At 54.1% G+C, this 142,161-nt stretch overlaps 1 protein-coding gene and 1 long non-coding RNA gene across 4 annotated transcripts; both read right to left on the bottom strand.

Moving 5' to 3' along the window:
- Positions 1-11,472: 11,472 nt before the first annotated feature.
- PHF21B (PHD finger protein 21B) lies at positions 11,473-95,654 on the bottom strand. 3 transcript variants are annotated; one of them, XM_074326536.1, is made up of 13 exons: positions 95,152-95,654; positions 94,193-94,258; positions 37,388-37,480; positions 35,269-35,619; positions 32,737-32,877; positions 24,182-24,233; positions 21,812-21,888; positions 20,122-20,176; positions 18,550-18,572; positions 16,440-16,598; positions 14,880-14,955; positions 14,500-14,603; positions 11,473-13,552 (listed from the first exon to the last, which is right to left on the bottom strand). In XM_074326536.1, the coding sequence occupies exons 1-13, from the start codon at positions 95,203-95,205 to the stop codon at positions 13,334-13,336; spliced, it is 1,470 nt and encodes a 489-aa protein (XP_074182637.1). In that variant the 5' UTR covers positions 95,206-95,654; the 3' UTR covers positions 11,473-13,333. The 3 variants fall into 3 exon arrangements, with proteins under 3 accessions (XP_074182637.1, XP_074182638.1, XP_074182636.1); XM_074326537.1 differs by lacking the exon at positions 95,152-95,654 and adding an exon at positions 94,442-94,602; XM_074326535.1 differs by lacking the exons at positions 94,193-94,258; positions 95,152-95,654 and adding an exon at positions 80,950-81,097.
- Positions 95,655-103,274: 7,620 nt separating this feature from the next.
- LOC141568854 (uncharacterized) lies at positions 103,275-108,412 on the bottom strand. The gene is made up of 3 exons (XR_012492087.1): positions 108,218-108,412; positions 106,533-106,695; positions 103,275-103,397 (listed from the first exon to the last, which is right to left on the bottom strand). It is a non-coding gene; the product is annotated as an uncharacterized LOC141568854 (long non-coding RNA).
- Positions 108,413-142,161: the final 33,749 nt, after the last annotated feature.

Genomic DNA, 142,161 nt, shown 5'->3' on the forward strand with positions numbered 1-142,161 from the left:
GGCAGATGTGGTCGGGGGCCAAGGTGGGTGCCTCCTCAGGGGTCAGAGGACGGTGACACTGTGATGCAAGGCTACAAGCTGGCGAGGGGACTGCTGCCACCCTCTGCTGGGTCCCTGCTGAGTGCCAGGGGTGCTGCAGGACCTTCCCCACCTGCCACTTAGGCCTCATGGCAGCCCAGCCACGTAGGTATTCTTGGTTGGGGCTTGAGGGGACTTAAGTAACATCCCTCTTCCCTGCCCGAGCTCAGAATATTCAGGGTGAGGCCGACTGACTGGAGACCTGCCTTAGACCTGTGGCCAAGGGCGTTTGCTCACAGGTCACTCGGACGTAGACAGATTCACCACCTGGGCGCCACCCTGAGCCAGGTTAACCTCCACTTACCTGTTTCCTATCTAAACACCATCAAACAACACCACATGGGCACCGCCACAGGATTTTGGACATTTCCTGGACTGGAATCATTTCAATCTTTGTGTTGAAAGCAGGCTTTGGTGCCCCCAGATGGCCGTCCACGGCCCTGGGTCAGTACGGCCCATGGGTACTTCAGCAGCTGCAGTTGCCCTAAGCAGAGGGCAGCGGTTTGCAAGTGCCCTGGAGCTCACAGGCTTCGAGAGGCTCCAGCCCCTGCTCACCCCATGCCAGCCTCACCGAGCTCGACGACCACAGCCTGTGCCCTCACTGCTCCAGGCTCCAGCCCTGAGCCCTGGGCATTCCGGAAGCCATCAGAGCCAGCTGATATGAGCGAGTCTTCTGAACTCTTCGCCTGTCTCCTCCCCGCTCTTTCTTCACTGGCTGCCTGCATCTCCCTCTCTCCTCAGTTCTTGGGCTCCCCACCCCGTCCCCATTCTTCGTCTGTCTTTTCTGTTCCTTCTAGCTCGCTCTCCCAGTCAGCCTAAGCTAGAATAATTCTCTTGTGCATCTTAGAGAATGATTATTGTTTCATTTCTTCTCTGCTCTGCTACAAAGCCTTTTTCCTTTCTTTCATTCTTTATTCTTTGTTTTTAAACACAACTCTCCAGCTCTGACCAACCACCCAGCACAGGGAGCCCAGACCGAGCCCGAGCGGGATCCCAAAGACGGACTCAGTCTGGAGCCCGAGGCAAAGCCCCCGCCTGTCCCCTGGCCGCAGCCTCTGGAAAAGCTGCCTGGCATCTTGTACTCACAATTCAGAACAATGCTAAAACGGCCTCCGAGTGCTGTTGCAGGAAAAAAAAAATCTGAAATAAAAATTATGGTTCCCTTAAGTGCACACCAATGTGAACACCAGAATGAACAACGACAGTAAATCAAGTCTCATGAATTATGCAGAGAGGTTTACAGCGTGAAGTTTACGTTCATGAAATATACGTCTCCAATTTTCTGACGCCGAGAGGGGGTCCTGAGATGTTCTCCCGTGGCTGCTTTGGTAACAGTCTTCCCTTCACAAATGAGAATTGTGGGATCCTAGCTGCAGCATGGTGTGGCCTTGTCACCCTTCCCTGAATCAAAGCACAATTTCCCGATCGTTCCCACATTATCAGTGATAATGTCTCAGAAGCACACGCAGCGCACTGCAGCTTAAAACAATGAAATGCGACGCTGAAATGAGGACTCCAGGGTGTCTGTGTTGGCAGGATGTGGGGAATAAATTGTCCAAATATTCACTTTTACAGGAATGACAGATTTTAAGTGACTCTAGAGAGCAGGCAGGCTGCCCAGAACTTGTAGCTGATATGCAGTGAATTACTGTATCCTGTCCAGAACATAAAAAGTCTGAATCAAATCAAAGCGGTCAGTCTGCCCTGAAGAGAGCCAGGGCAGTCAGTGGGGGAGTAAGGACTGAACACCCCCCCTCTGGTACCAGCTCAGATTCACAACTGTGTGACCCTATGCAAGTCATTTCACCTGACGGGGAGTTCAGAGTTGGAAGGCTCCGCTTGGGATTCTGTCCTACACCATGGACATGTGACTGGGGTGAGTTCTTCGAGCTTTTCCCCATTTGTGTAATAGAAAAGGCCGGGTCCACTTTGCAATTCCGTGTGCTTTAAAGCACCTGTTTTGTGCCAGGCAGTGTCAGTGTCACAGTTAGGTGGAAAACAAGGAAAGAAATGCACGAACTAAATGTTTTTAGAACTAAAGCAGTATGTGCAGGATACAGGCAGGTGCAGGGAGGGAGACAGGAGAGAGTCATGGGCAGCTGAGGGTGGTGGTCTTTCCTGAGACGGAGGGGATACAAGAGAAAGAGCAAGTTCTGTTGGTTTGATAACAAAAAGTTTTACTGCTTTGTTATAAGGACAATGTAACTGCTTGGGGGATGGGGGAAATCAATGACAGAAAGTTTAAAAAAAAAAAGTGAAAATCACTTGAAATTTTATCACCCATAGATAACCATTGTTGATACTTTGAGGAATAGACCCTTGCACGTACTGTTGGTAGAGGTGGAAATTGTTACAAGTACTTTGAAGAGCAGTTTAGCAAGCTGGTGAAGTTAAAGCTGATCCAGCAATTGGCATGTCCGGGTAAATAGTCAGAAAGGTAGGTGCAAGAGTGTGAGTGCTGTGTTGTCGTCAGAGAAAATAGTTAGAGGCAGCTGACATGTCCAGCAGTGGAAGGGATTGCAGGCAAATTGGAATCACGGCCACCGGACGGTGCCGTGTCCTGCAGTTCAAATGAATGAGCTGGATCTATATGTTTCAACATGGACAGACCTCAAAATAGTACGTTGAGAGGGAAAAGGTTGCAGAATGATACTTACAGTGTGCTTTCACTTGTATAAAATTAAAAAGCTCCCCAAGCCAGTATATAGTTTATGACTTGAACATTATTACACTTTTTGAACGATACACATAGAAAAAGAAATGTTAAAAAGTGAACAGGAAGGTGACATAGTAAATTCCTCATAAAGAGGAACAAAGGGGCCTTTACTTCTGTAATGTTTTCTACATGTACAAAATATATCTACGTGTTCCATTTCCGCCATGGCTGAACAATTCCTGCAGGACTTGACCTTTCCACAGACAACACCTGTGAGCTCCGGACAAAATATAAAACAACAAAACTAAATCCACGATGACTTGGACAAGAATGGGTCCTGGAGGGAAGAGAATGCTTGGAAAAGCAAATGGCACAGGATGAGTTTCCATTATGTGGCTTTTAACCTGAGCCAGACCAAAGTTGGCACCTCTGTTAGCGTGGCTGTATCTCCAATAGAAAATCACAATTGTTTTGGCTCAAAGAACAGAGGACAGAGTTTGGAACAACCACAATCACTAGAAAAGGAGTAGGGAATTCCAGACAGGAGAAGCCAGAGAGGGACAGCCTAAAATCTGTGCATAAATTCTGCTGAGTTCTGCCGGATCCCTGAGCCACATATGTGCAGGACAGACACCAGCTGTGGATAAAAGAACTGAACTGAGGTTTGAGCTACCGATTGACAGAGTTTGCAATATGAGTCCATCCAAGTTAAATGCCCGCTAAAGCAAACAAACAAAAACCACTAGTCTTCAGAGGAAAACAACGGAACCCAGCATAATTTTCACAACGTCCAGGATACAATAAAAATTACTCACCAGACAAAGAAATAAGAAAATGTAACCCACTCTAAAACAGTCAACAGAGACCAAACTTAAAATGATACAGTTACAGTTATTGGAAACAGTGCTAGTCTAGGATGTGAAGGTAGCTGTTACATGCACCCTTAAGTATATAAAGGAAAATATGCTTACAGTAAATGAAAACGTAGGAAGTCTCAGTAAAAAACATAGAAATCATGTAAAAACAAAGGGAAATTCTAGAAAAGCAAAATATAGTATCTGAAATTTTAAAAAAATATAAAAATCAAACAAAACACTGGTGTGTTTATTAGGAAAATGGAGATTGACAGGAAAGAGTCAGTTCCTTGAAGCTAGACCAATAGAAATTACCCTATCTGAAGCACAAATAATAAAAAGTTTGAAAAAAATATGAACAGAGTCTCAAGGGCCTGTAGGAAAATAGCAAAATATCTTACATACACATAGTTGAAGCTTCAGAGGCAGGAGAGAGAGAGAGAGAGAGAGAGAGAGAGAGAGAGAGAGAGAGAGAGAGAGAGAGAGAGAGAGAGAGAGAGAATAGAGCACAAAAAAATTGAAAATTATGGCCGAAAATACCCCCAATTTGGTGAAAGACATACATGGTCAGATTCAATAATATCAGCAAACCCCAAGCTTGAAAAATTACACCTAAACACACAATAGTGAAACTTCTGAAAACCAAAAATAAAGAGAAAAACCTTGGAGGCATCCAGAGAAAATGAAACATTGCAAACAGAAGACCAGCAATGGATATCAGCTAATTCATGAGCCAAAACTACGAAGTCCAAAAGACAGTGGGAGAATACCTTGGTCCAATATAATAAAGGAATAAAATACCCAAAGGAGGGGGAACGTGTCAAAACAGAATTCTATACCAACTAAAAATATTCTTCAAGAATGAAAGTTAAATACAAACATTTTTCAGGAAAAAGAAAACTAAGGAATTTTTTCACCAACAGACCTGCACTACAAAATATGCCAAAGAGGGCTGGCCCGGTGGCTCAGGTGGTTGGAGCACCGTGTTCCTAACGCTGAAGTCGCCAGTTCGATTCCCACATGGGCCAGTGAGCTGTGCCCTTTACAGCTAAGATTGTGAACAACAGCTCTCCCTGGAGCTGGGCTGCTGTGAGCAGCCGGAGGTTGGCATGAGCTGCCATGGGCTTCTGTGTTGTCATGCGGGGACTCTGGTCCTGCTCCTCGCATGAGAACGCAGAATACGGTGAGGCCAAAAAGGAACACCAACGGAGCCATAAATAGGGGGAGTCATACCACTATATTCTCGCTGGCGGCTGGGTTGGAGATACAGGGGGTCTTTCTGCACCCAGTCTCACTGGTGGCCAGGCGAGACACATGAAGTAGGATCCACACGATCTGCAATCCGCCATCTGCTTCTCTGCCAACCAACCAACAACCCCTCCACGGGGGTCTAGTTCTCCGGCAGCTGCTGGGCTCTTTCTATGCTGCCTGCGCTTGTTAGCTCAGCCACAGCAGTTACCTCAATGGCCAATGGCTAACTGCTTACAGCTGATGGCCAACTAGTCACAGCTGATGGCCAACTAGCCACAGCTGATGGCCAACTAGTCACAGCTGATGGCTATCTACTACCTGAGCCAGCACCTTTCCACATGAGGCCGAGAGCTTGGAAACCTCTCTGAGACTCTGTCTCCACACTCCACTTCTACAGGGTCTCGCCTCAAAATTTACGTGACAAGCATCTTCTGCGAGGGTCCCTGTGTCATATTAGCCTACAATCACCTATGGACAGAAAGAAACAGTAGTCTTAGGAACCAACAATGGCAAATCCCTTCCATCTGGGAGGATACATGCTAGTCTTTTGTCCTGGGAAAGGAGGGTCGCTGCCACTGGCACCTTTCCTGGTTTGTGGTACCAGACCTTTATGGCAGTGCTTGGGGTCCCTTGCATAGTTTCAACATGTAGCAGAACAGCGGACCCCATAATAGGCCATAGCGAGAGCACATAGAGTTCCCCACAAAATCATGCCGATGTCGGGACCTCTGTATGCTACAGTCACTTGCGATGGCCACTTGGCCACCACCCCTGGCGTCACTTGCAAATCATGAGTCAAACCAGCCCCCCATGGGGTTATCAGGCCCAACCACCGACAGTGGGGGCTTTTGACCTGCCAGGGCCAAGTCCATTGCTGCCGTTCCCCTGCTTTCAAGCATGTGGGTGCTGGCAGCAAAATGTTCCCATTTCTGCCGTAGCCTGGCTTTAACAGAGTCTCACTGGTGGTAACTTGTAATTGAATGGGAGCGGCCGTTGGATGTAGCAGAGCTTCTACTGCTGCGGACCCTCCCTTCCGTGGTCTCTCATTCAGGACTCTCAGGACGTCCCATAGTCGCGAGGCCCAGTCACGCAGCGTGGGAGGGTGTTTTGACACCCGTAGACCTTGCTTCAAAAGACCATTATAACGTTCAAACATGCCAGCTGCTTGCAGATTGTACAGGATATGAAACAACCATTGTACGTCCATCCTGGCAGCCCAGCGCTGCACTTCTTGCCCTGTAAAATGAGTACCCTTGTCACTTTCAATGACTTGGGGGCACCCATAGAGGGCGCACAGCCGTGTAAGAGCGACCACTGTATGCCGCTGATCCGCAGCTGGACAGGGCCAAGCAAACATCAACCCCGTAGCAGTGTCCACTGCTGTAAATGCATATATCGCATTGCGGGCCTTCGGCAGGGGTCCAATGTAATCCACTTGCCAGCGAGTGAGGGGCACTCTCCCTCGCGTAATCTGCTGTGTTTCCCAGGGGAACCTCCACCTTTGGGGGCTGTCCTGGGCACAGACGGCACAGTCATAGCAGGCATCTGCTATCTCCTGCCATTTCAAAGGCAGGCCCCAGCGTCTGCTCACCTGCCACATGGTTCGGCTTCCAGCGTGCTGCAATTTCCTATGCAGCCAATGGGCCACGTCAGTGGCAGGAGCCCATTCTAACCATCGGACCCGTGCTAGGGCATCTGCTTCATCATTACCTGGGGACACTAAGGGGGAGTGACCTGTGACATGCATTAGGGTCACCTCCTTTCTCTGCCCTAGGTCCCAGAGGTCCTTGCCACAGTGGACGGTGTCCCACCAACCAGTTTTGGTGTTTCCATGTAGGGAGCCACAACGTTAGGCCCCGAAACACCGCCCAGCTGTCAGTGCAAATAACTAGGGGCCCAGGCTCGTGGCTGATTACCATCCACACAGCCCGTAATTCAGCCCACTGGCTACTCTGGCCCATCCCAGTATCAAACCAAATGGTGTCTGTTTTGGGCTGCACACCAATAGCCGTCCAAACGGCTGCAGCCCCTCGGCTAGAACCATCGGTAAACCAGGCATCCTCAGGTACTGGGGGCTGTCCTTCTTTGTAGGGCGAGGGCTCCAAGTCCTCCCCTCTCAGCAGAGCACTGGGCTCAGCCTGGGCTACAAGCTCCACAGGCCCCAGGACCTGTTGTAGCTCTATGCTCACAGGGCTTGAACTAAGGGTGCTACGTTGCTCCAAGTAGGCACCCCACTTGGCGAGGGTGGTGGTCTGTGCCACCCCCATTTTGGGCCCCTGGGTTCACATACGGACCCACCCCTGGGTGGGTCCACGCTCTGTGCCCTGGCGCAGCTCCTCCCGGGGTCCTGTATGGGAAGGATCCTGCAGGTGGGGGGTGGGGTGGGGTGAGTGGCAGTGCCTTGCGTGCTGACTGTTTGGCCTGGCCAGGTGGTCTTGGTCTCCTCTCAAATCAGTTACCTGCTCAGAAGTCTCCTGGGGAAGCTCCAGGCCATAGTCTGATGGACGTTGTGGTGGGGACTGGAACCCACCCAGCAACGTCACCGGGAAACTGCAGGAACTCTTCTCAGGCAGCCGTGGGGATCCTGAGAGATGGGACTGGAGGCAAAGCAGAGTTTAGTTTAAGAAGCACTCGGGGGCTGGCCCGGTGGCTCAGGTGGTTAGAGCTCCATGCTCCTAACTCCGAAGGCTGCCGGTTCGATTCCCACATGGGCCAGTGGGCTCTCAACCACAAGGTTGCCAGTTCAATTCCTCGAGTCCCGCAAGGGATGGTGGGCTCTGCCCCCTGCAACTAAGATTGAACACGGCACCTTGAGCTGAGCTGCCGCTGAGCTCCCGGATGGCTCAGTTTGTTGGTTGGAGCACATCCTCTCAACCACAAGGTTGCCGGTTCGACTCCCGCAAGGGACGGTGGGCTGCGCCCCCTGCAACTAGCAACTAGCAACGGCAACTGGACCTGGAGTTGAGCTGTACCCTCCACAACTAAGACTGAAAGGACAACAACTTGACTTGGAAAAAAAAGTCCTGGAAGTACACACTGTTCCCCAATAAAGCCCTGTTCCCCTTCCCCAATAAAAATCTTTAAAAACAAACAAACAACAAGATTTAAAAAAGCTTGTACAAAAATTCAAAATGATTTGGTTTAGAATAGTTTAAATATGTTTAAAAAAACAAAAACAAAAGAAGCACTCTGGACTGACGGGGGGACAGCGTGTGTGTGTGTGGTGAGTGTGGTGAGTAGTGCTTAGCCTGCCTGTGCGCCCTTCTCTGTCCCCTCACTGTCCCTTCATGCCTCCATGGAGTCACCCAACGGCCAGGTCTCCATCAGCAGCCCCAAACTGGCTTGGTGGGGTGGCCTCCAGCCATTCACTCAGTCCCTGAGAGGTGACAAGTGTCCAGTGGGTAGAGTAGCAGAGTGGCTGGGAGTGCAGGCATGGAGTTGAAGTCACCTGCTGGCTGTATGACCTCGGTGTGTCACTTTAAGTTCCTGCATTTCCATTCCCAGTGAGGGTCTGTGATGTGCTGAGGAAGGAGCCAGGTGGGCAGGCACAGAGCAAGTGGTCGGGAACAGGCTCGTCAGCAGGATGACACCATGGGCTCTCCAACCTGTGAGTCGTGCGGGGACAGATGAGGCAGAAGAGGCAGTGCTGGGCGGTGCTGGGGGCAGAAGCCATAGGAAGGAGAGGGGTCTGTTATGGTTGTCTCCCCCAAAAGAGGAAGTCTTGACCCCCTGTATTGTGCATGTGACCTTACTTAGAAGTAGAAGGACTAAGTTTAAGTGAGATCATTTGTGTGGTCCCTCAACCAGGGTGCTTGTGTCCTTATGAAAAGGGAAAATTTAGACACAGATGCGCACACAGGGAGAAGCCGTGTTAGACGGAGGCAGGGAGCAGGGTGGAGAGTCTATAGGCCAGGGAATGCCAAAGAGGGCCCGCAACCCGCACAGAAGGGAAACGGTGAGAAAAGACAGGACGAGATGGCCTGGTCACCAGAAGCTGGGAGGGAGGCCTGAACAGTCTGTCCCACAGCCTCAGAAGGAACCAGCCCTGCTGGCACCTTGAGGTCGGGCTTCCAGCCTCCAGAACTGGCAGAGAATACACTTCTGTTGTTTAAGCTGTGGGGTCTGTGGTGCTTTGTTACGGCCGTCCCCCCAAAGTAAGACAGGCTCCCAGCAGGCAGCGCCCTCTGGGAAGGGGTGAGTCCCCATCACCATTATCATGTGAGCAGAGGCCACCTAGGGGGTGACCATCCTGACGACCTGTCCTGCAGGGCCGTCCAATCCTGGGAGGCCCCATGGATGCTCACAGCGGGCGGGGGGCGGGGGGTACAGACGGCGCTCAGAGGAGGTGCTGGAGGTCACTGTCCTGGTCCCTGGGCACAGGTTCCCTGGGCACTGGTTGGGTGGGCGAAGCTTCGGGAGGCAGATGTCCACATACTTTGGGGTCCCCTCTCTAATGGCAGAGCTGTCCCATGGAGGCGCTTCCCCAGGAGGGGGTTCCCATCACTGGGAAGGAGGAGGGGTGGCGAGGGGCGCGTCTTTGGAGGGAATTCCCACCCTGGTCAGGGAGCTGGTGATTGCGCGAACACCCCCTGACCCCTGTTCTCTCGGGGGGAGGGAGGCAGGATGTGCTGGACACCCAGAGTTGATGGACAAGGTTGACATGCAGTCCAGGCTCACGGGGTCCGAAACGGCAGGATCTCGGCAGTTTCTTCACTTTCCTGACCTCAGCTCTCCTCCGCCCCCTCACCCCAGCCTCACCAGGCCGAGTGAGCCTGGCAGCTGGACTGGCAGAGGGCAGCCCCAAGGCCCAGCAGCTCTTTCTGGAGGAAGGCACCTTCATTTATTCCATGAGTATTTACTGAGCACCTACTGTGTGCCACGCACTGTTCAAGATGGTGGGATTTGGTGACACTGACCTACCTCCTGACCTTCGTGAAGCAGACCAACCATCAAAGGTGAATTGAAGTTGGTGATAAAAGTCTAAAGAAGAGAGGAAATTTCTTAGTCGAGGGGGACAGCTGCACTGAGAGGGGACTGTGGTTGTCTCCAAGTAAGTGAAGGGGCAGCGAGGGGCGGCCGGATGGCTCAGTTGGTTAGAGCGCAAGTTCTGAACAACAGGGTTGCCAGTTCAATCCCCGCATGGGACAGTGGGCTGCACCCCTGCAACTAAATATTGAAAACGGCGACTGGATTTGGAGCTGAGCTGGGCCCTCAACTAGACTGAAGGACAACGACTTGACTTGGAGCTGATGGGCCCTGGAGAAACACACTGTTCCCTAATATTCCCCACTAATAAAAAAAAATCTTAAAGTGAAGGGGAGCGAGGGAGACAGCGAGGGAAAGGCATGCCAGGTGAGGACACAGCATGTGCAAAAGGTCCGGCTGCAGGCGCATGCCCAGTGGGGTCCAGGAAGAGCAAAGGGGCCCTGCGGCAGGGACGGAGAGATGCAAGTAGAAAGCAGCAGGAATGCGCCAGAGGGGCCCGAGGAGGCAGGCCCTGTGGCCTCGGGGAGCCTGAGCTTTGCTAAGCGAGGTGAGGAGTGATAACCGAGTTTTGAAAACTGTTACGCTGGCTGCTGTGGGCGGTGGCGGGCGGCCATGTTAAGGTGAGAACCAGTTGAGACAATGGGTTGAGAACAAGCTGACGCTGGTGTGGGTGGTGACACAGCCACATCCTGGTTCTACTCTGAGGGCACAGCTGACAGATATGCCGATGACCAGAGGTTGAGGGTGACTCCTGGGGAGCTGGCCCACACATTAGGAAGGCCGAATCCCCTCAGTGGGGAAGGTGCAGGAGAGGCTGGCCTGGTGGCGACCAAGCCGAGCCTGTGATGCTGCTGACAGCCGATGGGGCTGGCCACAGGCTGTGGATGTCAGCAGCTGGAGTCCGTGACAGACGTCCAGACTGGAGATAAAAGTTGGGGCCCCACCAACATAGAGACACAAGCCAGGAGGCTGGACAAGGCCAGCCCAGGATTTCAGGAGGGGACAGGTCAAAGCAGAGCAGTGGGGCCCTCGGGCATTCAGCGATCAGGCAGGAGAGGCTGGAGTGATCATTGTGACCCTGGGACAAGTGGGAAGAGGATGGTTCTGGGAAGCCCTGCCCCCGCTTCCCGGCGCATCTCTCTGCCCCCCGGGACTCCAGTGGGCAGTCACCCTCTGACCACAGCTCTTTGCCCAGGGCCAACCAGAGGCCTCTGTACAGTGTCTGGAGCTAGGATGCAGGGGGTCTGACTTTCCAGTTTGGCTGCTGTCTTGAACGGCCACAAAGTAAGCCCCAGGGTGGTTGGAGGGCCTTATACGTCACTGTGCCCACAAAGCAGAAAAATCGGGTGATGTCAACATGCCCAGAGAAGAAGAAAAGTGAGGGAGCAGTGTGGACAGCACCCTTGGGCTCCACACCGCCCCGGCCTGGAGGGTTTGACACTGGTGACCATCGATCCTGGTCCTAACAGGGGATCTGCCACTCACTCCCGGGTGGTGGTGGTGGTGGCAGCATCAGGTGGCGACGGTGCCCCGGAGCTCTCCTCCTCCCTCCCTGATTTTCGGCCTCTCCAATCCCCACCTCCCTGCCCCATGTGCCCCAGGGGCCTCTCTGCTGAAAGCAAGGAAACAAAGTACAGGGATCCGAAATCATCGATCAAGTTTAATGTGTCGTACAGAAGGAAACTACACGGGCATATTCAAGACGAACACTGTTCTCTAGCCTCACTATGCACTCGACGGGCCTCCTTGGTCCAAAAAGCTAAGTCTCAAGACACGTCGGCAGCTACCCCTCCTGGATCCAACCTTTCATAGCCTCCCATTACATTTTTTAAAAATTGAATCCAATCCATCCAAGAACAAAACAAACCAACAAAAGGGAACCTGAAGACATTTACATCGCAAGCCACGCGGTAATGCATAATTGGCAACTACAGCAACCAATATAGAAGACGTGTGTCTCACAGTTCACTTTGTTCATCAATAAAAGAATATAAAAATCTTGTTCAACCCAGTGTTGTGTATTAAAATAGATCTGTATCGTACAGCACAGTTTCTCCCGGAGTCGTGACAATGAGAGGAGGGACGTGGCAGTCTGTGGGCTTCTGGCCAGCCTCCCTGCTCTGCACCTGTCTGCATGTATGTGTGCGTGCATGTCTGGGGCCGTGTGCGCACACACACGTGTGTGCAATGCAACTCGGCACCGTGTGATTTGCTGGGGGTGGGAGCCCTGTGGCTCCCAGATGCTCACCTGTTGTAGTAAGTCTGTCGGGACTGGAGAAGCTGGTGGGTGTGACGAGCTGGCACGACATCCCCCCAGGACGCGGGAGCCCTTTTGAGACAGCGAGCGCATGTACGCTCAGCTCTCGAGGACACAGCATGAACAGGGATTCGAGTGTCCAAAGCCAAACCCTCCTGAGGCCACCACCCGCTTATCCTCCCCACCCCTGCCCCACTTCTTAAAACCTCTCCTGGATGTCTCCAGTTTGGCAGCCCCTCAGGAAGGGTTTCCCATTCGTACCTTGCAGCAGAGACCACTGTGAGCAGAAAAAGAAGTCAGCGAGTGTCCCCCCCCTTCACATTAAATATCTTACAATAAAAACGCCACACAAAAATGTAAAGTTATTTTTTGGCATAGTGTCTGTACTGGCAAGAAAAGAGGAATGGAATATTTTATCGGCTCTTCGAAAGGAGAAAATAAAAGGCTTCAGTTGTAAGTTGAATGATTCAACCCAAAATAGAAAACCTGCCAAATGCCTCCCCTGCATGGTGGCAGCTCCCTCTTGCCCAAAAACTCCATGAGAAAAATACATCGATAGCAGAGTCCAAAGGATCAGCAAGAGGAAGGAGACGCATGGCGGTGAGGGCACCCCGAAATGCCGGGGCTGGGACGGAGGCCCTGGCAGGCGAACACGGCAGCGTCCCCTCGGAACGCACGTCGCACAGGTTCAAGTTAGACAGCTGCGATTCTTAACGCTAATAATACTGACAGACAGGGGCGCGGCTGTTCTGAAAAGGCGCTGGGAGTGCCCAGGCCCAGGGCTGGGCCCCTGCAGGGAGGGACGTCGGAGTCCTACCTAGAATCGCTACCCACTTCTGTCCCCACTACCTGTTCTATTCAGCTACGTCTGCGTTCTCGGCTCCTTCCCCGCAGGACACTGGACAGGCGGCGGCCCACAGCTCGGGGCCCTGGCCCTTCACACCATTGCATGAGGCCGTGGAGATGCTGTGCCGGAAGCCGGAGGCCTGGGCAGTCCACCACAGCCAGGCCGACTGGGGGCCCCACGCGGCTGCCAGATGTGCTGTCTGAACGCAAAGGGTTTAGGACTATCCCACCTGTCCGGGATCTAGGGCTCTCACCCAGCTGCCTCCCCCTTCTTTCCTCTGTCTCTTTCTGGTTTTATTTTTGTCTGAAATTCATAGTGTTTATGAATTAAGGCTGACAGAACCCTCAGGTCTTGTGAGCAGGGTCCCAGTGACTTCCGTAGGTGTGAAGACAGGTCCCTCGGGGTCAGTTGTGTCCCTGGGGGTGCTGGAGGGCAGAGTGCATGGCTGCTGCTGAGGGCTTGGTCCAGGGCCCAGCCAGCATCGGGGCAGAGCTGGTGGTCGTCATGGTGACCTGGAGCATCTGCTCGCCCTGTATCAGTCTGAGGAGGGCCCGTAGGCGGTCCAAGGACGACTGGGTACCCCTCTGCCGGGCCAGCAGGCTCGTCTTGAGCTCCAGGCATTTCTGTCAGGGAAGAGGGGGTCAGAGAGAAGGGTCTCAGAACTCAACTGTGCAGGCCTCCTGGGGCAGCCACCCTGCAGCCCTCTCTCCCAAAGCCCCTCCCCTTCCACTGCAGAGGCCTAAAAGAAACCAGGCAGAGGGCCTCACAAAAAACCAGGCAGCGGCCCAAAATGGAAAATGGAATTAAACAGCAGCCAGATGCACCTAAGTTTGTTTTCGGACATAGAGCTAGAAATGTGCTCCTGCAGGAATGTGGGAGTCTTTTCCCTCACGGTGACGCCACCTAGCTGACCACGTGGGTTTCTCCTCCTCCTGGAGGAGGCTCAGAGCCAGTTCTGGCGAGGCTATAACAGCCGCTGATAACCCTTAGTTTGCAGCCAGGTTTCTGCTCTTTCTCTTGTCTGCTGTGCTCTTGTCTTTTTCTAGCCTTTATGAGAACCATGGAAATACAGTAAAGCACTAAGAAGTGATACCTCAAGTTAGAATTTAAGTTACTTGTTGCTCAAGCCAGTAATTTAAACGTCCTGAGACCGTGTCCAAAACTCTGAGACAGGAATAACCACAGAGCCTCCTCCTGTGGTTAAATGAGATAGTACATTTCAAGAGTGTTACCAGGGTGTGGCACTGCTGTTACCATCATCACCCCCACCACCACCATCGTCTTGTTCATCACCACCCTACAGAGGAGAAATCATTCTGTTCACTTTACACAAGAGGAAACTGAGGTTTAGAAACAGCCAGGGCCTTGCTGGTCACAGAGCTGAGAAGGAGCAGGGCCGGATACTCAATCACCACTCTGTCCAATGAGTCACAGTGCTGTGTCCTCCACCTCCTGACTCCCTGAGTGACACTGGCGAACCTGACTTCCTCTGGGGCCTCAGTAACCGGGCAGTGAAGCTTTGGATCTGTGTCTTGTGGCTCTAAGCGCAGCACGGCCCCCTCTAACGCACCTGGACTGCCCCGGCCAGGCGGCGGTCCCGCTCCTGCAGCTGCTGGTGCTCGCTCTGCAGCTCGCTGCCTCTCTGCAGCAGCTTCTGCTTCTCCTCTTCTTTGACTAGGAGAGACAGGGGCAGGTCAGCAATGGCAGGGCCATGGTGAGCAGGAGGGGTCTATGCCTACAGGCTCTTCCCGCCACACCTTGCAGGAGCCAGTGGCCCTGGCTGGATGCACGGGGTCTAGAACGCCATCCTCCCACAGTAAGTGCGCTGCACACAGGACCGATCCCAGAGTCCCTCTTTTCAGAGTTGGGGCCCAGGTGAGTGCGGAGGCTGGGGGTGGGGCTGCAGAGAAGGGAGTCGATGCCTTTTTCCACTCCCTAAGGGTGTCCTACCTGTCTTGTGGGTGACGTAGGAGTGCACAATGGCCAGCATCCCAGTCCACGGCACACCTTCGTCTTTCTTTAAGGCCTGGAGAGCAGAGGGGAAATGAGCAAGCAGACAGGCTGGGACCTGCCATGCCCTCCCTGGCTGTGTAACCCTGGGGGAGGCACGAGCTCCCTGAGCTGCACATTCCTCAACTGTCACCAGGGGACGGGGCCACATGGTCTGGCTCACACAGGCTGCTCAGTAAGGACAGCAGCCCCACGAGGGCTGGAACCTGCTTATTGCCAGGACCCCAAACATGTCCCGGGGACCTGAGAGCAGCCAGGGACAAATCAGGGACCCAGTGAGGACCAACCATCGTGCTGAAATGGGGAACAGCAATGTGGTCTCGCTACATATCCCCTCAAAGGGCTGTGACCTCCAGGCAGTCAGAATACAGGGCTAGCAGCCCCCACAGGGGACAGCCCCCCATACACCCCCCATACCCCCTTCTCCCTAGGTCTCCACAAAACCTGGGATGAAGGAATTTACTAGTTAGTGTTTTTTGAAATAAAGAGAATTCCCCTGTGATTTTACAAGTAAGACATTCTGTGGAAAAGCATACTTTAATAAAGCACTGCTCGCCCTACCACCCAGCCACACCCGATATGAACACTTGGAAGTATTTGTTTCCCCACGTTTTTATCCTGCACAGTTTTTCTTAAATAGCTGATGATCAAATTATATAGCAGCTATAAAGCCTGGTTTTTATTTTTATTTTTTTAAGACTTAATTCCATATGGTGAAAAAGTCCCAAAGAATCACAAAATTTTTGTAAAAAATTCTTTTCAGTGATCACATCCTATCTCATTGAGTACAAGCACTAGAATTTATTTCACCGTCACCTACTGTTGGGAAGTTATGCTATTACTATCTTTTCCTTTTTATAAATAAAAGGGTGAGGAACTTCTTTGCACAGAATTTTATCTGTATTTGGATTATTTCCTTACACTACATTCCCCAAAGCAAATTCTGGGTTTAAAAGGTATACACACTTTTTTTGAAAAACAAAGGTATGCACATTTTTAAATCACTTCATAAAATACTGCAATGTGTACGAGTACCTGTCTCACCACATCATCACCAGAAGGGAGTGTTATTGTTTTTGCTAATTTGATAGCTTTTCATTTCTGTCATTACTATTTTTGTGGTTTGCGCTGCCAGTCCCACTCTACCTGGGAGGAATTTGGAGCTCTGAGGTGGAGTCATCAAGTCAGAGAGCTTCAGAGGGACACCTCTGCTCAGTCGACACCCGTAGTCTTTAACTGGCAGTGTCTGAGATGGCCATGATGGAGGGTGCTATCGGCACCTAGCCAGCTAGGGACGCTGCTAAAACCCAACACTACACAGGAAGGCCCCCACAATGGATTATCCAGCCTAAGGTGTCAATTGCCTCATCAACTGTGCCAAGGCTGAGAAACCTCACCCCTCCGGCGCCCACCACAGGGACCCAGGAAACACAGGTTTGAGCAGCCTCAGATGTTGTGCAGGGGGAGGGGCTCACCCACAGGCGACACAGCCTCCCATACCTTCTGCTGGCACTTGGGGCACACCCACACGCCCTTGGGTGCTGTCTTGAGGGGCGGGTCCAGGCAGCTGAGGTGGTAGGCCCCCGGGCAGGTGCCACAGGGCTGCAGGTTGGCTCCTCGCTTGCAGGCAGCACAGTGCTCATCGTGGGTGATCTCGTTCTGGAAGAGGAAGATGGGGGGTGGGTCAGCCAGGCCGGAAGTGGGGGGGGCGGGCAGCTGCCACCTTGATCTGCTTGTGACCCAGCTAGTTTTTCTCAGCAGGCCTGGGAGAGAGCGATAAGCCCAAAAGGGGATGAAGGTGACAGTAGGGGAAGAAGCCTGGAAACCAGGAGGAGCAGCAGGGGTCACATTTCCTGGGGGGCAGGTCACCACGCTGAGGGCGGGCATAGAGAGGCTCCCTGGATCCTGATTCTTCCACCCTGAGCCCAGGACTCCAGCTGTGGGGGGCAGGGCAGGGGGTCCTGCAGTGGCTTAGGAAACAGTCCCCGCTGGGGTCCGAATTGTACCAAAGGCCCATATCTAGGGGTGGCGGGAGGCCAGAGGTCCCGAAGCTCCCTCTGCAGGGTCCTCATGCGTCCACTGACGCGGGAGGCAGGCTGTGGCCTGGGACTGAGTGCTCGGTCCTCTTTAATCCTCCTAATAGCACCTCAATCTAACCTGGAGGCCCCTACATCCTGGGTGACTGCAGTCTGTTTCCACAGTGTAACGCTGGCTAATGATAACTGCCCCATGGGTTGCTGGGAGACTCAACAGGGTAAGGCACACACGGCACGATCTGTGGGAACCCAATAAAGGGTCGCTTCCCCTCTCCTTGGGATGAGGGAACTTCCAATGTCCCTTGTACACAGTCATCATCTAGCTGTTAAGTCTCTGCTTACACACTTCCAGGGACAGGGAGCTCACTACCTTTCCAGTCTCAGCTACACTGTGGGCAGCCCTGAGAGTGAGGAGTCGTTCATAACCAGTCCTCCAATGACCTGCACAATCGGAACGATCTTTTACCACCACACAGAACCCTTCTCCCTGAAGGTTATGTCTGTTCCTATCCGTGTGTCAGTAGCATCTTCCATCTTCACAGGTGGAAGGGACCAGAGGGCTCTCACTTGGAATGACCCCTAACACAAGGACACTGGACCCCTGGGCTGTCCCTAAGTAGAGGGCAGTAGACTGAAACGAGGCCTCAGAGACCCCGCCCTCACCTCTCGTTTCAGTTCAAGAGCCCAGGGAGGGTGGGCCACCTGCCCGAGGTCACAGTGAGCCAGAGGTGGAGCCCGGACTGGCATCTGGGTCTCCTCCTGTGAAACCAAGACCCTTCTAGCACTGTGAGCTCTGTTGGAGCAGGACGCAGGCTCCTGGCGTCCCGTCCTCATGTTGGCACTGGCTAGGCACAGGATGGCTGCAGACAAACAGTGCCAGGCCCACCAGCACCGATCTGTGACACTGCAGTGTTCTCTTGGCAAATAACATGATTTAACCGGAGTTTACACCTATCACCTATTGTGTCTTAGGGGCTGGACCATCACAGGCATAGAAGGACTGGAAAAGTCTTTTAGAATTAGATCTGAAACTTAGCAAAGAAAATCACTGAATAAATTCTGAGACAATGCCCTCAAATGAGGTCATGACCAGCCAATATCGTGGGTAACAGGGACGTGGTATATGCATAGGGGTTTGGGGTCTCACAGGATCACAGAAATGTGGGCATGGGGGGCAGACCCTGGGGGCTACCAAATTTAGCCTCTCGAGGGGTGGGCAGTGAGGACCTGAGAGGAGCAGCTCTGCCCAGGCTCACATAGTAAAGCCACCTGGCACCCAGCATTGGCTGCTTGTCCTCGGGCTTTGGGGCTCCTGAGGTCCCTGCATCCTCAGTAAAAGCAAGGAGGGCTCCCGCTTGAACCTGTGGGCTGCCCCCCATGGCGATGCACGACTGCCAGGCAGGCGGGACTGTGGACTGGGTGCAGAGCTCTTAGCACAGAGGAGAGAGCCCGACGGCCCTCTGCTCCACTGCAGGGCAGCAGGACACTGGGGGCTCTTCCTTGCCAGGAATGGCCCTATCTGGACTGTGCAAAGCATGGCCCGCCCCCCAGGTATGAAGAGAGGGGACACGTACCTTCCAGCAGGGCTCCTCATTGGCTAGCACAGGGAAGAAGGGCGGAGAACATGTTAGTGGGCACGGGAGGAGCGCCAAAAAGGACTGGAGTCCACAAGGCCCAGTATGGCTGGGGGTTCCCACCCAGGGCACGATGGGATATCACAGGCCCCTGTGGCAGCTGGTTCTCACCCAAGGCATCATGGGAGTAAGGGTCTGTGCCCTGGTCACAGGCAGGACCCACCACTGGACAGGCTTATCGTGGCCCCTGAGCTCTCTGAGGAACATGGCAGCAGTAACGTGTCCAGTGGAGGGAACCATCACTCTAAGGACACCTCAAAGTGACTTATTTTCAACTCCTTTTTGTCTGTAACCCACTCGCATTCCAGTAGGTAATGCCAAACCACACATTTTAATGATCACAGAAAATGGTTTTCCTTTTAGTTTCTGGGTCAGACCTGTCTGCAGATCACACCGTCCAGTGGGAAGACCAGCTCCTGTGTGTGCATAGTCCTCCAGTTTACAAAGTGCTGTCATGTTTGTCCCTCGTGCCATTGTTCCAGCTAAGCGGCAGATGCTGTTATGGGCCTATTTTATAGATTAGTAAACCAACGCCCAGGGACATGCTGAAAGCCACACAGAGTCCCAGCAAGCGGGCAGTCATTCCCTGCCCTTAAGACTTTTTTTTTTTTTTTAATTGAAAATGAAAAGCGACCTCCTGGTTGTACTTGTGGATGTGTGTTTCTTGGGCTCTGAGGTCCTGCAATGGGGCAAGGCTGGCAGGAGAGTGGGGCCTGTACAGCCTGGGGTGGAGGTCTCGGGCCAGGTCCCAGCCTGCCAGAGCTGCGGGGCCTCGCGCCCTGTTACATGGAAGGAGCCCGAGGCCTGAGGGGAGGGTCTGACCCTGGCCACACAGTCAGAGGGAGGGCTGGGCGGGGACCCCAGGACTCCCACGTGCAGCCTGGGCTCTAGCCTGGGCTCTCTCGCTGCCTAGGGCAGGCACGTGAGGGTGTGTGAGGTGTGGGCCGAGGGCAGGCAGCTCAGCCGGGGCGTATCTGCTGCTGCCGGCAGTGGGGGAGGAGGGAGGTTCTCTCCAGGGCTGTGTGGGAGCAGGTGGCGCCTGGGCTGGGCCACAGGGCAGAGGCCACGCAGCACAAGCTGGAGCTGCACGTGCTGGGAGGAGCGTGGCGGTGGGAGGCCCCTCTTGGCCCACCATCCTCACCCCCACCCAGGTCAGCCCTGAGGTGAGCACGTCCTGCCAGTGGCCTTTGGCACCACGGGGCCTGGTTCTCTGCTCAGGATCACACCCAGGAGCGGGACAGAGGGGACAGCCTGGGTCTGTCCTTGGGGGTGACCCTTGGCCACATTACCGCTCAGAGCCTCAGTTTCTGCACCTGCCCGATGGCGCACTCTCCACCAGGCCTCCCCGCCAAAGCGATGGGGAGGACCCAGGAGGCCATGGCGTGCAGGGCCTAGGGAGGTACTGTCACCAGAAAGCGACTACGTCACTGCCGTGGACAGGCAGAGTGGCGCCACCAAAGCCACCTTGGCCACAGCCCCAGAGCAGCCCTGGCGAAGCCCCACCATGCTTACCTCGTGCTGTGAGGAACAGGGGGGTGTTGAGACAGTTGGACGCCAGCCGCTTCCTCTGCAGGGGACAGAAAACAACACCAACCAGCCAGTCGTGAGTGTGAGGAGCCCTCATTGGCTACACTCCCTGCCCAGGGCTCACTGGGACAGGCCCCCACCCAGGCTCGGGACTCCACCCCCGGCCAGAGGCAGAAACAGGGGACGCAGGATAGGGGGGAGGCGGGTCAGAGGGGGGCAAAAGTCAGCAAAGGCTCTGCCCCTCACCAGGGCGGAGTGCATCCCTGCCCTCCTCCGTGGGGACATTGGTCACACTCAGCAAGGACGTGTTAGCAACCCCACACTGGCGCAAATCAGTAACAAAGCGGACATCTGCTTGTCCACCTGTCTGTCTCCTGCGTCTTCTTTCTCAGCTGGTTCTGGAGTCAGGTGGGGAAATGAGGGGTGTTATGCATTGGCTCCCTACACCCCACTTTTGGCATGTGGCCCAGGAACCTTGGCGCTAGACAAAGAGTAGCCAAAGCACCATGTGTACATGGAAGTTTCCGGTACTTTCCAGAAGGGTGGCTCTACCACTCACAGGCCATGCTGGTCTAGACCTTGCTGGTTCTCGGGGGCTTTGGCTGTGATTGTTCCGATTGTTCTAGAGGTGTGCGATTGGCTTTAAACCTGTGTCTGGTGTGGCTGTGCTGTGCTGCGGGCCACGGGAGGAACCATGGAAGGGCAACCTGAGACTACTATGTATCCAGGGCCCAAAGTCACAGGCTTTGCGAGGGTCCTGGGTTTGCTGATCAGGCCCCCTCTGACTCTGGCCACAGACCTCAGAGACTAGGCTATGGCTTTACACATCCAGGGAGCAGGGGACAGTTTCATCAATGAACATGGCAAAGGGAACAGGGTCCCTATGACACAAACAACCCACCATTTCCTTGGGTGGACGTCGAGAGACAACTCAGACACATTCTTACAAATGGGGCACAGGCTCGAGGCACTGTCTCAGGAACAGGGCTCACCCAGAAAATCGAGGAAGTAGACGGGTATGAAAACACACTTCCAGCGTGTTCTCTGAGCAGCAGCAGGGGGAGGGTACAAGCCACACAAGGTGCGCGGGTCGTGAAGCCAGAGGACGCTGGCACACGTGAGCTCTCCCGACAAAGCAATGGCAGGAGTCACCGCTCCGTGGGAGAGCCCCCTTCCCAGTTTCACCAGCCATGGATTTGGGGCAACTGGCCCAGACTGATGAACACCCCAGCCAGGCGAAAATGGCACTTTCTTGACTCCCCCTCGCTGGCCTCTGGCAGTGACAGCTGGAGTCTGGAATGTGCCAGGCACTGGCCTCTGAGGATGTTGCTCCACTTAGGAAGGCTGCCCCCAGTGCTGGAGGTAGGGATCCTCAGGAAACTGCTTCCAGTCTAGGGGACAATTCCAGGGTGGCACTCCCCACTGCCTGTGGCCGGACGCCATGCCTAATGACCAGGTGAAGAATCAGGAAGTTGCTGTGCCCCGTACAGCTCACGTGAGGAATATGACAGATACTTGGATCTCCTGCACCGTCTCTCTGTTAATTCTGAACTCAGGGGGTTAAGAATGACTTCAGTTATTGTCATCCCCTGGACTCCCACCTCAGGAGGGCAGGTGAGGGAGGCCAGCCCCAGGAAGCACCCCCTTCCCTGGGGCAGTGAAGGCCGGGCCTCACCTCTGTCTCCAGGAGGCCGCTGTAGGCAGGGTTGGCTGTGCTTCTTCTCTTCCGCTCTTGGCGCTTGCTCTGGATTTCTGGAAAGGCACAGACGCAGCAGTTATACTGGATCCTTCCTGCCCTGGGAACCCTGCATGCTTCTTCCGCAAGCCCTGGGCGTGACTGTCCCCTCCTGTCCGGTAGCCTCTCTGTCTGCACAGCATCCACTCCCCGCAGTAGCCCCAGGAGGGTTGGGGCCTCCAGGCATCACTCACTCGGAGGCAAGACAGATGTGCTGGCCTCAGGCTGCAGGACCAATTGGCAGGTACCCGGAATCCAGGTACCCACTCTCAGTACAAGGTCCCCTGTGTGCCATCACATGGCCCAGAGCTGTCTCTCTTGGGACCCTCGGGACAACAGATGCCTGTTGGTCAGAGGCTGGCCTGGCTGAGGGGCAGAGTAAGGCTCAGGGCTCCTGGGGAGACCAGAAGCACACCTGCTGCTCAGGTAGGCTCTGCCCCTGCGAAGCCCCAGAATTCTTCCAGGAGGCTGGTGTGTTCATGCAGTGAGAAGGACCACTGCACAGAGTGTCTCCTCTCTCTCTCTGTCTCCATGACTGTCTGTCTGTCTGTCTCTTCCTTCTGCTGTGACAACCAGGTGGGACCTATGACCTGCTGTTGCTGTGTAGTTGTTTTCATGTTATTTTCTAATCTCTGCCTCTTAGACCTGATATTTCCTTTGGAACTTTTAAAATATTATTCGCGCGTTTCCTGTAAGGCACCTCAGACCCTCTACGGGAGAAGAAAAAGTCCAAATAACTATTTATGGTATGATGGGTGGGGGGAGAGTAATCAAAATGAGGACTATTTATATAAATCATAACATCACAAATATATTAGCAAAGCCCTTTGATCTCAGTCCCCACAACAGCCCTGAGAGTTTGAAAATGTAGATGAAGACACTGAGGGTCAGAATGGGGAGGGAGCTTGCCCAAGGTCACCCAGCACTTAGCACAACTGGGACCCGGACACAGCATCTCTGACATGACTGCTGGGCCAGTCCCCACACTGCCTCCATGGCTCCAAGGTCGGAGCATAAACAGCTCTCAAAGCAGCCAAGCACAGCTGGACTCCTTACACTCAAGTTCAAACAGGAGATGGAAAGCTCAGAGAACGCCTTCCGACCCTGCCCTGCAGAAGGGGCGAGAGTTCACGAGCAGCGGCTGCTCAGATGGGACTGCCCCACCTGGCGCCAGGTCAGCGGAGCCACGTCCCTCTCCTTCCCCACCCACATCTATGCCTCAGCTGCCTCCAGAGAGCAAGTCCCCAGGGGACAGACACAAAGGGAAGCCACTGTGGACAGGCCTGGGCCCACCGCCCCCCGCACATCTAACTCAGCTGTGCAGTGGGAGGCGTGGCCCCCAAAGATCTGTGTGACTTCGCCAGGTGTCTTCCCTTCCCTGGGCCTGTTACTCACCTACCACGATGCAGACAGCCTCTACCTCAGGTTAAAGACTGTAAGTGCCTCGGGCACGGTGGGACTGAGTTCATTCCCTTCCTCTCCTCAGTTTTAAGAAGGAAAAGCACATGAGTCTTCCTTTTGGAATCCAGATTTATGTGGGTGGGTGACTGCACTTTATAAAATGACTTTAGCTGGTGAGGCTGGAGCCGTGGAGAACACTGGGCTGGGCGATAGGAGACCTGGATCCCAGGCTGGGCCTGATACTGACTGGCTGTGTGACTCCAGGCAAGTGAGTCAACTTCTCTGGCCGCTGCTTTCCCACAAGTGCAACAAGAGGGTTGGCTTCTGTGCTTTCCTGGCCCTAAGATTCTGTGACGGTGTTCACAGCTAATCTGTAAGTCAAACAGCCCTGCAGAGTCACGCTGACCTCCTGCTCGAATAAAGTAAGGTTCTGATTTCGACTGATGCAGACATACGAGTAAGCCCACAGGTCAGTTCGCTGGCAGGGGAGGTGGCATGCTGGGCACTCCTCTTGGTGCTTTACCAATCCCACAAGGAAGGTTTGGTTATTATCCCACTTGACAGATGAAGAAACTGAGGCACAGAGAAGCAGCTCAGCAACTTGCCCAAGCTTGAGTAGGTATTAAATGGGGTGCGGGGCACGCACACGGTCCCTCCACTGAAATAAGAAATTGCCACATTGGGTTTTGTGCAGTCATGGAGCCAGGGACAGCGGGCAGGGTTTCTCCGTCTGTGATGTCTATGCCTGGCACCTGGGGCAGGCCTCCCAGAAGCTGTTTCATGCTCGGGCACTGCCTTCTGACCTGTGGCATCCAGAGACCCGCAGCTTCTGTCTAACGCCAATTCAGCAGACGGCCCGGCCCCCACCCCGTCTTGTGGGCCAGTCCCAGCCCAGCCTGCAGATCTTACCTTCCAAGTGCTCCGTTGTTACCAGGCCTAGCGCTACCATGAAGGCGATTTTCTGAGAAGGAAACAGAGAAGTGTTACAGACCACCGTCCCCATTCATTCATTCACTCATCCATTTACTCATTCAACAAACATTTGCTCAGCACCTGCTTATGGGGCTGCCTTATCTATTCTGGTTTCCTTAGTTTTAATCTAATGGCCTTTCTCTGTCCCAGCATCCCACCCAGGCTCCCATGTGACAGCCAGTTGTCACGTCTCCTTAGCCCCTCCAGGCTGTGACAGTCTCTCAGACTGTCCTTGTTTTTTACGACCTTGGCAGTTTTGAGGACTGGGCAGGAATGTCGTAGGAGGCCCCTCAGCTGGGATTTGTCTGACGTTTTCCTCAGGCTTAGACCGGGGTCATGGGTTTGGGGAGGAAGACCGCGGAGGGGAAGGGCCCTTCTCATCACATCCTAACAGGGGCACAGGCTGTCAACATGACTATCACTGTGACATTGACCTTGGTCACCTGGCTGAGGTGTGTCTGCCAGGCTTCTCCACTGGGATTCCCTCCCCTTTCCATTCTGTCCTCTTTGGGAGGAAGTCACTGTGCAGCTCACACATACGGAGTTAGGAATTAGGGTCCACTGGGGCTTTTACTGACCATGTAGACTTTTAAAAATTTGTATGCCGTGGAATTTATCAGTGTTTCCCTGTGCAGTGTTTGGATTTTTGAATCTTGGCTACAGACTCTGAGGTTATAAAGCAAGTTGCCTGTGTTTTGCTTTAGTACCAATAGTTCCACATTTTCCATTTAAATTTTTGATCCAGTTGGAAATTATCTTGGTGTATAAGGTATGAAGTGCCTATTCATTTTTTCTATACGACCACTCATTTGTTCTGGTCCCACTTACTGAAAATTCCATCTTCCCACCTTTCCCTAATTTAGGGAGCTGATTTAATCATGTACTGAATGATCATAGGCAAGTATGTATATTTGGGTCTATTTCTGTACATTCTATGCTACTCCTTAAATCTGCCCATCTATTCACAAGCTAGTGCTGCATTCAAATTATGAAGGTTTTACAGTAGTCCGGTCAGATCAGGATCCCTTCCCTGTTTTCCCATTCGATTTCCTTGGCTCTGCTCATTGCTTCACGGGAAATGTAGAAACCATCTCAAGTAGTTCTGAGCATGAGGGAACAGTTGGTATATTTACTGGGATGATATTAAAATTATAAATTAACTTACAGCATAACGACAACTTTATAGTATTAAAATTTCCTATCCATGCCATGGATGTCCCTTTTTGTCTTCAGGGGTTTTAAACAATTCAAGTGGGTATTGAGTATTTGTATTAGGTTGGTGCAAATGTAATTGCGGTTTAAAAGGTTATAATTGCAAAAACCACAATTACTTTTGCATCAACCTAATATTATGACTACTCTTAAGCATTTAATCTTTTGGTTGCTGTTGTAAATGGGGTTTTCTGTAAATGTAAAGCTTCTACTAACAGGTGGATATGTGTCTCTGTAAAGGCTACTGATGTTTGTACTTTAAGATGACACCATCACCATGCCAAATCTCTTACTGTCTGAGGGAGTTTTGCATCAATTCTCTTGGGCCCTCTACATCAGCTCAAATAGTGACTGTTCATTCTCCCTTTCTAATTTTTACTTCTATGCTGTTAAAAATAATTCTCCTCAATTTGTCAGTTTTAAATGATAGTCTCTGATTCATTGACAGTCCCAACTATGGTAGACGAGCCACTTGAGAGCTTCTTTCACTTCCCACCCTCTCTCCCTCCTTCTCTCAATTTTCCTTACACGAGTCTTTTGTACATTATCTGAGCATGTCATATTGAAACTCTCTTCCCGCGTCCGTATCCCGTTTCGGTTGTCCTCTGTAGTTAATTCTATGAGGTGCCTGCCTCACTGCTGCTGCCACTGGTCCCCGTTGTGTCGTGGTCGATTGCGGTTCAGCCTCTAGCCTGTTTCTCATGAATGGGTCCACAAGGAGCATGTGTGGCTGACTCTTTCTGACTCTTTCTGCCCCTGCGTCTCCGTGGTCCTGTGGCACTCACGCACCAGTCCGGCCGCTTCTCCCCACATGGCTCTGATCTCAGAGGCCTGACAACACTCACACGCATTTCTTTCTCAGTTTGTAGATTTTTTTGGTCGAGTTTGAAATTCACAGAATTAGAAAAAACCCTTTTACTTGTTGCTCAGTATTAGTTCGCAGGGGTTGCAGCGGGAGATTCAACTCTAAGTCATTGTCTTATTTCTACCGGAAGCTCAGCCAAGTCTTTTTGCTCTGCTGGATCTATTAGTTTCTGCTGGACGTGTGTTCCAAACTCTGCATTTTGTGGATTTGTCAAACTTGCCTTATAATTTGGCCATCTATTTACATACCTTACAGCTATGTAGTTAGAGGGCATACAAGTTTGGACTGTTAAATCATCCTGATGGATGTTCCTTTAGTATTTACATAATACATCTTTTCTGTTGCTGTATTTCAACCTTTCTGTGTGGTTTTTATTTAGGTAGACCTATTATAAGCAACATATAACTGGATCTTGTTATTCTGAAGGCTTTGTTTTCTTTCTATTTCTACTATTTAAGAGTAGGACTTTACTGGGGCAGTCGGATGGCTCAGTTGGTTAGAGCGTGAGCTCTGGACAGGGTTGACGGTTCGATTCCCACATGGGCCAGTGAGCTGTGCCCTCCACAACTAGATTGAAGACAATGAGCTGCTGTTGAGCCGCCGGAGGGGCGGCTGGATGGGAGGGGCAGCCGGATGGCTCAGTTGGTTAGAGCACAAGCTCTTAACAACAAGGTTGCCAGTTCAATTCCCGCATGGGATGGTGGGCTGTGCCCCCTGCAGCTAAAGATTGAAAATGGCGACTGGACTTGGAGCTGATGGGCCCTGGAGAAACACACTGTTCCCCAACAAAAAATCAAAACAAAACAAAACTTAAAGAAAAAAGAGTAGGACCTTATTTTATTTGATTATGGTTACTGATGATCTTTGGACTTATTTCCTCCACTTTATTTTGTATTTTCAGTTTGTCATCCTTTCTTTTTACTTCTTTTCCTTGTCTTCTTAGAAAAAAGTCCCCATTAACTTCTTTTTCCTTTGCTGATTTAAAAATTATAGGTGGCGTTTTATTATGCTGAGTGATTAGCCTGGTGTGTTAAGCATGTGTTCTTACCCATGCGTTTTTCTAATGAAGTCTGAGGTTAGTCAACATTTCTGTCTTTCTTCCCCAAACACTGACCTTAGCACGTTCCAACTCCCTCTAAAACATCACCTCTGACCAACCTGTTATTGTTGCCGAGGATTTTTCCTTTCCCTTTTTGAAAAACAAAACTGGGTATGTTTTGCAGCCTATGCTTACGTTTACCTTTCATTTAATAATTACTGTGCTCACAGTGGCGTCTCACACCTGCCACCCGGCCCTGGCCTCACCCATCTTCTTGCTAAAGCACAGGGTTTTATTCTGTTTGTTTTTGAAACACAACTGTGTTAATAATGGTTTGAGGGTGATAAAATTCTCATTAATCTTTCTATGTCTAAAAATGTCTGTCCTACCCTTGCTTTTGAAAAATGACTTCACTGGGTATGACTGGCAGTTATTTCTTCCTAGCAGTTTGCAGATATTTCTCTATTGTCTTCTGGGGGTTGCTGCTGGAAGCCCCCAGTGCATTTGTCATTCCTTCGTGGGTCATCTGTGGTTTTGCCCTACTGTGTTTCCCCGAAAATAAGACCTAGCTGGACCATCAGCTCTAATGCGTCTTTTGGAACAAAAATTAATATAAAACCCGGTATTATATTATAGTTTATATCATATCATATCATATCATATCTCGTCTTACATTATAGTAAAATAAGACCAGGTCTTATATTCATTTTTGCTCCAAAAGATGCATCAGAGCTGATTGTCCGGCTAGGTCTTATTTTCGGGGAAACACGGTGGTAGTTTCCATGATTTCTCTCTTGTATCTTTTGACATACATGTCTCGCCTTCTAGATTTGCTTTGGTTAATCCCGCCTGATCGATGGAGACGACTTTTGATCTAAGAACTCACACCAGTGCGCCTCAGTCCTAGTTTTTGGCTTCCGTTCTCCAGTTATTGCTTCTTCCCTTCCCCTCCATCCACTCTCCCATGAGATGAACGTCGAGGTTTCTCCACCCGCGCGTCTCTTACCTGCTCATATATCTATGAATGTAGTGTTTAAAACTTCTTTGCATAGCTGTGCTATACCTCTGGTGCCACATTCCAAAGCACTAATTATCTCTGCACATCCTGTCTAGTAAGGTTTTTATAATTCCACTAATCACTGTGTTTTTCATTACCAGAATTTCAAATATTTTTATATTCATCTGATCTTGTTTTATTTGGGTAATCTGTGGTTTTGCCCTACCGTGTTTCCGTAATTTTTTTTCTTCATTATTCCTTATTTATTTCAAGCGGATGTTATTCCTTTTGTAAACTTCTGCGAGTATCCTAAACAGCCTTATGTAAAAGTCGTCGTGAGGAGAGTATTCCACAATATTAGCTTCATCTGGAATAAATTCAGGTTCCAAATGTTGATTTTCTTGTCATTCTTAGCACTGGATCTCTTCGTGTGCTCTTGAATTCTGTCAACAGACTCATTTGGGGGCACAAGTTCTTTTTTTCTCTGCTTATTTTATTGTTTTGCTATCTCTCCCTCCTGCTTACGATTCCCTTGTAGGAAGTCTGCAATTGCCGTGGCTTCCCCGCTCCCACCCCAACCCCCACCCCCTGTGCAGCTGTGGCCCAGGCTTAGGTGGTTTCCCGGATGAGCACAAAAGCCTAGTTCCATGCCTCTCTTGCCCAAAGGACTTTTGGGACCCACTGCCCACGTGAGCTGCGGCCTCTCCTGGTCCCCTCGCCCGATGCTGAGCCCGGCGTCGGCACCTGTCCTGTTCCCTGCGGGTGTTTCTGCACCCGAGTGAAGCACAACCACATGTCCGTTCTACCTGTGACTGCTGCGGGTCTGCGGCAGACGAGCACATTCACGAGCCATCCTGACGGAAGTGTGCTTGGATGGATTCCAGGAAGGGGGGTGACTTGGCTATTTCTGAATTTTGGAAAAGCTCTTCTAGCTGCAGAGTGAACAGACCAGGATGAAGCGTTTATGGGCGAGGAGACGAGAGCCCGGGGAGAGACGAGGCAGGAGGGATGGCGTGGACGAAGGAGCATCTGTGAGCACAGGTCTTGCTCCGAGAGGCAGCTGGGGTTACAGTCAGGCTCCTGCAGGGCTGGAAACCCTGCTCTGGCTGGGCCTCCTTGGGGCACACGGTGCTCAGATGCTGCCTGAGGCCAGGATAACGGGTGGCACAGGACAGGCCACAGCTGTCCTAAAGAAGGCGTGGGCTTCGGGAAGTAGCTGACAGATCCTAGGTCAGGAGCCAGGAGTCCAGGTCACAGGAGCCAGGAGCCCGTGACAGCGAACATGGCCGGCCTCTCGGGCCTTCGTCTCCTCATCTCTAAAATGAGCACTGTAGCTCCTGCCCCACCCACTTGAGGACGTGGGAGAGGACAGGAGGCCCTGCTGGCTATGAAGCCTCGGCAGAGACTTGGGGTGACTGCCCCATGTCCCTGCAATGCCTCAGGTGAGCACTGTTATGCATATGTCCGAGCGTCAGCTCCCTGCCCACCTCAAGGGCCCACCGTGAGGCCCAGAAGACGCACAGCACGTGAATGGATGTCACAAACTGTCTCAGACAGGAACAGCCTCGTTAGGAACCACGGGCCACCCTGCCATTTCACTGTCACGGCAGAAAATCCCAGGCAAGCTTCAGACCAAGCTGAGATGATCTGACAGCAACGCGGTCTCACTGTGACCGAATCTGCCCAGACAACCTTCTATGCTAAGTGTTTTCTAATTATTCCAATAGTTGTCATTTGTGCTATGTACTCACATACACATGATCCATCACCACTGAAATCAGGTGAGGCTGCAGAAAGGCCAAAGACGAGGCTCAACTTCTAAGCTCCTACTACGACCTCGAGTGAGGCATTTGGGGTTTGCACATCCTAACAGGGGACATGATCTCATCTCCCCTATTGGGGAGTGGCTGTGTGGGCTCAATAGGACAGCCATCCACGTGTGTGTCCTGCACGTACCTGGTACAAGGATATCCCAGTGCCCCAGGGACCTCTGGGTGTGCGGTCACTTGGTGTCCTTCAGGACTGAGAGAGGCAATCTCAACCATGTAACAGGAAACTATGATGGATCTCAGAGAAGGTTTTGTCCTTTGTCATAGGAAGAGCAGGACATACCTGAGATTAGCACTCATTACTGATATCCATTCTGATCCCAGAAAAAGGATTTTTAGTGCATACATACAACACATTTAGATAGAAAACAAAATAAACAAGGAAGTAAGGAGAAGGGAGAATAAATGGAGGGAAATAAGATGAAGGCAGATAATATCTGGCTTCATACAGCAGGTCAGAGGTCCTATATAATTGCTGGAGGTAGGTCATGAACTTGGCTGTGAGCTCCCTAGAAGCCACAGCAAAGAGGGATACAAGAGTGGTGATATGGTCCTATAGTCTACTGACCCTCTGGAATCTTTTGGAAGTGCAGGGGCCCTGGAGGAGGGTGAGGCCAGCCTTGTGAGGTATGTAATAGGGACCCTTTCACATTGATAATCATTATTTGGAGGAAAGGCTAGGAGCTGCCTGTGGGAAAATCAGGGCAGGAGGAGAGCCTGAGACAGCAGTCAGCCTCTCCACGACTGTCCTCGGCAGTTCGGCTCTGGCCCGGATCCTGATCCCCCTTCACGTGACCAAGGTGGAGAGGGCCAGCAGGGCACAGGGCCTGGGATGCCTGGAGCAGTGCCGAGGCCAGATTGCCTGGGTGTGGCTCTAGCTCTGACCGTCACTACTTCGGGGCCTCAGTTTCCCCATCAGCACAAGAGGTTAACAACGGTCCCAGTGCACAGGTCTTTCAGTCACTACGAGGACCGACTGACCTACACTGAGCCCCGCCTAGCCAGCAGTGAGCGCTCTCCCAGGTCACTCTCACCATCTGCTATGCCTCGCACACACCTCTTGGGGTCCAACAGCTACTGAAATATTCCTTCCTCCGATGCCCAGGAGACTTTCTGGGGCTCTGTTAAACCCAACGTCCCCGCTGCGGCACTTCACGCGCTGTCTTAGCACCGCCGGTGACCACCAGGCTGGCCCACCCCAGGCTGCACGAGGCCCGGACAGCAGGCCTGCAGGGCACGGGGAACTTGACACCACTGTCCCAAAGCCACCGTGACAGCTGAGACTTACAGACACCAGTCACTGCTTCTTTACAACAACTCCGCGCCCCCACCCACCAACCCGGGCTCCTGACTGGCACATCTGACAAAGTTTCTGGGGCTGCTCTGGCCTCATGTGCTTGGAACCTGGTCTCGTTACCAATAGGTCCAAAGGTGCCACCAGGTCCCTCGTCCTGCAGCACAACGGCTCCCAGCCCTCTTTAAAGAGAAACTTTAATAAGGATTTCTACACCAGGACATGTGATAATTGCAAGTTCAATTTAAACCATTACATGTGTTTATGCTAATTATGTAGTTATATGTAATTATACTAATTGTATAAATGCACAATAATTGACCAAGATGTACTTTGAGAAAACAAAGAGAATCCACCCAGAAAACCTTCCTGAGTGTTCAGGGTGTGGCAAAACCCCACAGCGGATGGACGGGTGCTCGAGGGAGCCTTGGGCTGCGAGCCCAGACTTCACATGGTGCTGTGGAACCGAACTGACTGTCTCTCTTGAGACAGAACTGGGCCTGGGGCCACAGGAGACTTGGCTCCATCTCAACCTCGGTGAACAGTCGACTCTATGAATCCCCAGCAAAGGACGTGATCCAGTCACTCTCCTGTCCTGCTCCAAGATATTCTATGGCTCCCTACTACGCACGGACTGACGCTCCATCTTGGCAGCTGCACCCAGGTCCTCCAGGGTCGGGCTCTGGAGTCTATTTAATCCTGTTGTGTAGACATCCTCACGTAGTCCGCACAGATCAGCTGACTCTCTTGGGCACGCTGAGTCCCTTCCCACTTCCGTGTGGTTGCCAAGGTGGTACCCTCCTGCTGACATGCCATTCCTCCTGCTTCCTGCCCCTCTGGTGAGACCCTGCCTGCTCCTCTGGTCCCTGCTGGTCATGACCCCGTCTGCCAAGCTGGGCAGACACGGACTCCTGGCATCCTCCCAACAACACTGCCAGTACAGAAGACGTGCACCTGCCCTTTTACAGACAGGAATCAGATGTGACCTGCCCCTGTCACATCTCCAGAAACTGGCAGCGCTGGGACACAAATCTGGGTCTAGGACCTGTGCTGAGCACGGCCCCACACTGCTGCTCAGAGAACACATCCATGAGATGAAACAGCTGAAACCTGGGCTTGTTGGGCAGGTCCCCACTGGGGCCCCCACTGCACAGGGTGGCTGTGGCCTGGGCTTGTCACACATCCCCAGGGAGGCCCGTCTCCACCCCCAAACAGCGCCAAGTCCTGCAGTGGCCCCCACACCACGGCCGCCCTACCTCAGGGTTCTCCTGGCTCGGGGGCCGGTCTTCCTTCTTCTTTTTGGTGGCCTGAGCTCCCTGAGATGGCTCCTCCGTGGGCGGCCGCGCCTCTGCCGTGCTCTCGGGCTGCGTCTGCACTTGAGGCTGAATGATGATGACCTGAAAGATGAGGTGGAGGGATGAGGGGTGGAGGGATGTGGGGTGGAGGGGTGAGGGGTGGAGGGATGAGGCGTGGAGGGATGAGGGGTGGAGGGATGAGGGGTAGAGGGATGAGGGGTGGAGGGATGAGCAGGGGCGGAGGCGGGGAGGCTGGGAGGGCCCTGGGTGGGCAGGGTCCACAGGTGTATTCACCCCAGAGGGCGCGGGGCCTCGAGTGGCAAGATTGCAGAGGGACGAGGAGGCTGGCACCGAGCTCTCCAGTCTATGGGTGCCAGCACCCAGGGTGTGCGCCTCCCGACAGCCCTTCCCACGCTGAGAAGGGTCTGCACAAGAACGGGCCTTGTCTGGGAGCCAGGAGGGCCCAGGCTCAATCCTGTGCTACCGTTTTTCTAGCTGTGTGGCCTCAGGGAGGCCGCTTTGCCTCTCTGAACCTCAGCATCCTTGAAATACCTCCCTCCGGGGAGGCTGGGAAGATTCAGGCAACAAGGACAAGAGAGGTTGGTTTCTTTACCCAGTTCAAATGCAGGTAAACTGAGGCAGAGAGGCTCAGACGTGCTCCTTGCCTGAGGTCTCCGGGTTAGGGAGCAGAGGGGCAGGGACTTCCCAGGTTTGTCTGGTTGCACTGCCCGGCTGCCCACTCCCCACCACGCCCCGTGGGCCCCCAGGCCACTGTGTCTGAGGCTCTCAAACCTGGCCTGGGGGGAGGGCAGGTAGGAATAATGATGTTTTTCTCACTCTGAGGAACCTTGCCAAGCTTAGGGACGGGTGGGGAGTGTGGAGAAGGGGGAGGTGGGCTCCAGACCCCACTAAGCATCACCCAGAGTGGCCCCACTTCAGCCAGCCCTCACCAGAGGTCAGGGTTAGCGTGGGTGTGATCGAAGGGTCGGAGGCCGAGAAGTCGGAAACTGACTCCTGCAGCCCAGCCTCGCCCTGGGCCGGAATCCCCTCATCTGTGGCTCAACTGTTTCATGCATTTTCTTAGACAGGGAACTGGGGAAGAATGGGTCTCTTTCAAGGATCCAGGGAATGGGGTTCACCAGCATCAGCCAGCCAGGGTCTGGCCCAAGCCAGGAGTAACTGGAACTCGTATTTTTCTCCCCTAAGGACGTGTGGCACCTATCTGGTGAATTTGAGGCTCCTGTACACGAGGAGCCTCAAAGAAAACTTCCTGTTTTTCTGCTGGTTTAAGGGCAGGCTCTTTGTTCTTCTTTGTACCACAGTTTTAAAACCCAAGAATTCCCTGGATGGAAAAAAAAATGCCCCTTTTTATATTCATGGGAAGGAAAACATTAAGAGCCCCAGTAGAAAAAATATCCTCGAATGAGTCAGTCACACAGGAGTCAGAATTCTTGAAAAGCACAGGGAAAACACGGAAGCTTAATAATAACCGAATAATTCAACTTTCAAGAATGAGCATCTGTTTGCACCAATTAAATGAGCAAAAAGTGTTGAAAATGACAACACTAAATGCTGGTGAGGCTGTAGTGAAATAGGTACACTCATCCAACCAACATCTGCTAAGCACCCCCTCTGGAGCAGGCTGTGTCCTGGGGTGCACGTCTCCTTGTAAGTACTTGCCATCCGACCACAGCTGTGATAACTCCAGGCTTTTTGAATCCCTGGAGATACCATCCATGGGTGGGAGGGCTCGAGAGCATAATACTCCCAGAAATACACTGTATGCAATAAACATACGGCTGCATCAAAGAGGGGTGCCAACATCCCCAGGCTGGGAAGTAGAAAGAACACCGGCCATAAACAAGAGGGAGGCAGCTTGGCGGACCCCAAGTTGGGAACAGAGGAAAATAAGCTGAAGGGAGAAAGTGGTACTTTCTACGCAGCCCCGAAAAGCAGGCCTGGAAAAGCAGTCACAAGTTGCTCGGAGGGAAACAGGGAGAGGATCTTAGTTTCAGTTTTAAATCTTGGCAAGAAGTCACAGATTTTCCTTTCAGGCACCTGGGGTCCAAAAAAGTCCTTGGCTCCCTAACTCCAGCAGGAGACACCCATCAGCGTCCAGGGCTCCCTTCCAGCCAGCCATCCGGCCACAGGTCTTGTCAGTTCATTAACTATTCACAATGAATTACTTCATTCACTGACCAATCATTCTTTTCCCACTGGCATTATTCTTTCAGCCACATACTCTTTCAATCACATGCCCATTCACTTGTGCCCCCATTCGCTCATGCACTGATTCACTCACTTGATCATTTACTTATACCCACCCCCCCATTCATTCATGCGTCGATCCATCCCCTCCCCTCGATTGCTCACGCATACCCCATTCATTCCTTCTGCCACCTGGTCCTTCTTCCTGCCCCGCCCACGTCAGAAGCTGCCTCCCCTCCCAGGTGTGTGGGCACACCTGAAGCCAGCCCAGGGGCACAGCCTCACCTTGTTGTCGGCACTGATGAGAAGGGGCTGCACTTTGACGCTGTCGCTGACCACAGACACCGCGGTGCTGGGGGCGATGGCGGCGGCATTGCTGGGGGCGGTGGAGATGATGGCGTAGGCCACCCCGGCACTGCTCAGAGAAGAGGTGATGGCGGCGGGCTCGGCGAGGGCCTGAGGCTGGCTGCCGGGCGTTGGCACATGGCTCACGGTGTTGTTGGCAGTGGGGAGGGCTGGGCTGGGGTTCTTGATACTGACCACGGTGGCTTTCTGGAATGTTGGGGGCTGCTTGGGGGGCAGATCCCTGCCCGGGGTGACGGGGAGGCTGTCTGGAATCAGAGTCTTTGGCCTAACCTGGGAGAGAGGGACATGTGTGTGGTCAGACACACTCACAGGCGGGGCGACGACAGGCATGGTGGAGGGGCAGCCCTGAGCAGAGCCAGGACTCGGGGAGGACAAAGCATGGGCACTGATATAACCTGGCTCAGAGCCAAGGCTGCCCGCACCCTGAGCGGGCACTGACTGGCCACGGGGCTCAGGAGGGGCCTCTCTGGGTCCGAGTCCTTCCCGGCTCAACTCAGATTAAACGGTGCAGACCAGAGGAGGGCGCTGGCGGATCAGGCGAGGGTGGGTCACAGGAGAGTCGGAGTACAACTCCATCCACATCACATCGCAAAGCAGCAAATGCCCTCTGACACCCGGCTCAGAGCCCGACACCAACGCTGTGTCTGCGTGTGGAAGACCTCAGAGAGACTCTTTCTGGCCTCTGCCGGCCTCGGCTGCCAATGGTGGCCAGCTCCAGGACCGCTATTCCCAGCCTCTGAAGAGTAGTGGCAGATGGGGTGAGTGGTGGTCAAGCAGGACCCCAGCTGTGGTCTCCGGCGCACGTCCAGGGAGGGCCTCTCGGTGCTCTGCCAGCTCCTCCCCGGTGGTTTGGGTTTGTCCACACCCTGGTTTGCACCGGCCGGCTACTGCTGCATAATCGGCTCTGAATGCAGGTGAGCCAGGCCCAGAATACAGGGGCTGGACTGTGACCACAAGCTCACCAGGGGCTCAAGGTTTGGCCCAAATGTGTGGGCCTCACGGAGAAAACATATTTGAGGGACCCCAGAGTTCATGACCTTTCAGCCTGCGCCATCAGAGATATGGGCAGACCCGAGTGGGCCTCCACCGGCCGGAGCCTGCAGGGGTCCTCCCTGCCCTCTGCCCTGTGCCCCCTCTTTCTCTGGGCTGTGGTTGGTCCCTGCCAGACTGCCCCCCCACCCAAAGGCTGCTTTTCTGCTCCCCTGTGGCCTCCTGTGACAGCAGCAGACGGCAGCCGGACCAGGTGTGCACTGGGCAGCTTTCGGCCTGAGCTGACCCACCTGGAGGCCGTGAAGTCAATGGCAAGTCCAGATGTTTGCTGGGAGGGGGTCAGCAAGGTGAGAGGAAGAAGGTTGGGGGGAAGGTACACAGGCCCCGATGAGCGACTGTGAAGGTAGCATGTGCCTGCGTGTGCATGTTTGTGTGTATGGGCACCTGCTGGGGTGCAGAGAGGCGTGTGGGGCCTCGGACTTTCACCAGTGAGGGGTGCATGTGCAAGTGAGAACCCCTAGGAAAACAGCACTGACCCAGGGCACTCAGCCCAGGAGCGTAAAAGGCCAGGTGACTTGCGCAAAGTGCAGAACTGGTCAGGGGCCCCTGGATGGAACCCAGGGCAGCTGGCCCAGCACCTGTGCTGCCTCCCAAAATGAATCCTCTTGTCCAGAGTTTCTCACACTTTTTTGACCGTGACCCCATAGTTTAAAATCTTCGTTACCTTATGACCCAGTCCAGAAATGAGTGATTCAAGAGATGAGGCTATGGTGAGTCTTGCTATTTTCTGTTCTATTCCAGTCCAGCCTAGTTTACGCCATTAAAAAAAATCCTGGTCATTACCCACTAAATTGATTTCACAAGTCCTCACTGTGTAAAAAACTGGGTCTGGTCCAAACGTCTCTGAAGGACAGGCAGAGGAGGCGGGAGAGGGAAGGGACTCCTAGAGCGTGGGGGTCCTGCCCAGCCCAGTGCTGAGGGACTGGGCTCCCAGACTGCCGGGACAGACGGACACACACAGCCTGGGGCCCACCCATGGGTGGCTTACCTGAGGTAGCACTGCCGCTCCTTGCCCGGCCAACCTCTGCAAGGAGCTGACCTGAGGACCCGTGACAGGCACTGCAGTGATGGTTCCCAAAGCCTGGAAGACAGGGGAGGGCAGTGCTGAGATAGGACCCAGGCCGAGACACAGTCAGCCACCAAAGGCTGAGCAGGGGCAGGCAGCTGGGGCAGCTAACACTGCTCTGCCCTTTTAATTCTTAGCTCTTACTCACAAAAGTAACACATACTCACGCAAGAAATTTGGGAAACTAGAGAAAGAAAAAGAATGCACATTAGCTTCCTTTTTTTACAGTGAAATTTTTATGTAGCTATACGTAGAATTCTGTCACCCGTTTTTCTACTTTCACTTCAGGACGCATGTAGGATTTCCCGATGTTGCTGTATCTTCCTACATCACTCCCATAGCTGCTGAGTCTTTCATTCAGCAGACGTACTGGCGTTTCCGCCAATGGGGGAAAAAGACAGGAGCTTTTCTTTGACCTTGTTCTCAACAGTCAGTCCCCAAGAAACAACATGCCAGGCCTGTGGGACGTCCGCAGAACAAACAGCTGACTCTTTGAAGTACAACACTGCCTGACTCCAACCCAACCCGACACCGGCATTTCTACCGCTGCCCGGGACACGGATGCCCAACCGTTCTTTAAGGAGCATCTTAGGAGGAGCATGGAAGACAGGGTGACTGCCCGGGTCACAGCCCAGAGTATTTGGGGAGGAGTTTGCTACGAATGAGGCTGCTGCGTGGGGTCCCCTGGCCTCTTGCTTTAGGATCGAATGGTGAGGCTCCTCCAGGAACACCGAGGTCACCTCCCAGCCACTGTCCCTTCTCTGTCTGTGCTAAATGGGTTTCTGGACACCCTCCAATCTCCATCTTTTAGCTTCTCTTGTCTCAAAGGCCCACGCCAGAGTGTGTTCTTCTGCGTCCTTATAAACCTCTAATTAACAAGCTGAGAAGACACTTTATCTGGCAGGGGCTGACCTCTCTGCTCCGTGTTGGAATTTATTGAGAGCAGCAGAAAACGTCTCAGAGGCTATTTCACGAGCACCGGATAGTTTATGGCCGCACTTTTGTCAAGATAAATGCGCTCCTTATGACTACATTTACAGCTCTAAGCATTTTTACGGGGGGAAAAAAGGCCATAAAAGTCAAAGATAACTTCAAATTTTTCCTGCATCGGTGGAATCCCTGGGGTGGCCTTGGAGACCTCAGACACAGCGAGGCAGGTGGGAGGCGCCAAGGGGACAGGTGTCGGGGCTGACTGTACCTGTGGTGGGGACAGGCGGGGCTCGGATCGGGCTCAGATTCTGGCTGACACCCTGTGTGTGTGGCGCCAGCCTCCTCATCTGTAACAGACAGAGTTCCCACTTCTCGGGGCAGGACGAGGCGGGATCTCAGCTTCGGCCCATCCAGGTACCAATCCTGGAGTGGCCCCTTGCTTGTGGGGCAGATCTGGGGAGCCCCATTTGCTCTGCAGCACCCACTTTCCCATCTCTAAGATGGAATGTACGGACTTGTCTCTCCCCACAATCAAAGTGCTCTGGTGCTGAGGTGCTCAAAGTGCTCTGGGAAAAGGTGGCAAAGGAAACCGGTGTCACCGTGTGTCCGGCTTCTTCCCGTCAGAGGACAGATGCCCTCCTGTGATCCCTTCACTCCATCGTTCATTCAGCAAACATCTCACAGCAGCCCGAGTGGCCGGCTGGCTCTTGTCTTGGCCCAGGAATGGGGTGGTGAGCAGGATGGGTAACGCCCAGCATCAAAAAGGCTGCTCCCAGCCCAGCCCCTGACCCAATGGATCAGAACTGGCCTTTCACTCTCTGCTCTCTTGCTGGATGGTGGCTCCTGGACGGCAGGGCCCGGTCTGAGGCCCCTGTGTCCTGGAGTCCAGCCCAGATCCTGGTCGGAGCAGGAGGCCAGTGAAATGTCTGATGGACCCCATCAGACAAGGAGGGCCAGGGTCTAACTTGGGGACCCTGCTCAGCAGACGCTTAGGAAGTTGAGAGGGGCAGGGGTGAGGGCTCCCCCTTCTTACCTGCAAACAAGGTCACCCAGAGCCACTCCACGCAGTAGGCGTGTATCCCACTGCCCCACGGGCTGCCAGGCCAGGGCCAGCTCTACCGCTGCCCACCCCACACACGTGTAAACCTGACCCCTGACCTCCTGCCTTGGTTGCAGTTCCTGTGCTGAGTGACCCAGACTCCCAGAGCCACTTTCCCAGTGGTTCTCTTGGCATGGGTGTAAACAAACCTGAGGGGTTTTGAAGTGGCCTCATCCTGCCCATGTAAATGTGCTCCTGATGCGGACAGAAACCCAGCCTTCAGGACAGCTGGCCTCCAGGACAGGACACCCCCAGGAAGCATTCTGAGCCAGGGTTCACTCTGCCTTGTTCCAGTCCATTCTGACCCTGATGGTCAGCCCCTAAAGCCCTCCAAGGGCGACAGCAACAGTCACACCTTCTACCACATCTCAGGCACCGTCCACAGGCAGGTTTAGCGCCACGCCTGCCAGGGCGGGAGCTCGGCCTGGCTTTGCTGAGTCTCTGCGGAGCCCATGGGAAAGGCAGTGGAAGTTGAGTTTTGTTAAACAAAGCCATTGGGTGTGGTCACACTTACGGAACACTCTGCCGAGGGACACCAAGGCCCGGTGTGGCAGGTCCTGCCTGGTGCCCAGTGGGCAGCCCATGGCAGAGCCTGGCTCTCACCAGACCCCTGAGCCCGGGGCCACCACCTGGGAAGCCCAGACATCCCTGGGGCTCCCATGCCTCAATCCCCAAATGTCCCTGCAGATCTGGCATCACTCCCTGCCCAGGTGCCCACACACATCCTTGTGGTTGGGCTGAGACTGAGCCAGAGGAGAGGATTCAGGACTTGGAGCTCGGGGAGGAGGAGGGGGTGCGGGCTGTGCAGGGGGAGAGGAGGCCGGGTCACCGACTCTTAAGGGGCTGACACCATCACGCAACAGTGGTCCCGTGGAATGAGGCTGCACCACCGGGAGGCGAGCATTTTTTCAGGGCACGTGAGTCGCTCTCCTCACTTGACCGCGGGGGCTGGGCCCCTTTGCACGATGCACACTAAGGCAGGCGCTACCTTGGAGCCTGGCTCTGGGAGGACGGGACCCCGTTCCTAAGTGCCTCGTGTCCACGCACATTCCCTGTGACCTTGATTAAACGTGTCTGGGAGGTTGATGTCCAGAGGGGGACACTGGACGGGGGTCTGGTCAAGGCAGCTGTGGCATGGACCGCTCACTGTGGGGTCCTTAGTGCTGGGCTCAGCTCTAAGGACAGCAGGGAAGGGAGCCCCTCCACTGGCTGGGAAAGGGTTTGCTGAGCTGACCAGAGTGGGGGCTCCTGCTTCCCGCACCCCACGAGGCTCCCGCCTCCAACCTGGCTGGATGAGGAAAGTGGGGCAGCAACCCAAGGCCTCCAAGAAGGACGCAGGACGCCCCAGCGGCAGGCGGCCTTGGGTCTCCCCCCCGCCCGGCCCTGCATGAGCCGGGCGGCTGTGCAACTGTGTCTTTATAGAATCACTGCAATGTGGGGCAGAGACAACCACACTCCAGCCTCACTCAGGGCCCATAAATATTAATGTAACGTAAGCACCACTTTGACTGTCGTGTGAAGCCAGTTTATTCTTCACAGATGAAACCCGCCTGCCGCCTTTGCCGCTGTGGGAACGACAGAGGTCCGCGTGCTGCGGGGATGCTCCTGCAGGCCCGGCCCTGACGCCCAGCTCGGCGCCCCGCGTCTGCTCCCACTAAGCCCATGCGCGTCCACAAGGACCATCAGGGCGCTTTGGGGGGCACAGGAAACCCCCGGGAAACGCTCACCTGCCTTGACTGTCCCGTCCCCTGGAAGTCCCCGCTCCTCCCCGTCCACGTCTGTGTCTACAGCTGTGGCATGGATGGCACATACCCAGAGCACATCCTCGGCTAGGATGCCTCATGCCAAACATCCCCGTCCTGACCTCTAAGGCAGTGGGAGCAGGGACCACCCTCCCTGTTCCAAGGACGGGCTGTGTGTGGGGAGGGGGTGCCTGGCACAGAGGCCCTGTGAGTCAGCCCAATGGCTGGCTTCTCTATTCCCAAATGCACACCAAGGACTGAATGTGGTGACAATCGGACAGGGGGCCCGGGGGTGGGTTCTCACCTCTTCCGACAGGACGGACTGCGGGCCGGCCATCTCCCCGCAGGAACATGACGTCTGACTGGCCCCCGGTGGTGCAGAGGTCTGTTTAGATCCCCCCTCCCAAGATGGGCTGTGGGTTTTGCTCATGGCACCCACACCAGGCCCTGCCATGGGCATCCTGCTCTCTCCCAGGGTCTTGGGGACGGTCCCCAGTCATGGCAGCTCCTGGGAGAAGGGAACACACCCAGAGTCTCGCAGGAGACCTGAATGCTGGGTCTTTAAAACAAGAGTCCTCTTCCAAAATCGGCTTCTTCAAGCCCCACAAGGGGGGAATCATTCTCTGAAGCTCTGGACCCGGGGAGGCTGCACACACCCCAGCTCAAAGCAAACCCGTTTACTAGTGCACTGAGGGGAAAACGGTAGGAGGTGGTTGCTGCCCGGCTGCTGGGCACAGGTGGCTCCAGCCCAGCTGGGTCCTGGTGACCCTGACCAAGCGGGCGAGCCGAGGCGGTCTGCCCAGGGTCACTTAACCAATGCAGAGGTCTTTGTGGGGGAGGCCATTCTTAATCGGAAAGCCCCCGAAGACACAGTGGCTACTCTGCGCTGACATTTCAAACACTCTTTCAGCAGGCCCCAGTGTGGCAAAGTGGTTTAATTAACTTGAAAGGGTGTAATTTTATGCTATTTAGTAGGAAACACACACTCTAAATGGCATCGTGCACTAAGGATTGGGGTCCGTGACAATGAGGGTGTGCAAAAAACGCCACAAATGTCTGGCAACCACAGGTGTGGGGTAGGGGTGGGGGGCGTGCTGCAAACTTCCCCACAGATGGCAGCCTCTGAGTTCTGTGCTGGAACTGTCCATGAGACCAGCTAAAATGGCCACGTCACATCAACTCAACTGAGAAACAAATACTGTATGTCTGAAAGAGAACTGGCCACGGGGGAGTTTGGGGGCCAGTCAGGACCCCCTGTGGAATTCCCCCATCCAGGCTACTGGCGGGGGGAGGGCTCCAGTTTCCGAGCGGAGGTCCCACCCGCCTTGCTGCTGGCCCTGCCTGCAAGGCATGTCCAAAGTCATGCGGGTGTTCTGGGTGGTAGCCCCTGGTGAGGCAAGAGAGCAGGCTGCCCCGCCCCCACTGAAGGGTCGTCTCTTCAAACCCAGGCCCTTTGGGAGGAGGCCAGGCACGGTGACGGTGACGACGCAGCCTCTAGCCTTGGAGAAGGATGGGTGAAGCGACCCAGGGGCTGGGCTGGAACCTCACAGGCCACTGGGAAGACCCTGGGGCGTGTTTCCATCCCTCTGATCTGTCCCCTGGAACATGCAGCTGGTACTGGAAGGGTGTTGGCTTGTCCCCAGGGCTGCCGGGAGAGGAGGGGGGCTGCCTCCCTGGGGCCTGGGGCAAGGGGAAAACATGGAATGGTTGGTTCATGCCCTTCCCTGTCCCCTGGTCCCCACAGATTGCCTGCCCCCTCACTTCATGCTCCCTGCTATCCGAGATTGGGGAGCGTTTGTGTCTGCTCCTCGGCAGGGGGCCCCGGAGCCACGACCTGGGCCCTGGGATCCCAAGGCCACTACCCCAGGCACGCAGCTTCACAGCAAAGCAGTGATTACGAAATGCAGTCGATGCGAGTGGTTCTAACGGCCTCTGCCCCCACAGACCTCTGGACCTCGGCAAAATAAACAGTCATTTAGGAAATCTAATTTCCACGTGTGAGCGGCTGACACGCACTCCCACTGGCCTTGCCTCGTCATCCTGCCTCCTCTGATGGCCCGGAATCTAATTTAGGGGCACACATGAGCACGGCGCCCAGGGAAGCCCGCTAACAGTCCATGACGCACTCCTCACTCGGGAGAGGCAGTGACGGGGAGGGCAGCCCTTCTCCCCAGAGTCCTGGCTCTCCAAAGGGGACCCCCAGTGTAAAACTGAGATGCAATTTGCTTACAGTGAATGGCGCAGGGCTGAGTGTACAGCTCAATGGATTGTGACAAATGTCTCCACCCAGACCAAGATGGAGAACATCCCAGCAATTTGGGGGCTCCTGAGTGCCCTCAGAGGAGGCCTGCATCCCAAGCAAGGGTGCAGCCCTGGGCTCCTGGTTTGATTCCCTGAGCCAGCAGCCGTCAGGAGAACAGGACTAGATCCCCACTATTTTCTGAACCCGTTGGCACCAATTAAAACTCCCCAGCTGTTGACTGAGCGACCACTCCATGCCAGGCCGTGTGGACAGATGGAAGCAAGGCAAGGTCCCCATCCAGTCTGTGCTGGGCTGGGCAGTGAACCCGTGACAGCGCTCAGCCAGTGGGGACGGAGGTGGACGGGAGGGTCCCGCTGACAAGGAAGGGGGAGGGGGTTTGATGTTGGCAGAGCGCCTGTGTGTCCATGGGATTTCCACAGTTCTGCGAGATGAGTTCAGGACCCCAACATGCAGGTCAGGAAAATGAGGGAGGGGAAGTGACCTGGCCCTCCAGCTTTAGTGGACAGTCCTCCCACGACCCCCCCCCACCCCCCCAACCTCGTCCTGTAGTATGAGACTGGGGCTCGGGGAGGCAGGGAGGACACACGGAGAGGGGCTCCTGTTCCCTGCGGGGTTAGCACAGCCATCTCAGACTTGCAGGGGGCTGGGACAGAACAGGGTACCGTGTCCCAGCCACCACAGTGCCCGGCACACAGGAGGCATTTAATAAACCTCCCTCCCTCTCAGAGGCGCGTCCCTGCACCAGCCTGCCCCCTGAAGGGCAGAGGGGACCGTGACACTTGGTGGCAGCACTTTGGGGACTGGGAGATGACAGCTGGGGGATCACAGATGTCACTCTTCTCTGCACGTGCCACGTGTGGCAGGTACCACACCAAGCTCAGGAGGGGAGGGGCCCCAGAGCCAGGTGCCCCTCAGGCGAAATGGAAACAATCTTCATGCTGCCTTCACATCGGTCACTCTGGACCAGCGTCCTCATCTCCTCAGTTTCCTGACTTCTTCGAGGGGGCCACCAGTGCCCAGGGGAGATGGTTAGGCAGGTCACTGGAAGAGATCTGAACCTGACACTGAGATGACCCAAGGTGAAGGCAGGGAGCATGGCGGGGGCCACAAGAGTGGTGACAGTCTGGCCACGAGGACACCGCATGTCAGGTGCTCTGGTGGCACCCACAGCTGACTCTCAAAGCCGGCACTGTGCGAGCAAGCTCGTTTTGCAGGAGAGAAAGCCCCTGTCTCAGCCTCACTTTCTCCAACAGGATGCCAGACCCACTTTATGCTGAGTGGGCTCTGCTCGTGCAGCTCAGGGAAGTGTCCCGGCCTCGCTGAGAACCACCTGAGCACAGGTGAGAAGACATGAGCTAGGCTGGCTGCAGCAGGTGCTGTGCGGACGTACGCTGACTCCCACTCAGAACCCACCGACGCCTCCCCATGTCCTCAGGATGGTCCGTCCTCTTGGGGGAAGTGGGGGGAGGGCGGGTTGTCATGTGGCCACAGGCACAAGGTCACATGGTGGGAGACTCAAGCACTTGGTCCCCAGCCACCGCCAGGGCCACCCGCTCTCCCTGGCCTGTGACGCTCGTGTTCTCACTGCGTACCACACCCCCCTCGGCACACACATGCCACAGATGAGGGAACCAGGCCTCAGCCAGGTGGAGTGGCTTGTCAGAGGCAGAGTCTGAATCCGAACTCTGTTTTCCGCGGCCCCAAAGCCACCTCTGAGTTCTCGTTCCAACAGCCACCTACTGCTGGCGAGGGCTTGTACCATGGCCTGAGATTCGCTGTAAGTGCAGGATGCATGTGGGATTTCAGAGACTCCGTATGAAAAAAAGGTGAACTACCCCATTCATGGTTTAAAAAATTAGCTTCCTGTTGAAAGGATAACATTGTGGATATCCTGGGCTACTAGGCTACTAGAAGATTTAAAATTACATTCAACTTCCATTGGAGGGAGCGGTGCTCTAGATACACCCAGACAGAATAAAAATCAGACTTTCTATGGACTGGAGAAAAGTGGTGGCTACGAGAAAACCCAGAAGGACCAAGTTCCAGGGAGGAAGGAGCCATGACAGCTGAGCAGAGAGGGGACACCCAGTGAGCTCAGGTGCAGAGGCTGTGAGGGGGCCGGACTCTGCCGGGACCCAGGAGCAGCATGGCTCTCACCACAAACTGCCGGAGGGGATGGGTGGGGGATGTGCGACACTTTGGAGAAGAGTTTGGTAGTTTCTCAGGAACAGACACCTGAGCCCTAGCCCCCCGCGATTTCACTCCCAGGTATTGACACAAGAGAAACGAAAACTCGTCTTCAAAACGACGTGCGCACCAATGTTCAGAGCAGCATAACCAGCATTGCCAGAAAGTGGAAACACCCCAAATGTCCATCAACTGGAGACAATCGTGCTGAGGTGCGTCCATGCCAGGGGCACCCCTCCGCTGGGCACAGGCGTGAGCCAGCAGCAGGGAGGGTCCTCAAAAGCCCGATGTGAATGAACGGAGGCACAGGGCACACAGCAAGGCCAATGACTGAACAGGTCCATGGACAGGAAGGACAGGAAGTCAGGAGAGGGCAGACCTCCCCTGAGGTGAGGGAACGGGGAGGGGCAGCCCGGGGAGGGGCAGCCCGGGGAGGGGCTGCCCAGGGAGGGGCTGCCCGGGGAGGGGCCCACGGCCACCAGGGGAGGGAAAGGTTCTGTATCTCGGCTGGGGTGTAAGTCACTTTGGCATATACAACTGTCAAAATGCATCAAACAGTACAATTAAGATCCGTGAATTTCAATGTATGTAAATTATACCTCAAAGAAAAAAATTATATATTAAGAGAAAGGCAAGAGCCTCAGCTCCAGCCTCATGGAGAGAAACGAAAAGGGGGGCAGTGGGAGGGGTGCCTGCGGTGTGCAGCCCACACCCACGGGGGAGGGGGCAACGCTGATACCCCTGCCCACCCCCAGCCCTTTCGGCAGCGACACAACTACCCGGCTAACCTGCTGCCCTTGGACTGGAGTGGATACTCCCCGTTGTGTCCACCAGGTGCCACCTCCAGGAGGAGACCCGGGACCTGGGACACGTGACGCCTGCAGGGAGCCACCTCGCAGAGTGGGCTCCCGTCAGTCACCTGCAGCATCCTGTCTCCTCCTAGGACCTCCCAGGAGAAAACCTGAGCACAGCTCTGACAGGACTGGGGTGCAGAACTCAGTGGGGCCCCACGGGGAGGTGACAGGAGACTCTAGGGCAGGATTTCCATAGATTACGACAGCAAGGGATGCCCAGGAGAAGACAGGGCCCCAGGGGCCGAGGCTGAGATGTGGCCGAGGCCGGGAGGACAGTGGGGACAGGGTCCAAGTATTCCAGAGGCCACCCCAGGGAGAGAGGATGTGATGGTGAAGGTGACAGGGAACCTGGGGGGAGGTGTGAGCAGGGCAGTGAAGGGACAGCTGGGATATGTGAGACGGACCAGAAGCTGCACAAATGGAGGCCGGGAGTCCAGGGAGGAGGTGACGGGGGTTTGGGGGTTGGGGGGACACAGGTGACATGAGTGAGAAGGCATGGAGCCCTGTGGGGCTCCGGGGGGTTTTAAGAAGGAGAGTGACACAAGTCATTAACAAACCTAGAGCGAGCCCAGAATTGGGTGATGGAGACAAAGACATGAAAAGACAAGTCACCATCTTCAAGAAAGGCACAAGCAGGGGCTGAGGGGTGGGGGCTGCAGGCAAGCCACTGTCACTCTGAGCCTCAATTTCCCCATCTGTAAAAGCGAACAGTCAAGGGAAGATGCAGAGGTCCTTAAAACACCGCCAGCCTTGGCCAGCGCCGTGCGTTTAGATCACTAAGAAATTATTCACACCCCTTCTTGGCAAGAGGACCCCCTCCCACAGCCAGCCTCCAGCAGGCCCGCTGCAAGCCTCTGGCCACACTCCCAACACGCAGCCCAGCCCTTCAACTCCTTGGCGAGCCTGCACCCAGCACACCCGGCACAGCTCTAAGGACCAGCAGCCACGTGTCAAATCTTCTGCCTCCTCCCTGCTGCGAGCACTTCAGAGGTGTGTCCGCCTGCATCCTCGTGTCCATAAGTCGGAATCATGAGGCCACACTGAGCAGCGGGGCCCAAAAGGATGGAGGGACATTTTAATTTCAGATTTTGGGGTCTCAAGTTATGAGGGACAACCGGAGGGAGACGCAGGCAGAAGCTCTGTGGGGTGCAAGGCAGCTGAGAGGCCACCCGGGTCAGTGGGGCTGCCTGAGGACAGTGTGGATGGGCGGGGAGGTGGGACCCCGGCTCTCCCATGGGGGGGCCTCCTGTTCAAGCTGAGCAGAAGCACAGGCCCCTCACACCCCCTGGCGTGGGCTCGTCCCTGCAGACAGGGATACAGTGTGTGGACCAAGGTGGGAAGCCCAGAGGGACCCCACCCCATTGGTCCTCACTCAGGCCCCGGGGGCCAAAGTGGGGTCGCCCTCGGCCATGATCCCCACCCTTGGCCAGGGCCACGTGATGGGCACAGTGGGACTGCCCACGCTTCCCTACCACCCTGCTGAGGGGACTGGCGGGCTGGGCAGTGGCAGCAGCAACACACCCCGGCCCTGAGGGTTCTGGGCCTCTCCCCACCACTGGGACCAACCTCTCTGGCGCATTCGCTCCATCCAGGCTGGGTGTGGGGCAGGCACCCCAGTGTCCTCACCCTTCCAGGTGGACAAGACAAAGCGTGGACTGTGGTGGAGGCCACAACCTCCAACTGCAAGGGGCAAGGGGCAGCCAACTTATTGGTATTCATGGAATTTAATTTTATTTGCAATAACATATCAATTTCTAAACATTTCAGCCTGTTCTAATGTTTAAAGGCTCAACAAATATCTGTTGGATGAATAGAGAGATTATTGAATGGTGACAATTACAAATTACTGAGCCCCTGCCGTGTATCACACAGTCCTGATTTGATTTAATCCTCCAGGAACCCCGTGTGCTCACAATTATTGTTCCCTTCCACACGTGAGGCAACAGAGGGCCGCAGGGGCTGAGTGACTTGCCCAGGGTCCCTCAGCTTTGAGCCCGTGATGCACAGGAAGGAAATTCCAGAGACCCTCAGGGGAGCTTGAGGACAGCCAGGCTCCCTCCCTGTGTCCTGGCCTCCCTGTGAGTGGCACAGCACTGGGCACGTGCCAGCAGGGCTCAGCGGTGACCTCAGCTGCTGTGGAGCTGCTTTGCTCAGGAGTGGGTCCGGCCAGCCTGACCTTTGTGACTCAGCGTCTTGCTCCTGCACCCCGGGGGGGAGTTCAGCCCCCACCCCTCTCCTTCAGCTCTGGTTTCATTTCAATTGCTTATAATAGGGGTGGAAAGACCAGAAAATCACAGCTCCCCACTGAAGCTGAGAACACCTCATTTCTTTGACCTTGTGGTAGAGGGACACAGTATGTAAAATGGTGACATGCAGCCAACTCCATTACCCATGACAACAGGGGGTGGGAGGCGGGGACGAAAGCCACGACCACGACCACTCCAAGCCTCCACCTGACTCTCAGAGTGCCTTCTCTCGTTCAAAGAACTGCACTGCTCACTTGTGTGCCAGGCACAGGGGACGCGGAGATGAACTAGGAGCAGCCCTGTCCTCCAGGAGCTCAGTTCAGTGCAGTACAGACCCGTCTGCCCTCTGTGTGGGGGGCAGAGGGAGTATGTCACCTTTCCAGAGGTGACAGTGAGCCAGACCATGAAAGAAAAGGGCACAGCATGGGCAAAGGCCTGGCACTGAGTGTCGTCTTGGGGGACCAGGGAGTAGCCGACAGTGGGACAGCGAGTTAGGGGCCAGGAGGGCTTCAGAGGCCAGGCTCAGGACCTGTACTTGTACAGGTGCCGTCCGAGGGGTCAGTTTCCTTTTCCCAGCTGGACTCAGTAAAGAGGCAGACAACCCAGGGCTTGGATCTTCTCAAATCTGGCCATGGGGCTTAGTGACAGAGCCTGGTCTCTGGACAGGGTGAGCCAGCAGCATTTGAAGGGAGAGGACTGACCCTGCCAGCTTCCCAGGCTTGGCAGGGCCTCGGAGGGCTACTCTCAGCACCAGGACCCCAGAGCACAGAACCCAGGGGCAAGAGAACAGCCACCAGGACACCAGGCACGCTGACCAATTGTCCTGGGCCCAACTCTGGTCTAGGCCCATGACAGGTGCAGCTGATTTCATTCCCATGACTACCTGCAAGAAGGTACTGTTTTCATCCCCATTCAACATACGGAGAAACTGAGGTTAGTGACATGCCCAAGCTGCGAGGTGAAGGGAGCCGAGTCTGAACCAGGCAGCCTGACCAAAGACTGTGATTGCTCCAGACTGTTCTAAGAGGCATGTGGCCCAGAGAACCCACCGCAAAGGCTCAGGGTGGGAGGAAGGTGCCCACAGCTCGGACAAAGCCTGGGCTCTGAGCTGAGACCCAAAAGCTGAGACCCAAGGGGCAGCCATGTGGACGGCAGGACCACCCAAGCTTCCCAGGGAGCTACACACATCTTCGAACATCCAGGGGGAGGGTGTGCAGGGGCCTGCTTCAAGTCCAGCAAACCCTTTACCCTGGCTGGACTTCAGCTCTCTATTTGTAGGATGGGGTGGGGCTGGAGTGTCCGATCACTGAGGTCCAATGCGAAGGGTCTGACTCCATGAAGGAACGATCCGGGAGCCCTGGAGGTGGGCATGCGGGGCTCCTGGTCCTCTGACCCCTTACTTATTATTCATCGTCATTAACATGCTGAGCCCGTGAGCCTCCATTTCCTCATCTGTGAAATGGGAATTACACCACCGCTGTCCAGTAAGCATCAAGTGCAATGTGGGTTGGGAGGACGTTTTGCAGACTGCGAAGGGCTGTGCACCCAAGCGTCATCTTTCCAAAGCATCAGGCAGTGTCGATCTAGCGCTTGCATAATCAGGCTGTTATAACTTTGACAGTGAATGTGCTCTGTGCAGAAGCTGAAAACATCTCTTCAAGGGAAATAGGCTTCATTTTCACATGCACCTCATTTCTGGGGCGTGAGGTGCCTGGATGGCCTCCCAGGGGCTGGTCACCCACACTGGGAAGCACCAAGACTCCAGCCTCTGATGTCATATTCACCTCTAAATCCATTGCAAGCTGTGCTTCCTCCCCAGTCATCTAAAGACCCTCTGGATTCTGAGAGCTATCATGACTTAATGTGGGCGGCCAGGAGGAGCTGGCCAAGGCCCGGCCATGAACAGCATGTTTGCATTAGTGCCTCAGTGCGGGGACAAACTGGGGACTCACAGGCAGGCATCAGCAGAGCTAGGAAATTTACTGACCATCACGTAAGATATGCGGCCAAACCCGGCCTCTGAACCCTGCCTGCCAACCAGCAAGCCAGTGAGACGGGGTTAGGTCGGCACATTCTGGGTCCCCCATCAATAGCAGTGCATCATGGGACACCATGGGGATGTCTGCTTGGGAAGACTGTCTGCAGGGCCGGGTCGAGGAATAACAAACCCCTTGCCAGCCCACTTCGCGAGGATGTTATGTTCTGAAGCTAGAAATAAAGTCACGGACATGGAAAGAAGGACTTGGGGAAAGGCAGCGTCCAGGCTCTGCAGTCAGGCAAAGCAGGACCTCATGTCACACACTTGTTCGTACCTTGGTCCATGTCCCGACTCTGTGTCTCAGTTTCCTCCTCCATAAACTGGAGAGTATGCTGACCTGGTAGAAGATTTCTGCATAAAGGGCTGACTACGCCTCTAGAAGGTGCTGATAACAGTCTGTCCCCATCCCTTCTCCTGCCTGAATTGCCTGTAAATTGCTGGTGACCATGAGGTGACTGGCTCCTCGGGGTACTGCACTTAAATAAAACGAGTGGGAAGGCTCCCAGAGCATGTGCGGTGCTTGGGAAGTCCTGGGGTTTATTAAGCTCTAGTTCACTTGTAAATTATTTCCTCATATTTCTCCTTATGTTAGGAAGCCCGCAGGCTCTTTGCTGTCCCCAGAAAGAAGGACAACCTGGTATTCACAGGAGCCAGTGGAAGTGGGGGACATGGGCCTGACCCAGGCGCCTCTGTGGCTCTACTTGGGGCCTGTACCCCTCCCCCCTGTGAAATGAGGCGACTTCACTCAGGCAGCTCAATGTGAGGTTCAGGGCTTCACATGCAGACATACACCTGGAACCTGAGCTCCTCCGCACCCTCGAATATGAACCGAGTTTACAAAGCTTCTGCTTCCTGGGGAATCACCAGCTCCGAGGATGAATGTGGGCCAGCACCCAGGACAGAGGTCAGCACCCAGGACAGCAGCCAGCAGCATGGTTCTGTCTCCCCGCTGGAGGCCCTGGCCCCAAACCCGACTTAGGTTTGTGCACCTGAGCCTCAGGGAAATTATCACCACCCGGAGGGCTTGAGTGGGGGGCGGGGGACAGGCAGCGATGGGGGCTCTGAGATCCCCCCAAATACTGCTGGCAGGATGGGAGGGGTAAGCGGCCCCTGTTTTCCTGGACTTTGGCTGGTAGCTGTGACAAGTACGAGGGGCCAGCCTGGATGCACCCAAATCCCGGGGTTCCCTGAGGGCTGAGGCCTCCCAGTGGGACCAGAACTCTCCAGTGCCAGTGGGGGTGGGGTGGGAAGGTGCTGCATTCCTCGTCACCAGGCGCTGTGCCTTCTGCCCATCACTGCCCTCCCTCGGCCTGTCACTCACTCATTCCTTCACTCCACGACACAGTGAGCTTGGAGTCTGGGGGACACTGCGAACTCTCAGGGCCCCCCACAGTCAGCCCTTAGGAAGCCGCCCTACAGACTCAGCTCCTCCCCCAGACACCGAGGGTTTCCTTTTCAGCAGCCCTGGGAGGGCAGGGTGCCAGGAGCCCACACACACTGGAGTCAGACAAGAAGGTCCCCACAGGACCCTGCACGTGGACAGAGGACCCCAAAGACGCTCCTGTGGGTCTGACCCCCCACCCCGGGACAGGAGGCACTTGCTAGCTCTGGGGGTGGTTTCCCAGTTTGTTTTGTTTTAAGCACAAGCTCCACCAATTTAGAAACCAAACTGGAAAATGTAACGGCAGCAGCTTCCATGGGAGTCTCATGCCAACTCAACTAGTCACAGGCTCCACTGGGTTTTCATGCTGTGCTCACTTCTCACTTTCCCATGTTCCCTTTCTTTTTATTTTTCCTGCTTAATTTATTAATTCGTCTCTCTGCTCACAACATAATGCCAGCCTTGGAGTGGATCTTTCAGCACAGTCAACATCTCTGAATATTTTCTCTTCCAGTGCATCCTGGTGGGGAGTGGAGCAGGGCTTCCTGCTGAGGAGGAGACTCCCCAGGGAGGCCCTCAGCCACCTCCTGAGACCTGCAGCTTCCAGGTGTGTGGATTTGGCACTGGGTCATGCTGGCTCCCATCTCTGAATCTGTCTTATTTAATTTGGAACAAAGGCTCTGAAGGTGCCACCTCCCCCATCAGCCAGGCACCCTCCCCGCATCACTCCTCCCAGGAGTCAGGGCTCCTTCAGCTTCAGTCCATCAGACAAGGTTCTTCTCAGGACCCGACAGCAGTGCCGTGTGACCCACAGGGCCTCCCCCGCCCCTGAAAGGGTCCACATTTCCTGGGAGGGCTCTTTGAGAGTGCTGCCAAGGTGTTTTTCTTCTGAGTGCGTTGAATAGCTATCGTTTCTTTTTTTTCAAATCCCCTCGGAAAATACTTTCGCAAGAGCCCAGTGCTTGCTCACTACTTGCCAGTCGGACAGAATCTGTGGCTACCAGGACACACTGCTCCTCCCTCTCTTTTCTGGACCTGAACACCTTCGTCGCAGAGACACTCAGTGACTGTTCTGAATCCCATCTGTGTGCAGGGGGCTCAGTTAGGATAAACAGCTACAGTGATTGAAGAAGCCCTGTGGCCCCCGCGCCCAGCTGTCCCCTCCCGCCGACCCAGCCTACCTGAGCTACCTAAGGCTGTATTTCTGTGTTAAGTCCTGGCACACTTTGCTATCTTGTATTCCCCCCCCCGCCCCACCGTTTCTCTGCAGACATCCATTGGGCCTTTCTTGGGCTAGTCAGGTTTACAGAGTAACCGGGACGTGATGACTCACATCACAAAACCATCATGAGCCAAAGGCCACAACAGCCCTTTTCAAGTACCAGGTCCATCAATCTGCCCCAAGTCACCCCGTCAGTTCACACCCTCCCCCACTACACTTGTGGACCCTGCAGGGGGAGAACATGAGAAAACCTGAATCAGAATCTGCCCCTTTTGTGGTTTTTTTTGGGGGGGTCTTTTTTTTTTAAAGAAGGTGTGTTTTTGTTTGTTTGTTTGTTTGTTTTTTAAAGATTTTATTGGGGAAGGGGAACAGGACTTTACTTGGGAACAGTGTGTACTTCCTGGCCTTCTTTCCAAGTCAAGTTGTTATCCTTTCAATCTTAGTTGTGGAGGGCGCAGCTCAGCTCCAGGTCCAGTTGCCGTTGCTAGTTGCAGGGGGCACAGCCCACCATCCCTTGCGGAGTCAAACCAGCAACCTTGTGGTTGAGAGGATGTGTTCCAACCAACTGAGCCATCTGGGAGCTCAGCGGCAGCTCAGCTCAAGATGCCATGTTCAATCTTAGTTGCAGGGGGCGGAGCCCACCATCCCTTGCGGGACTCGAGGAGTTGAACCAGCAACCTTGTGGTTGAGAGCCCACTGGCCCATGTGGGAATCGAACCGGCAGCCTTCAGAGTTAGGAGCATGGAGCTCTAACTGCCTGAGCCACCAGGCCGGCCCTGCTCCTTTTGTTTTTAACAAGGACGGCTCAGCTCGCTCAGCTCCTTGGAAGGCCAATCAGGTTCTACGGCCCCGGGTCAACTCTGGCCCATGGTCTGTTTCTGTATGACCCACAGCTAGGAATTTTTAAATGGGGAGAGGGGGGAGGTCAAAGGAAGAATCCTTTGTGCTGTGTGGAAATTCTATGAGTCACCTTTCAGTGTCCCCAAATGAAGCTGTATTGGGACACGGTGCTGCCACCCTTCCTGTGCTGTCCCTGGCTGCTGTCCCCTGCACTGGCTGTTACGGAGCTATGAAAGGGGCCCCAAGGAATACAGAGCTGAGGAGACATGCTCTCTGGCCCTTTTTCAGGAACATCTGTCAACACCCCAGCTAAGCAAGGATGACGTGTCCAGCATTCCATTGCATGTAATGTGTGTGACGGGTGCATTTCTTTCTGGGGCCAGTAGTGATTCAGGGGCCACTGGGAGGTCAAACAAAGCCACCCCATTCAGGAGGAAGAGGCGGCCCCAGAGGGGCAGCTCACCCACTGACCAGCTACTGTGAAACCCAATGAAGTCAGAACCCAGGCTGGCTGCCACGTGCTGGGCGGGATGTGCAGAGGGGGCCCTCACTTTGTGAATGCAAACACCTAAGTGGCACCGAGGAAGCTGGGAACAGAGAAGGCTCCTTCTGGGGGACTGGGACCTTTAGACGAGGGCAGCGTGGACCATGCACGCGGCGATGGAGCTCAGGGCCTGGGCTGAGCGATCCCACAGACCCAGCGCTGTCTTTCAACACCCGAGGGACACAGAACCCCCTGGGCCTCATTTCCCCGCCGTCTACATGGCAGGGCTTTTGTAAGGACTAGAGAGAAGGCATGTGACACAGCCAGGACAAACTCCAACACGGAGCACAGGCTCAGTAAGTGGGAGCTGCTGTTATTACTATTAGTCCTTCTCAGCTACTCCTCCAAGCAATAGTGTGGGCTAAGGATTCTTAACCATATTAACGTCTTTTGAAATAGACTCAGAGAGGTGAAGTGACCTGCTCAAGGCCACACAGCAAGAAGGCAGCTGAACTGGCTAGACCGGCCTTCAGATACCAGATCCACTGGACCCAAGCATGTACCTTGGGACAGTAATGAAGACTCCATCCTGCCTGACTGCAGGGGCAGCTGCAGGGCCAGTTTCTTGCCGGGCACTGGGCCTTGGAGGAATGGGGCAGAACCTGACTGACGGCAGGGGGTTCTGCTCCCCAGGGAGAAGAAAAGGGAAGTCCAGGCAAGGAGGTGCGAGGGATGGAGCATGGGGACAGAGTGCCGAGGGGCGGGAGGGCGGGCGGCCTGGATGGCGCTTCCAGCCCACAGCTAAGCCCGAGCACCCACAGTGTGGACCACTCACTGCCCAACACGCCAGCTGGGTCAGGCCTGAGTGGACAGAGAGTGGTGGTTCGGTCCCTGGTCAGCACCAGCTCAGATTTCTGTCACCACTCCTCGGCTGTGTGACCTCAGCAAGTCCCTGAACCTCCTTGGGCTTCAGTTCCCCATCCAGGTAATCATGACCCGTGTTATGACCACTGAGCGAGAAGATACATGGACGGTGTTTGGAACTGACCCTGGCCCATGGTCAGCACTCAACAACTATTTGTTAACATTGCAGATAAGGAGAGTGACCTAGGTTCCCACGAGCCCCTGCTGGTGCCAGGTGTTCCTCCCTCCCGCGGCGTCAGGAGCCTACAAGGAAGGGCACCGAGCATCTCAGTCCCGACAGCACCCCCGACAGCACTCACGAGCAGCACTGAACACACGCTGCATGCACCTCACGAGGAGCAAAGTCCCCACGGCCGCCGGGACAGCTGGAGACCCAGGCTCCCCCGTGGGAAACAAAGCAAGGCGTCTAAATGTTACCTGGGGGAGGAGCTGAGCCGGAAGGACAGAGAGGAGGGCTGTCCAGAGAGCAGCCCCAACCGCCCCGCGCCAAATTTATGGGGCGAAGGCCTGACCTGGGCCCGAGAGTCAGGGCTTCCTCGCCCCGACAAGTACATCTTTTCCTCATTACTCAACTCTTAACGGGATGACAGCCAGGATTAAAGAGTAAGTCATCTCCAGCCCCATTACAGCCCAGCAAGATGGCTCCAAATTAAATCTAACAGTCAATGAAATCGTCAATATTTAATTTACTCATTGCAGGTGGCAATTCAGCCATTGTTTAATGGCAGAGATACTGAGATTTGTCTGGGGTGGAGGCCTGGGGGGACCCCCACGTGGTGCTTGGGGCAAACCCAGGTGGCAGGGAGCTTGCCCCAGGGCTGCTGGGCCCGCCCAGGGCCGTGGTTCCCACTCGGGGAATTCACAAGGCCTTCTTTAGAAACAGAGAGAAATAGGAGAAGGGTGGTCGTGCCAAGCAGTGGTCCTCTGACCTCCCTCCCTGGTCTCCCAGGGCTGGGACTGGAGGAAGGGCTCTCCTGAGAACAGCATCACCCCATGTCCTCCTTCCACCGGTGGGAACTGTACCCCGGGGGCCCCTGGACCTGGTGGCTGCTGCTGTCCCCACTGTGGTCCACAGCCACCGCTGAGCACAGCCCTCCCCTCTGCGCTCACTCCTCCCTGGTCTGCCCCCAACCCACAAGCCCACCTCCCAGGACGCTTCCGCTGGCCCACAGCCACCGCCTGGCCTGGCCCCTGGCCTCTGGTGCAAAGGGACCACCCTTTCCACACACCAGGCTGAGAACACGGCCGAGCAGTATGTGTTGAGCCCTTTTGTGGGTTAAGAACTGGATTGTGTACTCTGCAAGTATTGACTCTTAGAAGTTTTTTTCCCGATTATTTACATGAGAAACCTTAACAGCACGGCCACACACAGAGTTCACTGTTTAGTCTGCGTGGAAGAGCTAGTGCGTGAGGTCATGGGTGTTTTACCTCTCCTCATCCTCCAGGCTGCCTCCCAGGGGAGCGTTGAAATTAATTTTTATTTGTATTTAAATGATGCAAGTACATCAATACTGTGTTTCCCCGAAAATAAGACTGGGTCTTATATTAATTTTTGCTCCAAAAGACGCATCAGGGCTTATGTTCCGGGGATGTCATCCTGAAAAATCATGCTAGGGCTGATTTTCCGGTTAGGTCTTATTTTCGGGGAAACACAGTAGTCCACCCTCCTTCCCCTACACAACTGTTTTTTCTGTCTCGAGTTTTCATTGGCTTGCTTTTTGAAGATCCTGTTGCTAATTTTCCCCCAATTCTCTGATTGAATTACAAAGCCCTCTTCTGTATAAAGAACCAGGTGCCAGTTGTTTTTCTTTTCTAGAAGCTTGTTTCTCGCTCCAACCTGAATGGCTTTCTCTCGAACCTCCTGGGCCTCTCCCCTACTCTTAGATCCCCTGTTTTTCTGGGTCTAATCCCCTTGTTCTGGTGGGCCATCTGACCCAGGAGCTTTCTGAGAGAGTCAGCCAGCCGGTGAACACACAGTTCCAAGGCGCCTCATGTCTTAAAGCAGGATTCTGGGTCGCCGACCACTACCTGCTGGCATTCTGAGCACGCAGCTCTGGCTTCCAGATTCCAGTAAGTGACCATGCTTTCCCACTCCCCAAATTCAAAGCCTGTGTCTGGAATTTCAAGGGGATGCGTGGTGTGGACCCCTCATTGTTGTGCGAACTCTGAAGGCCTTTTCAGTCTGGAAACCTGTGCCCTGCAGTTACGGAGAACATTCCTATTTCTTTGGTCTTGCTTTACAAATATCCCCATTTTATCTGGAATTCCTAGTAGTCAGTTAGAGATTCTCCAATTTTCTTAATTCCTCTTATCCATTCCCTTCCATTTACCTTTTTTTTCTACTTTTTAAGGGCTCCCCCAACCCTCCTGTTGATGATTCAATTCCACCATCATGTGTTCTCTTTCCAGTGGTTCTTGCTGGTCACTGGCAGTTCCTCTTTCCAGAGGCTGTTCTGATCTCCTGGATACTGGATATTGTCTGACTTCTGGGAGGATTTTGACAGAAAGTTCTGGAAGCTTCTCCTGGCCTCCTCATCCTCTTCAATCTGTTCTCTGCCTTGGTCTTTTCCTTGTTATAAGCCCCCTGAATGTACTGTGATCGCTGACTATCTGCTTCCCTTTCAGGACAAGGCACCGAGAATCTTTCTGCCGGGTCATCAGTCTACAAATGGCGGCCTTTTGTCCGGATCCAAGTTTCACGCTGCGGCATTGTGTTCATGCTTCAGCTATGGAGCCTCTCATTTCTGGGCCCCTTGGTGCCTCCACGCCTTTGTCCCGATGTCCCCAATGAGTCCATTCTCTGCTCTTCTAACTGTGGTCCAGATAGAAGATACCCCCCCCCAAAGCTCCCTAAAAAATGAATGGATGGCGCACAGGTGAACAGGAGAAAAAGATATCCCAGGAGAGAAATGGTTTAAGACTGGAGGTAGGAAAGAGGCCAGTGTGTCCAGGGAGACGCAGGGATGGGGTGTAAGTGGGGAGAAGGCAAGGTGGGGGGTGAGTCAGAAGTAAGCCAGGGCAGCTCCCGGAAGTGGGAGGCCCCAGGGCTCTGTGCGGGGACAGCAGGAGAGCGTTTCAGAGGCTCCGCTGTGTGCCCAGCTCCACACGCCCCTCCACAGGCAAACTGAGTTCCAAGGGCACTGTTTATCCATCATTGTGCACCCATGCCTCCCACAAGGCCTGGCATATAGTAAGTGCTAAACAAACATCTGCCTGCGAAAAGCCACCTTCCCGAGAAAACCCTGGAGGCCGAGTCCTCCACGAGCCAAGGGGCCCACTTCCCGGATGTATTTTTCCATGTCCTGCTGATTATTTCCAGTTGTCCTGATGCTACAAAGATGGCCCTTCCCTCCACAGCTAACTAACTTCAGTGTCAAATACTGGCTTTAAAAGATAATGTCAAAACATGTTTGTTTTGTTCCCTCACTGCCTTCAAAATTAGACAGTCACCGGCATGCTGCGGTAGCATCATGCAGACACAGCCCGCCCTCCTGTCACTCCCTTTCCAGTTTCCCCAATGGCTCCTCTGCCAGCTGGAACTCACTCTGGCTCTCCAGGCTTTCAGCCCCTACCAGGAAATGTGCCCTGCGTGGCCTGGAGCTGCTGGCTCTTTTGAAGGTCTGTCCCCTCAAAAGCTGTGTGATGGTCAATCTTATGTGTCAACTTGGCTGAGTCGAGGGGTGCCTGGACATTTGGTCAAGCTTTATTCTGGGTGTGTCTGAGAGTGTTTCTGGATGAGGTTAAAATTCACATTTGTAGACTGAGTAAAGCGGACTGCCCTCCCCAGTGTGGGTGGGCCCCATCCGATCCTAAACAGAGGAAAAGACTGAGGAACAGGGAACGCCTCCTGCTGGGACATGGGTCTCCTCCTGCCTTCGGACTCAAAGTGAAACATCGGCCCTTCTAGGGTCGCGCGCCGCCAGCATTCACACCAGAACTTACACCATCAGCTCTCCTGGGTCTCCAGCTTGCCAACTGCAGACCTTGGCACTTCTCAGCCTCCATAACTGCAAGAGTCAGTTCGCTATAACAAATCTCTCATAGAAACACACACACATGTGTGTGTGTGTGTAAAGTCTCCAGCCTATTGGTTGTTTCTCCTGAGAAGCGTAATACAAGCTGGGTCACACGTGACCCAGTGTCTTGCTCACTGGGGACACTTGACATTGGATGGGTACATAAATGGATGAAGTACTTCACAGAACAGTGTTGCGGGCAGAGGTGGGGGGGCAGAGGAAGACAGCCCACTCGCCATGTGGCCAGAGGACTCCGCCTCCCAAGGACGCCCTACTGGCACCAGCATGGATCACACACTGTGGGATTCTGCTTCCAAGCACCAAGGGGACGCAACGATAACACTAACCACGGTTCCTCAGAGCTGCCCGGGGTGCGTGGTTTACAAAGTGTCGGCTCAGTCATGGCCACTTGGTCCGCTCAGCACCCCTGGAAGCAGTCATTGCCACATCCACTCTGCAGATGAGGAAACCGAGTGCTCTGGGGGTGAAGGGCCCACTTCAGGTCTCACCTTGCAACAGACTCAAGGTCTTGGCTCAAAGCCGAGTGCCCCCTCCACGGGGACCCTCTGCCAACTGTGAAATGGGTTCCCAGCCCTCTCGTCGTCTGACAGTGAGTAGTGAACTCTCCTGTGAGCCTGGGCACCAAGTCTATTTTCACACTGTCTGGCAGTGGCCCAGAGAGGAGACACACGGATGAGTAAAGGTGACTGTCACACTGGACAGTTTCAGGACACGACACGCAGGGTGTTGAGGACACAGTGACTCTTGCTGTCCCAATGCCAACAGATTTTTGTTTTTACCCAGAAAGAAAGTGACTGCTCTGAAGACCTCACCAGAGAGCTGGGTCTGATGGCCCCAAGATGGCGACGTACAGTTTCTCCAAGCCTTTCTTGGCTACCACTGTCATGGCCGTCGTCATCATCACCCCAAGTGAGAGGTGACACTCAAGGAGATAAGGGGTATGAATGTGCTTTCAAAGCTCAGAGCGGTGTTCAGACTTTCCCTGTGGGTGCCATGGGGGTGTGTCTGGCTGATGCCCTCACAGGCCCGGCCCTGGGGCAGAGCCAGGAAACCCTTGCGAGGGGGAGGCCACTAGAGTTCAGAGAAGGGGCCCAGCCCAGCCCTCTGCTCGCGGCTTCTCTCTCCAAGTGCGGCACCCAAAGCCGGCCCCACGGGGCATTCTTAAATACTAACTTATAAACACATGTGACCGGCCTTCAATGCAAATCACTGAATCCCCTGTAATAGAGAAAAGCCTGGCGGGCAGCAGGCAGCGGCCCCAGAGCCAGACGGCCTGGGCTCACAGGCGGACACCCGTCTTGTCCAGCTGTGTGTTGGGGAGGCGTCCTGTCAGCCTCACATTCCCTTGAACACAATGAACACGTGTTTCCCAGGGCAGCTGGGAAGATTAAACGAATGCAGGGCTGCATGTGCGTAAACATGCCGCGTGGGCTCATACTTGTCAATATTATTACTGACCAAGGCCCCAGCCCTCTGCCTGCCCTGAACAATGGTTTACCATTATCTTCCTCAAAACACAGACCCCCAGAGACACATTCAACAGTCAAATTACTCTTCTGAGAGCCCCAGGTCCGAGAGTGTGGGGACCTCATGTGGTCCACCTCAGTCCCCATTAACTGCCTGTCCCACCCTCAGGCTTCACCGGGCTCAGCAGCCCCCATGGCCCTGACTCCCACACCCTTGGACTGGCCCTTCCCACTAAGAGCTCAGGCCTGACCACTGGGCGGTCCAGTCCCCGCCTCCAACCTCCAGCAGGCCCATGGCCCCTCCCCCCCATTCCAGTGTTTATGTTAATTTCAGCCACAGTGACTAATAACTACATTTTAAAGGGAGATACTTCCCAGGGTGAGATCTTTGGGGGGAGTTCTTGCCTGCAGCAAATGTTCTAATGTGACGTTGGACAAGAAACGGGTCTCCTCGATTAATTTATTTTGGGGGACTCTTATCAGCCAGGCAATGGAAGCAGCTGATGGTCCCTGGAGCAGTGTGACCTTGGCCAGTCTTCAGAGGCAGCCCCTCTACCCCAATACCCACCAGCTGGGAGCCACAGCCAGGTGCCAGGCCAACGAGTGGACGGGCCCATCCCAGCAGCCTGGACGCCAGCACCAGCCATTTACCTGAGGGGGCACTGAGCAGACCACCAAGGACCCCAGCGCCCCCACCCCCACCCCACAGCTGCCCATCCCCTGCACACATCTCTTCCTTTCCACAGGAGATGGAGCCCCATCCAGAAATCCAATTTCCAAAGGCCTTGCCTCCACCTGCCTGCTCACCCACCCCTCATGGAGGGCAGGGCTGTGTCTTCGTGTGGAACTAAGCAAGACAGAAAGGCACAGAGCACGGTTGGGCAATTCTACAAACTCCAAAGGGCGCTCCTACAGTCCCTTCAGCCTGGAAAGCCCCTTTGCTCACAGCAGCTGCCCTTCAATGACCCATGTCAACCCCAGCTCCTTCCTCAAAAGCTGCCAGATGCGCTGGCCTCCCCGTATCCCTGCACCCATGGAGGGCAGAGCCCTGCCCCCTCCTGCTGTCAACGGAGCGCCTGGGACAGGATTCATCTGGGTCTCCAGCACCTGAGGCAGGTGAGAGCTCAGCAGACCGGAAACCTGCCAGCAGAACACACACGTTTCTAGAAAAACGATGTGCAAAGTCCAACTCCATGGATCCGCCCCCAGCTGTGTCCTGACCTGCCCTGGACGCAGGACGTGTGCTCACCCGGGGAGGCCCCCGCCTCTTTCCAGCACCGTGCAGACACTGAGTTCAGGAGCTGGCCCAGCCCAGCCCTTCTCAGCAACTCCGGTGGGCCTAGCGCGGTTGTGGACACTGTGGTTCAGCCCCTCACAGACAAGCCTGAGCCTCAGGGAGAAGCAGTCCCTCGCCCACGGCCACACGACCCACAGAGGGACAGGGGCGGGGGGGGGGTAGGGGAAACGAGCTGGTTCCTGCTCCTGAACAGGCCGGTCTCACAGAAGTCTCTGGTCGCACCTGCGTCCACGTGGGAAGGGCTGGCCTGGGCACTGGAGACAGACCGGCCGAGCCACTGTCCTCAGAACGCCCAAGCAGGTGGGGAGGACCACAGGTACAAGTCAGGTGGGAGGGAGGAGACAAAAAGGGATCTTGTGCCCCTGAGCCTGGACCCTGCCACCCTGTCCCTGGGGGCCCAAGGTAAAGGCAGCTGTGGCAAGCCACTGACCCTGCCAGCTCTACGTGAGCGTCACGGCCCCAGCATAGGAACACTGCTGCCACCTGCCGCAGCCACCAGCAAAGACCCAATAAAAGTATAGTCATTCTGAACCGGGGCGGCTGGGCGGCCCAGTAGGTGCAAAGGCGGCCCAGGAGTGGCGCCCACTGTGTGAAGGGGTGCCAGCATGCCCTCCACCAGACTCACCAGGCTTCAGCCATCCTCCCCCGCCCCTCGCACATTCAGTGTCTGTACACACCCAGAAAGTACGAAAGCAAAGGTGACCACGTCTCCACACACGCGCAAGACAACTGGACCCCCCTCCTCTTCCCCAGGGAGGTCCCCAAGGGAACGCGGGAATGTGCGGTCTGCGTCCCCTGGAGTGGGAGTGCCTCCTGCTCAGGGGTCACCGTCAACACGCTCTGCACAGGCACCACCAGCAGGAGCGGACGCTCGGCCACCGTGGAGAGCAGCAAAGTTGCTTGCAAGCTCCTGAATACTGTTTAAAAATGTGTTGGAGAAAAACTTCTCATTTTAGATTAGTTTTGGACTTAGGAGAAGCTGCCAAGACACTGCCGAGTTCCCAAACGCCCCACGGTGTTCGCCGGCTGTGAACCTCTCAGGCATCTGCACACATGTCTCCACGAGGAACCAACGTCACCAATACACTATTGTTAACTACAGCCCACATTTTATTCAGGTTTCCTTAGTCTGTACCTAACGTCCTTTCCATCTAGGCTCCCACATGACATCTAGTTGTCGTGTCTCCTTAGCCCCTCCGGGCTGTGACAGTCTCTCAGGTTTCCCCGTTTTGGGTGACCTGGCAGTTTTGAGGATTGGGCAGGAATTTCGTAGGATGCCCCTCAGCTGGGATTTGTCTGATGTTTTTCTCAGGCTTAGACCAGGGTCATGGGTTTGGGAGGAAGACTGCGGAGGGGAAGTGCCCCTCTCATCACCTCAGACACTGAGCTGTCAGTAAGCCTGAACAGTGTGACGTTGACCTTGGTCACCTGGCTGAGGTCTGTCCACCAGGCTTCTCCACGGTCAAGTTCCCCACTCCCTCCTGTCTACACTGCCCTCTTTGCAAGGAAGCCACCACGTGCAGCTCACATGTCTACGGGGTGGGCGTCACACCTTGCCTCCCGGAGGGCAGAGTATCTACGTGATTTACGTGGAATCCCGTGTGGGAGGCTTGCCTCTTCTCCCTCAGTTATTTAATCACGTCTTTCTATCAGTATGGACCCATTTTATACTCTGGGTTACAACCCAATAGTACGTTTTGTTGCTCCGACTGTCCCCACTGGGGCCACAGGAGCTGGCTGAGTTGGCTTCTGTGTCCCTTTGACACGTTCCCATCGCTGTGATGTTCATTTGTTTCTGGCACTAAACTACACTCAGCTCCTGGATACCCTTAGCCCGCTGCACTAAAGGACCCGGACATGGACACTTCCTGTGGCTTCATGGAGCTAAGTGACACAGAGTCAGAGCATGATGGGCCAGCCTGGCCCTGCTCACGTCAGTTAGCAGATCCCCAGAACAAAGCTTGTTTCCAGCACTAAGGCCACCCCACAGCCAGTGGCACAAACAACTGTGGGTTCCCCCACAGGTTCCCCACCGCCCGCATGCCCACTGTCATCAGAGGCCAGGAAAGCTGCAGGAGCTGTGGTGTCAGGAGGGGCTGGGCATCCTTCACCAACTGAAAAGTGGAGCTACTTCCTGATAACAGGTTAGGTGTGAGAAAGGCTGAGGACCCAGTTCATGTTTAATAAAAATAATAAAGTCCAACGTTTGTACGGGGCTATTACAGTGCTGAATCCCCACTATCTCACTTGCTCCCTGCCATAGTCCTCCAAGGGTGTCTGTTGTCCCCATTTTACAGATGAGGAAATGCAGGCACAGAGAGGTTAAGTAACTGGCGCAAGGATATCCAGCTACTCAGTGTCAAAGCTGAGACTTGCACCTTGTTTCCTTCCTCCATGAGCTCTGGAAAGCCTTCAGGGTCATCGCTCTGTCATCCTTGTCCTACCAAAGCTGGTCATCTCATGAAACCACCGGAGGTGAGCTCTGCAAAGGCCTGGAGCTCACAGCCCCACCCCAGTGTTTGATACCTGAGGAACCAGAGCCCAGAGAGGCTAAGCAGCCAGCCCGAGACCACACGCCGGGCTCAGCAGAAAGCTGGATGGCATCTCTGCCTCCCAGCCCAACATGCTTCCCTTGGGGGGAAAGATTAGCAGGGGCCTGATGGCAAAACCAGTTGGGCAATGTGACTCTCTACTTCCCCACCCCTGGAAGCAGGGCTGGCCACGTGACCTGCTCTGCGGGGATGGCAGGGGCATCCTTTTCTGCACACGTTTGCCAGGGCAGACTCCAGCCACTCCTAGTCCATTCAGCAGAGCCATCGAGGAGATGCTAGTCAACCAGAGCAGCAACACCAAAGGCAACGGTGCCAGGTGAGGGCTGGCCCAGGCAGGCTCAGGTGTGCAGGGCGAGAGCCTCACACCCCCACTCCAGATGTGCAGCTGCACAAATGCCAATGGCCCACCCAAGGCGCACTACCCCTTAAGCAAAGTCAGTATAGCAGCAAGGCTGGCGTGACCCCAGCCACACCTGCAGGCTGACTCACCTCTGACCTGTGCAGGGCAGGCCAGGTCTCAGCGCAGACAGCAGCCCCTGCACTGCTGCCACCGGCCACAGCAGCAACTCCCAGGCCTCATTCTCAAGCCCTCCCTCGAGTCGTGGGCTCAGTGGGCAAAGATGGGGCTGGGCGCCTGTGTGGTGGAAGCTCCCCTGGCCACGCTGACGCAACCCATGCTCAGATCAGCTCTGGGGACTGTCCCGCCTCCCTCCAAGTGTTCCCGTCCCTGCCTCCAGGGCCCGACCAGACAGGAAGGGGTTTCAAATACACCTGCAGAGTCACTTCCCAGTGTTCAGTTCCCTCATTTGTAACCTTAAGTCACTGTCACCTGCCACCACTGACAAAGCCTGTTCAGTGTCATGCCTGCCACGCCCTGCCACACCTCTCACCTGACGAGCCATCTGCAAGAGGACCTCCCTTGAATTTTTTTTGCCATTTTCTAGGTAATAAAAGAAAGCAGGTGCCTGGTACACAGCCCCACTCCATGCACTGAACTGGTTGCAGGATCTCAGCTTCTTTTGGGACCAATCAGGTCTGGCTGGACTCGGGGGCTGGTGTGCCTGAGGCATCCTGCATCACACACATGCACATGCACGCACACAGTAAACCCTCGAGTCAGGAAGATGGGGAGAAGCTGTACATTTCTTCTCTGGCATGCCCAGCTTTGGCGGAAGTGGAGCCATTATATGCGTCCCCCCATTATGGCCCCAGCTGCCTACAGACGCCTGAATGACCCTACACAGCTCTGACTGACGCCAGGATTTCCCAGTGCCTTTCTGCAGCTGAGAAGGGCCTGGCCCACGGTTGGCTCTGCCCCCACACTGTCCCATCCACTGGAGAACAGGCCCACCCGCCCCCACCCCCACCCCCAGACGGACCCAGGGGACACTGTCCTCCGGATCACTGCGTGCTGTGACTGGAGTCTGTGCCAACCCTTCCCATGCAGGCTGGGTCTGCCTCCCCGCAGGACAGAGAGCGTCCTAAGGGTGGGTTCCGCCTTACACACCTTGCACCCCACCTGGCCCAGTGCAGAGCCAGGCGGCAACAGGTGCCCCACAGCTGCTGCCAAATAAATGAACATGGAAGCAGGCTCAGCGGCACAAAGCATGGGAATCCCGGGGTGGGTGAGAGGAAGAGGGTACCGTGGGCTCACAGTGGGGCTGCCCACACACCGCAGGCACTGAGCTCTTTCAAGTGAGCAGGGATGGCACGTTTGTTCAGATTCACGGCTCCCCTAGTGGCGGGCACAGCTGGGTCCTGGGGGAGCCCTCACAGCAGAAAACAGTAATGCGAGATAAAGGCCTGCCTTTGAAATTCAAATTACTCCACAAGCCTGCTCACCTTCTTCCCCATGACTATGATTCAGATTGGTTTTTCCAGACCTAATCGCTTTGATGTCGTTAATGAAAATATGAAAGGTGATTAAGAACTTTTTCTTTCTTTAATATTTCTTCTTTTATTTTGGGAAAAATGTATAATGACTTATAGATTTGGACATTTTGGCCTATTGTGCATTTTTATCCTTTTGGTAAAGGGGAAAAGATCGGAAAAGCCAAAGAAGTCTGGAACCTAGTCTTGGCTGAGACGGCTTCCTAGCTTCCCGAGTAAATGGAGGAAGCGGTGGCGGCTCTCATGGGTCACCGTGTTGAGCCCAGACCCCTCCGCGTGGGGCAGCTCGGATGTGCTGGGCAGAGCAGGGCACAGGCCCCACACTCACAAATTCTCACTTAGTCAGTCAACAAACACTGACAGAGCACGTTTGGCCCTGGGGGGCTGATCTTCTCCTGGGACCAGGACCATCCCAGCCCTTTCTCTCCCCACAGCAGTGTGCACAGGAGCTATGTGAGTGTCTGTCCGAGGCAGGGAAATCCTTACACAGACAACTCCTCGGCACTAGCACAGGCCTGGGACCTGGCAGACCAGGTGGAGGGAGGCAGGGGGAGGAAGGCCTGGGAGGAGGCAGGGAGGGAGGCAGGGGGAAGGAGGCAAGAGGTTGCTTGGCGGCCACAGAGAATCACAGCTTAGGTGAGTGGAAGCCGCAAGAACCAGGTTCTGGTAAGAATGCTTAAGTGGTAACTTCAGCGAATTGCTGAGGGCACTGTGTGGTCTAGCTTGAGAGTTAAAAATGCCTAGGGGACCATTCTAAGGGGACCCCACAGTTTCGTGGGTTTTAACTCCAGAAACCCCATCAGGTTCTCACAGTGAGGATTGGAGGAGAATCCTCTCATGTGTGGCTGAGGAAAGGGGAAGGTAACCAATCTGAAACACAATTAACAGATATCAAGCACTTACTGTGTTGCCAGCTTTGGCAAGACATGGTGAGAGGTGGGGTGGGGCACTGCATGGCTGGGGTGGGGGCTGCATGGCTCCTGCTCCCAGAGCTGTGCAACCAGCTGAGGAAGACCTAGGCCAGCACTGTGAAGTCAGGGAAGGCTCCTCGGAGGAGGAGGTGCCAAGTCAGTTCTTAAGGGATTAGCAGGAATAAGCTAGGAGAACGCAGGAAAGGATAACACAGGTAGAATTAAATGCAAAAACACAGCTAGGTGCCTATGTTTTGGACACTGAGAAGCCAGCCAAGTCTGGAGCTTGGGGGTGGGGTTTGTGTCCCTGGACCCCTGGACCAGGTTGACCCCTCCTTGCTCAGAAGCACTAAAGCTTTGGGTTGGAGCCACAGCAGTTATGACAACAGACAGGAGAGAAACATCAGTTCCATTCTTGGCCCTGGTGTGCGATGTTGTAAACGCATGTGTGTGTAAGGACATAGTGTAAACACGCCCTGATGGGACCCGGGCTTGTGATTTCAGGTACACAACCCACATACCCGAATGTGTAACGCCATACGGCACCAAGTCCTACATCCACACCACTTACATGCGCTCTAACGCTAGACAAATGCACTTTGCCCACAGCCAGTCACTTCTGGGCCCTTGTCACCAAGTCCCACAGATGTGGCCTGATGTTGAACAGTGTACGTCAAATCAAAGCAGAGATTGGAGGAGAAAGAAAGATAACTCTTCAAACAGCAGGCATTCTTCCACCCACGCTGGGTTTACAGTTCAAATGCAAGTGTGAATATGATTTAGATTTAATAAGACCAGAGTGTTGTATGGAGATATATAGGTGCCAACCAATTTGTTTCAATTAACGGTATAATGTTCCCTGAGAGTCTAGATCATATACCACTGCTCTGTGCCCAGTCGTTGAACAGATACATCAAAAAGAAATGTGAATTAACAAATGAGTGTTGTTGCGACTAGAAGCAGATGCCCTAGAATTGAAAGCTGAGGGAACTCAGAGATCTCCCTGTCAGTCTTTTCCTTTTTCAGCACAGAGTCACGGCCTGGCTGGCTCTCCTGAACGATGACTCCCCACCTTCTCCTCTGCTCCCCCTTCCACACGCTCGGCTGAAGGCTCTGTTTCTCATTTCATTGAGAAAAGAGAGTAGAGACACTTCCAGAAGCCACCACCACCAGCACCACCACCTCCCTACCCCGCAAAGTGCATTTAGACACCTTTCTCTCCAAGGACTGAGGGTCAGTGGTCCACGCTTCTGGCTGAGACCCCTTTCCTCCCTCCAGCGGCCCCACCACGAGGATGAGGCCTGCCTGGCCTCACTCCTCTTGTCTCCGTGGGGCTGGTCCTGAGCAGGAAGTGCAGGTGGTGGATAAGCAGGTGCCTGGCAGAGCCACCGTGGGGCTCCTGTGCGCCCCCAGCCCTACCAGCCAGCCTCGAAAATGTGTGAAGAGTCTGGTCACATGGCTCCAACAAGCAGGACTGGTCTGGTGCCTCCTGCCCTGCCCTGCTCTCCCCGGCCCCTTTGACTACCTTTCAGCTAACTGGACGCTTCAGAGACACATGTGCCAGACCCACTTGTGTTGTGTAAAGGGGCCCCTGCCCCTCAATAGCACAAAGCGTTTTCTAACCAGGAGGACCGTTTTCAGAGCACCAAGCAAAGCTGAGTGCCATCGCAGCAGCTTCCCCTGCCTCGTCTCCCCCTACAAGGCAGGCAGGTGGGAACTGAGGGTCCAGGGCCCTAACAGACTCGCCCAAGGCCACACAGGTAACAAGTGCAAGAGGCAGGATTCCAACGCAGGTCTCTGGGCTGGCGTCGCCCGTCCACAAAGCTGCCCCACACCTGCACCAACCCAGGGAAACGGGTGGCACCGGCGCTGTCCGTGGTGCTGAACCAACGCGGGCAGCCGCACGCTCAGCCGGGACGCCTCAACCCCGCCTTGCCCAACAGAGGGCGCTAATTAGTTTTGCTTCACTTTCAGAATTTATCTTGGTTAAAAAAAATTTTTTTTTTTAATGTGGCTTCTTTATGCTACTTTAAGGGAAAAAAGAAAAGCAAATCTCAGACTTACGTTTCACAGTTTACACAGCTCATGCAATTTTGACCATTCTGTTTTGTTTGCACAACTTTTTTTCCTCTGAGAAGCCAGAGCTGCCCTATCCCTGGAGGCTGTGTGGCCAATGGCAGCCCTGACGGTGAGCCTGCTCTAAAGCCCAGAATCTCACTGTGGGTTTGAGGAAGGACACTCCATACCCGGTTTACTTTAAAAAATGTACACATGTCTTACTAAGTTCTGAAGAGATACTAGAAATGATAAAATACAAGTAACATTTAAAGAATAACAATACCAGCTGTGTACATAGTACCCAACTTAACCAAAGAAAACAGACATTAGCTTTGAAATACCCCAGAGTGCCCTCCCCCCAATGTGCAGGTAACTACAATTTTGTATTTGTCATTCCATGACTTTTTTTTTTGGTTTACCCAATATGTTTGTCAAGAAGACACTGTTTTGTTTTGCTTGTTTTTGAACATTATATAAATGAAATCAAACCAAACTCTTCTTCTGCAACTTCTGTCCTGGATTCAACTGCACCTTCCTAAGCTCACATGTCACTGCAGACGGCCTCTCGCTGCCACATAGGGCATGCATGGACCTGCTTATCCACTTCCGTCAGTGGGACCTCAGTCCTCACTGCTTCTGTTTGTTTTGGCAGCTAGGAATGTGCAGGTCTCCTGGTCTGCCTGTGTAATAATCCCCTGAGGCATCTATCTAGGAGCGGGATTTCTGGTCATAGAACGTCAGTATCTATCTTCAATTTGACCAGATGACTCCAAATTGTTTTCTAAATTCTCCAATTTCTGGCCCACGAGTACTTCGTAAGAGTTCTGGCTGGTCCCTGCACTCACCAGCCCTGGGCACGGATAGCATTCTCAGTGGGCAGGGCTGGGCATCTTCTCACATGTTGATGGACTATTCTTTTCCTCTTCTAGGAAGGTCTGCCCATCCCACCCACCTCACCCCTCCCATAGGAAGCCTCTGGACCATGGTTTTATTCCAAGGAACCAAACATGGGCCACTGGGGGACTGGCCAGGTCATTGTTCTGTGGACCCTGCCCGGAGCCCTGAGGGAGGCAGGCCTGCCCATTCCTGGGTCCTCCCCTGGCAGGAGAGCACATTTTCACAGCTCACAGCTAAGCATTTTCTTTGCCACCCCCACACTCCCAATAATAATAACCCCTTAAACTGAAATCACACTTTGAGTTCAGAGAGCATGTCCTCAAGCTCTGTCCCTCAGACACCCCCACGTGGCCTTGGGCTGCTCTGGAATAAGAGCCCACGTCTGTCTGACTCTGCTGCACCTGCAGTGCCTGGTCCAGATCTGGAGCCCAGAGGAACTTCCTGACAGTTTGGGGGTCGTGAGGGATGGGGAGGAGCTGCCATCTGGGGGCTGCCCCTGAGTGGCCCTGGCAGCTGCTGCAGCTGAGGCCAAGTCCACTCGTGATGTCCGGGAAAGGGCGGCCACGCTCCAGAGGCTGCTATGGTCTCTAACATGCACTGGCAGCAGGAGGCGGGGGGGGGAAGGGGGTGCCTTAGGACAGGTGGGGCAGCAAGGTGGCCTCCTCCTAGCCATAAAGTTGGCACACACAGCCCCCTCCCCACAGCGCCTGGAGGGAGGCAGAGAGGAAATGTGGTGTCACATCTGCTCACTTTTCTCTCCACCTCTTTCTCACTCTGATCCCGAGGACACACTGTACCTCTCTGGTCTTCACCACACCCCACACCTCAGGGGTGTGCCTGCCGCTCCCCCCCTCGCCCTTCCAGCTCTTTCCCACCTTAGATGCTGACTCAGCATGCAGGCTCCTCTCCATTCATTGGCTCTGTGTTTTCAGGAACTTTATCTCACTAAAGCCTCTGTGATATGCTCAGTTTACAGTGTTTGGGCTTCCAGCCTCCCTAAACACTGGGCCTCTTTAAAATTGAGATGAAAATCACATGAGATAAAAATAGTCATTTTAAAGTGAACAATTCAGGGGCATTTACTAAATCCACAAAGTAGGAGAACCATCACCTCTACCTAGTTCCAAACACTTTCGTCACCCTGGAAGCACCTGTCTTTTTTCTGCAGGATATTTTCATGTCTGGGGCCCCATGGGAAGACTGGGCCCTCCTAGAGGCAGGTAGAATCCTGGGCGTTTCCATCCCATCCCCCATCCTTGTTCAGAGTCACTGACAAGACATCTTGAGATGAATTAACTTACAAAGACACGGTCACATAGTTGCCGGTGTCCCCTAAGCCTGGGCTGGCACCGTACAGAGTTACCAGGCACCCACCATAGATCAACCGATGGAACTGGGGGCGTCCTTGCTGCAGTCCTGGCTGAGCCCTGGACATAGCACAGGCCTGCTCTCGGGGAGAGAGGCCACAGGCTAACCTAAGCTAACGGGACTCAGAGAGGCTGGGCTGTGATAAAGACCGGGGGAAAGATGAGTGGAGGACGAAGGAATCCATTGCTGCTGTCACCTACTCAGGGCAGCAGAGAAGTCTCCAGCTTCCGAAGGTCAGCCCACTGCCCGCCAGACAGCACGAAGCACGGTACACAACATGGCGGGCGGTGCACATGTGTCTCTGTGAAGTGACTAATTAGCTGTTAGTCAGACTTGTCGACAACTGGGCCAGGGTCCTTCGCCCCCAGGGAGCCGAGTCCCTTCACAAGGGTAAAGTGCCCTCCCAGTCTAACCCAGGACCAGGAAGCACATCTGTCACACTGCACTGCCACCCAGAGTCATCAGCACACTAATTACCAGTAATTGTAATATCGTTTCTGTCTTGCTGCTAATACATTTAGACTTGCTAATCAAATCAAACCATTCCACCTTGCCATGCGGCTTTCAAATAACATTTCTGCAAAGTGAGAAAGAAATAAATAACTCCCAGCTTTGTTCTCTCTCCTCTGTAGCCAATGTCCTGCAGACACATTGGGGAGGAGGGGCATTTATTTGTATCTGGGACCAAGGACATAGAAGGAATCTTATGAGGAACTGGCCTTGACTGTCCAAAGCTTCTGAAGAGAGGTGAAGACAGAGGGGAAGAGATACCTGGGGACTGAGAAGGAGGGAGGGAAGGAAGGGAGGGAAGGAGGGCAGGGAGGGAGGGAGGGGGGGACGGAGGGAGGGAGGAAGGAGAGAGGGAGGGTAGGAAGGGAGGGAGGAAGAAGAGAGGGAGTCAAGAAACTGTCACAACGAGCTCCCACCATCTGTTGTTAAGTATTCTTCCTGTGTCGGCTGCACCCTCTCAGGGACGCTGCCTCCTGCAGCCCCTCGCTGGACCAGTGGCTTCTTCTTAGCACCCCCTCAGACCTCTGAGCTCCCCACTTTCACTCATCCACTTGGGGTGCTCTGAGCTGTTCCCAGACCTGGCTGTGGGCTTGTTAAGAGCAGGAACCCTGTGTTGTTGGTCCCCAGCACAGCACCCACGGCCTGGCACTCGACAGGTACTCAGGAATCCCGGCTCAATGGGCAATGAACACACACCTAAGGATCAGGTACCTGCTACTCTCCTCATTTGCAGACGGGAAAACCGAGGTACTAAGAGATGCTAAGTAACTGCCTAACATTGGTGATGAGTAAAGGGCGGGCCCTAAGAGCCAGTCTCTGGTAGGCCTGGCCCCCACCTGGGCCTCTTCAGAAGGTGGGGGGAGGTGGCCCTGAACAACAGCCACACAGGGACCAATAAGGAAATGAAAAGGGCTACAGGGCGCTCTGCTCAAGGACACATTGGAGTGGCTCTGAGAATTCTGGAATGGAAACTGACAAAAGGTTGACCATGAATGCAACTTAATATAAATGCACCCAGTTACTATAGCAATCCTGCTAAAGAACTTCCTCACTCCCGCTCAGCCACAGCACAGGAGAAAGGGGCTCCTACTGGGGCGGGCAGGGGATCACAGAGCTCCCCAGCCAGCCCTCAGCTTGCTCCAATGCCAACCCCCAGGCTTGAGAGGATGGGAGTCTGCTGGATAGATATCCAGGTTCTCTCCTGGTTCTGCCTGGCCTGGCATAGCCCAAGTCATTGCCCCCTCTTAGCCTCAGAGTTTTTGCCCAGATGAGAGGGTGGCATCCCTGCCATCGCTGTTTCCTGTCAAGTTTCTTCTTCTCTCATGGCAGGAGTGAGTGAACAAATGAATCCATATAACTAAACAACTGTTGTGCGGCTTGAGCCTTTCCAAGGCGGGTTTGGAGCAGGGAGAGCGGGGATAGAGGAGGGGAGAGAAGAAACACTAAGACTGATTCTGAGCAGGACCACCCTCACCATCACCTTCGAGAGATGCTGTCAGGCTGGTATTACCACACCCATTTCACAGATGGGGAGCCTGAGGCTCAGAAGGTCATTCAACTACCATAAGAAGATGCAGGGCTGCCAGCCATGGCTGGATGACTCCGAACCCATATTCTGCCCACTCCTTTACAGGGTCAGGCAGCTCAGTTAGTCCTCAGCTGGCCTCTGCCTGGCGTCTTGCAGTCACTACTTCTGCTCAAGCAAGATCCACACGGCTAACATACGTCCCTGAAAAATGAGAGACGCGTCCCGCATCAAATGAGGCCGTCGATTTTAATTAATTTCAGACTTTGTATGTTTCTAGCAATTATTTGTAACAAGGTTTACAGAGGGCATTTAAAATTAATTGCAATTTTTATCTAGAAATCAATGCTTATTTTTTTAAGTGGCTCATTAGGGGTGAGTATGTATTACAGGAGCAGCAGGTTCTATGTCAGAAAGGAAGCACCTGGGCTGGAGGAGAACCAATGTCCACACTGCGACCAAGAGACCAAAGCCAGCAGAATCATGGGACGAAGCTCCAGTGGACAAGACAAAACCCTGACCTGGACCGAGCCAAGGCAAACTAGGGGGGAGTCTAGTTAATGACCTCAAATGGGAAAAGAGAGCTGAGCACCTATTGCTTCCAGCCTCAGCTGCTGGCTCTCAGGGATGTCAAGCTGTCGGGCCACGTGGCTTGGGGGAGTGGTGCTGACGCAGGGAGAGGCTGCAGACAAAGGCCCCCCCCAGTATGGAAACCAGAGCGGAGACTGTAAGGACGGGCTCGCCACCTTACATGGGCAGAGCAGCCTGCAAGGGCTGGGACCTGGGGCACGCAACTCCGTCCTACCAACACACCACACCCGAGGGCAGGTAATGAGGCTTGCTCGATTATCTTTTGTACTTCCTGTGTTTGTTTAAAAAAACTTTTTAAAGAAATAAGTTTTAAGACTCAACCTAAGAAAAATCAATGCAGAAGAACAGAAATGTCTAAGTACCAAGGACATAAAATGTAAGTGAAACAGTCTAATATCACAGATGATTTTATACCCTCTTCCCTCCTTTTCACCTTTACATAAAGATGTCACATGATCAAAATCGAGTGCAGTCCTCTGAATGGTGATAAAACCACTAATATTTGCACAGGCCTTTATAGCTTGTAAAGATTATTCTCCCATGCTACAGGCAGGAAAACTGAGGTTTAGGGGCTTCCACACCTTACCCAAGTGTGCAAAGTAAATGATCTGAGGAGCTGGACCTGGCCCCTCTTTCATGCCCGAGTCTCCACAATCTTTCCCTGAGTTGAGCAAGGAGTGACAACCATCACCACTGCCATCACCACCTTTCCATCACCACCATCACCACCATCCCCACCCCCATCACCACCACCATCCCCACCTCCGCCGCCACCATCTCCATCATTACTGCCACTCTGATCCAACCCAGATGAACCCAGAGGTGTGGTGGGAAGCTGACCTAGCCCTTGGGGCAGGAGCAGGATCTTGTTCAGGAGAAAAGGGCAATCCACGCAGTAGAGCTGCGCTGGGGAAAGGTCTGGTGGTGCAAAGGGGTTTAGAATGTCTGGGAAATGGTCGATGGTTCCGTGTCATGACATCAGGCCATAGAAGTGATCTAAGGCCAGATAACGAAAGGCCTGTCTATCAATTACCAAGAAGTTTTGAATCTTCTTCCTCAAGTCACTGGCTTCCAGACTGTGTTCCCTGGAGTCCCAGGGGCCTCCCACTGGCCAGTGTTCCCGCAGTCAGGGGCAGAGGGCGGGTTGTTTGGTGGGGACCAGGCTCCAGCCCAGCCGTAAGCAGGGCAGCCCTTCTGTCTGACTCAGGCCTGGGCCAGAGGCTGGGACAGCACTGGATGGTATCGCTGTGGGCAGTGGGGTGGGTGGGTGGGAGGCAGGGAGCTCGTTTTTAATCACAGAGAAGTAACATAAAGGCTGAACTTTAGGAAGCAGTAGTAACAGTGTGGAGGACAGACACTGAGGCAAAGAGAGCAGTTAGGCAACTATAGGGATAGTGCACGGAAGAGCTGCTGAGAGGTGAGCTAGAAAAGCAGAGGCAGGAAGTGAGAGAAATGTTCAGGTGGTGAAACTGGCAAGATGATGGTGGCGAGCTGGGGGCAGAGGGGCCAGTGGAAACCTGAGGGAGATGATGTCTCGGAATCTCGGCATCGGAAGAAAACGGCCTGGCCAGAGACATAAGAGAAGTCGCTTCTCCTGAGACCCCACCATGCACCAGGCTCCGTCCGAGCTCCAAACACCACCATTTGACCTCACACTTCCAGTTCTACGAGGAAGTGCTCACATTATCTCCACCTCACAGGTAAGTAGGCAGAAGTGGAAGGATGGTCAATAACTTGCTCAGTGTTGCAGGACTAACAAGGGCCAGAGGTGGGATCTGAGAGCTGAAACCAGAGCTGTTCAGAGCCAAGGTTTAGAGCAAGCCACCTCCCTGTCCTCTGGCCTCCCGGAGCACGGGCGGCTGCCATCTCTGGTCATCGTGCCCTATCCCCAGACTCTACATAACTGCTCTCCATGGTGATGGGGAGCTCCCTGAGGACAGACACTGAGGCTTATAGTTCTTGATTCTATGAAGCTCCCTCCCCCCAACACACACACTCCATGGACCATAAAGGTCTCTCCCAGTGGGTGGACGGATGGATGAAAGGATGGACTGACGGACCTCAGGACAAGGGCGACAACTCTGAAGCCCAGTTGTCCAGGCCTAGAATGGACTTGCGGTGGAGGCAGAGAGCTCCCTGTCACAGGAAGGCCTCAACCAGGGGGTGATGTCAAGGGAATTCCCGGAGGACTGGGTCAGCGTCTTTCAAACTTATTTGGGAAGCAGAGCCTGGAGATAACAGCTTTGTAGAACACCATGAACTACTGACACATTTCATTCCATCCAGGAAAACTTTATGGTGCAAAATATAACTGCAGTTATGTGCATGCAAAACCACATAAAAACAAAAGAACAAAGTCCTCCCATGTCTTAAAAATAACCGTAAATTTCTTCTGCTACTTCTTTTGTCTGCTACTTCTCATGTCATTTTGTCCTCTGCTAGAGCCCAACACCAAAAGTTTAAGAAATACCCAGGCCAGGAAAAGAAGTTTAATTGAGAGAGGACTGTAGCTTGCAACAAATTGCAAATTTTAGCCAGTTGGAAAATGATTACACTGTTGAGATGGGCAGTGTTGGACCGCAACCTGGCCTAAGCCGTGAGGCCACAGCTCAGGAACACAGTTTGAAGAAACAGTTCAAGAGCCATGCCATTAGCAGACTTTGGAGCACCTTTCGATAATGACATTCCTGAACCGCGGACTCAAGGAATGAGTGGGAAGTGGCCGTGGCATGGCACTGGGCGACAAAGGCTCTGGGAGGCTGCGTCCCACCCCACCTGGTCGCCCCACTCTGGCTTTTTACTCACGGGGGCCTTGGACGAGACCCACCAGCCCTCAGGCCTCGGCCCTTCCGCCCGTGAAATGAGACGTTCCGACGGGTTAACGTTTGTAGCAGCGCCTGATACACCGAGACGCTCCTGTACAGATGTTAGTTTTAATGAGTGAGACGACCCCGGAGAATCAGCCTTGTACCTACGCTGACTAATCATCGTAAGAGGGAAAAAAAGGAAAATTAATCACTTACTGTAAAGTGTGGACAGACCACAACCAGGCTACCCTTTTAACGTCTGTGTTTTTAACACCAAGGCAAGTCTCCAGAGAGAGGAATCCTTGAGGACACGTGCACGGCCCTTCGTGCCCACAGAAGCGGCCAACAGCCTTCATGGCGCTTCCATGCCCACATCCCCAGGGCAGAGATGTGCCAGGGGCTGGGAAGCCAGAGGAGATGGCGATGTCAAAACTACGGACCCCTGGGTCCAACAGAAGGTGGCCACCCTTGGACTATCTCCCCACGAGCTGGCCCAGGCAGCCCTCAGACTCCTCTCCACATGGGTTTGTCTAGGATGAAAAGCAAAAGTCCAATCTAGCAATTGGGTACAGACCCCAAATAACCGAAAGAAAGGACTCAGACAGACAGACTTGCCACCATGCTCACGGCGGCACTACTCACAGTAGCCAAAACGTCCACTGACAGATGAGGGACAAACACAATGTGGTCCATCCAATGGACTACGTAAGATTCGGCCTCACAGAGGATGAAGCACTGTCACCTGCCATGACATGGACGAACCGTGAGGACATCACGCTCAGTGAAATAAGTCAGAACAGGACAAATCCTGGAGGACTCCACTTCTATGAGGGACCCAGGAGGAGTCAGCTTCATAGACAGAAAGAAGGGTGGTCGCCAGGGGCTGGGGGAGGGGGTGGGGAGCGTGTGTAACTGACACAGTATCAGTTCGGGATGAGACGGTGGTGTTTGCACAGTATTGTGCCTGTACTTTTAACAGCACTGAGTTGTTCACTGGAAAATGGTTAAGATAGTAAACTTTACGTCATGTGTATTTTACCACAATAAAAAACTCTGACCACTCATACCCCAACACATCATAGAGCTGTGATGTGTTAACAAGAAGAAACAGGCAGAAGCCCACTAACTGCCCGCGGAGGCGAGTTCTGTACACTTCGGAAGGAGAGCTGTGTCGGCCAGAGGTGGGACCGGGTGCGGGTCCCTTTTCCTGAGCCTGTCGAGGCCTACGAGTCGCGAGGCAAAGCCCCACCCGCCCAGCTCTCTGGGCTGTCCCCAGGGTGCTGTCCAGGATGGGTCGGGACAGGCTCAGCGACCATCCAGAGCCCTGCAGCCGGGCTCCATTCGGGCACAGGCGCGGGCACGCCTCGGACATCAGCGCTCCGGATGCCAGCCTTTGTGCAGAGGGTTCAGTGAAAGGGAGGAAGCCATGCAGGCCGATGCCCCTCCTGCTTTTTCATTTCACCCTCACAGTTACCCTATGCAGTGGACACTGAAGGCTCATCCCATTTCACAGATGCAGAAACTGACTGAGAAAGATCAAAGCCTCACCCCCCAGGGCCCTGGGGACCAGCGAGGATTCTGCTTCTCCACGCTCAGGCCGACAGGGATAACCCCAACCCGGCCCGCCCCGGCCTGAGACGCTGAGGACCATGTGACATGGAGCACAGCGGGGACCTGGGTGAACCCCGAAAGCTGTAGGAAACAGGTGGGAAGGTGGACGCTCTCAGAGCCTACATGATTGGCGTCCCCAGGCTGGGGCTGGCAGCACGCTGGCCCTGCTGCAGGGACCAGCTGCCTGGGCAGGCCAGGGGTCCACCTTCAGCTGATATACAGACAGTGCAGGGGCTCAGGACTCAGGCCAGCCTGGGTTCACATTTCAGCACCAGGGCTAAGCTGTTGGATGAGTAATTGTACCCTCTGAGCCTGTTTCTTGCCATGTAAATTGGAGATAGGAGCAGAACTCAGCATTGTTAGAAATGAAGGGGTGGGGCGCAGCACACACTCACCTGTCACAGGGAAGTGCTGCCAGGATGGACAGCAGCCCAGAGAGGAAGTGGACCAGCCTCCTGGTCAACCAGGAGGACAGGCCGCGGCCACCAGATAGCAATTCCAAACACACACACACACACACACACACACACACACACACACACGGCAATCTGCAGTTTACAAACCTGCCTCCCCACAGGTCTAGGAGGCAAGGTCTTTTATTATGGCCATTTGACAGATGTGAAAATTAAGGCCCGTGAGGATGAGTGACTTGTGCCAAATCATGGAGCGCCTGGGAGGTGCGAGCCAGGAAGAGTGGCCTCTGCCTCCAGCAGAGGGGCTCCCCGGTTCCTGCGGGGCAAACGGAGGCTGTATGTGCCACCCAGCAGGTGCCCACTCTTCCTGACCACCTATTTTGTTCTCAAGCGTCCTTTCCCCACTCCTGAATGAGAACAAATCAGGGTGGAACCACCGGCTGGCTGGTTTTCAGAGCTGCACATGCAAATTCGTGTCAAACTCTACTTCTGGTGAGCCACCAAATGATGCACCCTAGATTTTCTGGCATTGTCCTGATTGCAAACAAACCAGAAAACACGGCCACCCCACCACTGCCGACGGAGCACGGTTTCAGCACCTTCTCCGTCTCAGCTCTTGGCTGTAGGAAACGGGTGGGAAGGTGAATGCTCTCAGAGCCTACGAAACGCCTGGCCCTGGCTTAGCATCGAGCATCTGCCACCTATGTGACCCCAAACCACAGTCTGAGGTGTGACGAGCTTCCATTGGCCGATGTAGGAAGCTGAATCGTGTCCCCCCAAAACCTCAGAATGGGACCTTATTTGGAAATTGGGGCTTTGCAGATGTAATTCAAATTGAGGTCGTACTGGATTAGGGCGGGTCCTACATCCAATGACAGTGTTCTTATAAGGGAAGAGACACAGACACACAGGGAAGACGGCCACGTGAAGATAGGCGGAGACAGAGCCTTGAGTAGTCTGGCCACAACCCAAGGAGCCTGAAGCCACCGGAATCTGGGAGCGGCAGGCAGGGCCCTCCCCAGAGCCACTGGAGGGAGCTCAGCGCTGCCAACACCTTCACTTTGGACTTCTAGCCTCCCCACGTGTGAGAGAACAAATGTCTGTTGTTTAAAAGCCACCAGTGTGGGGTCATCTGTTACAGCAGCCACAGGACACAAACTCAGCCGACAAAAAAGTTAAGGCTCAGAGAAGCCAGGTGCCTGGCCGAGGTCCCCGAGCTCACCGCGCGCGCGGTCGGGCCGCAAGGGTCTCGCCCCACAGCCCCCGCTCTCGTTCCTCTTCTGTGCTGCTCACCCACCCCCATGGCCACTTCATCTAGAACACGCTCCCACCCCCACTTACAGCTGCTGATTGCGATGAAAGATCTGCCAACGTCCCTACTGCCACCGTATCCAGATCAGTGTCATGCAGGAAAGGAGTCCAGATAAAAATACCCAAACCCAGGGAGCGCTGGGAAGGGAACAAGGCGGCCTGCGGTGCCGGCATCTGAACTCGTGGGCAGCCCAGCTCCAGGAGAGCCGCCCGCCCACCTTCCAGGCCCTGACCGCGGTCCCCTCCAGGCCAGCCCCTGCCAGCCAGTAGGGTCCCTGGCTCCCAGCACTGTGTGTGCCTTTTTCATCAACTAAACAAAGCAAAGAGATGCAAATACAGCCTTGGGAAAGCAGGGTCGGTACATTCCTCCGTCCACCACCAAAGAAAGCGAATCGGGGGAGCTGGGGGGGATAAATTACTGGCCAGTCCAGCTGCACCAGGATGTAATAAAATGTGTTGCTAAGATACAAGTGCCACAGAAGTTCATTAAAGGACACTTTAAACCAGGCTGCCACACTCTTCTCCCTTTACAGGCTGCTTATTTGGTACCGTCCCTCGTGTTTATAATTAGATCCGCAATATGAGACCCGGGCCGCATTCACGCCCACTCAGCAGAACCCGTTAATAAAATAACTTCAACAAGGCACCGACTTTGGTCCCAGCGCGGGGGATGGGGGCGGTGGGGCTGTTTTCTTTACAGACACATCTCTGAGCCCCACTCACTTATCGAAATGAGAGATGAATGCTCCTGAACACCCTCGGCGGCCCTCTAGCCACACAACTGACAGTTTGCCCCCAACAGGAGTTGGGGTGTCCAGGACCTCAGGCTCCCAGTCAGAGGCGCTTGTCACCTTCAAGTCCTGAGGTGGTGGAATCTGAGTACTCAGGCTGTGACTGAGTCGGTCCCCCCGTACTTAGATGGTGAATGGGGACTCAGAGGTGAAGCAGGAAGGATATGACTAGATTACAACCCAGTGTGACGGAGCTGTGAAGGCCACTGGCCCACAGGAGGGACATCAGACCCCGTGGGCCAGAGCAGGGCGACTGCCCTCCTCAGCTGGGCCTGGACAGCGAAGAGGAAGGAGCCAGGTGTCGAGGGCGGGGGAGGGAACTCAGAAGGGCCATCAGAGGGCCTGCACTGGAGCAGACACGTGGGATGTGGCCTGCAGGAGTGTCCCCTGGGGCGGGCAGCATTCAGGAAAGGCCTTCGAGCACGGCCCACAGCTAAGCCTCAGGAGCTGTCACCTAAGCACGGGTTTCTGGCTTCTCTTGAAAAATCAAAGGAGCCAGGGGCACAGGCCCCCCAGCCACGTGAGGACGGCTGGTGCTGGGCCACACTGCCCTCCGCTGTGGGGCATGGTGTTCCCAGGACCACTTATCGGCCGTTCTGAGCATTAGTCAGAGCTGCTCGCAGTGATGAAATCCTTGAAGAGCCTTCGCATTTCTGAACCAGAGTCTGAGCTCAGGGAGAACCAGCTGGCCTCCCATCCCACTGCCGCTGGTGGGGCTTCGCCTCCACTGGCCAGGTGCGAATTGGTGGGCACAGGTCTTGGAACTACCAGTGCTATCCTCGGACAGCTCTCACTTTCAGGGAACCCTCCAGACTGGAAGCTAAAGTCGGCCTTCCGGTAACTTCCAGCTTCTAGCCAACAGTCTGCCCCCTTACACAGTACAGCCAGGGTCAGTCATGCTGGAGAGGACAGTCTCCCCGCCTCCCCTTCCCACTGGTTCTCCTCCCTCAACTCGCCTGTCACTCACTCTCTGCTGGCCACACTGGCCTCCACTGGAAACGCCAGGCAGGCCCTACCTCAGGGCCTTTGCACAGGCTGTTCCCTCTGTCTAGAACAGTCTTCCTGCAAAGTCCCAGGGCTCACTCCTCCAACCTCTGCAGACCTTTGCTCCAATGTTGCCTTCTGGACCCCCCTATTTAAAACAGCCACCATACACACACACACACACACACACACACACACCTTACTCTGCTCTACTTTTTGTCAGAGCACCTTCTAACCTATTCTGTAATTCGTTTTTTGTTCGCTATTACCTGTCTCCCCCTCTAAGACTGTGAGCACGTCCCAAGGGCCTATTCTGTCCACTGCTGTGTCCCCAGCACCAAGTACAGCGCTGGCATAAAGTGGGCACACAGTAGGCATGTGCTGAATGGTACAGCTCTATAACCAGCAGTGACTGCTGGTGCCCTCACCGTCTGAACGCCCTCTTCTGGACACACGCGAGCTGTCAAAGCCCGTGGGCACACCCAGGAGAAAGGGCTTGAGACACAGGGAGCTCTGCCACCTTGTTCCCTTCCAGTCTCCTACGCTGAATACCCGGGGAGCCCCACAGGCCAGCTCCTGCTTTAAGACACTGGCCACGGGCGGCTGCTTGCATCCGCCTCTGGATGTGCCCTTTTACCAGCCCCTGCAGCTGGGACTGCGTCCACAATGACACCCGTAACTCTGTTTTGTCACCTCGCCTGTCAAACCAGGACAAGCCCTTCCTTGGAGGGACCTTCTTGAGCACGTGTCCCCCCAGCAGAAGCAACAGGGAGAAGGATGTGGGCGATGGGGGAAAGAGAACTCGGCATGCGGCGGGACTGCCAAAGTATAGTTTGAGAAGTAACCCCTGCGTTTGTCTGTGGTGCATTTATTACCCCAGAGACACATTCATCACGGAGAAGAGCTGGTGCCGTTGATTGTGCGAAGTGCTGCTGTCACTTCGCAACCTGCATCTCAGACTCAATCCTGGATCACAGTCTCTAATATGTATATATTTTTAATTGCATTTTCAAGTTCATTTACATGTGCAGATTGGCTTTCCGCCTGAATGACATCAAAGAGAAACACATCTCCCTCTCTTGCTCTCGCCCCTGCCCATCCCTGCCTTTCTCTCTTTCCTGGAGCAAAAAGCCTTTCCCCAAACTGATGACAGCATCACTCCTGGGCAGCCTGCTGGCGACCCCCAGGGAGGACCCAACAGACCCCCACCTGCCATTTCCAGTAATTTTCTGCCACCTCCACTCAGAAGATTAAAAGGCAGTCATCACTGCCCCTAAAGATGACCCTCCCCCTAATTACCACCTTTTAGCACCTTTTCTATTTTGGAGGGTGACTCCGGCACCCCATGTGTAGACTGAGAGCAGAAACGCATGCAGGCAGGCGGAATGACAAACAGCCCCTGCTCTTTCTGCACTGTCTCCCTGAAATGTACATACACCTAGAGATCTACAGTCAATTTGATTTCGTAAGTTTCCTAAGATGGGCAGTTCCAGAACGCAGTGGGGCCTGCCAAAGTTGCTTGTCCTTTCCTTGTGCAAATCGGAAGTCCACAGCTCTGAAAGCCTCACAGCTGCTCTGAAAACCACTAGGGTGCTGCCCCAGGGTCCCTTCTTGGTGGCCCTGTTGCCACATGAGGACATTTAGTGCAGGACTTCAGCAGCACGTTCCACACAGCGGACGCCCTTCTGGGCAGTGGCTTCTGAAAGAAAACGCTTGCGAACAGAATTTAATTGCTTAAACAAAACAACAGGCTTCTTGTGTGGCTGTGGTGTGTGGTCAGGAGACTGGAGTCCCGTGGGGCTCCTGGGGTTTCCTGGGTGTCGTCCCCGTCCCCCACTCAGGGCCATCATTTCCCACCTGTAAGAAGGGAGCTTGGCAAAGGTGCCCTGAAAACACCCCAAGCCTCTCATGTGTTATGCTTTAAGCCACCAGGCCAAGTCTAGGGGACATACACCCTCACTTTCCACCGAATCCCAGGTTTAGGGCCCAACCCCAGCTGTGGACACACCAGTCCATGGAGAGAAAAAGCAACGCAGAGGTTTCCGTCCCGTCAGAAAGCTACAGGTGCTGGTCTACCCGTCCACGGCAAAACGTCTCTGGGGCACGGCCAGCTTTCTGTTTCTCGTATTACTGTTAATAAAGTAATACTGACAACAGCTCCCCTCCAACTCAGCTGCCTGCTGTTTGTCAGGAATCACGCCCGGCTCATGGGGCACGCGTCCTCACGAATGCTCAGGACAACCCACCCTGGGCAGCAGCATTCTCCCACCTTGAGATAAGCCATCTCCCCCTCCTCCATCACATGGGAGCTGAGAGTTCCACTCAATGCTGGACCAAAAAAAATTTTAAATTCCCGATGGATATTCTTCCTTCTGCTGTGTTTTAACCAGACCAACACAGGTGCCAAGCAAAAAAGAAGTGTAGCCTATCTGAGACCGTGAGGGACGCCGGCCGTGGGCAGCAGAGGCTGTAACCAGAACGAAGCTGCATCAGCAATTTCTCACTGCACGCTGGAAACCGTGCCTACCAAACAATAAGTAACTGCCAATGAAAAACAATCTTAAGGATGCATACTGGTTTCCTTTGGAGAACAGCGGCCACTTCAAAGCGAGAGTATGTCTCCACCTTAAAGTGTAAAATAGCAACAACTATAAGAACAAGAGCGGCAACTGTGCCAGAGGGGGCTCAGGCCAAGGTGGGCTGGTGGACGCAGGACTCTTCACGGAATGGCGGGAGGAATTGGCTTTAGGGTCCCTGCAAACCTCCCACCTACCGCTGGCTCGGCTCCTACACTGCAGAGACCCCAGCCCGCATGCAGCCAGCTGCACACTCCCCACCCCGGTGCCAGCCAGCAGGCAGCCTTCTGGAAGATGCAGAAACTGGATGCAGACCCAGACCCCCTCCAGAGTTCTAGGACTTTCGACTTCAGAGTGAAAGTCCCACTCAGTGTCACGGACCAGCTATCCATCTGCCAGTGATCGTCTCTGACACACTGACTCCACTGACTTTCTTCTGGTCGCATGCCCTGGAGTTACAAGACACACCGAAGTTTTGATATCCACGGTTTAAAGTGTTGTCATCTCTCGCCCACACTCAGTGTAGGGGTTAAGATCATGAAGCCACAGCGGCCCAGCTGTGTGACATCAACAAGCCACTGAACCTCTCTGGGCTTCAGCTACCTCCTGAATAAAACGGGAATTAAGAGCAGGCTTTCTCCGCAGGTCTGTGTGAGTGCTGAGTGATGAGGTCTGTGGCGGGCATTAGAAGGGGCCTGGGGTTAGTGTCAGACAGGAGAGCTGAAGGAGAACAGACACTGTCCAAGTCCCACTTGATGAGGACATACTATGGGCCCAGAGCTTAAGGTCTCTGTCATTTCATGCTCCCAGCGCCCTTCATATCGTCTCCCAAGCACGTACCACGTGCCAGCACTCTGCCACCTGACTGGCGATACAGTTATTCCCGTTTCTAAAAGCCTTCTTAGTATCACTCTCCTGGAAGGGAAATCAAATCCAGGTTCCTTTCCCTTAAACACTGCAAATTGCAAACAGTGGAGGGAAGATGCCGTGTGGTCATGCTACGCCCTCCTCTGGAGACCTGACTCTCTTGCAAGGCCAGAGGTTGAGCCAACAGACACCCCCAAATGAGCTTCCTTTGTCCCCCACCCCCCCGAGTGAACAGCGTGTGCAGAGACAACACTGCTCTGTGTCAAGAGCCCCACTGCTGAAGAGTGACCGATCGCGCTTCCTCAGGCTGGCGGGCTGCGGCGGCCAGGTACCATCGGCTCACACAGGTGAAACAGACACAGGACCGACATGACTCGGTTCCTGAACAGACAAAGGCATTGGAGGAAACACTTGCTAGATGACAGGGCTAATCAGCGTGGCCAGCAGCTCTAATGAGGCGTCGTGGGACGACCGAAATTATTATCAGAGTCATCCCATTGAAAGAATTCAAAGTTAATTGAAATCAACTGCACAGCTCCAACAGCAGGTATTTTAAGAGGCTAAAATATCAAAGTGAGCTCCTTGGACTGGAAGGAGAAGATGGCAGTCACTGTCCACCTCTACCAGGAGTGACGAGCAACGGGCTGCCTGAAAAGGGGGCGAGCTGCAGCTCCCCCAGGGCAGAGCAGCGCCCGACACAGAGACCACAATTCTCTCCAAACCTACCCCTTCACTTTGCAGTTTCAATGCTCTTTCACGTCTATTACCTGATTTCATCTCAACAACGTGGTGAGCTAGGTCTTATTACCACACCCGCTTTCAGGTGGGAACCGGAGCTCGTCGAGGCAAAAGGACTTGCTTGGCACCACTCAGGGGTGCAGGGAGGTGGGATGTCCAGCTCGGTACTGTGGCTTTAGGACACCACGTTGTCCTCCAGCAGGAGGAGACAAGGCAGGGGCGAAACAGAGGGCACCCTCGTGATGGTCCCCAGCTTCTGACTTTGGGACGTCGCCCTTCTCTGACCTGTCCAGCAGGGAGGACTCACCTGCCCAGCCTGACCCAAGTCCTGGGGCTGTCCTGACAATCAAATAAAAAGACGTGCCTCAGGGAGGTGAAGGAACAGACCCACTGAAGGGTATCGGAGCTACAGGCCACCGAGGCGCTGTGTGTGCAGTTTGTTTCCACGTTCCTGGACAGGCGTAGACGTCACCTCCTCGGAGCGATCCTCACACGCCCCATCACAGCACATCACCCCATCTGCAGCCGGGATGAACCTGGTGGTGACACATCTCATGCAGATACCTCACTGGGCCCCACGGGACGGGGAACTGTGATAACCTGCCCCCCCCCCAACTTTATGTGACAATGTTTGCAAGCGGAGACCAAGGGAAAGCACTCTGTAAGTGTAAAGTCTTATAAAACCAGATGCCACCGTCACTCACATACACCCAGTACCTGGCAGGAACTCGTTCAATGTTTGTGGAATTAAACTGAGCTGTCCCCAAGAGTTGTCCATAGTCCAATGTCAGGCGCAAAAAGTAAGTTTTGGAACCGTATGTTTAGTGCATCCGCTAGGCATGTTTATCCGTGTGATAGATGTTTGTGTTTGCACAGAACATGCCCTGTGGACACACCTCAAAACCACAAACTGGGGGGAGGGGCAGGAAGAAGGGGGGTGTTTACGTTTTACGAGTTTCAAGTCTACACTGAATTTTTTCCCCAAGAAGAATATATTTCTGTTGCAATAAAAACTTTTTTAAAAGTAGAATTCTTCTTTGTCTCCTAAACGTTACAGAAATGATGGAAAGACTGCCGATCACCACTTTCCTCAGTTAGACTTTGCGTTAGCAGAAGAATGGTAGTTATTTTTCTTACTTCAAAAACAGATCCTGTCATTTTAGTAACATAACCCTGGACAAATTATTAAGCAATTTTATGTATGTTATGTAAACTTGATATTTATTGGTATATATCAGTACATTATATACTTTATAGTCAAACTGAAATCAATAATAAAAGTGCAACCAATACATATAAACATGTGTATATGTACACGCACACTTTTCCTTAAACCAACTGAGTAGAGCTGCCCACTGGGTCAGCTTCTGGAGGCTTCCAGAGTGCCCTCCCCCCTTACTTCTCAGCTCCAAGAAGCCCTGGTGAAGGCAGAAGGTGGAGGGTCAACATGTGGCCCCTGCTGTCCCAGCCTGTTATGTGCTGGTCACCCAGGGCGCTGGGTCCAGCCGCCTCCCAGCCTCCTCTCCCACGTCATACATGGGCCCGCCGTCCCTGCAAAGGCCTCTCCATGCAGGTGACAAACATCTATGGAGCTCATCCGGCCGGGCCAAGCAGGGAGGGACCTCAGGTCTCCTTCATGCTCCTGCCTCCTCATCTGCCCTCGGCCCTGTCCTATGTCATCCTGACTCTTGCTCATAAAATCCAGGCCCTTCACCCCGCCATCAGCCCCAGCCTGCCTCCACTGCTGTCTCCTGATCTCGCGCACGGTTTTTCTACAGAAACCCACCGGCACCTCCAGTTTCCTCAGGCCATCTCCCCTTAGTGGGCTTGGCCACCAGCTCCTCCTGCCCACAACCCCTGGTGTCCTCGAGGACCCCTCTCCCGAACTCCTCCAGGAAGCCGTCCTCCATCTCCAGGCCAGATGTGACCCAGGGGCTCCCACAGCAAGACTGTCACAGAACTTTTCTGAAATTTCCTTGAAACACGGTTCTCTATGCCTCACTGTATTGTGAGGTTTCCAAGGGCAGGGAGCTGCTGGTCTCATTCATCCGTGTGTCCTCTCATTCCAAACATCTGATTTTTAAAAATCTACCATTTATTGCATGCCTCCTACAAGCTGGGGATTCTGCCAGGATGGTTAAGTACGTCACTGCTAAGGCATCTTTCTACAAAGTTAGTAATAAGCATTCCGCCCCTCGGAAGCACTGCTCTGAGAATCCAGGGGGAGGGGGAAAGCAGACACAGCCCCGCCCCTCACGGTGCTTACAGTCTAGCACAGCAGACGTGAGAGGGCTGGGACAGCCATGGCAAGCACTCTCGAGAGGGGCGCGGAGAAGCTGCCGGAACGCCACCCAGGGGCTGCACTGCCAGATGCACAAGTGAGGCAGAGGGCGCCCCAGCAGAGGCCCCCCCTCCCATGGGACCTCACGTTATCCTCCAGAAACTCATACCACCTGCACCTACAGAGCTGTGGACCTCAGGTTTCATCTGAGAGCAGTAGAAAACCGCTGGCAGGTCTCAGCAAGGGAGCGCCGTGATGCCGGGCAGCTTGGAAGGTAGGTACACTGGTGGAGAACGTAGCAGAGGGGGCCGGGGTGAAGGCAGGACACTGTTCACAGCAGCCAAATGGTGGGCACAACCAAGTGTCCCCCAGCCGGTGACTGGAGACAGAATGTGGTCTCGCCAGACTGTGGAACAGCACTCAGACATAAGGAATGAAGTACTGACACAGGCTACAGCTTGGGTGAACCTGGAAACATGACGCTCAGCCAAAGAGGCCAGTCATATAAGACCACCTATCACATGATTTCATTCATAGGAAAGTCCAGAATAGGCGACTCTATGGGGACAGAAAATAAATGAGTGGTAGCTCAGGGCTGGGATGGGCGGGGAGAGGGGAAGGGGCGGGGGAACTGATACAAAGAGTTTCTTTTTCAGATAAAAATGTTCTAAAATTGATGGCAGTGATGGTTGCAAATATCTGTGAATATACCAAAAAAAACCCCACTAAGTTGTATACTTTAGTGGGTAAATTATATGATATGAGAATTGTATCTCAAGCTGAGCCTTTGGTTTTCTTAAGTGATGACGATGAGGGGGGGCTCAGGGTGGTGGAAGGACGAAGGGGAAGAGGGAGCCTAGGAATATGGTTCAGATAAAAGTGTGGGCCCAGGAGACTGGCTGTGCAAGGGGCAGCGATGTGGGGGGGCAGGCGCTGCGGTCTCGGTCCCACGGTCTGTCCCACAGAGCATGAAATGCGGAGCTTTAGGAGATGGCATTGGTTTTCTCTTTAACACATAATGACGACTGTTTTAAGAATGACAACTTGAACTCCAGGTCAGGAAGATTAAAATGTATCCTCCTGGATGACAGCAGACTTGGGAAGAGAACTTGGCAAACAGAACCTACTGGCACTACTGTGTGCAAGGCAAGCAGTCGGGGAGCCTTCGGAATGAATCCACCTTGCACTCTCGCTTGGGGGACACTTCAGAGGAGGAATCCCGCTGGTGTCCAGCGTGGCCAGTGACTCGCAGTGAAGACATGATTCAGCACCGGACGTGTGCCACATACATAAGACCTCTCAAGAAGACATATTTTTATTGCTGTACTTGAGGACAGCCCCTTGGAATCCAGAGTCCATCAAATCAACAAATGGAGCAGAGCGCAAGGCCCCCAGTCCACCTCCACGGTCTCGGTGTCTGTCTGTCTGTCTCTCTCTGCCACACCAGCATGGACTGCAGCTTGCACAGCAGGCTCTTCTCACTCTATGGTGAAGCTGAACTTACCTGAAGTTCAGGTCTGGAGATGCCCACTGTATGTGGCATCCAAATGTTGTGCTGAGAACTCCAAAGGGGGGGGGGAACACCCTCCAGTGTTTATGATGGGTCTGTTATTTACACAGAAGTGCTTGTTGCTTGACAATTTAGATAAAAATGTTACTGCCTCTCTGCGTGTGCTGCAAATTCATGGCATAAAACCACTGGAGCAACTAATGGAGTCTTCACACATCATATCTCGTTAAAGAAGAGGGGTCCTGGCTCCACCGGAATCACAACCCAACAGCTGGGTGCAGCCACACCTGGGAACTCTGCCTGGCCGCTTCGGCTGGGTCACAACTCAGCTCTGACCAACTCGCTACACCTCCTTCTTTTTTCAAAGGAAAAATAGGAACTCTGGTTTTCAAATAGCAAGGTCCCATGGAAGCTGGTTTCCTGTTTATCCCCTAGTCCACCAATGGCAGGAGAAATATTGGGGTGTTATAAAGAACCTGTAGGTCTCTACTTCGGACCAACAACCAACCTATTTACTTCTAGGAGTCCTCAGTAAACAGGTTTAAACACTTGTCCATGCTTCTAGAAGTAACTAAAAAAATCCCAGTGCCAAGGGCATGAATGGGAAATTGATGGCTATACACCAAAAGATATTACTCGGCTGCTACTGTATTTCTAACAGATGTGGCTAATGGGGTCATGTGTTCATTTCACTCTAGTTCATCATCCACATGTGCACTTTTAATTGAAACTTAACCTTTACATCCCATATTCCAAGCGCAAGAACACATCTCTGTAGGTGCAGGTGGTATGAGTTTCTCCCTAAGCAAATCTATAAATGAACACTACCTTTAATTTTATGTTGAGTTGAAAACAAACTCTGAAATACTGCCTTTTGCATCCCTGATCCTGCATTTCAGCTCCTCTCCTGGGCAGGTTCTGGGTGACCCAGCAGAGCCCCGCTGCCTCCTCTTCAAGACCTGGGATGTGGTCCGGAATCACCTCCAAGAGCTAGTTCACCGACCTTTCCCCAGCCAAGCTGCCAATCACCACCAAACTCTCCCAAGGAGAGATGAGTAAATGTTAAGTCTACCCAACTCATTTCATAGGTAACCTCTGAAAGATATCACCTCCCGAGCTTGGGAGAGACAAGGCAGCTTTATTAGCATGCTGCAGCTCGGCCTCAGCCCCCTCCCCTCCCTCTTTTATGAGCCCTTGTTATATAAAATGCCACAAAGAGAAAAGGGAAAACAACATACTTACAGTTACAAACACAAGTTCCTATGGCCAGGCCAAGCCCTGGCTGCTTACCAGATGTTATTTTTAGTCATTTAAAGAGAAACATTTCGAAAAGGCTGGAGAACAAAAGTTTTCCTTGTTGTCTTTCTTTTTAAACACACTCTCACACACAAAAAGATGGAGGTACATTCCCTTCGCAAGCATCCTTCCCCGATTCAAATTTAAAAGCAGAGGCAGCCTGGAGTCGGACAGCTCCTTCCCGAGGCTGCACAGCAGTCTTCAAACAGGATTTTCCAAGGTTTCTCTCAGCCTCATCTAAATTCCGGCATGACAGATAATAAATAGCTACTCATTTACTATCATCATAAAAATTTAAACAGCCTTGAAATAGTTGCTACAATACAGAAGAAATGATCAAATCTAAGCTTTGAAAAGCCACTCCGAACAGTAAAACTATTGCTACATAGAAGCACACACATAAAGAGACATTGTTGCAATAAAAGCTGCGGGATTACTGTATTCTCTCTCTCTCTCTTTTAAATCTTCTACTTGGAGCATAAGAGTCAACAACTTGCCGTTTTGCACAGTGAAAAAAGGGCTTAGGAACCCTCAGCTATCACACTGAACCCGATTTGGTGTTTTTTTTTTTTTTTAAGGAAAGTATCTGATTTGATTCTACACAGTGATTAAATATCTTTGTGCTCAGCTGAGAAGGGTTTCCAACCCCTCCCCCTCCAAAAATGGCATCAAAGCAATCAAAATGGTAATGCCGGGCCTGGGTCCCCTCCCCCCGCGAACTCCCCGACTTCGACGGGGCCGCGCGCCGGGCCCCCCTCCGGCGGGAATGGAAGCTTCCACTCCAGGATGGGGGCGTGGGCCACGCGGGCGCGCGCGGCCGGGGAGGGGGCCGCAGCACCGGCAGAAAGGGGTTAATGCATTCGTCCCAACCCTCCCGTCCAGCCCCGCGCCCCCGACCAGGCGCAGACCCGCGGGAACAGCCATCTTTCTTTCCGCAACCCAGACCCCCTCCTTTTCCGCACGCCCCCTCCCAGCACTTTTCAACTTTAAAGACTCGAAATGAACGCCCGGCCTCCGACTTCTCCCTCTCCAGGGTCGCCGCCACCGCCGCCAGCTCGTCCACATTTCCCACCCCCACCACCAAAAATTCCTCGGAGGAGGGGCCCTCCGATCCCGCCGCCCGGGCCAGGAGTTGGAGGAAGGAGGGGACCTGCTCAGCAGCCGAGCTGGGGGCGGGGGCGGGGGCGGGCGCTGTCCAAGTTTGGTGCTGACGACTGAGGCCGGCATTCCTAAGGAAGCGCGATCGATGACCAGGGGGCGCAGCGGGCGGGGGCGGGCCCGCAGCGCGGGCGGAGGGAGGGGAGAGGGCAGCCGAGAGGGGCGCCAGCGCCCCCGCCCCCGCCCCCGCCCGCCTCGGAGCCCCGAGAGCGCCATTGGCTGCGCTGCTCAAAGTTCTCGGCTCCGGGCGGCGCGGGGAAGGGGCGGGAGTGCGTGTGCAGGGAGGGGGAGCGGAGGGGGAGGGGCGCGAGGGGCGGGGAGGAAGGGGGCGGGGGCGCGCAGCCGGCCGCGCTCCGGCGGCATCTGTTCGTGGTGCTGAAACCCCGAGCGCGGAGCTCAGCGCAACTAAGTCACAATGGACAACTTTTCCTCCCCGAGGGGCCCAGAGGGGGTCGGCGGTCATGTCCCCCACCGCGAGGAGCTTCTCGTGGGTCCCAATCTACACCTGATGCCCGCAGACCAAAGTTGGGGCAGAACTGGGGGGTCCCGGGGGCTCCTTTCTTTTGTTCCCGAGAGCTGGCGTCAGGTTCCAAGAATAAAAAGTGATGCTGGAGAAGTGAGGGGAGGGGGAGCCCAGAGGAACTGTTCTGTAAATAAGATCTGCGATGGAACCCAGAAATCGCTTCCAAGTAGTTTGGTGTCCAGGCCCGAATTATCGCCCCCTTGACCCCCACCCTCACACCAGCATGAAGTGGGGGCAGCGAATTGGGAGAAATGCCCACATTCCAAAAACATGTCCACCAACTCAAAATGGACGCCGGGCGGCTCGCCGCCTTTTAAGTGCAGCTTCGATCTTTCGGCCACTGCGCTCTCCCCCCTCGGCCTCCAAGAACCCAGCTCTTTCTTTCCAGAAAAGGGGGGAGGCGGGTAACTTTAAGGATGACACACGGAGTCCTTTGGGAGTCTGCGCGCGCGGCGCCGAGGCCGGCACTTTCTAGGGTGCTGCCAAAGTGCCCCGCCACCCCTCTCCCCACCTCGGCAGGGGAGTGGGTACAGGCTCCAGCTCGCTTACTTGTTTGTCGCTGAGCGCGGCGATCCGCGGCTGCCTTTCGTGGAGCTGCTTCTTGAGGTCGCCGTTCTGCGGAAACACGAAGGAGCGGGCTCAGGCAGGCCGCCCGGGGGGTCGGGTGCGCCCAGAGCCCCGCGGGCCGCAACCCCCCGCCCCGCAGCCCGTGGGCCCGGCCGGCCGCAGTGCGCCCCAAGTTCCTCGGCCGCGTTCCGCACGCGCGGCGGTCGGCTAGTGCCGCGCGGGGCCGCTTACCTGTGGCTGCCGCCTCATCGGGGCAGCTCGCGGGGCGGGGCGGGGGCCGAGGCCACCCGGCGGCGCGCCCCGAGCCGTGCAAGTTTGCAGGCCGGGGTGCGTGTGCGAATGAGTGTGAGTGTGAGTGTGTGCCAGGGGAGGGGGGAGGAACAAAGAGCCAAGTAAACACGGCGAGTCCGTGTCGAGCAAAGCTCATAAATATTCAAGTCGCGTCCTAATCTCCCCAACACACACACGCGCACGCCGCAACACCGCTCGGGCTCCGGCCGCTACGCCGCTGCAAGCCGAGCAACAATCACCAAAACTACTTTTGCAAACTGTGCAGGATTGCAAAGAGGTGGGGGCCGCAGGGGGCCGCGCGCACACTCTCACACACCCTGGGGCAAGCTCAAGAAGGGGCCCCCTCCCAGCACCCTCAGTGTGCAGACCCAGTGTCCAGAAACAGAAGACGCCGGGCTCGGGTCCCACGGGTCCCGACCGCCCCCCCCCCCGCAAAAATAACTGTGAAGGATTGCACAAGAGGAGGGTAGAGGGGGAGCCCAAAAGGGAGTCCTGCACGTACCCATTTCTCCCACCCCTGGGGCCGGCTCAAAGAAGGAGCCCCCTCCCCTCCAGGCACCTCCAGTCAAGCAGAACCTGCGACAAGGAGCAGGACGCCGGACTCCGGTCCCTGGAGCCCCCACCCCGGCCTGGGGCCCCGGGCCGCCTACCTGGTGGCGCGCGAGTTCCACGGCGAGCGCCTCGGGCCGGCTCTGAAGCTCCATCCCAGCAACTTGGGTACCACTTTGCGCTCACTTTGGCCCCGGCTCCCGGGAAGTTGCGCGGCTCCGCCGGGGCGAGAGCGGGCGGGAGCTGACCGGGCCTCCCCGGAGGGGGAACAGGAGCCCCCTCCCCCACGACCCAAAAGGATGGGGGGAGTCTGGAGAAGAGGAAGAAAGGCTGCCGGGAGCCGCGGCGACGAGCCCGCGGCCACCCCAACTCCTCAGGATGCCCGGCAAGTTGCGCCGGGTCCCCGGGCTGCCGGCGCCTCTGGGCGCATGGCCCCCCGGCGCCGGGAGCCCCGCGCAGCCCCGCGCAGGCCGGCGAGCGCCCGCCCCGCCACCGCCTGCGCGAGCCGCGGGCCGGCAGGGACTATATTTCCTCCGGCGCGCGCGCCTGGATCTCACTGGGCCGCGGCAAAGTTGTGCCTCGGCCCGATGCTAATTCGGCAGTGCCCGGATGGAGCAAGCCGGGGCGGCAGGGGGCGGCGCCGGAGCCGGTCGCCCGCCCCGCCCCATCCCCCCGCCCCGCCCGCGCGTGCGCATTGCCGCCCAAAACAGAACAAAAGTGGAGGCGCGGAGGGGTGCAAACTCGCCGGCCGGTGGCTTGGGGCGCTCGCCGGGGTACCACTCTGGTGGGGCGCTCCGAGTGGGGTACCCGTGATCCTCTTTTTCGCCCCCCCAGCCAAACCCGAGGATAACGGGGTGCCCCCACCCCCTCTTGGGGGCACCCAGCCTAGGGCCATGGTTAAAGATACTTACCGGGGGGAGGAAAAATGTCCATTTTATGTTTCTGTTCTCTGCTCTCGCCGATCCCTCTTTTCCCTGCTCCCTCTTCCCCTGCTTCTGTCGTCTCCCTCTCCTACTTTATTTAAATTGTCTTCCATCCTCTCCTGCCTTCCTGTACACTAGCGCTGTGACTTGGGAGATGAAATTAGTCATGTCGCCAGATTCCCCACCGCCTGATGGCCACCGTGTTGTTTAAACAGTATGAAAATTGATCTCTTGACTGTTCCTTGAATGATTTTTTTTTTACACTCACAATTAAACTCTCAACAGATGTCACTGGACTTTTTAAGACTGTTGTTAAAAATCGTAAACATGCCGGGTCAATGTGACTTAAAACAATTATAACTTCAGCTGCAGAGATCACATTTCAGAACTCCCAGGCCCGCGCAGCTGGGAGGTTAATGTCTCCTAGTCGATATTACCGTCATGGAGTTACCATCGTCAATTACCGCCGGAATGTTTTGTGGCCTATCAGTAGCGTCCTGGTATGTTTGAAAGGCGCTGGGGAGAAATGGTGCAAACAGACTTCAAAGTAAACGTTTAAACTGATAAATCACTATAACCTCTCATTCCTCCACAGCACAAAGAATATCCCAGGCACACGCAATCAAGAAGTGCTCCTTTCAACATATACCAACATGCCACAAATTACATCTAGGGTCAGCAGAAGGTGTTGGAATTTTTTTCAGCGGGGGACCGGTGTTGTTCTGGCCTCTGTTAAGGCTTTTGCCACAAGTGACTTGTGTTGTCTTTGGGCTCCCAAAACACCGGGGGCCTCTCATCCCTGACCCTTTCAGAAGCACTCAGTTTGGGATCACTGGTTAACTTGTGTGCTTTGTTATCCAACGCAAAACTAACACATATTCATTTTAAGTGGTCCTGTTCCATTCGGTCTAGCATCCACCAGGGAAATGCAGAATTCACCAAATGCAGAACAAAAAGGCTGATTCTGGGTGCCCTGAGGAGGCTCTGGCTCCTTCCTCTCTGTGTTCAGCTCAGTGGTGTCCAGCTCAGGGTGGTGTCCCCCTGTTTAGTGCCTCTGCTGGCCTGAACACCAGCCTGGTAGAGTGGACTGCCCAGGGGACCGGCATTCAGAGAGCCGAAGAGAGAGAGAGAGCTTGTGAGAGGAATCCTACTGTAATCTCTGTAAATGTCACTGGCTTTGGGGTAAAAGTTCATAATAATTTCATGGGCCACGTATGTATTGAAATCAACAGAGGGGATATTCAGGTTGTTTGTGACCCGCACGGACTCAGGCAGATGCTGGCTGGAGGGGAGGGGCTTCTCCTGTAGACATGTTCAAATACTGTTTGGAAGTTTCTGTTCATTACTTCAGATTACAGAGACATCATCCCCAGCTGCCGTCAGCTGTCTGTTGTTTTCACAGTCTCCTAATTCCTGAGCAAGCACAAAGCCTGGGGCCTGGTGGGGGCAGTGGTTATGTGAAGGAAAACCGAGCCAAAGTGCTTCTAAGCAAACTTTGCTGCCCTGCAGATGCCCTTTTCCCTCAGTGTATCCTGCAGTCCAGTCCAGGCCGCCCTCCCTGTGCCCTTACCTGCCCTCCATCTGGAATGCCCTTTCCCTCATAACTCACCTGTTAAAAATCCTCTTCGCTCTCCAAGATTCATTTTAAATGCCTCCTTTTCTGGGAAACTTCCCCTAATTTCTACAAGTTAATGTTTTACTCCTCTCTATGGAGACTCACCACACAGAGCTTTCTCAGAATGGAGGGCATTCTGTCCCATAATAAAGGTGATTGTTTTCTTCCCCACGGAGCCTGGGCCGACTCATCTGGACTTGGGCAGCGCACAGCATGTGTGTGCTGAAAGAAGGCAGGGTATGCCTGGAGCCAAGTGGATGCTTAATGGATGAATAAGTGAGTGAGGAGGTGAATGAAGAAATGAATGCTGAAAGAGATGCATTCTGGTTTTGGAAAGGTGGGCTACAGAAGGGAGCAATGGCTACAGTTCATTCCAGTGTCCACATTTCTCTTACCTGCATTTTGATCAAGTGGATGGGGGGCTGGATTGGAACATGAATATCTGGGTTTGAGATGTGGGTCCACCCCTTAACAGCCACGTGACCTTGGACAAGTTACTCAACATCTCTTCTGGCCTCCATTTTTTTTAATGTAAAATGGGAATCATCCAACAAACCACAGTTACCCCCATATCCATGCAGTTCCTCCTGGCCCCGGGCCTTGGCTGTTTGCACAGTGGAGAACCCCAATCACTGTCTACCACTGGCTTAACCCACCCAAAGCGAGGGTCAGCCTTTAGCATCGCCTCCGTGCCTGCCTGCCACGGGGATTGGGAGGCCGCAGTGTCTCCAGCACCACGTCCAACACCAAAGTATTCTCCATATCTGCGATTTCGCTGGCCCTCACCAGAGTTCCAGGAGGTGGGTCATGTGCCCCCATTTTATAGGTTGGAAGACTGATGCACAGGGCACTAGCTGGCCTGGGGTGGATGCACAGACGGAGGCAGAGGAGACCTGAGCAAGTGTTTAGGCTTCCACTTTGCGGCTGCATGATCTTGGGCAAGTTGGCTGAAGAATGAATTGGTTTCCAAAGATAAGGAAGGATATTCTGGCGGAGGGAGCAGCAGAAGCCAGGGTTCTGAGGTAGGCCACACTGGGGCGCGGGCGGAGAGCAGGACAAAAGAGATGGTGGGACCACGGTCTGTCCTACAGAGCATGAAACATGGAGCTGTGGGAGATGGCATTGGTTTTCTCTTAAACACATAATGGTGGCTGTTTTAAGAAAAAGAACTTGAACTCCAGGTCAGAAGGATTAAAATGTATCCTCCTGTAGGAGAGCAGACTTGGGAAGAGGACTTGACAAATGGAACCTCCTGGTCTACAAGGCCTGGCTGGGGTTTGAAATAGGTTACACGGGCAGGGGGACCTGCCCAACAATCCTGCACAGGGACGAGAGACTTGACCAGGTCTGTGCTCTGAGATCACTGCATGGTGATGTGAAGGATGCAGGAAAAGGTGGGGGTCTGCTGGGAAGCGGAGGCCATGATTCAGGAGAGAAGCGCCCACACCTGGCCTGGAAGAGGACACGAGGTGATAGGTGCAGATTCCTGGGGCCTCTACAGCCTCAGCACAGAGGACGTGCGTGTGTTGGGGGGTGGCAGAAGGGGGCTTAAATGCCTGGGGTGTGTCAGGGGCTTAGGATGGTCCCCTTAATGTCTATCGTCCTGGGTAATAGTTAATAACGCCCTCTTTGACTCCCAAACGTGCCCTAGCTTGGATGAGGAGTTATATGGTTCTCCAGCTGTACGGATGGAGACAGAATTCACCCTCGGGTTTTCATGACCCCAGAAAGCCTGCTGCCCTCCCAGTACCCCACATTGTCTGAGCCCAGCACAGTGCCCCTTGGTCTAGAGTGACTGGAGGTCAGGAATGGAGTCTGGGACACAGGCCATGGAGTTCAAGATCCCAGCAGGGTCAAGCCGTGGGGCCAGCTGCTGCGTCATAGACGGTCGCTCCGCTTCCTACCAAATGGGTGGCCAGGCCCCGTCCTGTCACTTGGAGACCACACAGTATACTTGGGAGACCCCTGCCAGACACACAGGCTCAGTGTGATGAGCTGCCCCTACGCGTCTCCTTGGATGTCCCTGGGCACCTTCCCTCAACAGTCCCTGACCCGTGCTCAGCAGCCCCGTCTGGAAGCAGCAGCTGCCATCGGTTCCTGGAGTCGTCCTCTCCTGTCTCGGGCCCCACATCACGTACAGCGATGTAACAGTTAAGATGTGGTCCTATGGGACCAGGGTCAGCCCTAAACTTAATACGACTGGTGTCCCTGTAAGAAGAGGAGAGAAGTCACACGCACACACAGGGAGAACGCCCTGTGAAGACAGAGGCAGAGATGGAGGCTCTGAACCGAGGAAGCCCAAGGGGTGTCGGCACCGCCGGAAGCTGGGAGAGAGGCCTGGGAAGGGCTGTCCTCCAGGAGGCACCAACCCCGCTGACACCTTGGCTCTGGACGCCTGGTCTCCGGACCGTGAGAGAATATCGTGCTGTTGTTAGCCGCCCCCACCCCACCCTCTGTGGTGCTCTGTGGTGCAACAGCCCCAGGAACCCGCCCCCACCCGACAGAGCCCAGGCCCTCTGCTCCGACCAGCAGACTGACGAGCCGAGGCTTTGGGGTCAGGCGCAAGATGGACGCCCAGTGGCACTGCCCTCAGCTCTGTGACCTTACAGGAGTTTCCCAGAGCCTCGCCCCTTTTCCCACCTTCTGGGTCTTTGCTGGTGATCTGCAGCGTTTATCCTGATCTCTGCCTCTATGGTCACACGACGTTCTCCCTGGGTTCGTGTCTCAGTGTCCAAATTTCCCCCTTTTTTAAGGACACCAGTCATATTGGATTAGGGACCCCCCCAAATGACATCATTTTAGCTTGGTGACCTCTGTAAAGACCTTATTTACAAATAAGATCACATTCTGATGTCAAGGGGGTTAGGACTCCAACATATGAATTCCGGGGGACAGATTTCAACCCTAAGAGCCCATCAGGAGCTTCTCTCTCTAAGATGGTCTGGCGGACACTCAGCTGTCATTCATTCATCTTTCATTCACTCCCTGTGTACGTATTACGCACTGACGTCATGCCATCCCCTACGCCGGACGGACCTCGTTTTAGTTCTTGGTCCTCATTCCCGAGTTGCGTATCTAGTCGCACGTATCATGCTTTAGTTTGGACCTTTTGCTAATCTGGGGTGAATTCTGCTCTTTTGCCACCCACCCCACACCTCTACCCTCTATTTCGAAGCAACACTTTTCACCTGATTTATAAACAGAGCGAGACAGAATGCTCCCCGGCACCCCTGGGGACCTGCAACCGGACAGAGAAGGAAAGGCTGAACGCAGACCTTGGCTGCCCTCTTGGCAGACCCTTTGGGGGGGTTTTCCAGGGAGGCCCCGTCCCTCTCTGACCTGTAAGGGCCCTTCCTGCACGAACTCAACGGAAAGCCCTTGCCCCAGGTCAAGGGGCCGCTGCAACTGCAGCTCCGTCCCCCTGGCTCTCCCTCCTGTACAGCCAGCCCGCCACGCATTAGTCAACGACAGTCTGACATTTTTGTTTCAAGTACAGCGATTCCCAGCAGTCCGAAAGTTTCTCCCTGGAAAAGCTTACGCTGATGCGCACCTGCATTGCTAAACCAGCGGAAGAGGAAAGACAAACCCTCCGTGTTATGGGTGCGATGTTGACAACCAACTGGAGACCAGCCAGGTCCTGGAGCCCAAATCCCTTCAGATGCAAACCCTGCTCTGGGGGCTGAGTGAACGCCCATGGGGCAGCGTGGCACCGCTCACAGGACGGGGACGGTTCTGAGGACGCTGACGCTGAGGTTCTGAGGGTGTTTGAAGAAGGTCAGGATGAGGAAGGAAATGACATGTGAGGACGGGGGACCCATCACCATATGTGCCCACCCCAGTCTAACTGGACACTTTTGTCATATCATCGTGTAAGTAAATCCCATGCCTCCTGCCCACCCGAGAGGCAGATGCCATTACTCATTTTTCTAAAGGACTTTTGAAAAGCCCGGGAAGCTGACAGCTTGTCCCAGGTCTTGGCCGAGGGCTGGAGTCAGAGTTCAAACTCAGGGCTGTCTGACTCCAAACCCAGGATGTTTCAACCACCTCTGGCCACCTCCCCTTCTAATTGGGTCTCCATCCTGGCATTATTACAACTTCATGGTCAAAAAGTCTTTGGGGGGGGGGTTCTATCCCCCAATGCATTTTCTTACCTCCCCAGCAAACAACAGTGCAATATTCAAAGGCAGAATTCAAAATCCAGAGAAACCATTGAGGAATGACTGACATACAAAAAGCTGTGCATACACAGAGGGTATACACAAAAAAATGTAGACACATTTTAAGAAAGGAAAACTGTATTAAAATTGTAATACTCAATATATACTGATAACAAAAGATGGATACAAGTCACGTTTGACTTCTGCAATTACAAGAGGTGCTCAGAGTGGTTCCCATCAGCGTCCAGACACTTCCGATTACTGTGAGCTACTGCTTGAGCAACGCTGACCAAAGTGTCCATTTGGATACATTGTTTGGCACCCCCGGTATCATGTGTGTAAGTTGACGAGTTTGGAGACCATCACCATAATCAAGGCCATGGACCCATCCACTACCTCCAAAGGTTTCTTCCTGCCTCCTTTGTTTGAAACTTTTTTTATGTACGTTTTTCTTTTGCAGTAAAGGCGTGTAGACGACCTCCCCTCCCGGCAGAATTTTAGGCGATGCATATTGCTAACGAGGCCCTGTGTTGGGCTGCAGACTCCAGTTCTGTTCTGCTGCCTCAGCCCGGTGAGCACCTCTGTCCCCGCTAGTGACTGGTCCTACAACAGGGACCAGAGGAGGAGACTGGCCTGACATAGAGGATCGGATCCGGCCAGGTGGTGGCTGGGCTAGAGAACTTCCAGCACCGACTCGCCTACCACACGTCACTGAACTGTCTCTTCATAAGAGCCCTGAGGTACAGTAACAGTGTGAGAAAACTGAGGGGCAGCGACGTGAATGAACCCTGAGACACCCAGCCTCTATGTTGGGGGCCCTCTATGTGAACCCAGGTCTGCAGGATCCCAAAATGCCAGCTGTCAATAATTCAAGAGGAGAAAGTGCAAAAGGAGGGCTCTCGGGGACCCAGCACGGGGAGTAGCGGGGACAGTGGGCTAACATCTTCAGTCTTTGTTCTGGGAGGTGTGGCCTCCGTGCCTATACCTGGGGGGTGGGGTGGGGGAGTGCTCGAGCCTCTGTAAAGCACCCCCACACCATGGCCCAGCACGATACCTTTGGGGTGCAGGGGGAGAAGGACTGGGTACCTGACCATCCTTAGGGTCAGAAACTGGGGGTTCAAGGCCTCGCAGGTACCCATGGGCTCCTGGCGTCACCTCTGGGACTTTGGGGTTCTTTCTGGTAAAAGAGGTTGATGTGGACGTGAAGTGATACAATGGTCAGGGGGGGACAGGGGCTTCCCAGGAACAACCCGGACCACCCGGAGCCCCATGAAGACACATGCAGTCCCCAGCGGGAGCCCAGCCCTCGCCACCTGAGAATATTTCTGTCCCAAAGCTTCTATTATTAGCTGAACCATCCTAATTAGTACTTTCCCGCCCACAGCATCACAGGTTCTAAGCCAGCCGTTCCGTCCTCTGTGGAGAATGAGTCAGCGGCTACACAAGTATGTAGGATGCCCTTTACAAGGAGAAAAAACTTCCTCCGGAGCGTGGGGCGACATAAGCCCTTATGTCTGTCTCACCTTTATGCCTGGAAGGTCCAAGGACCCGCCAGGGTGGAATTGGTCCTCTTGATTTCCTTTCTCACACTTGCTGATATTTTCACTCCGGGCTTCTTCTGGCGAAGCAGTGATTCTGACCCTGGAACCCTTCTGCAGAGTGATAATAAAAGTTAGTTTTCACTTGTTGGTCCTGCAGCCTGGTTTGTCTCTCAGTGGACAAAGCCAAGTGCATGGGGTGGGGGGAGTGCGGTAAGTATTGGGGAGCAGAGTGAGGAAGAACTGGCTTTCACTGCAGCACCATGGGGTCCGGCTATGCAGCTGGGTCCAGAACAGATGCCGGCAAGAGATATAAACAGGGGCTGGGAGCCCACAGGGAGCCCCTATTCTCACTGACAGGCTTCACCCCATCCTTTCACTGACTCCTGCAACAACCCTGAGGTGAGGTGGGGGGATTGCTGTCACCTCCACTCTGCATGGAGACACTGAGGCTCAAGGTGGTGAGGTCACTTGCAAGTCACCTAGTTGGTGGATGGCAGTGTGGCTTGAGGCTGGGCTCCACTGCTTTCTGATTGCAGCTGTGGGGGCCAGGGCATTTCAGGACAGGGGCCGAGGCAGCCCTGGTGTGGAGGCACAAAAGCACAGGTGGGTTCGGACACAGGTATGCTGGGAGAGGAGGGAGGTGGTGGCTTAGCTTAGTTTTAAGCCAGAAGCCACCCGTGAGCTAGGATTCAAGTGAGAGTCTAGCTGGGAGATGATCCTCGGAGGTGATCCCAGGGAACACTTGTGTGGTGTGGAAGTGTCGTGCAGGGAGGCCTGCAGGGTCTCTGCTCCCGCTCCCCACATAAGAACGCAGAACATGATGAGGCCAAAAAGGAACACCCATGGAGCCATAGATGGGGGAGTCATACCACTATATTCTCGCTGGTGGCTGGGTTGGAGACACAGGAAGCAGGAGCCACACAATTCTCAACCCTCATTGCTCCGCTTGCAGGCTCAGCCGCCATCTTCTTGCTAGCCCCCATTTTCTTTCCTCTCTCTGCTAGCCTAGCCACAGCAGTTATATTAGTGGCCAACGGCTCACTGGTTACAGCTGACGGCCAACTAGCCACAGCTGATGGCCATGCAATCACAGTTGATGGCCATTTACTACCTGAGCCAGGCACCTGTCTATGTGAGGCCGAGAGCCTGGAAACTTCTTTCTGGGGCTCTGCCCCCACAGGAAGGTAAGCTGGGAAGGGCAGGAAACCAAGCAGTTCGCCGCAGTGGGCCACCCGGCTCAGTCGCACTAATAATTCTGGGGGACTGTGTGGACCTCAACTCCCCGCTGTCCCACTCAAGAGGAGAGAGCTGGGGTACTTCTCTCCCAACTCCCTGCCCATCATTGGTCAAAGGCTGCTCTCGGGGGACGTGCTCTCTCATCAGTTGGAACGGGTGGCAGGCGATGAGAGTCCTTGACGTTTACAGAACCGTACCCATGTACCAACAGAATCCAGGTGTGGCGGGACGTGGGGCAGAGCGATGGGTTAGGACGCTGCCCTGGGAGGACAGTTCAGACGTAGCCTGGCAAGGGCGGGAGAGGCAGGTGGGGCGAGGAGCTGGCGGGGACTGAGAGCTGAGGCCAACCAGGGGAGAATGCTGGGGCGAGACAGGCTCCCAACACTTCTGCCTTCTGACCTGTGAGCCCTAGTGGGCAGGGAGGCTGGTGGACAAGCAGGGACCCCAGGCCAGAGCAGCTGTGACTGCAGGGCAGGCTGATGGCTAGGTCACAGGGCTGCCGCACCTGGAGAAAGCAGCTGCAAGTTTGGTCTGGAGCGCCAAGGGACAGGCTCAGTAACTTTTGGCTGCCCCAGTGTGCTGCCCTGAATATGCCCTGGACCTTGGCCTCGGGGAGGGGGGGCTGATGAGGAGGCCCCAGGACGCCCCTCTGGGGCCCTGTGCTTGTCTTGTCTGAGTGGGGAAAGGAGTTGGGCGGCCCAGCCACCTGAGGTTGGGCAGTTTTGAAGCCTGGCTGTCACCCACTGGCTGAGCGACGTAAAGCAAGTTATTTGCTCTGAGTCTCCATCTCTCCTCCTATAAGATGGGGGTTATCCGTTCAGTGGACAGTCACAGAGCACATGCTATGTGCCAGTGGGGATATAAAGTGAGTGAATGGAACCCCTCCTCTTGGTGGCACAGCCACGTGAGCTGTGTGGTGGGTGCCAGAACAGACCCGTTGCCCAGGGGCAGTGGGCAGGAGAGAGTCCACCCGCTGGAATGCTGTGCTGGGCTCACCTGGATCCCAAAATGCAGGTGGCACACCTGGGAGACAGCCACCTGGCAGAGGTCTTGGCATCAGAGGCCAAGAAGTTTTGGGGCAAGAGCCTGCCAGTCATAGGCGGTTACTCAGCTGCCACTAGATGGAGGGGTGGCAGCCCCCGACCCTGGAGGCTGGGACAGTGATCCAAGATGGAGGAAGCAGTGGGACCCATGGGGTAGGGCAGGTGAAAGTGACACAGGCTGACAGGTGAAGGGGGGGGAAGAGGAGGACGTCTAGGGCAGCGTCAGGTTTCTGGCCTGGGGACTGGGCAGTGGAGCAGGACCTGGTGGGTACGGCGGGGGGGCTGGGGAGATGACGAGGTTGGGGTGTTACGGCTCTGCCCGCCCCCAGGCTTGTTTGGGCGTCACTATGAAACATTAAGGGCCGAGTCCAAGAGCAGGGGCAGGAAGGCAAGTAGGAGTGAGGTTTGTGATCAGCCCTCCCCTTGTTCCTTCTCCCCGTCACTTCCCTTCCTGGATGGGGTTGGCTATGTCCCCCCAAATTTAAACCCTTCCTAGAACCTCAGAATGAGGCCTTATTTGGAAAGAAGGTCTTTGCAGATGTGATCATGCTACGATGAGGTCGTCCTGAAGTGGGGGGCCCCTAACCCAGTATGACTGGGACCCTGAGAAGAAGAGGAGAGGCACAGAGTCAGGCGCACACAGAGGAGATTGCTATGGGACAAGGGACGCAGAGAACACCGAGGACTGCCAGCTACACCAGAGGCTAAGAGAGGCAGGGGACAGACTGCTTCCTAGAGCCTTTGGGGAAAACACTGCCTTGCCAGCACCTTGACCTCAGACTCCTGGCACCCAGAACAGGGAGGTAATAAACGTCTGTTGTTTAAAGCCGCCCACCATGGAGTTCTGTGACAGCGGCTCCTGACAATAACACGCTCCCTCTCTTCCGCTCCTCAGCCAGCCCTCCCCCTCCATGGAATTCCACCTCCGTCTCCAAGCCAGCCTGTCAGTCAGTCGTCAGCTCCTCACCTGAGGGAGGGTCTCACGAGCATGACCTCCTCTCCAGACTTCACTGCCCTCAGCCCCCAGAGGGTTGGGCATCATGGCCTCCCTGTGGCAGGACGATGGGAAGTGCCACCTTCAGCCTTCATGCTCTACTGTCCTTCTCAACTCCTGCTCCTCCTGCCGTGCCCTGTGTTTGCGGGACAGAAAGTAGAGTTTAATTATCCGTTCACATAGTCAGCACATAATTTTTTACCATAGTGCGTTGAAAACTTTCAAGGACTTTCGAAAGCAATGCCTTTTATTCGCTACCCAGTTGAGTTAGCTGAACACTAGAGCCGCAGGACAGAATCGGTCCAGCTTCCTGCTTCACCCCTCCCCACCTCCCTGCTTCACATCCGTGCAGGTTCCAAATTAAAGAGCCTGTGTTAGGCATCCCCATGTATCAGGGACCACGGTAGGCATTTTAAGTTATCACGACAATAATAATGTTTGTTGAATGCGTGCATATTAAATGCCAAGACTTATGCTAAGGGCTTTCCGTGGTGTCTCATTTTCATCCTTAGGAGGCAGGTATAATTAACCCCATTGTGTAGATGAGGAAACTGAGGCCAGCCTACATCCGGAGACCTACCTAATGACTTATCTAAGGAAGCATAGCTGGTAAGTGATGCTGTGTGACCTAAACTAACCCAGGTCCCAGGCCTCTGTGCTACCCCCACCTCGCAGCTCTGCTGACCTTGGAGAAGACGCCCAGCAGAGGGCTGACCAGTGGGGCCTGCGGACAAATTATAGGCTGGGTGGCTGGAGTACAGGCTTCTAGCCCCAGTTGTATCACCCGCTGGGGAGGACACAGGTAAAAAAAAAATCTTTCAACAACCTCGTGGCAAGAATTGTAGTCAAGTAGTTACCGGTTATTAATAACATTTACAATAATGAAATGAGGGTCATTACCATAACAGTGAGGGTGCCATGAACCAGTGGTAACTGTAATAATTACGAATTTGTTGGGGGAATTCGAAGATGGTTCAAGGTTTGCAAATCAAGGAGGAAGAGGGAAGAGAAATATGGGAGAAAATGTGTGAACTTAGAAGTTCTGAATACCTGCCTGACAGTGACCTGAAAAGAGTTTCAAAACAATTGCTTACCCAAGGATATTCCCCCCAGGGTAGGATATATCAGATCTCCTGAAAATGCAAAAACAAACAAACAAACAAAACCCCAAGGCACGCTGGCCCCTAGGACCATTCTAAGACTCCAGTCTAAGATGGCAGCTATTTAGACACCAAGCCTGGAACACAGCTAAACCCAGAAGCAGATGGGGAGCAGAGAGGGGAACGTGGCCCGTGCCTTCCAGACCCTCTGCCCCTGTTTGCCGGGTTCATGGCCTGCCTCAAAGCCTCCTCGTCTAGGAAGCTGCCATCATCCCACCCCCACACTCCGCCTAGCATTGCTAGGCAGAAATAATATCCATGTGGCTGACGGACAGACTGAGCTTTTGATCTATACATTCAGTGCCTACCACCGGCTGAGCCTGGCACTGTCCTAAGGATACAAATGAGGTAAGTTACGTCCCAGGCTCCACGGAGCTTACTTCTAGGTAAGAAACAATCAATAGAAACAGATACACGGAACAGGTAGAGAGAGCGATGAGGTCGGGCCATGCTAACAAAATACCACAGCCTGGGGCTGCTTCAGCAACAGACACTTACTTCTCACAGTTCTCCAGGCTGGAAGTCCATGATCAAGGTGCTGGAAAATTCGATTTCTGGGGAGCAGGCAGCCGCCTTCTCACTGCGTCCTCGGTCTGCACATTCCTGTGTGCGTGCATGTGGAGAAACAGAGAAAACTCCTTTGTCTTCTTTTTATAAAGGCTACCAGTTCACCAACTCCAATCAAAATCCAGTGGAGACAGATCCTGCCAGATTAATCCATTGAAATCTCAAAGTTAGAGGAGATCTTCAAGTTCATGTCACTTTCTTCATTTTATAGATGAAGAAAGAATGGTTCAGAGGACTTCAGTTACACCTCAAGTCAGTGTCAGGAGGATATTAGGACCCTGTCTTCATGACCTGATTTAACCTTAACCTTTTACCTCTTGAAAGCACTATCTCCACATACGGTCACATTTGGGGGGAGACACAACTCAGTCCATAGCAAACACTAGGCAGAAACCAGTGGGGAAAGTTTAAGGGGATTGAGAGTAACAGGAGGGGATGTTTCTGTTATGGAGGTTGGAAGGTCTTTGAGGAGACAGCATCTGAGCAGAGGCTTAGATGATGGGAGGAAGGCCCCTGGGTAAGTGGTGGGGGCAGGGCAGTACAGTTGGAGGAAGAGTCTGTGCAAAGGGCCTGGGGCAGGAACTGCAGGGAGGCCAGTGTGGCTGGAGGCGAGTGAGTAGGGTGGGAGGGATGTAGAGGATGAAATCAGAGACGTCAGTAAGCCTAAACTCACCAGGGTCTGGGGGCATGTCTGTCTGTCCCACGCAGAAAGTGCCCTGGGGTCAAGGACAGCACCCTGCCCACACTGTGTCCTGGAGCTCAGCCCAGGTCCCTGCAAGCACACTACCCTCTAACGAGTTCTGGACTGACCTGGGTCAAGAGGGGGTAGAGGAAGATTCCCAGGTGTGGGCACGTTTGCAGCACTGGGCACAGAACTGGCTCCCGGCATTTATAAATAGAGTCTGAGGGGTAAAAATATAACCGAGGAGAACATGAGGCACATAGAATAGAAACAGTTTACTTTCCCTTGTTGGGGTGACTAAGGTCACTGACGTGAACTGTGTCACTCTGTTACCCAGAAGCATGAGCCGAATTCAGCAGACACAGGCTGCTCTGTGCCCCAGACCCCAGCCACACCCCACGCTTGCTCCAGACTTCCTCTGCCCCGTGAGTCTTCCAGGGCTGGTTTATAGATTGGTTTGGGGATGTACTAAGCAGGTGTCCTTGGCATACAGCAGGCATTCAGTAAGTGCAGGTCCAAGGTTGACTGTGTGCAAAGCCCTGTGAGCAGAAGCAGGGAGGAGGGAGCCTGGAGCCTGCCCTCAGGGGCTCCACCCAGTTCTCTGAGTCCCTTCCCACTTTCAGGTCAGAGGAAACCATCCATTGTGCCCAAAGCTGAAGGGACCCCTCTCCCAGTACCCTGCCCCCTGCACACACACACACACACACACACACACCAACTTCAAGCAAAATCCAATGGAGACAGATCCTGCCAGATTAATCCAACTGAAATCTCAAAGTTAGAGGAGGTCTTCAAGCTCATCTCACCCATTCTCTCATTTTGTAGATGAAGAAAGACTGGTTCAGAGGACTTCAATTACATCTCAAGTCAGTGTAAAGGAGGCAGATTTTAACCCCAAACCCCACCTTTTTTCCGCAGACAGAGAGCAACACTGAGGCACAGGTGCCACCATACCCACCTTGCTCCCGGGCAGACATGAGTGATCGATTGTAGCTCTCTTCCTGGTTGAGCCTGACCTTGCTCTGCAAATCCTTCTCAACACAGCTTCCAAGGCAGCTACTATCAACTGGTCGACTTGAATTGGTCCCGCTCGCCTTCCCACTGTCCCAGCCAGTACATATTCTCTCCGGGGCTGAGTGTCAGCAGTGCCAGTCAAAACCAGAGCCTGGGCGTCTCCTGAGGACAGCAGAGGTTCAGGAGGGTACCCACTCGGTGGGTCCTCTGCCAATAGGAGGAAGGACAGTTCTGTGACCCCACCACTTGCCTTTGAGGGTTACCCCCACAGCAGTGGTTTCCACACTGCTTTGACCTTGATCCACAGTAAGAAACAAATTATACACAGAAACCCAAGCCCCGCAGACATGTGTGTACATACGTGCAACGGAATCAGAGTTTCATGGGAAAAAATAGTTATGCAGTTTCATGGTTTCTATTCTATTTTTTTACATGTTGGTCTCCACCACTAAGCTGATTCCATGCCCCATACCTGCAGGGTGATAACCACAGCTCTAAATGACCTTGCCCATCTCTAGTGTCTCTATGTTCCTGGGACTTTGATATTTCTTCCCCTTAAGCTCCTCCATTTCCCCAAAGCTCTATCTTCAGTGATATGATAATGGGGGGGGGGGGAACAGAACTAACCAATTCAACCAGTGAACAGCTGACTGCTGTGTTGCCTCTGCTTCGATAAAGTGAGTAAAACCCAGAGAATATTAACCCAGACAAGCTTTCAGCACCGGCAGTGACACTCACCCGCTCTCCATAAGATACCAATTGACTAGACCCAGGGCCTGGCCATTTAGACTTTGAAAATGTCCCATTCTCCCTCTCCACTTCTCTCTCACTGATCTCAAACAGCTTCTTACCTTAAAAATGGGGAAACCAAGGCACAGAAGAACAGCCATTGGCCAATATTCCCAGGGTTCCAGAGGCCAAGCTGGGACTACTCGAAATCACAGTGCCAGAGACTCGGGTTCTTGGGGACTGTTCCCCCATTTTACCTGGGAGACGGAGGCCCAAGAAAGAAAGGTGAACACCTGCTACTATACGTGCACATCGTACCTGAAGGACGGACCCAAAGATACATCCCATTGTAATGCCTAGAGCTTGTGCCTGTGGTCTTACTTGGAAAACGGGTCTTTGCAGATGGAATTAAGTTAAAGACCTCAAAGGAGAGCATCTTGGATACGCAATGACCAGTGTCTTAAGACAGCAGAGGGAGCGCGGCCCTGTCCACACCTTGACTTCAGACTTCTGGCTTCCGGAACTGCGAGAGAATACATTTCTGTTGTTTTAAGCCCCCTGGTTTGTACTTTGTTAAAAGCAGCCCTCAGACACTAGTGCGTATGTGGAGCAAGAACTCAGGTGTTATAATGGAATTGAGGTGGTACAGTGGGCACCCCATGTAAGGAACTCCAGTCCTGTGTGGGTGCTGTGCCAAGGGATCATGCCTGATATCCGCAATGACACTGACTAAGCCAAGCAGAGGCAACCTGACCCCCACAGCACACAAAGGTGGGACACCTCACCCAAGGCCAATGGCTAGTGCGTGCACGGCCAGGACTTGGGGCGCACACCCCTCCCACCCACTTCTTCTCAGGGTCTCTGTGACAGTCGGCGGGTAGGGCAGGTCTTTTTCAGGAGGGAGGGGGCTTATGACGTTTGGTTCCTACCTCGTGGACAATTATTGCTAAACCTGAGATTTGTGCTCAAAACGTGAGGACCCCCAAGTACAAGATGGAACATTTTAAAAGGAGAATCACATGACAACTTTGCTTTCCGCCCCCCCTTACTCATGATGAGCAGGAGTGGATACAGTCTCGGGCCTACATTTAGTAGAGAGGGAGGAACTTTTGTTTATTAAAAGAAATGAAAACAGGGACGTTTGGTAGTTCTTAAGTTATTTAAAGCCCTTTCTTCTGCTTAATGGTCTCTGTATGATATGGGACATGTGACGACAGGGAACCAGAGAAGGGCCGTCCAGTGAAAGTCAGTTCCTGCTATAGTCGCCCAAGTAGACAGCCAGAGTGGAAGAGTTTATAAACAAAATGCCGTGTCCCTAGGTTTCCAAGGAGAGGCACGTAATGAAGATGGAAAACTCACAAAACAAACCCCAGGGCTGAAGCGCTGCAAAGTGGAACCCAGAACTCTGCGCCTTCTCTCTCATAGCTGGTCGATAGGGAAAGGGGAGACCTCAGACCCACAGGCCAAGGCACCGGGCAGCACTTTTATACTTTAAGGAATACTTTAACATTCTTTCTTATTAGGTCATAAAAAAAAAAAAAAAAAAAAAAAAAGTCCTGTAAGGAGACAGAGGAAGTTTTATGTATATTTTATAATTATGCACATGCACACACACACAAAAAAACACACACAAAAAACACCCCACTGAGATTCAGGTTAAGTGTGATTTAGCCAAAGTCTGATTTTAAGTGGGTGATGGTGGGAAGTGGAGTGTGGAGTCGATGTGCATTCCAGCCTCACAGTGGGTCAGAGCAGCGAGTCTCGGAACAACTGTCGGATAAACACACACTAATTATCATGTCTTGACAACATGTCTCTGGACTTTTAAACGTTGATTCTCACCAATGCAGATTCCCCGTAGATGCAACAGCACCCAAGAACGCGTGCTTTTTTGTCTGTCATCACGTGTTTGCCCACCCAGGCAGGTACAGCCTTCGTGACTTTCGTGTTTCCTGCCAGCATGCATTGACCACGGGACTCAGCTTCCCCGCCGGGAGATAAAAGGGTGGATGGCTGATCGGAAGGATCCTGACAAGTCTCCCCAGCTCCAGCACCCACCTGGGAGGCCCCTTCAGCAGATCTGCTCTGACAACTTTGTTCCACACAGAAGACGCAGGCAGCACGACCCTGCGTTCAAAGTTTACATGTAAAGGTGAGGCTGCTGTGCCTCACAAGGCTCTTCGTAAGGAAGGCAGTGTCACTCACTACCCCCGCCCCCAGGGACATCTGGCTTCGCTTTCCTGTCCCCATTTTAATGGTTGCGTTATACTTGTTATAAGTTGGCATGGAATAATTCCAAATACATGAGTGAGAGGAGGAGGGAAAGGAGGCAGGGAGGGAAGGAGGCAGGAATGGAAGCAGGAGAGAAAGAAGGGAGAAGAAGGGGCCTGAGGAGGGCGCGGACGTCCCGTGAGGAGCCCCGAGATGCTGTCCGCGAGCCCTTATGTTCACGTCGAGTGTTGCCTTTGCAAACAACCCAAATGGCTGTTAGCTGAGCACCAAATGTCTGCAGGCCCTGGGCGGGGGCTGGGAATCCATCCTCTCTCCCTACACGCACTGCCAGGTTGGAGCTCTTGTCCCCACTTCATAGATGATGAAGCCAACGCTCAAAGAGGTCATTGACCGAGGTCACAGGAGCACACGTGCCGTCAGGACCACGGCTTGGAGCTGGAGACAAAGCGCTGATTCCAGAGGCTTAGCTGTGGGACAGTAAGGCCCTGGGGAAGGGATGTGCCCAGTGGGTCACGTGGACCCAACAAAGGGGTTTGCACTCAGGGTCGGGTAATCTGCAACTGTCTCTGGACTTGGTTAGCCAGCCGGCTACCTGTGTCCTGACGGCCCTCACCTCTGAAGGTGGGTGATTCCTGCCCCTCCCACCCACAGCTGATAATGAGGGCTGAGTGCTTTGGAAACCAAGAAGTCCAGAGATAGCAGTGACCCTATTTTCACTAGAAGCTCTCATTACGTCTGTGAGGTGGGGAGTCTGGAATTGTCATTTGCTTCTTCCCGCCAAGGGCACCGAGACCCGCAGACACTGGCATTCCCTCAAAGGCAGCCAATGGTGGCGTCTGGGCCCCACACCCACGGTCTCACCCTTGGGCCCACCCACCAGGCTTCCCTGCACCAGCCTTCCCTCGTGGGGGGGGGGAGGTAACATCTGGGCAAGTTACTTAACCTCCTGAGTCCCCATGCCACTTCTGCAAAACAAAATTAAATGAGCGGTGATTCTGATTGCAATAGGGGCTCATGAACAGTAAGCCCTGATTCCCTTTGGGGGAGGAAGTGGCTGCTGACTCCCCCCCCAGTCAAAGATCTTGAGGAGACACTGAACCCACTTCCTGATGCCCGGTAGGGGATGAGATGGGAGTCAGACCAGCCTGAGGCAGGCAGCAGTGGGCCACGTGCCCCTGAGCCCTGCCCTAAAGACGTCCACGGGCACGCGTGAAGACTGCATGCTGACCATCCCTGGTGGGTGGCACCTGGGGAGCCGAGTGTCCACCTGCCCAGGATCACACAGGCCCTGGGACGGGCGCCTCCTCTGCCAGGCTCCAAGCCCAGTGCTCTCTTTGCTCGGCCCACAGAAGAAAAGGAGTTTGTTCTGGAAAGTCAGTTCTCCTGTTCCCATTCTGCACATTTCCTAAATGGAAGCCAGAAGGTTCCCGTCACATGCAGTCCCTCTCAGTCACGGTGCACGACCACTGTTGAGTCTGAGCTGCTTGGAAGAACATTTCTCAACAGGTGCACACCTGCCCCCATTCCGGGCCCTCCAGGGAATAGCCTTGATCTTGGGCAATACTTAGATGCTGATTTCCTCGTGGGCCACAGATGCTTGTGACACCAGCGTCTCGCTTGGTGGCTCATCCTAGGTCTCCTTGACCCAGTGTGGTGTGAAAGCAGAAGAGAATGTTCCAATCTGCCAGGGAGACCCGGTTCCCTTGGGAACAAGTGTTCGCCTCTGGTCTTCCCGTCCTCTTTGGTTCAGTCACTTCCAGCGGGGGAAGTGGCCGGTCCCCGCGTTCCGTCCAGATGGGCCAGCACACCAGCCAGCCCCGGGAAGTGGGCTGCATGGGTTTTGGTCTGGAACTGGCACAGAAGACTGCCCGTGCATGTTCACTTGGTTTGATCCTCACATGGACCCCAGGAGGGTGGCAGAGCCGGAGGGAACGATGGTCCTTGCTCTCCAGGTGAGAACACTGAGATTCAAGGTGATGAAAGCACGTGCGGAGTGCCCAGAAGGTAAAAGGTACAGGGCGGAACCAGAACAACCTCTGCCGAATCCAGGCCACTCTTACCTCCCACCACAGAACATGGCTGGGGAAAGGGGACTGACCCCCAAGCTTGGGCGCTGTCTCCTATCCCTGCACCCATCTTGCTAAGTGACTTTAGACACACTCCTCTCCTTCCCCGCAACTCAGCCTCCTCTCTGTAAAATGGGGGGTGGGGGGGTCCTTGGCAGGTAATCTGCATCACCCCTCCCTCTGGCCATGGCCAACCCTGCCTCATGTTCCCAGACCAAGCGCCCTCCACCCCTGCAGCCTCAATCTCTGCCCCCTTCAGCCAGGCTTACCCAACCCAGTGCCATCTTTGACTTTTCTCTCCTATTTTCCTTCTGGACAGCTTCTCTCCCCTCCTGCCCCCACATTGGGAACTTCCGGAAGAATAAACACTGGGCAGCCGACCTGTGCTAGGCTGGGTCATCTCTCCTGAACCCTCGTGTCCTCAGCAGGTCTCTTGGTCTAGAACATTCAAGGCTCTCGCCTTCAGTCTGGCTTTGGCCCGAGACAGAAACAAGATGGCTGTTCTCACTTCCACCCTCCCCTGGTTCCAGCCTCAGTCCTCTGTCTGGTACCACGGGGGAGATGATGCTTGAATCTGGGCCCCTCCCCCACTCCCTGCGCCTCTGCCTTCGGCAGGCGCCACCCTGCCCCTGGGTCCTTACAGCCATCTCCCGGCCACACAGCAGCTCCAGGCTGATAAAGGTCTGATGTCTTCCCACCTGGGCCAAGTTATCTTCCTAGAACAGGGCTGAGGGTGACACGCCCTGCTCCCCACTGCCTAGGGGGCCTCACCCCTCAGACTAGCACAAAAACCCTTGCTCTCCACCAACAACCAAACCTGTCGCCTCCTCACCGACAGACCCCTCCCCGCAGGGCCTGGCCTCCTCCCAGAGTCCCAGGCGCCTCAGATAAGCTTCCTCTCCCAGGAATTCCCATTCCTGCCGCTCCTGCCTGGCAATCTCCAGGGCCTCCTGTTTCGTCCCATCTGCATGTCCCCGTGCTTTGGGAAAACTTCCCAGGATCCTCCCAGGGACCACATTTCCCCCACTGGTCCCAGGCCGGCACAGAGCAGGAGCTCAGCAGGCCGGATTGGTTACACAAACAAACCTGAGAAGACCGTGTAACTAATTTTTAATACGTCGAAGCACATTAACAACGCACTGGGAAAGCTGGCTATTTAGAGAATTCCACCAGGAATCATTTTCTAAAAACGAGAACCTCTCCTTAATGGGAATAATTACTCCCGAATCCACACGGTGCCCGTGTTTGAACCTTCATTGACGATACTGCGCGTCTCAATAAAAAGAACATGTTACAAGGACATTCTTTGTTGCCAGGAATTGTATTCCCGGGGCAGCAGTAACACCAATGAATGGTGAGGCCAGAAAATACAGTGAAATATTCACTAAAATTATGTCAAGTGTCCGAGAAACTGTGAAGTCCATTCCCAGGCTTCCTTGTTGGAGGTAAGGGGTTAAGGCTGCGCCGCGACTGACCAACCAGCGGCATAACTTGCAGGGCTCAATGCAAAGTGAAAATGCAGGGCTCCCTCTTCCCAAACGATTACAAATTTCAAGGCAGCAACCCCAGAACATTACACCGAGCCCAGGCCCTTCTGAGCACTGGACCCTGTGTGACTGCCCAGGTCACACACTTGTGAAGCTGGCCCTGGCCTGGGGTGTCACAAGCCTTCTTCCAGGGCCCGCAGAGAGGAGCTCTGGCCTGGCTGTAAGTCAGGACTCCGTGGCTCTCCACACTAGATTGTGGATAATGGTGGATGTCATTGAGAAGAGACAGGGGTCTGAGTGGACCAAGTACTTGGAGGAAGACTTTGTGATGAATTCTAAATGAGCCTCCAAAACCCAGCTTCACTGTCACCTCCCCTGGTATGAAGATGGCCACCATTCCACAGCTCACCTTCAGAACCATGCACACCTGTCTGACCACACTCACTCCCTCACCTGTACCTGTTGGTCTGCCTGCCTGTCTTGCTCACCATCCAGAGGGCTTCTGCAGAGGGCAGGGATGGGGGCCCAATTCCCTTGTGGGGCCCTGGCCCTGGGCTTGGCACACCCGAGGGGCCCAGCACGTGGTCCTCGAGTTCACGGATGAATGAATAAATGAAGGAACGAACAGAGTGTGAGCTCAGGAGGCCGGATCGGAGACGGGCGAGGAGGAGGAGGAGGAGGCGGCGGCCGTCTGTCTGGGCAGAGGAAGGCGGAAGGGCGTGTTTGGGGTGTGGGGTTCGTTCTCCAGCTGGTCTGAGGACGCTGGTGAAGGGGGCCCCTGAAGGCAGGGGAGAGTGGGCCTTTGCACAGTCTTCTCCCTGCCCCCTCCCCCTGCCCCCCTAACTGCTGCCGCTTCTATTTGATTTCTGGCTGAAGAGTGATTTAGGTGCAAGAGCAGAGCTCTGGAAAACCGAGCTGGTGCAGGAGCTGAGTCTACAACCAATTCCACCTGTTAGAAGAGCTGTGAACTCCTAACATCCAGGCAAGTGAGAGCAGCAAGTGGCCGGAAGGGGTGTCGTGGTGACAGAAGCTGTTGGAATGATACCCAGGCCAGCCTGCTCTTTCAGCCTGACAGCCGTCTGTTCCCCTTCCAGGCACGTTCCTTTTCCTTGCTGCCCCCTGTACGTGGGTCTCAGGCCTGCCTAGGTCTGTCCACCACCCCCTCACCCTCCTCCCTGGCCCCATCCACCAAGCACAGGGGTCCCCATCCCCTCACTCATCCTGCACACGTGGGAAGAAAATGAGCCCCTCCCCCAACTGCTAAGAATCCTGACGCTGCCCTCATGTCCCCGCAGAGGTGGGTATCTTCACCTGCAAAGCCAGTGGGGTGGGGATGAGATTGAGGTCCTTCTTAGCTTCAGTACCCTTGAATGACACCTCACGGGGGGATGAAGGAAGCGTGAGCAGGCAGGCCTGGTTCAAATCTTAGGTCAACTCTGACCAGCTGTGTGACCTTAAGTAAGTAATTTAACCTCCTGAGATATCCACCTTTAATCTCGCTATGGGGATAGTAACTCCTGGCTTGCAGAGGTTTTTGTCGGAAGTTGAGAGAATGGAGGTGAAGTGTCTAGTATCTCCTTGGTGCTAACTAAACAGCAGCTGTAATTACAGTCATTATAAGACTTGTGAGTTATCTCAACTCCACAGTTAAAGGGAGGTATTTTTAAAGTTCAAAGCCATTTAAGGTAAATCAGGTACGAGTCCCACTACCACTGTTTTCCACAGTGAATTATTTGCCCTGAAAGGTGTGATCAATAGAAATTATTAACTTGCAGAGGGAAAAAAGTTTCAAAGAACAGCAAAAGCACATCTAATCTTAATTAGGTGCCGTTTTTCTCTGTTCACCTAGAAAGATCTATTTCCTGCGTTTGCAGGGGTCAGGGTCAATTGCAAGGGGAGGGGGGCTAGCTTGGAGGAGTCCTGCAATTTGGGACAAAGGAGAGACTACAAATGAGGAAAGATGTCATGAGAAAATACTGCTCTCCTCCACGGGCCGAGGATTCTGGCTGTGCCAGCATCTTCCTCCCAAGTCACCTTTGTTCAGAGTCTCCTCCCCATAGGACAGCAGCGTGTTCAGACCAATCAAAGGCTCCGTCTGTCAGTTCACAGCTTATAAGCCCTGTGTTGCCCCCAGAGGAGACCGACACTGTGCCCTTAGCGTAGGCTTCAAAGTGAGGGGCCGGAAGGGCAGTTGGTTTGCTCTGAGCACCAGCGGATGGAAACCACGTGTTCATCAATAACAGCCTTTCGTGGGGAGGGGGTGGGGTGTCCCTTTCAGGGTCCCTGCTCTTCAGCTGTCACACAGGAACTCGGTGGGGGAGTGTCCTGGGAAAACGGATCTGGACTCAGGGACCCTTTTCTCTGTGTTCGAATCCTGCCTCCACCAGCCCCTGCTAGTATGTGACTTTGGGAAAGTCTCTAGACCTCTCTGCGACTCAGTTTCTTCATTTGTAAAATGGGCATGACAAACATTCTCGTATTTGTACCACCCACCTTCAGGAGGCTGTCAGGTAGGATAATAGATAACAGAAGTGCTGTATGCAGATATAATTCATCAGTATTGCTGTTTCCTCGTATCTACTTATGTCCCCCAGAAATGTACTGTGGAAAAGTTCCTGTGACGTCACGGAACTCAATCAAAGAGGATGTTTCAGGGTCACCGTGTCCTCGGTCACCCTTCCTCCTCTTCTGGCTCTCGGGTCCCCGCCTCCCTGCCCTCCTGCGTGGGCTCTGTTGCTGCCCCCATCCACGCTTGAGCCTCTCCTCTCTGTGGGGCTGGCCGGCCTACGACCGCCTTGGCTTTAACAGTCTCCATCCTGAGCTCTGTGTGCAGCCATCAGCACCTCCATCCCCGTCGCCTCCTCTGGACGCCCCAGTGGGCATCTCAGGTTCATATCCCGGTCCAGCTCCCCTTTCCCCATACTGTGCCCGCATGGTGCCCCTGTTTGTTTGGGTGAGACATGTTGGTTTGGGGCAAAGCCCTGGGCGTGCAGCCCTGACTCCTGTCCCATCCTCACATGCAGTCCCTCCCCTTTCTAGCAGGACCGCCTCCAGATCTCTGGGGGCCAGGCTCACTCCTCAAGCCTCCTCCAGGAGGACGCCCCAGCACCCAGGGCAAGCCAGCCTGTCTCCGCTCCCCAACATGCCTCGCCGGCCGTCACTCCAGAGGCACAGTGCCCGAGCTTGGCTGTTTACGTTCTGTTCACACCCTCGGAATGGAAGCTCACCCGGGCTGGGACCCTGCAAGGACCCAGCGCTTAGCACAGGGCCTGGAGTGCTGTAGGCTCGGGATAAGTGTCTGTTGAATGAATGACAGGTGTGGAATCCCGTGTCCCTAAGACCTGCCCAGCTGTCATCCGCCCCCTCCCAGGAGCAGCCCCCAAATGGAGATCGCTTGCTTCCTTGCCCACGTCCATCCCACGCTTTCTGCCTAATACTCTTCATCTTTCTTTCCTGTGTAGTCAACTCAGGGCCATTCCTTGGGCACCAACACCCATGCCCGTCTCCTCGGCCGCCTTCATGACCTCCCAGGGAGGGCCCCCCCATCCTTCTGGGCACTCGGGCATGCTTTGTGCCCCCCTCGAGGGGCTTCTCCCACTGTCCTGTCACTGCATGCTTGTCGGTCGGTCAGATGAACCAGTCTGTGGGCCCCTGGAGCCCAGGGACGGTGCTTCTTATCCTGTGCTGCAGCCCCTGGCCTGGAGACTCAGTATTATCCAGACGGGCAGTCTCCCCAGGGCGTGGCGTTTACATTGAGATTTGAAATATGAGACGACAGGGAGAGAAGTTCTGAGCAAAAGGACTGAAAAGGCCCCGAAGTGAAATTGAGATGGGAGACCAGCAACCAAAGGCAGTGAGGATGGTGGAAGCACAGGGTGGGGGAGAAAGGGACAGCTTGGGCCCTCCCCGCGGGGTGGACACCTACTGCAGGTGACAGACGCCCGCATGTTTGGGGAGAGACGCGTGCAGAGCATCAGAGGACACTGGGAAGGACAAACCCAGTTCCAGGTCTTGTAAGCACATCAGGTCCCGCTCAGGGGCTGGCTGTCCATCAGGCAAGTGACAGGACCGCCTCTGCCTTCCTTGCCCAGGCGTCCAGATTCTACAAGTTCCGATCCCTTTACACACCTGGCTGTGACCCACACTCCGTAGTAAGTGTTAGAAAGAAGAGCCTCTAGAAGCATTTACTGGGTTGAAGGGGTGGGGGCTTCCAGAGCAAATCCCAGGGAACCGCAGAGCCTGTACCCCCACCTTTCTGCTCTGGTTCGGGGGGGCCTTGTCCACAGGGTTCTGAGAGCGACATTACACAAGTTTCCCTCGCCTGAAACTAGACCTAAGCACCCCTTGAACTCCCCCTGCCACCCGAGATGTCTCCCTGCGATCCCAGTGACCCAAAGAGCATTTTGTCTTTCCTTTCTCTCCCTGCCACGTCAAACCTCAGACGCCGGAGTCCTTGAATTGAGACCAATGACTTTGCCATGTTTAAAAGAAAATGAAATTGGTTTTTAAATAACACAGTTATGGGTTTTATGAAACACACTGAAGTACATAGCCCACATTAGTTCTCTCAGCTTCCAGGAAAATAAAAACACCCCAGGGGCCGCTGCCTTGCCAGGTCCCCGAGAGAGAGGGGCAAAGGGAGAGCAGAGGACGGGCGACGCACACTCAGCATAAAATGCAAGGAGAAGGCAAGCGGATTCCAACGTCTGGATGCATCAGGGCAGGAGGGTGTGAGTGGCCTCTGGAACTCACACCTCGCTGGGTCCATTTGAGCTGCTCAGGGGCTCAGGTTGAAAGGTGCTGAAGGCCATGCTACAGGCCCCACGGGAGATGTTAGATGCCGCCCTATGCTCACCCCACCTGTGTGGGACCCTGAGTCTGGCTTTCTGCTCCTCTCCAGCCGCCCAGCCCCCTAATATGCTTCCCTGACTTTCCCCAGCTCCCCCTCCTCCCTAATTTGCCAGGTCTCTGCACCTTCTCACCAACATCCCACGGTGCTCATTCTTCCTCCCTCCTCCTGCTCAGCAACCCTTACCTGACACCTGTCCTTTAAGGACCAGGCACCCCCACCTTCCTGTATCCACCCAGGCCCCGGGGAACGAAGGAACGGTGGTGACCAGTCACTGCACACTGTTAATCCTCGTAGACCTGGAGAGAAGGGAGGTAACCTGGGCTGAGTGGTCACCGGGGCCAGGGAGGCAGGTGACAGAACTGTCGGGTCCGGGGGGCCACCTGTTGCCAGGAGGGGCTCCCTGTGAACCGGGTACTCTGCCCTGTCTCCAAATGTACAAAGCCATCACCCAGCCGAGAGCCTGCCTGGGTCAGTACATGTATTGACTTGCTCCCAGTAGCTGTGTGTGAAGGCACACACGGATTTCTGCATGCGAGCACCTGGGGGGGTTTGTGGGTACACACACATGCTGTGCAGGCAAACGTTTCTCATCCAGCCCCGAGGTGTCCAACTGTACGTCCTCTGACCTTCACCCTGGCGGTCACCCGAAGCTTGTAACAATTTGAACACCTGGGATTTCTTTGGCAGATCCCAGCCTTTTGCAGATGCAGAGACGTCCATAACGAGAGAAGGATTCCAGGCTCTCGGGTGGCCTAGGATTCCACCTCAGGGCTGGCGGCTGCCTGGCCATAACTACCTGCTTGCTGCCACAGACAAGTCTCACAGGGACTCATGGGACACACCAGCCATCCAGTGAGGAGGCCGGCCCAGCTCTTGTCTCTGAGTGCCAAGTGCTGGTTAAGGCTTATTCAAAACATCCGTGAGATCACCCACCTTCTACAAAGATTCCCTCTGTCCCCGCAACACTATACAGATGTGACAATAATACCAATGATGATGAGGAAACCGGGGGCCAGAAAGCTGCAGAACTACCCAAGGACACAGGGCCAAGGAGAGCAGCAAAACCAGGGGTCAAATTTCCTTGTCTCAGGGACTCTCCACCCCTCTGCTCTGCTGCCCTTCTCATCATTATTCAAGACATTGACTGGGAAGGGGAGGGGAGGAAAGAGAGAGAGAAGAGCAATATAACTACGTTGCTAGTTAAAACCACATGGGGGCGGGGGCGCCCCGTAAGAAGACGGCTCAGTTAGGAGACTTGTAAAACTGGAACTATCCCACAGATACATCTGGGCACGAACATAAAGCTAACAGAAACAGAGTGGTCTCCTTATCTCCTGAAGAAATCATTCAGAAGGTGTTCTCCTGGGAAATTCAGACAAAGAAGTCAAAGAAAAAAATTAAGGAAGACAGAAGGTCCTGAATTTATCATTGCATCATCCTGGAGGCTGAGGGAAATGCTATCTTTATGTGCCTGATTTACAAACTGTGGCTGTTAGTAACCAAAAGAAAAAGACACTGCGATCAGAAATGGTACCTATGAAACAATTCTTGCATACGGACCTCCAAAAATAATATAAGGAAATACAGAAACTGACGAAATCAAACTCCTACTTAAAACATAAAGTTAGAAAAGTAAAGTTCTTTTTAAAGACCAAGTTGTTTTTAATCGAGGTGAATTTTCCACTGGAATTTTTAACAAAGGAGGTTCAGAAATGAATGAAGGAGACTGTAGCTGATGCTGAGGCCAAAGATGGAAATTATAAAGGTCACAGCAAGGAAGTACCCAGAATATAAAGGAGCCTTCTCACCCAGTCTGACTGCTGACAGCTGTAGGCTGTGAAGTTTGGGGTCTGTACTGCCCTGATAGGGGGTCCCAGGCAGCCAAGACCTTGCAGCTAAACCTGCACCCACCTCCTCAGCATCTGGGAGTGGCTTTTGCTCTTCCCGCATCAACAAATGGCTCCTTGCGTCTTTGCTGTCCAGTGAGATGTGGCCTCCTCAGACCCAGCAGAGCAGGGAGCCCGGGGGCTGGCCCCAACCCTGGCTCTGCCGGCATTCTGCGAGCCTTGGTGTCCCTGTCTGTCCTCTGCAGGCAATGACAGCCCTGGCCTCACAGGGATGTGGCGAGGGTTAAACAAGTTATTTCATATCCGGCCTCCATGATAAAATAGTGCCTCCATGACTCTTAGCTGCCACAACCACCATCCGTTTACTGGCTTTTGGAATAGGTTTTGACACTGACCTTTTTTGAAAGCAGCAGAATAAACAGAGGCAGAGAATACAGTCTCCCCACCGCCCCCGACACTGCCCAGCGTCCCCTCCTCCCACACAATAGGTAGGCCAGTTTCCTGGGTGTCCTTCCAGGATTAAAGGCACATCTGAATACCAATTCTCCCTCGTATAAAATGATACTGTTCTTGTATTAGCTTTCTATAGTTCTGTAATGAATCACCACAAAGTTCGCAGACATAACACACGTTTATTGTCTCCCGGCTCCTGTGGGTCAGGAGGCGCTGGCTCAGCTGGCCCTGTGCTCATCAAGTACAAGGGGCTGCCATTAGGTGTCAGCCGGGCTGGGGTCTCACGATGGCCGGCGTCCTCTTCCAGGTTGTAGGAGTGGGGCCCAGGTCTCCTGGCTGGCTCAGCGGGGGCTGCTCCCCGCTCATAGAGGCTCCGTGATGCTTACCATGTGTCCCCTACGGACCCTCTCCCAGCTTGGAGTTTCCGCCTCAAAGCCAGTAAGGGTGGGTCTTGCTGTCATCTGCTAAGATGGTCTTATGTAAGGGGACAGAACCAAAGGAGTGACACCTGTCACCTTTGCCATAACCTGCTGAGCAGTGAGGCACAGGGCTCACCTCACCCAAGGAGAGGGGACGACACAGGGTGAGACCCGCTGGGATCACCTCGGGGGTGTCCATCTGGTGTCACACTATGTGCTCTGTTTTAGACCTTGATTTTTTTTCATCTACATTCTTTTGGCTGCTCCCCTCCAAAGAAAAAGGCGGTGATTGCTGAAGAGATCCTTTACGCATGCTGAGTCTCTGCATGGTCCCTTGAGCCAGAGTGGAGGCTGGTGTGTGTGTTTGTATGCGTGTGTGTGGTGCATGTACGTGTGGGGTGTGTTCATGTGTGTGCATGTGCCCATGCATGTGTGTGGTGGGGGGAATCTCAGTGGCCTCCAAACTTCCAACTCGGAAATTCCAGGACTCCGAGTTTCTGGTTTGTGGTCTGGGATGGAAACGCCGTCTCTCCCTATTTGCAGAATTGTTTTTCGGGGCCATGCTTCGTGTGCTAAAGATACTGGCGTATGTAAGTAAAAGGGTGACTCACCACACGGAAGACATCAGCACCCTATAAATAGTGTGAGCTGCTGACAGGGCGAGGCCTGCACGGGCGTCTCACCCCTTACCTGTCTCCCCATCACAACGCTAGTCCCTCAGCCACCTGGCTCTGCTGCCCTTTAAGGACTTGGGTGGGGGCCTGGATGCGTGGTGACTGCAAAGGAAGAGCCGGCCGGGCCCCCACCTTGGGCCCACATCTGAGGCGTCCCCTGCAACCACCAACCTGTCTTGTGAAGTAGGCACAGGGTTCCCTGTCATGGGACACATTTATGGGGGAAATACCTAGTGCTTTCCTTCTTTATTTTTTTTAATACCGGTATCAGCATACAGTGAAATGCATCTCTTAAGAGTACAGTTGTGACTGATCGACAGATGTACATAGCCATGTAAGCCACACCTCAATTAAGATCTAGAACATTCCATCACCCCAGAAAGTTCCCTCATGCCTCTTCAATCACCCCACCCCACAGAGACAACCACTGTTCTGATTTCTGAACCCACAATTAGTTTTGCCTGTTCTGAGAACTTCACATCAATGGAATAATACAGTGCCTACTTTTTTGTGTCTGGTTTCCTTCACTTGACATAATTTCTGGGAGATTTGTCCACGTTGATGTGAATATATTTAAGTCTTTTGCTAATTGTGTTAAGACTTTATGATACATTGTGTGTAAAGTTCTATAATCTCGTGCTTCTATGGCACCAGCAGACATGTCTGGATCTAAGATTTGAAAGTACCTCGACACTCCACCAACCGTCAACAGAAAGTCTCAAATTGGAAAGCTCCACAGCCTTCAAAATCCAGTCCAGACTGAACTTACCCTCGCCCAAAAATCCTGCCTCCAAGAATGGCGCTGCCACCGCCCACCGGATTGTCCTAGCCAGAGACCACACAGGTAACCAGACTCCCCTCCCTCGTCCACGTGCCCACCAAGCCCCTGGGGAGTCAGCATCCTAGTACCGCTTTATACATCTCATGTTGTCCCTCGGACCTATGCCTGTTTCCAGCCTCACCAGCCCTCCCCTGAGGTTGTCAGTGGCACCAGGCAGGGTGACCCCTCCAGTCTGTCAGTCAGAAGCAAGATGAGATGGGGCTTGGGTGTGGTGACACCACCCACCTCGTCTGTAACATGGGAACAGTGCTAAATTCCCAATGACCTTGACAATGAAAATGACGGTGAGGGGACATTTAATGGCACGAAAGGGCTTTTGCATGGCATCTGAAGGCATTGTTCACTGAACAAATGTCTGCTCAGCATTTGTAGGGGGCCGGGTCCTGTGCTGGACTCCCAAGTGTTTCCTGAAGACAGACTCTGATTGGGAGCTGGGACAGAGACAGAAATAAGGGGTGACCGTGGCCCAGAGGTGAGGCTGGGGACCCTTTCCTGGAGGGCAGGGTGGGGTAACCAGGGAGTTCTCCCGGCTTGGAGAGAGGTGGATGGACAGAAGCAGATTCACAGGATGGGGGGTGTTGGTGGGCAAACAGGGAGGGGAATAAGGAGAGAGAGAAGCATGGAATGTGACACTGGGCTTTCCATTGAGGACAGTCGGGTCTAGTGGCGTGAGGGATCAGAGGGACAGTTTTGGGCAGGGAAGTCGCTTGTTTGTGTGGGGCTGCAGCACTTTTCTGTTAATTGCATTGTGGAGACTACAGTTTTAGAAGGGAAAATTCTGGAAATCAAAACATAAGGTTAGGCTGTCTCTCTTTTTCTCTCTCTCATGCACGTACACACACGCTCAGATCAGACTCAGCAACTTACTAGCAGAATTATCTTGGGCAATTTATTTCATGTCTCTGAGGCTCAGTTTTCATATCAACAGAATGGAGACAAGAGCAGATCCGGAGATGACAGGGTGTGTTAGTCAGACTAAATTAAGGGAGCCCATGAAAGCACTGAAAGCCTGCCTGGCACACGCTGAGAGCTAAGCAAATACCAGCAGTCATCTGTGCTGACGCCCCATTCTAACTAGCCACCGTCCTCCGTGTCGCGAGCCCACTCTGAGCCCACCTATGTCCACCACCAGCCGGCCCATTCCCTCCACTCCTCTCTGTCTGGTTAAGAGATGTGCTGTTTTCTTGCCAGGCAGTACCTGCCTCCTTTTGGACTATGCTAGCTACTCTAGGACTGGTTCTAAGGATTTATTATTGGCCATCAGAACCTCAGATGGACCCTGTTAACTAAACGTGAAAAAATGGGTTGGACAGAACAGTGTTTGGGGCCCAGGCCCCACCTGCGAGGTTTTCTCCAGGAGGGAGGCTGGGCAGCAGGGTGTGGCTGGGGGGGGGGGTCCCAGCGGGTCCCAGGGCCCCCTCTGTACGTGGGAGTAACGAGCTCGTCTGCCGTGCCAGGGGGAGCAGGCACCCGCTGACTCTACTTCCAACTCTGAGGTTGGTGGGCTCTCTGAGTCATTTCATTACTTATCAATACCTTATTTTTAATAAAAATATAATGATATATTTTATTTAATCAAATATGTTCAAAATACTATCATTTTGACATGTAATCAATATTAAAATTACTAATGAGATACTTTATATCCTTTTTTTGCACTAATTCTTCAAAATCCAGTGTGCATTTTTCACCTGGAACATACCCCCACTTTCCATCCATCACGTAAGACAGAAGAGCCCGTGACCGGGGGGTGCTGTCAGGTTGACTGGTGGAAAGTCACAGACAACACTTTCCTCTTCATAGAATTTCACACCCACCCTGGACGGCAGCCTGGGCAGGAGTTCTCTCCTCTTTATAAGGGACAGACCGAGGCTGATGGCCATTAGTGGCACGCTGTATGTGTGCAGTGGATGTGTGACATCACCACTACCGTGGTGGGAGGGAGGGGCCGTGCCCAGCAGAAGTGACTGGGCTTTGAGCCACAGAGACCCATCGAGGGGTCTGTTTGTCTGTGGACAACGAACAAAAATCATCACGAGCAACATTCATTTCCAGGGAAGCCCAGCCTCTGGCTGCACGTCAGCTGTTGCTTCATTCCACTCACACACTGAGTTACGCTGGGCCAATGTTTTGTTTTTTCCTTGGAAAGTTTGGGAGGTGGGTGGTGACATTTTCAGCTGCTATTTTCATGCATCATTCTTAGTCACTGTGGGCAGCTTGGAAGCCAGCAAGAGCCTTCCCACTGCCTGGTGCTTATTCCGACCCGAGAGATGGGACTCCATACCTGCTGGGGATGGTGGCCAGCATGTGTCCCCTCCTCCAGGGCCCCAGGAGGACAGGGGCCGGAACAGCTCCTCCAATTTAAAGACAGACAAACCCAGGCTCCTGATGAGGCCAACCCCACAGGGAGCTCCATTATCAGTCCCCTCCCTCTCTGGAACGTTCTCTAGAACTGGAAATAGCAAACACAGCTTCCGGAACATTCAAAATAGATGCCCAGAACCCAAACCCTGAGTTCCATGCATATAATCATGAGAGAGCCCCTGGGGCTCTTACTCTAAGCATTTATTTTTATTTTGGACATAATTTAACACTAAGGCAGATTCAAAGAACAAATTCCGAATGTGCTGCCCTGATCGCCTGCTGCGGGAGAGGTTAAATCATGGAGTGGGCAGTTATATTAGATGCATCTTGAGGTACCTTCCAACCCCAACGTTCCGCATTTCCATAACCCTCAGCACAGCTCATTACGAAAGAAATGGACATAATGGACACTGTTTTGCAATTCATTTCTCAACACCAAGCAAACCAAACATTCCCACAAATATTATCTGGGGCGACAAGCTGTCTTCCAAATGCCCACTCTAACCCTGACCCCTAACCTCTACTCTGTCACCATTGCCACCTTAAGGAAAGGTTCCTGGTGGAGGTGTTAAGCAGAGTGACCGCCACTGCCCAGCGGGGTGCCTCGGGGGCAGGGCAGGCTGACAAGCAGAGGGTGCCAGGAAGGTTCCAATATGCACAGGGCCAGGACATGGGGTCCCTGTCCTACGCCCCACCCCTGGCCTCAGTCCTGTGCCCAAGCCGGGGTCCCTCTGTACCTGAACTTCTAGGAGCAAACCCTGGCCACTAAACAGAGGGAGGAGGGAGCGAGCAGAGAAACAGGACCCCAAAGGCCTCAGGGTCCCTGTGACTGCCCCCCCACTCACCACCCCTCTTGGAACCTTCCCTTCCCCCCCTCCCCCGCAGGTCACCAACCACCCCTCCCCCTTCCCCCCTCCCCCATCCGCCCATCTCCCTGGCTGTGCCCTTGAATCCCCTCCTCTCTGCAGCTTCTCAAGCCAGGGCCCCCTACACCCCCTGGTGGCCCCCTCTGCCTCAGCCCTTCCCCCCTCCCCTCCTCAGTCTTTGCGAACATCTCTGCTCCACACCCCTGGGTGCAAATTTAAGGCTGTGCTGGCTCTCAGGTGCCCCCCCCAGTCCCAAACCTGGCCCGTGGCACACTTTCCCTCGCCCACTCCCTCATCCAGGGCTGTCCCCACAGGCCCTGGCCCCCACTGCCCATGCACTCTCTGCTCATCGGTCCATCTTGCCAAAAGCCAAAGTGACCATGTCCCCACCACGTCCCTTACAAACTGTCGGTGTATTTCCACGACGTCAGGAGGGACCCGCCCTTACCTGCCTGGTCTCCCCCCTGCCCCCGCCAGGGCCTCATCTCCTCCCTGCAGAACCCATCCTGTCGTCTGGTCCACCTCCTCTCTGCAGGTCTCTCACCTTCTCTGCAGGAATCTCCAGTCCTGCCGGCCCCCAGCCAGGCTGCGCTCCCTGCTGAGTGCGCTCCTAGTCTGTGCCCTCCTCTGTGTGTAGTTTTGCTTCACTGTTTCATTCAGGTCTCTCTCTTCCCCAGACTGTCAGCTCCTTGGGGACAGGGCCCACCCTGGCATCGCTGCCACTGGGTCCCTGGCACCTGGCTTTGCGCCTGCCACATGAGCACTCACTAGATGTTCACTGAGCAGGCCTGTGAGCCAGCAAGTGATGAGCCGTGGTGATGTAGAGATGGGAGAAGGGAAAGACAGGGAGGAGAGGCCCTAGAGAGGAAGAGACAGCAGAAGGGAGTAGAAAAGAAAGAAAGGGTGGAAGCAAAGGGGAGGAGGAGAGAGAGTGAGAGGGGAAAGAGGGGAGCAGGCACAAACCTTCCCGAAGACCCCCCACCATGGCTCCAGAAGCCGCCCCTCCTGCCGGCTGGGGATGGGTGCAGCTGGGGCCGGTGGACCTCGCACCTTGCTCTCCAGCCCCTGAGCCTGCCCGGCCCTCCACCCTCGCCCTGGGGAAGGCCCCCTCTGGTGGGATTTGCGGGGACAGGTGGCAGTGGCAGCTGTGAGAGCTTTTTCTTGGTTGCATCTCACAGCTTGGGCTCTTCAGTGACCTTGACGTGGCCGAAAGGAGAGAAAACTGAAAACCGCCCCTGGGTCAGGGGGTCGTGGGTTCTGTGGGGACTGGGGTGGGCTTCATGGTTGCAGAGTGCCAGCTGTGCAACCTGTGATGTGCCTCAGGGAAGGAAGCCTCTGCTGTAAGAGTTCAGTCCTTCTGGAGCATTCCACAACCCCAGGGGATCGGTGCCCTCAACAAACAGGAGACTGTCCCAAACATGCAGCTTTCCCTCCCTCCCACCTTCCCTCTCCCTCCCTCCCTCCCTCCCTCCCTCCTTCCCTCTCCCTCCCTCCTTCCCCCCCCCTTCCTCCAAGTGTTCACACCCTGTTTCTTCTTCTGGTCACATGGACACAAAGTCTTACGTGGGTCCTCCTCTTCTTAACGCATGTCAGCCTTTTTTGAACAAGGGGTGGGGTCCTGCCTCCTCTCCCCCTGCCCCACACATACTTTGTCGGGGCTGAGGACAAGTAGCCTAAGCCATGAAACCTGGCAACTGGAGCTTCTGCCTCCCATTGTCTTTTCATTCTTTTCCAAGTGCCTTGGCTCCTGCCCCAACCCACCTCTCACCTCTCCACGTTTGTCCATCAGTGCTGCTTCCCTTTGGCTCTTCTCACCTCCCTAAATGAAGCGCTACCCACCCCACCCCCAGTTCCTCACACCAGAATCGGCCATGACAAATCGCCTCCCTCCCCTCCAACTCCCCCAGTCCCTCCAGCTTCTTCTAAAGGAGTCTGGAGTCTGCCTGCTTTCCGCCATCCCCAGGGCCACCGCTCCTCACAGTACACGCCTTCATTTTGCCTCTATCTTGCCATGTCCAGATCCATCTAGACCTGTCCACTGAAGCCAGAATAATCTCATGAAAGCCCCAGGAGTTCCTTCATGGCCTGAGGTTAGGAGAGGGGATATTGGAGAACGCACACCTTGCAGGGGGTGGGAGGTGATTTGGCATCTAGAAAAAAGTCAGATGAGATATATTCATAGATGGATGTAAAGAAACATCCGGGTTGGTGAGAAAGAGAATGAGATACATAACCCACGGGAAGGTAAAGTAAAAATGCCAGCTCACGAACAGCAATACCCATTTCAAAGACAGACACTTGAGCATGGCTGCCTGATGGTGGGGAAGGTACTAGAAGTGGGGGAGGAAGGGAAGGAGTGAACGAGCAAATGAATAAATGACTGAAAGAGAAAAACTGACATCCACTGTGGATGTGAGCTCACTGTCAAAGGTTTGATGTGACACAATGAGGGGCTTCCGGTAGGTAGAGTGACCTTGGCTGGCGCGTGGGGAGGGACTGTCGGGCTGTCAGGGCCTGGGCACCAGAGGGCACCAGGAAGCAGAGGCTCCGGAAGGGTTGGACTGACAGGATGGATCCAGCAGTTCTAGTCTCAGGGAACAAGGTTGGCAAAGACACAAAGAAAGGAAGCACAGATGTGCCCGGACCGAGGCCGACATTTCCGGGCACTTCTGAGGCCGGAGCCCCCGGCAGGAGCATAAACCCTGATATGGATGGTCCTTCCCTCCTCACATGACCCTGCGAGGGTGGGTCCTCAATTTGCCCTTCACCCCAGAGACAAGGGAGAGAAGGGAGGCTTGGGAGCTGGGTAACCTGCCGAGGGGCAGCGTCCAAGCGGGCCTGACCTGTTCTAGAACCACACCAGGCTGGGTGCTCCTGTATCAGCTCAACTGTCAAGCCAGACAACAGGAAACAAAGGACACTTGGGACCTGAGAACGGTTCATGGGGACTTTGAAGGCTGTTTCTCCACGCAGACCGACCAGCAGATGTGGAATTGTCCCCGTGGGCCCGGTGATGCAAGAAAATGAGGCTGAGCAGGTGCTGGCCTGTGACCCGGCCCCCACTGTGCCGGGAACCCCTGGGCTCACAGCTGAAACAACGTCTGTGCCCAGCACAGCAAATCCCCCGAAAAGGGAGTTCATGTCCTCGACACGGACCTTCGTGACTTGACTTCCTGCCTGATGTGTTTTACCTCTGCCCACCACAGAGCGTGGGACAGGGAGACAGACTGTGGGACACTGGGGGAGGAAAGCGTGGATCAAGTGACATTCTGTGGCCAGACGAGGGATGCTAGCACACTGAGGGGGACAGGAGAATGCGCCATGGACCCTGCCGATGAAGAACGAGCTTGCAGTTGGGAGCAGGCTTCAGGAGGCCATGTACGTGTCATCGCCTCACTTTTCCTTCCTGTGAGGTGGCACAAAGTCACGTGGGCTTGGGGCCCAGGACCTGGGATGGACAGACGGGGGTGCTGCAGCTTGGGGCCTGGAGAGCTTCTCCGTCAAGTCGCAGAGTCCAACAGACCTTGGGGACAAGCTTCCCGGGGCCTCATCCCTGTCCCAGCACAAGACGCTCAGCACGGCCCCAGGTGAGCTTCCTGTCTGCTCCCCACGCAACCATCTGGAATCCGCTCAGCTCCCACTTGCACGAGAGCCCGACGGCGGCATCTGCTTCCCCTCACACAAGTGGGTATTAACCATCCCTGTGATGTAAGTTCCTGCTGAGGAAAGAGTGTGATAAAGTTGCCAGGAGCAGCTGTGTCGCCAGCATGGAGGGGAGCTGAGAGGGGGCCCTTGTTCCGGGGAGGTCCCCTCTCCCCTCCTCTACCCCTAAACTACAGTCCCCTGATCCTTAATTACCTCCTGGGAGCCCCTCTCCAGCCTCCTGGATCTTGCCCATGTCAATTTGAGGCCGAAAGCATCAACTGTGCACGGGGGACTTGGAAACGCAACAGCCCACACCTGACCTTGAGGCCCACCCGCCTCTTCCAAGGGAGCAAAGGATGCAGAACTCACTGCGTCCACCCGGGCAGGAGGTAAGGGACAGGCTCCGAGAGGGTGGGCAGAGAGGGAAGCGTTTGGGCTTAGAGGCTGCAGCCCCTGCTCTGCCATGGTTCAGCGTGGTAAACATCGGCAAGTGAAGCGGTGCCTCCAAGCCTCAGTTTCCTCTTGTGAAAAACAGGAGCAGCAGTCCAAAATGAGGCCGGGGGTGGGGGCAGGACTGGAGACAGATGGTACAGACAGAAGCCGGGCAGCGTGGAGACCGGGGGAAGACTGAGGCAGAGGTGGCCGAGGCCCTGGTCAGAGAACGGCCTGCAGAGGGCCACCCAGCAGGCTGCACCCTCATCACACCCCTGAATCTGGGGACCCCAGTCCCCACCTCCCAGTTCTCCTTGGGCACAGAGGTGGGGATGGGTACGGCTGGCAAGTGGGCTTAACAGGAGGCCTAGCCCAGGGGCTGAGCATCATGGCCCCCTGGGGTGTTGTGTCAAACTCTTACTCTAGGTAGGGCCCTTCCCAGAGCCACAGAGGCAGAATCTCCCCAGGGTGACGCTGGGTGTCGGTCAGGTCAGGGCAGTGGGGCCTCAAGTATCATGCAAATAGTCCCCAACGAGGCTTCCAGCAAAGCAATTGTCCCCACATCACTGTCTCCCATTCAGGCCACCACTGCGTCTCTCCACTTCTAAATGGTCTGTAGCACATGTGTCCCCAAATCAGCTCCCAGGACCCCCGTTGTCACCCTGGAACTCTCACACACAGCTGGTGCAAGTGTAGGGTGGTTCAGCCACTTTGGAGAACCATTGGAAGTGGCACTGAAGCCAAGCACATGCCCCGCCTGTACCCACCAGGCACAATGCCACTCGTAGGCTTACACCCAAGAGAAGAGGGTGCGTGTCCACAACACACGAAGCAGGTATGTTCAGAGCATAACAACTGAACTCACATGAGCCGAAAAAGGAAACAACCTCAATGCTCATCAGCTGATGGGTAACCAAGGCGTCATGACTTTGTACCATGGGACGCTGCACGTTAATACAAAAGCATGAGCCACTGCTCCACGCAAGTTTCGGTGAATTTCGGACGTGCTGAGTGAAAGAAACCAACGCAACAGAGTGCAGACGCCGACCGCATGATTTGCGGAAAGTACAAAATGGGTAAAACTCATCGACATGCCTGGTCTGACCAGCACTCCCTTTGGAGGTGGTGGTGGTGGGGGTGGGGTGTGACCAGGAAGGGGCCTGAGCGACCTCTCTGGGCACTGGAAATGGTCTCTGTCTAGAGCTGATGATTAAAAGGGTGTAACGTGTAAACATTCATCAAGCTGGAGATGTAAGATTGGTACATTTTCGGGAATCCCAGGACGTATGTTAGACCTCCACGTAGAAAACTGACACTGCTCCCCTTGCCGACAGGGTCCAAACCCTGCACCCGGCCCTCCCAGCCCAGCCCTGGCCGGCTCTCCAATCTCACCTTCCACGCCCGTCCCTCCCGGCTCACGTCACGCCCCAGCCACACTGGCTCCTCGGCACCTCTGCCCTGTCACACCCACCCGCCTTTGCTCTGCTGCTCCAGGCTTGGAATCCTTCCCCCATGCCCACCTGGAAACAACCTCTCCCCCTCCTGCCCCCTCTCTGTCTCTCTCTCATACACACGTACACAGACGCAAACCAGGCGCTGCACTAGTCAGCTCCCTAATGCTTACCTGACCTGACTCCCACAGCCACTCTGGCTTAGGCCTGTGCTTCTGGAAGGATGATGGTAGTGCCATTGACCATGATGGGAAAAGCGGGGAGGAGGAAGGACCGGGAGCCAGCAAATGAGACCAGGAGGGAGCAGTGGGGAGGTGGGGGGAAGCAGAGAGCGTGGCTGCTCGGCACAGTCTTCCACTGGGAAACCCGTGCTCAGCGGACTTGCTGCCTCAAGGTCATTGCTCAGGCCTCCACTCACATGTCCACCTCCCAGAGGCCTTCCCAGGCCGCTACCACCCCTGGGGGCTCGAAGAGCTACTTTCCTTCCTCACCGCAGACACCAGCATCTGCATTCAGCTTGTTCATCCAAGTACTTGTTTCCTTGCCCCCCAAGTAGAACATCGCCCCCAGGGGCACGCCCTGTACTGAGGGCTCCTTGTCTCCGGGGCCTAAACCGGACGGGTCATGTGGCAGGTGCCCAGTCCTACACGCTGACTCACTCACTTCATCTATTCTGAGCAAACAGATGCGTCCTTTCAGCTGCCAGCGTGAGACAAAGTGCATTCAGTTGGGGAATCGCATGCTCACAGGACCTGGCCTCGGGGTCAGACGTGAGCTCCACTCCAGGCTCACCACCTTCACCTGTGTGACTCTGGACACGTCCACAGCCTCTCTGAGCCTCAGAGTGAATCATAACGCCCATCTCACAGGGCTGCGTAGGAGTAAATGACATAATGACATAAAGGGCCCCCCTGCCTGGCACAGTTAGAGCTCATAAAATGAGCTAAGAAAGTAGAGCAATGCTGTAAAGGTTTTGCTTGTTATTCCCTGTGATTGTCACACCAAGACGTGAGAAAGTACCAGGCATGTTGGCATCAATTTCCGTTCGCAGCATCACTGGAGCACCCAGCGTGTGCGGTGTGACAGGGCCGTGAGTGGTTTCCGGTTAAGAGGCAGAAGCCATGCTGTCTCCTGCCCCCCAGTGAAGGCACCTGTCACTTCTTCCCAGAAAGGATGCTCGTCTTTTATTCTGAGTTGACTCATGGGCCCCCTGGTATTTGCCTCTATAATTCTGCAAAGAAACAGACAGGGAGAAAGTGGCGGACCCCTCTTAGTTCCCTCTGTGGGGTGTCTGGCAGAAATGTCCCATTTCTCTGCCCCTTCCTGCACCCACACCCTCTGCAATGGGATGCTGATGCTCCCCCATCGAGAGGAGCAATCCTTGGCCAGCCCCTCCCTGGAATGTGGGCGGGACATAGGACGGCTCTGGCCAATAGAATGCATGCCTGTTCCAAGCCTGGGGGAGGCCCTGCCACCCCCCCCACCCCCCCACCCCCGGGAAGAAGTCAGGGCTGCTGGCCTGCAGGGGAGCAAGGGCCCCCAGCAGCAATCAGCCCCATTGTCCAGTCTAGGCTCTGAGGGGGGAGAGAGACCAGCCAAGGTCGGCAAAGTGCCTGCTCAGCTGGGAGCTGCCCACCGACACATGAAAGGACCCTGCCAAGAACGGAAGAACCACCCAATGGAGCCGTAGACTCATGAGGAAAATGAACGGCTGTTTTGAGCCACTGAGTTTGGGGTCATTTGTTAGCAATAGCTGACTGAGACACTCAGCTCCCCTAAGAACAGCCCAGGGCCCTGGTCCTCCCTCCCTGAGTTCAGGCAGGTATGGCCATGGGCAGGGCAGGTAAAGGGGCCATCCTGGAGGGCTGCCTGGGCCCTGCACATGACAGTGGAGTTGTTGTTTTCCTGTAGATAAGGAGAGTTTGCAGCCAAGCAAGTTCCTTCTAGGACATGGATTGATGGAGAGGTGGTGTGGTCAGGAGACCAGCCAGGAGCTGGTGCACTAGTCTAGGCAAGACTTGATGGGGACCTTGCAGATGATGGGGTCCTTACAGATGGTGGGGTCCTTACAGATGGTGGGGTCCTTACAGATGGTGGGGTCCTTACAGATGATGGGGTCCTTACAGATAATGGGGTCCTTACACTAAGTCACTGACAGTGGGAGGGAGTGATGGGAGAGGTGAAGGATACAAGTTGTCACAGAGCTGGGGACAGACTAGCCATGGAGCAGGTAAGGGAGGGGTGTCGGGGGCCTTCAGGCCAGCACACCCGGGTGGCTAGTGGAGCAGCTCACCAAGATGAAAGACCTGGAAAGGGCCTTCCTTTGGGGAGGATGACGAGGGAGGACAACAAGCTGACACCAGCCGTCTGGTGCAGGATTCCGCTGTGGCTCTCCGGGCACCGGGGTCTGTTTGGTTCACTGGTGGGGTGTGTGGCCCCTCCCCACCTAGACCAGAGTTTGTCTCTAAAGAGATGCTGTTCATTTGACTGAACTGTATTAATTGGTACTGAAAAGCACTCACTATGTGCCAGACATGTTCTAGCACTTTATTTATATATATTTAGTCATTTTAAACCTCAAACGGGCCTCGTGAGGATGGTACTCTCATTATGCCCATCTTACAGATGAAGAGACTGAGGCCCAGAGAGGTTGTGTAAAGGGCCCGTCATTCTGAATCCAGTAAGGGGCAGATAGTCGGCCCGCAGAGCAGGCGGTGTCCCCTCAGCACCACTGACATCTGAGGCCAGGTCACTCTCCGTGGTGGGACTGTCCTGTGCATTGTAGGACGCTGACCAGCATCCCGGGCCACACCCACTATGTGCCAGTACCCACCGTCCAATCGTGACAACCAGAAACGTCTCCAGACATCACTATGTCCTTTGGGAGGCAGAACTGTCCCATTGAAAACCCTTGCTCCAGAGTCTCATCTGTTTTTCCTTCTTTCTTTAACCCCCTTCCTTGGTGATGGTGAAATGCTTCAGCCATGAAGAGGATTTGCAATTGAGAAAGTTCGTTCTAGAAGATGAATTGGAAGAGGGGCCCGAGAAACCAGCCCAAAATTCACACGATTCTAAAAACAAAGGTTTCCAAGACTGGAACTTCTTGAGCAAGATAATAAACTGGAATCAGGCTTTTTAGAGTTTGAAGGTGACGTGCCCAGGACATAGCAACGACCTCTGAAGACGACTTTCCTGGAAATATCTGCAAGGACAGTTTATGATGCAGGATATTATCTGCTTGGCTGCAGCTGCAAAAGGGCCCCCGTTCTCCTTGTCAGGCTGAGGTTTCTTTCTGCAGCAGTTAGGAGTTCTTTCCAAAACGAAGTGCTAGAATTCTCTTAGCACCAACATAGGAGGGAGGGACAAGGCTGAGAGGCTCCGAGCTTAGAACAAGGAAGGGAGATGAGTCGAGAGGATGGCTGATAAACGGAACGTCACACACGTAATGTTTTGCATGGACAGTGCCCAGTAAACATTAGCTGAGTGAACAAGACAGGAATTCAGGACCATGGATTCACAGAGGTCCGAGTGCGGCCTGCAGCGCTCACTGTCCATTCACCAGCCACGCCGCCTAGCCACCCTCAAGGTCCACTCTGTTCAGTCTGCGGACAAGGGTGCCAGAGTCTGAGCTGGGGAGGGACTAAGGACTTTCACTGGAGGTACCTCAGAAAAAATGAAAATGGAGCTACCTTATGACCCAGCAATTTCACTCCTGGGTATCTATCCAGAGAAATCCAAAACACTAATTCGAAAAAAATATATGCACCCCTATGTTTATTGCAACACTATTCACAATAGCCAAGACATGGAAACAACCGAAATGCCCACTGATAGATGACTGGGTAAAGAAACCGTGGTATATTTATACAATGGAGTATTACTCAGCCATAAAGAAAAATGAAATCTTACCGTTTACAATGACATGGATGGACCTAGAGAATATTATCTTAAGTGAAATACGTCAGACGGAGAAAGACAAATATCATGTGATCTCACTTACATGTGGAATCTAAAGAACAGAATAATCGAACAAATAAAACAGAAATAGACTCAGAGACATACAGGAAAAACACTGAGGGTTGCTAGGTGGGAGGGGTGTGGGGATGGGGGAGGAGGTAAAGGGATTAAAAAAAAAAAAGACTTTCACTTCTGTATTCCCTCTTCCAGCCAGTAACAGCTTATTCCTTGATGTCTTTGTCACTTTCTGTCACTGCCATATTGCAGGACTTAGTAAGAATCACACACAAAAAAAAGTAAACAAATCTCATTAATAATTTCCACGTGGATTACATGTTGAGTGGGTAATATTTTGGATGTATTGGGTTATATAAGATAAAGATTCAAATTAATTTCACCTGATTTTTCTCCCCTTTTTTGATGTGGCTACTGGACAATTTAGATGCTTTACCAGGCCCATAGTACTCGTTTGAGGGACCACGCAGGTATAGAGGATTGATCCCAGCTATACACATCTTTCTTACCTGCTTTTGACTGAAATTTATTTACAGAAGACAAAAACCTTTCCCCCCACAATTAAGGCTAAAGGCCAAACCTGGCAGCAGACCAGGCTAATTGGCAAGTCTGATCGTCAAAATTTTGTTTGTATATCTTCTGTCAACTCAGATAATTTGTTTGCATTCTCCTCTCCTGGGTTCCTAAGACGCAGGGCTGCCGTGGTGCCACTGTTTGCATTTCTGAGCCTGAGAAGTTCTACTCCGGCTCTCAGGGACTTCTCTCTGTGGGTGTTTTCATAGGCTTGCCCTTGCAAACGAGGCAATAGTCTGCTAAATTAACACAAGCTTATCACTCACAATAAAAGTGGAAACAAAAGGAAACAACGATAACAAAAGTGGAAAGAGCCCTCCAGTGTGTGACTTTCCCACTGCCTCTCTCTACTGATACGGTTGTCTCCTTAGTTCTGGTAGTCATGTGCCCGCATGCACACACACACCGCCCCTCCCTAGAAGAAATATGTGCAACTCATGCTTTGGGTAACAATCTATAGTGGATTTTTTTTTTTAGTTTGCATCAAAATGCACTGCCCTGCAAAACTTGGGTCCCCATCAATAAAACTAAGTGTCCAGTTCCAAAGAAATCTATGGTTGCTGATTAACATAACCTTATTCAAAACAAAACGTAAAGGGTTTACCTTTTGATTCTGCCAGTCATTGCTGATTCATTATTTCCTTTTAATTTACTCTAAAACCGTGCCTTTCTGGCCGCCAATGTCTTTGAGGAATCCTTTGAGCTATCTGGTTTCCTCACGCACGTGTGTACACGTATGCACACGAGCACCCTCACACGCAGAGGGTGGGCCCCCAGAGCTCAGGCAGGGAGATCTTGGGGGATTTGCTCCTGAGCACACCATGTGACACTTTCCCCTGGGACATACACACTGGGTGTGGAAGTCACCAGGTAGAGTTTGGGCCGGGCACAAGGTTTGAGTCAGCAAAAGCAAGTCTGAGGCGAGAAATGCCATGCAGACAGACGGACGGGGAGACCGTGCTGTGTAGACAGGGCAGGGCCAGGCTCGGTCCTGCCTCCGCCTTATTCTAGAGCATCCACTGGACCTGGCAAGCGCAGATGATGTACGCTTGCTTGCTCCTCCTTCAGTCACCAAATGACTGCCCGCTGTGTACCAGGCACTGCCAGACACTGACGGCATGATGACACGTGGCTAACAGAACAGGAGCAGGGACAGGCCTGTCACAGGGATTAAGATTATGTGAAGCTGAATAATGAGTACGGGAGCGAGAGATGGACTGGAAAACCCATCTGCTCTCCCTGCTAAACGCCAGCAATCAGAGCAGAGCCGATAGCCCAAGGTCCAGTGGCCCCACAGGCAACAGCCCGGACACCCCCCTCCTCGCCCAAACAGCATTCGAGAGACAATCCGTGCTGTCTCCTGGGCTTGCCTCACAACCCTGCCCAGCTACATGCAGAAAAGAACGTGTAGAAGCAGTCTTTAACTCCAGGCTTTGTGCAATGGCAAAAAGATTTTATTCACAGCAAACCACGAATAGTAGTTTTGCTAAAGACCCATCAAGAATCCTTCATTATTTGATCCAAAGAAAATGCCCATCTATTCTGTCCCACGTTAATGCCCACAGTCAACACCTCAGCTGTGATTTCTCTCTCCTCGTCCTTTCCTCTCCCTCTCCGGCCTCCAGTCCTTTTCGAGTTGGATCAGCCTTTACCGAGCCTGCTGAGTGCCAGACCCGGCACTGAGATGGACACTTCTAGTCGCAGGGAGGGCTTCCAGCGTGAGCGGTGGCCCCTTGGGTTCTGTTTGAGGCGCGTGACTCCATCAGCCCAGCTGAAGCGGGGCCAACCAGGCACAGGAGGTGAGGCCGAGGGGTGACCATGCAACGAGGCCACTGTTGGGATGAGGCTGGCTGGGGCTCCACGCGTCACCACTCAAGACTCCACCCATGAGAATCCAGTTCAGTGTTCATGAGTGTCAGCCTGTTGAAATGCGCTTCGTTCTCCCAAAGGACTGCCCGCCAGTGTCAGAGCAGCTCTCTTCCAGGGAGGGCTGGGCTCAGAGTTGGGGGGGCAGATACGTCAGGCCCTGTGAGGCCCAGGTGCGTGGCCGCACGTAGGCCAGCCCTCTGGTCACTCGCCTCCAGCAGCTACCAGGCTGGACCACACTTCAGCTGTCCCCTGGTAACAGGAAGAGCTGGAGACAGCACTGGATGGGGAGCTGGATGGAGAGTCAGACAGACCCCGGTGCAGCCCCCCGAGTGACCCTGAACAGGTTGCTTCGTTCCTTGGTGCTCAGCGTCTGCATTTGTAACAATGAACCTGGAAGCATCTGTCCTGCGCACCCCACTCTAAGAAGGTATCAGAGGGTTAAACATCACAGGTATCCCTGCCATGGGTCACCAGACAAAATAAAGGATGCCCAATTCGATTTTTATTTCAGATAGACAACCATGTTTTTAAGTATAGGTGTGTCCCAAATATCGGATGGGATATACTTTACAAAGTATTTGCTGTTTATCTGAAATTCGAAGTTAACCATCCTGTATTTTTATTGGCTAAATCTGGCAACCCCACCTCCTCCCCACACCTGCTAAAGCCCCTCCTGCTGTACATTGAACACCAACGCCATTCATGAGCACCTACTACATGGCTGACTGGGTGAATGAATGAATGAATGAATGAATGAATGAATGAACGCCACCGCGAAGGCCTACAAGCACCAGTTAACTAGCAAATGGGCCACCAGGACATTCGACAACATTTCCTTGTTCATTTAGGTCCTGAGTAAAATTGAACAGATACCGGGATCAAGTAGCCAGCAGGGTCCTTGCCTGCAGAGCTGCCAGCTGGGGCGGGGGATGGCAGAGAGGTGCCCACAGATTAGAATTACACAGGAAGACTGTAAAGTACTTGGACAGCTCACTTCCGAAAAGGTGACATTTCTGACGGCCTCAGGCGGCTATAATCTGAGAACGTGGAGGAAATCTACCTGGTTGTCTGCATGGCCGTGGTGAAGACAACTGGACTTCGCTGTAAACGGCCCCTGAACGCTCCCTCAGAGACACCGACCCTCACAGCTCTTGTCAACTACCTATATTGTCAAAGCTCAGCCCTCAGAAGGGCCAACAGAAGAGAATTTCATGGAGAGACTTCATGTAAAGATGTGGGCGGGGCTAAGAAGAACCAAAAAGGGCTAGTGACACACTGGGGTTGGCTACAGTGGGAAGCCACTGCCACCAGCCTGACGTGAGTGGAGGGGGCAGGAAATGGAGCCCACAGGAGTTGTGGCCTCCACAGGCTCACCGTCCCTAAACCCACAGGGACGGACTCACAGGG

Source organism: Rhinolophus sinicus, linkage group LG02 (genome assembly GCF_036562045.2).
Source record: "Rhinolophus sinicus isolate RSC01 linkage group LG02, ASM3656204v1, whole genome shotgun sequence".
NCBI lineage: Eukaryota > Metazoa > Chordata > Mammalia > Chiroptera > Rhinolophidae > Rhinolophus > Rhinolophus sinicus.

Bases quoted from the DNA above. Each gene is read 5' to 3' on its own strand.
- PHF21B (XM_074326535.1), bottom strand. From the start codon at position 81,093: ATGCCGGCACCGCAGGCCGCCTTGTTCCCTTCCCAGCGCTCCCTGGGT. The intron at 24,234-32,736 runs GTAGGGCGGCCG...TTTCCTTCTCAG, and splicing joins CGAGCCAGGAGAACCCTGAG to AAAATCGCCTTCATGGTAGC. The intron at 20,177-21,811 runs GTGAGGCCCGGC...TGTCCCCTGCAG, and splicing joins GCGGCCTCCTGGAGACAGAG to AGGAAGCGGCTGGCGTCCAA.